The sequence below is a fragment of the Aplidium turbinatum genome, chromosome 3, assembly GCF_918807975.1.
Source record: "Aplidium turbinatum chromosome 3, kaAplTurb1.1, whole genome shotgun sequence".
Lineage (NCBI taxonomy): Eukaryota > Metazoa > Chordata > Ascidiacea > Aplousobranchia > Polyclinidae > Aplidium > Aplidium turbinatum.
In genome coordinates this window covers 369,968-490,115 of record NC_137474.1, presented here as the reverse complement: position 1 = coordinate 490,115, position 120,148 = coordinate 369,968, and the positions used below count along the sequence as shown (strand labels likewise).

The 120,148-nt window shown below is 39.7% G+C and overlaps 3 protein-coding genes and 1 long non-coding RNA gene across 5 annotated transcripts; all 4 read left to right on the top strand.

Moving 5' to 3' along the window:
* The first annotated feature begins 4,422 nt into the window (after positions 1 to 4,422).
* On the top strand, positions 4,423 to 9,555 carry LOC145767286 (uncharacterized). Its single transcript, XR_014288757.1, has 3 exons — positions 4,423 to 4,526; positions 6,770 to 6,976; positions 7,316 to 9,555. It is a non-coding gene; the product is annotated as an uncharacterized LOC145767286 (long non-coding RNA).
* A 5,657-nt stretch (positions 9,556 to 15,212) lies between these two features.
* On the top strand, positions 15,213 to 62,360 carry LOC145767319 (prominin-2-like). The gene is made up of 20 exons (XM_082579115.1): positions 15,213 to 15,352; positions 16,983 to 17,094; positions 17,323 to 17,387; positions 19,143 to 19,342; positions 19,930 to 20,114; positions 24,817 to 24,906; positions 24,982 to 25,193; positions 25,673 to 25,820; positions 41,000 to 41,153; positions 44,652 to 44,792; positions 45,238 to 45,364; positions 45,690 to 45,763; positions 51,408 to 51,548; positions 55,822 to 55,897; positions 56,802 to 56,873; positions 57,410 to 57,544; positions 58,145 to 58,294; positions 58,394 to 58,483; positions 58,928 to 59,046; positions 61,423 to 62,360. Exons 1-20 carry the CDS (start codon positions 15,275 to 15,277, stop codon positions 61,466 to 61,468), a joined length of 2,415 nt encoding a protein of 804 aa, XP_082435241.1. The 5' UTR covers positions 15,213 to 15,274; the 3' UTR covers positions 61,469 to 62,360.
* A 6,793-nt stretch (positions 62,361 to 69,153) lies between these two features.
* Positions 69,154 to 84,784, top strand: LOC145765995 (uncharacterized). The gene is made up of 10 exons (XM_082577648.1): positions 69,154 to 69,171; positions 72,432 to 72,589; positions 72,665 to 73,527; positions 74,446 to 74,534; positions 76,798 to 76,979; positions 77,450 to 78,312; positions 78,409 to 78,570; positions 79,894 to 80,055; positions 81,860 to 81,949; positions 82,532 to 84,784. Exons 1-10 carry the CDS (start codon positions 69,154 to 69,156, stop codon positions 83,281 to 83,283), a joined length of 3,339 nt encoding a protein of 1,112 aa, XP_082433774.1. The 3' UTR covers positions 83,284 to 84,784.
* Positions 84,785 to 85,795: 1,011 nt separating this feature from the next.
* Positions 85,796 to 110,360, top strand: LOC145767491 (prominin-1-like). 2 transcript variants are annotated; one of them, XM_082579324.1, is made up of 22 exons: positions 85,796 to 85,935; positions 86,410 to 86,521; positions 86,980 to 87,044; positions 94,634 to 94,842; positions 94,968 to 95,152; positions 95,757 to 95,846; positions 96,158 to 96,369; positions 97,068 to 97,221; positions 97,592 to 97,745; positions 98,603 to 98,755; positions 98,840 to 98,966; positions 99,896 to 99,972; positions 100,386 to 100,526; positions 100,630 to 100,711; positions 100,832 to 100,900; positions 101,032 to 101,166; positions 105,590 to 105,739; positions 105,875 to 105,964; positions 106,348 to 106,454; positions 107,260 to 107,334; positions 107,581 to 107,613; positions 108,698 to 110,360. In XM_082579324.1, the coding sequence occupies exons 1-22, from the start codon at positions 85,849 to 85,851 to the stop codon at positions 108,729 to 108,731; spliced, it is 2,541 nt and encodes an 846-aa protein (XP_082435450.1). In that variant the 5' UTR covers positions 85,796 to 85,848; the 3' UTR covers positions 108,732 to 110,360. The 2 variants fall into 2 exon arrangements, with proteins under 2 accessions (XP_082435450.1, XP_082435451.1); XM_082579325.1 differs by lacking the exon at positions 101,032 to 101,166.
* Positions 110,361 to 120,148: the final 9,788 nt, after the last annotated feature.

The window sequence follows — 120,148 nt, the reverse complement described above, 5'->3', positions numbered from 1 at the left end:
GTCACATTTAGCATGTTACTCGTGGGCCACTCATGATATAGAAAACAATTTATATATGTGCATAATGCAAATAGAGAATGTTCATAAATACAGTATATGTTTATTACAATACAGCAATAAGTGTACAGAAAGGTTTTTTATTATATTGTTTTAAAAAGTCATTAAAATGTTATCACAATGTTTGGAGGCTCTTCAAGACATGAGTGAAGAAGAACTTATCGTACAATTTTTTGATGAGTTATGTTTAACTACACTTAATACTTTTGCAGCTTACTCGTTAACAATTCTCCACAACAGCATTATCTGTTAACCGGGTTATTGTGATTATTCTTGTATTTTTTGTTTTTGTCTTTTTGCATGTATGGTAATTAATATGGACTGATTGGTCTGATGCAAATAAATAGTAATAATAATATTATCAATATCAAATTTGGAAATATAGCCAATGAAATTCATAATTGCAGGTTGAAAAAGTTAGCTTTCAAAAGCATAATATGCAATATACACCATTATGATGACAGTGCTACTTTAGAAGTGCATTAATTCAATAATTCCGTAGCTATATTTACATTTTGAGGTACCGGTAATGAACGTTCTTCTTTGGGTGCCAATTTTGCCTACTATATATAGCAATTGAACGTGTCTTATTTTACACAAAACCTATGCATTACATTACTGGTATGCTAAAGAACTATGGCATCAAAGGGTCACCCAAGTTCGGAGAGATTAACGGCACTTCATGAAGATGATGCATTACTGAATTTATTTGTATTTTACAGTTGAATGAAGATTTGGAAGGTGGAAATTTGCATATGACGGGGATATTTCCTTCGAAAAGTGGGGTATTACACCGACATATTGCGCGCAATGAAAGTAACAACCTTAATCTGCCTAATGCATATCATGACTATTGTGAAGAAAGCTTATTGCCGGACTTGGACTGTGCAAGGTATACAGCAATCCATACAGAAACCCTCTACGAAGGCGCTTTTAAAGAACTTTTCTAGAACCTTACTATGTTGACGTGTATTGTTTTCGCTGTGATGGTCAGAAATAAAAAAAAAACTGAACTTAAGTGCTGTATACGTATGAGGAGTCATATTTTTGCCACTACAAAAGCTGTGGCGACATTTACACTATATAGTGTAATAATTACCTCAATAGTGTTGCCAGATAAGGAATTCTGGTCTAATTTGAGAAAAGTTTAAAGCTGTTGAAAACAAAAGCCTGAATTTTGTAATTTTTTTTAGTCCTGGGCAAAGATGAAAACGCTAATCTTATTCCTAACTCTAACCCTTACCTTGACCCTTCTTAACTTTAATCCTAACTCTGGCAACACCTGCTTGTAACCACGGCGTTAAGTGTGGAAAAATAGCCACTTCCAATTGAGTATATGGTGAGGAAAAATATGCAAACACTAATAAAACGTAACTTTAGTATTATGAACATATCACTATAACATTTAAAATCAAAATGCAACGCCAACATTGTTAGGCCTATGTGTTTCCGGTGGCTCCAGGTCCCCTGCTGCCATGGGCAAGCATATTAACCCCTGAAAGGGGGGTATCACGACTGCCACGTCGCTCATTGTTGCCTGGTTCGGAGGATGTTTGAAGTTCCTTGATTGGGGTAGGATCTCTACACACACATATAGAAAATCATGTAGTGCAGTCAAGCATCTGTAGGAGCAGACAAACCTACACGATCAGCTAACTCAAACAACTGGGCATATTCCTCTGGTACACAGTCTTGGATTTTATGTACATTTATAATCTTGCACAAGCAATTCTTTGCAAGCCGAGCACTTTCTTCGGTGAGATACACTACATCCAATGTGTCCACTAACAAAGCACGTAACATTAGCATCAACAATTCAACATCAGATAAATCATCTATATGCTAACTACAACAAAGAAATCATCAAGCCAATTGAAAGAGAAATTCACATTCAAATGACCGTCGCGACCCCCAGGTTGAGAAACGCTGCTATACCGGTATATGCTATATAGCCTATACAAGTTAAATCTCAGAACTTTTAACCTTTGTCGCTTTAAATTACTGAACCTGCATAGCCTACTTACCAGTACCGTACTTAAAATTGTCTTGCTAATGCTCTTTGTTTACAAATTATTTTTGGGAGTGACTATTTTGAGTGCCACAGATTGAAACATATCAACTTTTTATTGTAGGCCTATCACTAAATAAAACAACTTTATGCATTTTTTTAAAATAAGCGTCAACTGAATTAGTTGATCAATCAATGTTTTTGGAAATGATGCTGGCTAAGTAGCATCTGCCAATTACGGTACTAATTTAAGCCTACTTCAGCTTAAAGCTTCCACAAATATTTAGTAATTATAAACCCTTCAATTATTAAGCTGCTGTATATACTTGGTACATTGAAACTTATGAACTTTAAAGACCACTACTTCAAACTATAAAGTAACTAATTCCTTAGCAATTTGAAAACTCACATCATATTTTAACTACTTGTAGTCATGCTAGATATTAACTGTAGCTAACATCCTAAACATTCTACATTAGTTAAAAACAGTCTGCAACCACAATATCATGCAGCTTCACCGTTGATAGTTGGCAATATGCCTGTATTTGCATAGCCTACCTTCCAAGCAGATTCTGTAATTTGACCACAGTCTCCATATTAAAAACTTAAGACCAACTTAGAAGGATAATCTGGTAATAAGAAAAAATAGCCTAGGCCTATTTAGCGGTAATCTGCAAATAAGAATTTAGCCTACTAAAAGTTAAAACAACCTGCAGTTGACATTAATCGGCTAAGCCTACCTAGTGCCTAGACTTTTGGCTACGACTTGCAAAAGTACCCTACCAACACTTGAGGCGCTGTCTCAAATGCAAAGACACAGCCTTGCCTAGCAACGCCATTGAGTTTCCAGACTAGTATTATAGAGACTGTGGTTTAACATACCTCATCAAAAAATATTGTACGATAAGTTCTTCTTCACTCATGTCTTGAAGAGCCTCCAAACATTGTGACAACATTTTAATGACTTTTTAAAACAATATAATAAAAAACCTTTCTGTACACTTATTGCTGTTTGTAATAAACATATACTGTATTTATGAACATTCTCTATTTGTATTAAGCATATAAATTGTTTTGTATATCATGAGTGGCCCACGAGTAACATGCTAAATGTGACATATCTGAAATATAGAAGTACTGTATATATTTCATTTTGTATGAAGCTAGCTGTTTGCATTCAAAATAAGTACCGTACCGGTAACCAATATTTTAGCCCACCGATGTTTAATTCAAACATAGTTATTTTGCTTACCGTATGTATGTGCTTACGAGAATTACCACAAGCATATTTTTAGTGGAATTGGCTCAAAATCAACCATAGTTATGCGGGGTTCACACTGACAAGCATAAGCGCAAATCATAAAGCGTGTCAAAAAAACGATGGTTCACACTGAAAAAAAGTGTTCACACTGAGAGCGTGAAGCGTGACCGAATCGCGCCACCGGTTTGGAGATCTCGATTTCAAGCGTGAAAACAGAAGTTGAATTATTTCAACTTTTCCCTTTCGCGCTTGACATGAGAACTCGTCACTCGATCTGTTCGACTTTCGAGTCGAGGTTTGGAAGAGGTCGGCTGATTGTACCGTACTCGCTTAGGCTATAGTTTGTCAGCAGTTTTGGCTCTGTAGATATTTTGTAAAACATTATTATCAGCAGTCAGTTCAAATTCTAGCCAGCAGCAAGATGTAATTGATTTAACATACTGGCATTTAAAGATCAAAGCCTAGGAAAAAATACTAGGCCTATAATATTGCTGTAACATAAACCAGGGTCAGATCATCAGATCTCACTAGAATACTTAAGTGAGACTAAATAGTTGACAAATAATTCCAAATTTACAGAAAAACCAGATTGTTTTTGTTTTAAAACTAATCAAAGATACCGTAAGTTAACCTTTTTTTTCCAAAAAACCTCATTGCATAAAGATCAATAAGGCTAATACAGTTTACAACTTTATTATATATGGTATATAATTGGCAAATAAATGAAAGCGTAGTTCAGGTTTAGATGCATTATACTGAATTAGAATATGTAGGCTACAGTATTGTACGTAGGCTATGCTGTTTTATTAGCCCTAAATCTATGAAGGCCAAGTGGCTATATTTGACTTGGCCTGCTACAATACAGGGCAGTACCGTACCAGTATAACACAATGTACCGGTATTCGATATAGGCTAGGTCTATGGTTTAAAAGTAAAATTTAGTATGGTACCTACTTTAACAAACAAACCTAAGTCATGACATAGACTAGGCTATGTCAATGGTACATGATCAAGTGGTATTAATCTTTTTATATTGCAGTTAATATTGCTTCAATTAAAAAATAAAACATACAATTAAATAAAAAACTGGTAGAACTTAAAATGTTGCTGCTCTGTACGATGAAAAGCATAATAGATACAAAGATAGGAAGTTGAAGAAAAAGCTACGGAAAGAAATGAAAAAAGATATAGGCCATCCGGGTAATTATTAATTTATATTCTGACTTAAAAAATATTAAATAATGATTGATAACAAAACAACTTACGGTAGTTAGAAAACGTTGCTGAAATGGTAAAAAAACGTTTCTGCTGTTGCTGATGTCAGTGAGCTGAAGAGAAATCTAGTTCTAGTGTGAAAACATGTGTTGTTCATATTTTTGTAAACTGTAATGTTTTGGTTTTTCACTGTGTGTTTTACTGCTTTTGTGTCATCATACTAATCTCAGGTGTACGACTGTACGTAATGCTTATTTACAGGGTAGCAACTGAGTTATCTAAACAAACTTTGTGTTGCTTTATTTACGTATTTGATGATCAGGGATGTTGATGATGAATAAACACATGGATTGCAATTAGCAATACGAAGTAAAGGCGTGGCTATATTTACAGCACTAATGTTGCCAGATAAGAAATTTTTCCATAATTTAGTAAAGTTTAAAGTAGTTGAAGACAAAAACTTGTGATTTATGAGATTTTGAAATCTTGGGCAAAACTCTTAGCTTAAACCTATCCTTGGTAACACTTTTTACAAAACAATGCTTTTTGATTGCAACCATGGTTACATATAACCACTTCGAATAAGTACTGTTAATGTAAGCTCACAGATACTACAACTATGATGTTGTGAGTGAGGATTTTTGTTTCTAAAATGATGATATGGGAGAAAATAATTAATAACATACCTAAAATTACAGAAATTGAAAAGTTGTTTGTGTAAGTCCTGTGCAGATAAGTCTTTTAAATGGATATTTTTCACAAAACTTGCACAAGAAAGATCACAACAGCTTTGTTGGAAATGCTTTCAATTTCTTGCTTTTAATGGAAGAATCTTCACAAAGTATGAAGTAGAGAGTGTGGTTATACTTAGTGAATGACTTTGTAGGATTGTTTCAACAATGTCACTGTGAAGCTGAATATATGTATTGCAATGACAATTACTCTTAAGTGTAAGCGCATGAGCTATATCAGGGTTGTCCAAAGCCTGGCCCGCGGGCTGCATGCGGCCCGCGACCTCCTTCAATGCGGCCCGCCGCCTCTTCTAGAAAACTTTTAAAAATTACCGTATATCCTCGCATATAAGCCGACCCTAGAAAAACAACCTTAAAATGGTAAATTTATAAAAATCCGCATATCATATAAGTGACATAACAACCAAGTATGATACCCTGATTGAAGACTTCAACAAGCGATTTCAAGATTTCTGGCACCTTGAGAAAAACTTCAATGTATTCAATGCTCCGCTGACTATAACTATATCAGAAGCCGATGACGATTTGCAGCTTGAATTGTGTGACTTGCAAAGTGACCAGGTTTTATTAAGCAAAGCTACACTGCCAATCACTCAATTTTGGCCTCTTCTTTCTGAAGAGCATTATCCTAATTTACGCCGTTTTGGATTGCACTTGCTGTCAATGTTTGGCAGTACCTACCTTTGTGAAGCAGCATTTTCCGCAATGAAGTCGATTAAATCCAAAGAGTGGAATCTACTTAAACAAACATCTCTCGAAGCCTGCCTTCGTTTAGCCTCAACCTCAGTTGACATTGACACAAAGGAGCTGGCTTCCAAAATACAGGCACACCCATCTCACTGAATTTTAAGTAAACTGTACCGTTTTACGTACTTCCTTAAATATTTTTTACGAATAAATTTATGGTTTATTCTTATTCATACTTGTCAGTTATTTTTAAGGTTTCCTGGTCTACTGACGTTGCTTAAAATTTCCAAAACTCTCTTATTTGTAGTATTCACATCTTAGCTTCTTTAATCTATTCCCCAATATGTTTTTATGATAAATATAAAGATTCATTTACACATGTACGTGTTTTACTTTACATCTGGTACGGTAAGACAGTGTATAAGAGGAAAAATGTCAACTGCGGCCCGCGATCTAATTTCCTTGCCGAATGCGTCCCGCGTCCCATAAAGTTTGGACAACCCTGAGCTATATGAATGCAAAATCTGATTGTGGTCGAGCTGTGGGTTACCTTCAAAACAAAACTTTTCCTTTATATATACATGTTATGTTACCAAATATAGTTATTACTATCCAAACCCTTGACAGCCTGTTTCACCTAAAGGAGGATCATCAGAATGTCCTCATTCAAATAGAATCTCTTCTTGTTACTAAATATATTAATTATTGTGGAGATTCATCTGCTAAAATTAAGAAATTTCATGCTTAAAATTAGTAAAAGTTAATTACAAATGCTTATTTTATGTGCAGCTGTAGAACTGAAAGACCCGGATGACAAGTTCAGTGAGACTGTGAGAGCATAAATTTGTAATGACTTTCTGTCTTAAAGCATAAATTCCTTTGAAGACTTCACTGAGGGGTAATTATTACCTAGAATCAGAAAATGCAAGGTGATGATGTGACAGTCCTGCTGGGGGTATTTAAGAAAGACCAAAAAGTTCACACAATAAAATACAAGTAAGAAAAAGAAACTTTTTGTCTTGTCTGATAAGCGGATAATGCAAGTAACATCAGGACATGAAAAAGCATTGCATTGTAAGAACTATAACAGATGTCAAGCTAATTGTGTCTCTTGTCCTTGATATTAAATATCTTCAAATTAGGTATGTAAGATGTATGCTTGCTTTTCAATATATATATATATTGTACAAACGTTTACATCCAAGGTCGACCAAGCGTGTTATTTATATATTGTTATTTAAGTGTTGAAGGTTTTTGACATAAATCAAGGAACTTCAGTACTTTTCTGTGGTTCTTTTTTATGCGGCCTGCATCATAACTTATATTTTTTTTCAGGAATGTTTGCTCTCCATGTTAAAAGAAAACTCGTCAGCAATAGGGACAGCACTGTCTACTGCTACATACAATACAGATGAAGAAGCATTGTTTTGTCAATTGATTAACCACGCCAAACTTTGAATTAGACAAACACGCCTCTGATATGTGCAATTGTGCATGTCACACAGTGTTTAGTATGTATGCACCATTCAACAGAAAAGCACATAAGTGTGATTTAACTTGTCTTGTCTGATTTTTTGATATTTGTGTTAATCACATAAAGTTTGCAGGTGATATTTGTTACTCTTCCCCCAGTTTACATGGTCTCAAACAAATATCTTCTAAACTACTGTGTCGGTTAATCGGTTATGCCTCCAGACATGGCATTGCTTGTAATTGTAAAAAATCTTTTGGTTGTTATTTTCTCAACATTTCAAACTTTTTTTTTTTTTTATTTCAAACTTTCTTGAATCACACTCGCTTGAGCCTGAGAAATTTCTCTTTGTTGGGTCGGTTAAGTGTTTAGGTGTGTATACAATATACATGTAACTGTTTGTCTAATGAACTGGATATTTTGCGGCAAATGCGCTCACTTTGCTGCATTGCCAACAAATGAAAATCGCTATTTTATAAATGTTCAACGACTGTTAACCATACTCTGTTTTACTCATACTGTACGTCTTTTTATGCTTTGTAACTGTTGCATAAATATCGTCTTTTTTGTGTTAATCGTTTACGAGTAGCTTACAATGATTAGTTTAGAACGCTACATAATCTGTCACGATATGTGAGCGCAGTGTTTTTTTAAGGTGTTTTGGGGGACCGAAACGGTCCCCCAAATTTCTCCAGCGGTTTCCCAAAATTTGGACTTGCAACTACAGTAGAAAAGTAATGGTTGTTTTTCGCTATGTCTTAAGCAAATATGGCTATTTTTTTGTATTTAAATGAAACACTTGCGGTCTCTTGAAACTACTTAGCGGTCACCCAAACCAAACCTTAAAAAAAAACCTGTGTGAGCGCACGTGAAAATCAAATTAATTGTGTTTTTCTTCTTGATCAAATGATCACCCTGCTTGCCATCAGTTTGTTGCAAATTGCAATGTGACTGGTTTGAAAAGTGATAAAAGATTGGAGGGGAGTTTGGCACTAAAATTGTATTGTATGTATTGTAGTAATTTGAAGTAAGCCTTGGCTTAGACAATATGGTTTGCACTGACGTTATTCAGTTCATTTGAGATTATTTGAACACCGTAAAGAAGCTATTATATGCAACCCAGACAGCCACTCTATTTGGCCAAAATCGTACCCAATCTGGTAAAGATTTGGACCAGATAAAGTGGCTGCCTGGGAGGGCTGTGGAGTCTTGCGAAAAATATGCGACTCCTCGTTTTATAACTAGCCAACTCCGGCTTCAGAGTTTCCATTTTTTTTATAATTTTTATCGTTTTCCATTTTTGTAAAATTTAATTTCATCAAAGTTATGATCGAAATTGATACAGCGACTTTTACAAATTTAACAAAAACAAGCACTTCTATTTTCGGGTGAAGTTTTAGACCCAAATACGGCGAACAAAAAATTATATTCTTTTAAAAAGAGTCTAAACAAAAATTTTGTTTTTTGTTATATTTGTATCAAGTCGGAGTGAGCCTTTTAAATTACTCCATTCCGGACACGCCAAAATTCCTCCGATTCCACAGCCCTGGTTACATTACATATGTTGTTCTGTATATTGTTTGCAATTATTTGAATTTGTATATCTAGTTTACTTTGATATGTGTGGCTGATAAAGTGCTTATTGTCTGCAAATGTGTGGACTGTGCATTCACAATGATTTGTGGACTTACATATATGCACTGTACCGTCATTTTCATGCTTATACCAGATTAGCTTATTTCTTGCTATAGTAATCGTTCGTTGTGTTACTTGGTTCAATCAGTGTTTAGACTTAGAACGTTTACTGCCACTGGTATGATTGATATCACTTATCATTATTATGAATATTTCTAGTCGTTAGAGTAGAGTAAGTTTAAGATGATTGGTGTAGGTTCTTTTTCAAAGGATTCAATATTGCAGTGTATGTACTATGTTCAGGTCTTGGTTTCATCATATGCCTAAGCCTTATGCTAGGCCTATTTGCCCATTGTAGATACGAATGTAGCTACACCATCTGCGGCTTGATTTTTCGTTTTTTTACGTTGTAGTTATCGTCAATTTTCGTTTTCCTCAACTTCGAAGCCTTATTACAATATACTGGTACACCGTAGTTGCTTGCTTTGGTACATCCGTGCTTGGTTTGGTAGTTTTTAGAGCAAAGAATTAAGAGCCCGACGCGTGTAGCTGTAGCCTATATTGCCAGTCTTATATGACTGTTGATGTTTGCAGAGCATCTGACGTCAGCCACAGCCTGTACTTTTTGGACAGTTGTGATGCGGAGATATGTTAAGGCAAGACCGTCTTGGTTAAGGGCAAACCATAAAAGTTGTAAGAGAAGCGGGGAAGTTAACACAAGATTCCAAATGAAATTTCACAAATGGGCCACTTGAATTACAACCAATTGTATTTTCCAACATCGCTGAAATAAAAGTAACCTGCGCTTGCAATTTGTTTTTATTCTGACCATATAAGTTAATATATGGCAAACATAGCAGAGGTCCAAAAAAGGGTAGAAGCGACAAAGCGGAGCTGACACGTTTTGTCAAGAAAGCAGATCATCTAAGGTACCTACTACTACTCATTCTAAACTACGGTAACGATGGAAGCATTCCTCCATTATGTCACAAGATTTTGTTCTCCCAGGACCCAGGTCATCCCTTCTTTGAAATATGGGTGCACCAACCATCTAAATGTTTTGTGAAAAATTTATCAAAAATACGGTAGGCTACCGTCTTCAGTTTGTTTTGTTGGTTAATCAGCCAGGAAGTGAAGTAGGCCTACTTGTAAAGAACAATAAACAAACTTTTTTTTAAAGTAACCTAGGTCTATGCCAGAAGAAAAACTTCATTGTTATTTGCAAGTAGTCTTGCATAGGCTACTTTTCAAAAAAAAAATACCAAGTTTTCTTGATGACGAAGCATCCGAGCGGATTTAAATGCAATGTCGGGCTTTGTTATAACTTTGAAAGTTTGTCAACGGATATATGAACAAGCTTACTCACTCATCAATGGCTTCCACACGCTTAACGTCTTATTTCTATGGAAACCAATGTGAACATGTCAGCGCAAATCATAAAGCCGAAACACGCCAGACATGAAAACACGCCCACCCGCTATATGCTAAATGCTAGACAAGCTCAGTGTGAACCCCGCATTACGGTAGTGAATAAGAACCCCATAATATATAGGCTACAAATGTGTCATGTCAAATGCACTTCTTCATTTTGGTGCAAAATATCTTAAGAGGAACAAGAAAGGAGATAACATATGCAACTTTATATTTTTATCAGTAGGCTAGTAAACAAACAAGTTTTTTGCCAGTATATCTGCAGTCTGTAGTGTAAACTGACAAACAATAAATATTCAATGGCAAGTTAGAATAAACTTATTGGGCCTAACCTAGAAAACTAGCCACAAGAATGGGAAATTTTTTGACTGTAATTCACATATTCTTAATGAACAGCAAAATTGTTGATTGTGACAAGTATAGATTTGACCAGTGCATCATAATTTGCACATGTCTAACTACCCTTATCTAGATTTACATAATGTAATTAATATCTTTTAAAAATTCTTCAGTAGGCTATAAATAACCTGTACAGTGTACATATATATTTATAGAGTTTGAATAGACAAAAGGAGCCTACTGTTTAATCTTCAGTCTAGGTCAATTTCCATTGGCAACAAGTGCCTTCCTTTAAACTAACCAGTGCCTAATATTCCTGGCAGAAAAGTTTATCAACTAACCAGCTTTTCAACAACCTATGTTTTGGTCTTCTGCTGAAGAAGCCAAAATTCATTTGCTTAATAATTTGAACTCACATCATCTTTTAACTACTTGTAGTCATGCTAACCTAAGCCTCAGAAAAGTAAACCAAACGAATTTTTCTAGATAAACACTGGAACTAACATCCTAAACATTCTACATTAGTTAAAAACAAGTCTACAACCACAATCTCTTTCACAATTTCACCATTGATAGTAGACAATATGCCTGTATTTGCATACCTTTGGTGCTTTGCTTTCATAATGTACCCTACCACCACTAGGAGCGCTGTTTCACGAGCGACGACAACTGCCTTTTTCGTTAGCCTTCCAGACTAGTAATATAGAGACTGTGGGTAAACCACAGTCTCTATAATACTAGTCTGGAAACTCAATGGCGTTGCTAGGCAAGGCTGTGTCTTTGCATTTGAGACAGCGCCTCAAGTGTTGGTAGGGTACTTTTGCAAGTCGTAGCCAAAAGTCTAGGCACTAGGTAGGCTTGGCCGAGTAATGTCAACTGCAGGTTGTTTTAACTTTTAGTAGGCTAAATTCGTATTTGCAGATTACCGCTAAATAGGCCTAGGCTATTTTTTCTTATTACCAGATTATCCTTCTAAGTTGGTTGTGGCGCCCGAGAGCTCTGACGTAACGCACGTCACATACTGACGTCATATGGAATTCTAGCACATTCGTTTCCAATCAACAAATACCGCATACGTTCGGAAGGCAATCCTGTAATCAATCTTTGTACCGTGCCTGAATCATAGTACCACTGTATTTCATCGATAAGTGGATCCACCGTTATATAATGTTAAATGATCGTATGTAGAATTGGCAATGCCTGTAGATTGCGCCTTTCCAATTAAGCTAGAGTGCTTTTTAAGTAACGGCAACCATGATCCTTCACTGTACTTTACTATTCAACTTTACTAGCCTATACTATACTATTCGAGACGGTTCAAGAAGGTTCGCTATTATTTTCTGGTTGCAACCAAGCTGGTTACTCGATTTCTGCAAGTTGAAGTTCTTTTAGTTTGGTGTTCTTATTTCTCTATATTTTGGATTCTGTTCTTTGAAAGTCGAGTTAATAAACAACGGAGTCTTGAAGAATTCAATCTTGTAGTCACGTGTTAGCTGTCAAGCCAGTTAAGAAATAGACAGTGAAGAAGACCAGCGTGTCCTGGTCATTCCTTGCCAGTCCTGATTTCGGTTCTGCCCAGGAATGTCGCCGTCAGCACGGACGGCTGCATATGAGCGCGCGTATTAACTGACGCGTCCGCTACATATTTCTAGCACGGACGGGTGCAGTGTGTCGCACATGCTTAGCATAGTTATCAGGATTTGGCATAATCAGGCGCCTATTACGAATGTCAATGGACAGGCCAAAATGCAACAAAAAGTCTATGCCTATTATGGGTACAGGCAGATCAGCGAGCTTAAAAGTCCGCTTCAAATTCGACGGGTAGGCCAAGTGAGAGCCGCTTGCGCACGCTGCCGAACACCTGAATGAGCGAGCCGTTCACAGCGGTAAGAACACTAGAGGGTTTAGCACGATTAAAGGAACGACAGGGAAGTATACTTAGGCTGCTGCCAGTGTCAATAAGAAAAGTTAGATTCGTGTGCGGGTCATAGAGCCGAAACATCGCGGCGGAGTTTAAGTTGATGGTCCCCACTTCGCCCGCTCTGCTGAAGTGGGACCCGATACGTTTTTTGCTCCTTCCCAGTTGCAAGGAGGGGCGCAGCGACGGGCCCTAGGACCAAACCTATCGTGATAGAAACAGAGTGAGGGGCGACCTCGAAGATTGTCACGTGAGGGCGTGGGCCTCCGAGCGGCGAGAAAGGGGGACGCCCGACATTCAGGCGTCCTGAAGCTCCCAGAAATCTCACTACCAGAAGAGTTCATCCTGCGATCGAATGACTGTACAGACTCAGACAATGCGGAGACACGCCTATTCAAAGATTGATTAATGTCTGCCTGCGAGGAAAAACTGCGTGAACCCTGTACAACGGCATCATCGCCGCTTGAAATTTTAACTATTTCATCCGCTCGGCGCGCCAACGTCTCCAAACCATCACCCGCATGCGCGGCTAGAATGCGCCTAACGTCAGTCGGTAACTTACCCAAAAACAACTCACGCAACAAGGATGTATTTCCTCTAGCAGCACTACCCAAAAGTCGTCTTATTTTAGTTAAATGAGTCGATGGCCTTTCGGCTCCGAGAGGAGTCTTGTGGAACAAGGCACTCACACGGTCTCCCTCCGTGAGACCAAACTCGCGCAGGAGGGCCCGTTTAAGCATGGCATAGGGGTCGTCACAACCGTCACGGTCGACGACGGCGTCGGCGACCCTATGCAATTGCTGCTCGTTGAGTGCCTTTATAACTAAGTCATATCGTTTGTCGGTATTATCAATGGCCATATTTCTGAAAAAACTTTCGACTAACTCAATCCAAAGGGATACGTCCGTCTCAAAGAACCTCGGCAACGACATGGCATAGGGCCTGGGGTGCCTGCAGACACCACAATCCAGTGTCTGAAGGGAGTCGTCCGGACGGGGGCGAAACACATCGTCATCGCTGCTGTCAAGTCGCCCCGATCGCGCGCCACGAGTAAGGCGACGACCAAGGACGACAACGACGAGGGAAATAAAAAGGCTTACGGCTACTACGATAATGTAAAAAGAGTATTCAAACATCATGAATTAATGTTACTTAACTTGAATCCCACGGCGTCGGCGTCGAAGGAACGTCCGATGAAAGGCAGGCTTGTTATAATCCGTGATATAATCCAGAATAATCCAGTGCATCCAGCGATCAGTTCACATTCAGTCAATTCACAGTTAAGTCAAGTGATTAATTCACAGTGAGATCACGTCGTTACAGCTCACAGTTAGCAAAACGAATCACGTCGGGGTCACCAGAAATATGTAGCGGACGCGTCAGTTAATACGCGCGCTCATATGCAGCCGTCCGTGCTGACGGCGACATTCCTGGGCAGAACCGAAATCAGGACTGGCAAGGAATGACCAGGACACGCTGGTCTTCTTCACTGTCTATTTCTTAACTGGCTTGACAGCTAACACGTGACTACAAGATTGAATTCTTCAAGACTCCGTTGTTTATTAACTCGACTTTCAAAGAACAGAATCCAAAATATAGAGAAATAAGAACACCAAACTAAAAGAACTTCAACTTGCAGAAATCGAGTAACCAGCTTGGTTGCAACCAGAAAATAATAGCGAACCTTCTTGAACCGTCTCGAATAGTATAGTATAGGCTAGTAAAGTTGAATAGTAAAGTACAGTGAAGGATCATGGTTGCCGTTACTTAAAAAGCACTCTAGCTTAATTGGAAAGGCGCAATCTACAGGCATTGCCAATTCTACATACGATCATTTAACATTATATAACGGTGGATCCACTTATCGATGAAATACAGTGGTACTATGATTCAGGCACGGTACAAAGATTGATTACAGGATTGCCTTCCGAACGTATGCGGTATTTGTTGATTGGAAACGAATTGATTGGAATTGATTGGAAATGACATTACTCGGCTAAGGCTTAGCCGCTAAGCCTACCTAGTGCCTAGACTTTTGGCTACGACTTGCAAAAGTACCCTACCAACACTTGAGGCGCTGTCTCAAATGCAAAGACACAGCCTTGCCTTGCAACGTCATTGAGTTTTCAGACTAGTATTATAGAGACTGTGGTTTACCTAAGGAGTGAGCTTTTCAATAAGAATAAGTTGGAAACACTTCATGGAATGGCGTCTTCTGCTCAGCGCTTTTGTTCAGAATTTCAGTTAAAATTCATCAACAGTTTTTGCTTGGCTGGAAAAGAATTGGATTCACAAAAATACTATTTGTTATCAGTTTGCCAACTTGACAAGCAGTGACATTATTTTCTTCTGTTTAGAAAAGAGTTCTGCATCAAAATCAGTGTAGGCTACTGTTTTAGAAGTGACAAAACTTACTAGTGAAATGATTTAGAAATTGACTAGTGGCTAGCCTATACACTTTGAAAGAAAGTATTTTAGAAATTTGAGTTCTTTGCAAAAGATGCCATTAACCTTTATATTATCCATCACAACAACATGGTTGGTTGCTGGTGCTCAAGTGTACCCCAGTCTTCCTGAGGTTTGCTATTGTAGTTTATATATACTGTACATATAATATTTGATTTAAACCATTTATTCTTGGTCAGATAATTTCTCATTTGAATGGCTTGGATGTTGAGTGCCCGGTTTGTATGAGCAAGCTGCTCCACAACTTTGATCTTGCTTGTTGTGTAGCCTTCTTTGTTGAGCTGCAGAATGGTGGGGCGTCTGAACTTGTCCATTGCCCCTTGCAGCTGTGTCATCCGGCTGGAGGCTCTTGGTTGACAAGTTTTGTTTGGTATCTGCTTGGGTGCAGATGTTACTCACAGGATGGGGCACGAGGAGCCACTTGTCGTCCATCCCATTGCCTATGTGTATTTGATTGTCTGTGTGTAGGCAATGTCTGTAGCTATTTTGCTTGAGAACAGCCAAATAACGAGTTAGTTACATGAACTAGACTTGTGCAAGTTGTGCTATGGGCTAAGTATAACAACTCTCATCTTACTAATTACTATCCTTAATTGCTTGATTTGTTTTCAATAAATTGTCACAAAAATTGTCCATTGATTGATCCTCAAGGCCATAGCCGAGTCACCATTAGGCCTACCAACTTTACACCATTAATACAGTCTAGTCTAGTCTAACTGTTCTATGCAACCTAAGAAAACCTCATAGGTATCAATTGACAATGTGCAAACCTTCCTCGGGGTCATAGTATAATTATCATTACCAATTGTACAAACCTCGCGAGGCTTGCACAATTTAAAGAATCTCCTTTACAATGCTCTTGACATAGATGCCACCAACACATGGTGGATTGGTAGGTTATCATGCATAGAATGTGTGTTTGCAGATATTCAAGGTATGGATGAGTTTTACATCAAAATTTACAAAACAGTATTTAAATGAAACCCACACTAGTACTGGTTACATTTTCATGTAATATGTACTGTTATTTTAGAAAAATAAAATTTGTAGATTGCTCGGCTCTTTTGGTTCATGCTTCAACCAACATTTTTGAACTTGTTTGTTTGTATTTTCAACCTGTTTCACCTGGTTTTTATCCATTTTTCAACTAAGCTCACAAGAGAAAACTAGTCTAGCAATTCATGGGATTGAATTCATTTTTAACCATAGACAAATAAAACCTAACAATCAGACGGCATTTAACATAATAACATGAAAATAAACAAAAGTTACAAATGGTTTCTGCCGTACTCATGTTAGCCTTTTTCAAGTAGGCTAACCAACTGACTGAAGTTCTTCATAAGTTGAACTTACAGAAACTGATCTACATATACAAAAATCGAAAAAAAAAACGCATAAGAATGAAATGGCAAGGCAGAGGAGAGACAAAATTACATGACGCTTAATTGCCTGGGAAAAAACACAAATCAATAAGGCAAAAAAAATTGCGTGAAGATATTTAGCAGATAGGAGGCGCCTGCGGCAAACAGCTGCCTATTGAGGCGAGGATTGCAAGATTTTATGAACAAAGCCTCATGGATTTTAGTGGCAAATTTGGTGAAGCATTTATGTAAGTTTTAAAATTGTTAGGTTTTATTTGTTTATAGATTCCATATACAGTTATACACAATTAACATATTTTCAAAGTAGAGAAACTTTTTGTCCCATCACATATTATATAATCCGAGCATTGTATTTCACAGGCGAATCTAACTGCTATCATGACCAGGAAACCACCTGATTCTTTAGCAGCCCTGTTCAACGGTGCAAGAGGATTTGTTACTATTGTTTTTGCTCCTTTCCCTGAAATGACAGGCAAGTCTCAATTTTGTTAAAGCACTTAAGCATTTTAAGCATGTGCTCTGTATATATTTCATGTATATATATAATTTGATGCAGTTATATTTCCCAATTTTGTTTTGAGTCCGATGGTGAAAGTCTTTGTTCTTTTTAAGTTGTGTCAGTGTATTTTATTTCCAATGTGATTGTTACTCGTTTTAAGTAGGAACTTCAAAATGTTGATTTTGTTTTGATTTTTTTCAGCTGAAATTTCAAAGTTTCTCACCGTTGGTGATACCAGCTCGGTTTTGGTCGATAATTGGCGAAGGGTAAGTTTGTTTCGATTTTACTTATCAAAATCTGCTGAGCTAAACTTGCGAAGATGAACGAAATTTGGGTAGGTTGGTTACTCGTAGACCTAGGAGCTTGTTTCATTCGTAGCTTTGTGTGGCAAAGTTTACTCTGCACTTCTTTTGAGGTCATAATGGAAGTTAAAGCCACCGTATTCAAACTGCGCATGATATGAGTAATTAAAGACATAATTGTTTATGTGCAGATGGAAAATAAATGCGACATTGTTATGGCTGAATCACATATATACCGTATTGTACTTCTCTAAATTTATTTGTCTTTTCTTCCTTCTAATAACTGCGTTCTACCACCGTCTAATGTTATCTTTTCAAAACATTGGTTCATCATTTTCTTGGTTACACAGTCGCTAGCTGAAGAAGGTTGATTAATTAATTGAATATTCATTTTCGGACTAGGAAAGCTTCCTTGAGAGCTTAATCCTGGCAGTTTCGCATACTTGTAGAGGCTTTAAACCACTTACGCAGGCCTGGTCACCGAGATTGACAGAGGGAAGTTTCCTATAGTTGAAGTGCTGTTGCCAGGGAATTATTTTATCCATTAAATGCCGCTGAATGGAGAGCAGTCCTTAACGTGCGTTTCTCAAGCGCACACCCCGAGAGTCAAACCAGCGACGCTTGGTCTTAAAGCTTCTTCGTTCACAAAGTCACACGCTAACCAGCAGTATGAAACAGCGATTTTATTTCTCTGTAATTTCACTGGGCACAACCTAAGTTGTTTCTGATCGAACAAAAGGGAAGGTTTGCCTTGCTGTGATCAAAAGCTCACATGTGCAGTGGACAGTCAACGATGGCCAAACTGGGTGTTGGGACCAACGTTCGGCGAGTTGAGACCAAATGCAACACTTCATAATCAACACGACACAGTAAAAAAAGGGGATGAGAGCTTTATCAACAGCATCAGGACATTCGCAGCTTCCCGTTGTGATTTACTTACTTCAAAGATGCAGTGTACAATGTACATTTGTTATTTTTCTTTGTTTCAATTGTGTTCGTTAAGCGTTCTGCATCATTTAATGATTTTGCTGTTATAATATTGCACAACAAAATAAACCAATTAATCAATCGTCATTTTATCTACCAGCTCATCTATTCCACCACCCACCAGTACAAGAAACAATAACTTAAACTGGATCTTTATCCTCAATCGTCATAGGCTACCGTGTGATGTGCAGTCTGACCATAGAAAAAGAGCTCAACACTTTGCTCTCCTACACATCAAAAAGAGCTTTTCCCTGAGGATGGGTTTCTTTTATGTCCAGTTTTCTTTCTCCATCTTATTATAGTGATGATGAATGCTCATCCACATCAACGTGGGAACTGGCAAATTCAATCTAGAACTCTTTTCATTAGGCTGTCATTCATTACTACATGTGTGCTTCTCTCTGTTTTTGTTTTATTTCTTGCTGTTTGTTTTTTGGGTTTTGTTGCTGTGCTAACTACAGACATATAACCTACTAGTAGGCTACTGCATAATTTACTATTCAGTCACGTCTTAAACCTTTCAAGGTTTTGCCACCTTTTCTCGTTCATTAGTGTGCTGGTAGACCTACGCCTACTGTATATCGACTATTGTAGTTAATAGTATCTTTTTCGTCCCGAACGCGTTGACGAAAAATAAAATGAATGAATAAATATAAGCAACCATTGAAATTGATGTTGATTGGTTGATTGCTGCTATCTAGTGAACAACTTCATCGCGTCATTTGCTTTTAGATGTTGAACATCCAATCCGCGGTTATCTCGTGCGTGGTGTTCGGAGTGCTGTACATTGTGATTGATATTGTGTTCGGTATCATCTTGTGCGCTTGTTACTGTCCTTGCTGGAGCTGCATTAAGAACGATGCTGAGCCACTTGATATGAAGCCTCGAGTGAAAAGATCGGCAATCCTTCTCATCTGCGCCAATCTGATTTTGTGAGTTATTGCTCGGCGTCTTTCACTTGATAAACCAATTTTATTATTTATTTATAAACTCAAAAAGTAATAAATTTTTGTCCATTGATTTGTTCTTCAAGGTTAAACTATGCTATGAACCAACATACGAGTTGAAACGATCAACAAAGATTGCTAGATGAAAGGTTAATAAAGTTACTGAAGTACAGTATTTTGTGCACATAGGCTAGTTGTTTCGGCGATTGAAACTTTAGTTAGTGTTGAGTTTCCCAGGAATTGTTTGGTAGATGTCGAGTAAACGAAAGGTCTGCCACAGTTTTGCTTTTACCTTTTTCTAAATCTTGGCTATATTCGCTTTGATGGGTAGAGAGAGATTGTTTATTTGCTTTTCTAGCACGATAAGAAATGAGTAAGTTTAATCACTCTAATAGAACACATATATATTGCGAAGGACTGGCGCGCTAAATAACCTTGAGGTTTCCTAGTCTCGGTGCTGCCTAAAAATTACAAACGACAGAACTAAACTATATTGTTTACAACACCGACAACAATTTAACGGTAGACTGTAGGAAATTTTGTGAGTTTCGATTTTAATCAGAAATGTTCAGTGTTCCTGGGATTATTTCGCTTCAAACTAACCAACTGATCAAGAATGTGCTTCCTGAAATCTCGTCTGAAACTGCCAGCGCCATTCAGAATGGGATTAACTATGTTGAAAACATTCAAGTGCAGCTGGAGGTTGTAGCAGACCAGTACCAAGTCATGGCTGATATTGTCACCGGCAAGATAGATAGTGAGTATGTTAGAAGTGCGATGTGAAATCAAGGTCTCACGTGACTTAGTTACATTCTGTAACTTCGAACTTCCTCAATCAGCAAGATAACAAGAAGGAAGTTATATCAAAAATAGCTCCACGCATTTAGTGGAAGGTGTAGCTACGTAGTCTGAAAGTTTTCCCACCCAAAATAGACGTTTTAATACGTTAGATTCAAGTGATATTTACAATTAATTTGTTGGTTTATTGAATGACCACAACATTTTGATTTGTCTGAAGTGTAAATATTGGGTTACATGAAAATACTTACAACACAAATCTTGCCATTTAAAATTTTATAAATACTTTGACGTAAAAGTACCACATAATAGTCTGGGAGCCTACGACAGAAGATTTCACCCCATAAGGTACAAAAGGTTTGACCCCTTGAAGTTACTGGGGTCAACCATGTCACTCACAAAAAGTATGGAAGATTGACCACACCGGGTGGATCTGGACCCTAGAGCCCCCTAAAAAGCCCAAAAAGGGGGTTAATTTCACCCCATAAGGTACATGGACCAAACTTGGTGAAAACGAAGTTCTATGTCAGGACATCACAAAAATATCAAATCTAACAATATTTTCGGGTGGAAAGGTGATGTAAGACCCCCCCAAAGTGGCCCCCCAGGGGGTTAATTTCACCCCATAAGGTACATGAACCAAAGTTGGTCAAAACGAAGTCTTATGTCAGGACATCACAAAAATATCAAATCTAACAATATTTTCGGGTGGAAAGGTGATGTAAGATGACTTCAAAGTGACTTCCCTTAATGTGACCCCCTCGGAAGGTGTATTTCACCCCATAAAGTACATGAACCAAACTTGGTCAAAACGAAGTCTTATGTCAGGACATCACAAAAATATTAAATCTAACAATAGTTTTGGCTGGAAAGATGATGTAAGACTCCCCCAAAGTGACCCCCAGGGGATTAATTGCACCCAATGAGGTAGGCTGCATGGACTAAATTAGGTTAAATCGAAGTCTTATTTCATGGCACAACAAAAATATCAAATCTAACAATATTTTCGGGTGGAAAGGTGATGTAAGATGTCATCAAAGTAACCCCCAGAGGGTTTATTTCACCATAGAGTACATGGACTAAACGTGGCCAAAACGAAGTCTTATAGGACATCACAAAGTATCAAATCTAACAATGCTCTTAGTTGGAAAGGTGATAAAAGACCTACCCAAAAGTGAATCTCCTCCTATAGTTTAATTTACTTCATCCCTTATTCGAACCAACCTTGGTGTAACGGAAGTGCTATGCCAGGACAGTAGGCTACGAATGGATTAAATCTAAAAATATTTTTATATAGGTTTTGGTGAAATACATTCACAAGCTGTCCCATGATGCATGAAATGGAACTATATCATAGCCTACTTTACAAAATTTTTTTGTATAAATCATATTCAGTCAATCGAAAAAAGGCAACAGGACATGACAATACATGGCTTTGTAACACCAAAAACAGAAAGTACATAAGAAGCATATAGGCTACAGTAACCAGAAAATTGATCCAAGATCTTGATACGACCACTAAATGTGGACTTAATCGAACAACTGACTATCCAAATCAAAACGTTTCGAAATAAATCATTTGGAACGTTAATTTAGGCAGTAATGAACATTTTCCAGCTGCTAGCCTACAATAAATAACCCAATAAACCCAATGTAGTAAATTTTTGTTTAATGCCATTTGCTTCATGTCTCCAATCAGTTATTGTAACTGTTCATTCATAAACAGAGATTGTTTGTGTAAATGTAAACGGTCGTTTCTTTATTCTTCATTGTCACTGCTGTCGCTTTCACTTTCTTCATCTTATTCTTCAGATTCATACAATTCTCCTGTTATATACAGAGATAAAGCAAGCTGTCTGCGATGTACCAGCTCCAAGCAATGTGGTTATCCGCACGTCTGACACTGACTGTCTTGTAATTGGCCTAGGTTGCTATGGAACTTTTGATCCTTCATTAAAGATATGGATAGAAGCTGGCTTGCAAAGCAATAACACGCAGCGGTACATCAACATCAACCAGCTGCATACCGCACTTGGAGTGACGATTTGCAAGTGTTTACCTGCATATCATGCCTTTACAGATTCTGATTACACCTCGTCATTTAGCAGGAAAGGGAAAGTGCGGCCGCTGAAATTACTCCAAGGAAACCACGAAGCGCAGGCAGCTTTTAGCCAACTCGGACAAGACAAAGAAATTAGTGAAGACACTATCATCGCAATAGAGAACTTTGTGTGTAACATGTACAAAAACAAGAAAATTAATTATGTCAACGAAGTCCGTTTACAAATGTTTTTAGACGGCTACAAACCCAAAAAAGAAAATGAAAGGATATCATGCATACCAGAAGCTACTGTAGATAGTAGTACTCTACCACTTTGTTTACGAGTACTTCTCCAGAAGACAAGGCGCACACATCTCATCACAAGATGGTGGTTATCTTCAACTAGAAGTGAACAAGCAGCAACGTCGCTGCTAGAGTATGGCTGGAAAGAAGAAGGAGGTTGTTATAAAGTGGTGTGGTTTGAAGGTAAAAGTATAAAGCATCTTTAGATGTCTCTGCGTGGAATCTGCTCTCATCCAGGAAAGTCAAGAAGAAGGTAAACAGCATTGGATGTCGCTTGGGTTACCCTTTATAAATATAAAACTGTCTCCTGGTCTATCCGTCATTTACTTTCTTACTGTAAACATTAGCCAATAACTGGCTGTAAAGTTTTGTTTTAGGAACCTATCACTAATAGTTTCTGCAATCTTGAGAAAAATGCCTGGGTGCACTAAATAACTAATAAATGTTGAACTGTTTCCAGTTAATAGTAAGTTGCAATGTTGCATTATTCGAAGAAAAATAGACGTCTGTAAAAGATAATAAAATTACTATTGTATGTTACGCATATCTGTAGTGCATAATAGCAAATGTTTCGTACAGTCTTTATTTCTCTGTATATAACAGGAGAAATGTATGAATCTGAAGAATAAGATGAAGAAAGTGAAAGCGACAGCAGTGACAATGAAGAATAAAGAAACGACCGTTTACATTTACACAAACAATTTCTGTTTATGAATGAACAGTTACAATAACTGATTGGAGACATGAAGCAAATGGCATTAAACAAAAATTTACTACATTGGGTTTATTGGGTTATTTATTGTAGCAGCTGGAAAATGTTCATTACTGCCTGAATTAACGTTCCAAATGATTCATTTCGAAACGTTTTGATTTGGATAGTCAGTTGTTCGATTAAGTCCACATTTAGTGGTCGTATCAATATCTTGGATCAATTTTCTGGCTACTGTAGCCTATATGCTTCTTATGTACTTTCTGTTTTTGGTGTTACAAAGCCATGTATTGTCATGTCCTGTTGCCTTTTTTCGATTGACTGATTATGATTTATACAAAAAAATTTTGTAAAGTAGGCTATAGTTCCATTTCATGCATCATGGGACAGCTTGTGAATGTATTTCACCAAAACCTATATAAAAATAGTTTTAAATTTAATCCATTCGAACTGTCCTGGCATAGCACTTCCGTTACACCAAGGTTGGTTCGAGAAAGGGATGAAGTAAATTAAACTATAGGAGGAGATTCACTTTTGGGTAGGTCTTTTATCACCTTTCCAACTAAGAGCATTGTTAGATTTGATACTTTGTGATGCCCTAGAAGACTTCGTTTTGACCACGTTTGGTCCATGTACTCTATGGTGAAATAAACCCTCTGGGGGTTACTTTGATGACATCTTACATCACCTTTCCACCCGAAAATATTGTTAGATTTGATATTTTTGTGATGTCCTGACATAAGACTTCGTTTTGACCAAGTTTGGTTCATGTACTTCATGGGGTGAAATACACCTTCCGAGGGGGTCACATTAAGGGAAGTCACTTTGAAGTCATCTTACACCACCTTTCCACCCGAAAATATTGTTAGATTTAATATTTTTGTGATGTCCTGACGTAAGACTTCATTTTGACCAAGTTTGGTCCATGTACTTAATGGGGTGGAATAAACCTTCCGAGGGGGTCACATTAAGGGAAGTCACTTTGAAGGCATCTTACATCACCTTTCCACCCGAAAATATTGTTAAATTTGATATTTTTGTGATGTCCTGACATAGAACTTTGTTTTCACCAAGTTTGGTCCATGTACCTTATGGGGTGAAATTAACCCCCTTTTTGGGCTTTTTAGGGGGCTCTAGGGTCCAGATCCACCCGGTGCGGTCAATCTTCCATACTTTCTGTGAGTGACATGGTTGACCTCAGTAACTTCAAGGGGTCAAACCTTTTGTACCTTATGGGGTGAAATCTTCTGTCGTAGGCTCTCGGTCTAATAGGAAAGTTATGTACAGTATATGTGATGGCATCTGTAGAAGACAAGAGTTTCAACAACTAGGAATAGACAGCAGATTGCTTCAGTGCTGCTAAATACATTCTAACACAAACTCTCTCAAATTTCGAGCTCTGATCAAGAAAATTTTAGCCCTCTTTTTAAAGTCTTTGACTTGATCCGACGAGCCATCGGACTCACATCTACTGATTCAAACACGAACGCTTTGTCCGATATGCCAGTGAGAGTGAAGGTTGAAATCATGGTGCGTTGCTGATGAACCATATGAAATGTTGTGTCATGTAGTTTGTGTAAGTTATGTGCGCCTTGTGCGGTTTTCCAGATGTGAGTTCCTTTCTATCCACTGCAGTCGAAAATGATTTTCGTGCCGTTCAAGACCCCGTCCTTTCCAAATACTCTCAACTAGGAAGGGGTGAGTCACGCTTGAGTAGCCGCATTCGTTTGTGCCCCGACCAAGGCTGGTGATGTGACTTCCACCTTTGTTTAGATACCAACATTCTTGCTGCAAGTCTGAGCGATTATGAAGCGAACAGAGTGACCTTGGTCGCCGCCCAGCAGTTGTATATGACTCAACTTTCCGATTTCAAGGCCAACTTCACAGCACGATTGAGCGGCGTCGCATGCACGACCGACCAGAGTTGCAATGAGACTCTAACCATCATTTCAGAGATCGATTCCGTACTTTTCGACTTTTCTTCAGTGAGAACTTGTTTCTTGCTAATTGTGTGGCACGCGGTGATGGGATGGCGCAGCGAAATCAAGCGTTCGCTTGCTAATCAAGCCATCCTCGGTCTACTCCCAGCTTCAGCTGGTTGTTGAAAAGCACCGCTCACCTCTACCCAGGGTGTAATAAATTGGGTGGGCGTAGTTGCTGAAGGAAAAGCCGCGGAAAGAAAAGAACTGGCCACGCTACTCTCGTTAGTGCCGATGGCTTATGAGAACCTTATCTTTTTATTCCCCGATGCTTGGATTCAAGTGTGGGACTCACCTTTTACCTTTAAGTGATCCGCGAGGTGGAATAACTTACGTTCCTCATTCTTTGCTGACGTACTGGCTTCTGCTTGATAGCAGACCCGTATGAGGTGTTAATCTGAATAGTGGATGTCCAATGTAGTCGACTTTGCATTGCCTCTTAAATGTCCGCGTTAATGTAGCCCTGATACGAACATATTCCGCAGGTTGACAACAAAAACCTCAATTCAACATTTCTGCAAAATTATTCATCTACTTGCGGCGCTGCGTTCACTGCTCTCGAAAGCGCGGTCATGGCGAGTGTGAATAGTGACGTCACAACTAGCATCAGCGTGTCTGCTTCCTCATTGGCTGGTGAGTGACCGATCAGAATTCTGCACATCACGTGCCAAATTTTGCTGCAGAGTTGGATCAATCACGTAGTTTTTAGTTTAATTGGTCCACAATTACACCATTAAAATTTTTAATTGCATTAAAATTACATGAAATTCTGAAATTACAACTACTCCCACATGTAATTGATTACACATTTCCATTCCAAAATTATTTGTTTCAGTATTAATGTTCATCAATAATTTTTTATATTTGATTTTATCAAAGACAATCCTACATCTTATACAACCACGTGCAATGTGGCTCCCATAGCAATACTCAGTCGGTCAAGGTCCCGTATTTTGAACCCCAACTAGCGGCTTAACATCAACAAGAGAGAAAAGTATATCATTCGTGCAATTCACCAAAGCAATAACAAAAAGTGTCAACTACAATTATGTTTACATTTACATGACAAAATGTAATTAATTACATTTAATTAGAGTATTACAATCCAGCTCTGTTTTGTAGACAATACAAATAAACACCTTTTTTCTTATTACTTGGATTTCTTTAAAAGGTTAAAGGTGGAGTGAGAGAATGGATCACAACATTTTAGGCGTTGGCTTCTGAGACTCTTACAAGTCGAGACTTGCTGGCCACTGGTTCAAACTGTGGGAGAGGCCTTTTCCACTGAAATTTAAAACAAAAAATAGTTTTAAAGTTGAAAATTTAATGAAAGTACACAATGCTGAACAACATTACTGCTGGGAGCTACGTCAACCTTCGGGATGATGTTTCGTCTGCATACGAACTGAACTAACTCTACTTTATATTTGACAACTGCTTCATATATTTCATCTCGGATAGTTATCATTAATCATTAATAGATATCATTAATTGACGAATTACGAGCGCTCAACTTAAAGTTGTGATTGCTACATCAGCATTTGTGTTCTAACCCAGACAGAAAATTTGTCATTTTTACATTGTTTCAACGTCGGCAGTCGGATTTTACTGTCTGGGAACCAACTACACTGAAACATCCGCCCAGTTTTAGAGCTTGAACAAATTTGCATCGATTATCTTGATTGTTCAATGCGACTGTCACATTGGTCAGATGTTCGGTGCAAAGAAGATTGTGTCTCTGGATTATGTGCTTTGCTCGCTTTAGACCAGAGGAGACAAACCTGCGACCCGCGGGCCGCATGGTGCCCGTCAAAGAATTTTGTGCGTCCCGCAAAACAATTTGACAATCGCTCATGCATTAAAGACAAAAGACATCTAAAAGCTGTTTTATGCCTTCACTGGTACACCTTTCTTTTGCTATTTTCTTGCCCTAAACACTAACTTTCAAGGTTTAAAGTTAGAAAATAAGAAAGCTATAAGGTAAAGTTGTGAAAACACTATTCACCAACTTCACCTTGTATTTTTGGTCGATTTTTTTACTGTTGTATGTTTTGATTCTGCCTAAGGTAATTTCAACTGTGTGGGTTTTATTACTTTCATTTGCCGTTTGTTACTTTTCATGAATCATATCTTGAGTCGCTTCTAAAAGATTTCATAGTAGGTTACGATTAAAAAGTTGTGTGGCCCGATAACTCATGTGTAATTGACAAAGTGGCCCGCGACCGCAAAAAGGTTCGTCACCCCTGCTTTAGACGGTACTACGACTGTTTATCGAACGACTGTTGATCGAATGACAGTTAATCGAAACGACAGTTGATCGAACGACAATTAATCGAACGACGTTTAATCGATACGACTGTTCATCGAACGAAAATTAATCGAATGACAGTGTCACGGTTTCTTTCTATCTCTTACTAGGAAAGAGACATGAGAAGGATTAATGACGTAGTTTAATGGGATATTACCGAAAAGCAGTCAATTAAATAGTCGGATAGTTCTACTAGTGAAATGATAATGAAAATTCTTGAAGGACTTTAACGAAGTTCACTCACAACTTTTCATGTAACTCTAATTTCGATCACAATTTATATCAGCACCAACTCTCATCTACTTATATTCAATTACTTTCAAGTCGCGTCGTCACGTCGCACAAGTCACGTCGCAGTAGAATGTTCTAGAAATACTTCACATAATAAAGATTTTGCAATCAGAGATCACTACGGGAAAGTAACCGATAATAACATATCGCTCAAGAATTTCACAATCAATACAGCACGTTCGGTCAAGCTACAAAGCAGCCCATTGCGAGGCCTTGCGCTTTGATTGTGACAGATAGTTAATCGAAACGACAGTTAATAGAATAATAGAACAGTTGATTTAACTGGAGTCTATGCATCCAAAATTCATCCTCGAGAGACCTTTTGTTTGTCTAATTCCTCATTTGCAGAATAGAATCACATGTTTAAAGGGGTACTAAAGGAAAAACCTGACTTGGCGATTTTCCACGTTCTTTGTGTTTAACATGCTACCATAAAATGATTTTCAATAAAATTTTGCCCCATTGCGGTCTGACCACCATTGTGGGCGTGCTTTTGTCAGAGCTTTCAAAATGATATTGAGCCTGAGCAACGAAGCGTGCGACTGTGCAGTCTACGTCATAAAGGCTAGCAATCAACCGATCACGCAATAATTGTTACTGCGGGCGATTTGACTGTAGGATATGTATGTATTTACATCAAAACAGTACATTTTAACATCAAAACAGCAGACAGTTTGCTCAAAACATCAGATTGGTAACGTGGCTTTTGTTATTGCTGGCCTTTATGACGTATTCTCGAGCAGTGTTTGCACGTTTTGGTCATTTTGAAAAAAATGAAAATAAATGAAACTCTGGACTTTGGGCCTTGCCAGCGCCATTGAAAACAATTTTTTTTTCGGTAATTGTTTTTGAAATGTATTCTTGAATGTTCAGTTTACTCATTTTAATGCTTAATTCCGGTTTGAAATTTTCCTTTAGTATGCCTTTAAGCACAAATTGCAGCTTTTGTTAGTTACTGAGCATGGATGTTATAGTTACTGATACTGAGTCATAAGAAATAGGTCGATGCATGCGAGATCCCAAACAATTGAAGGGTAATTATCGGATTAACCACTTTGTCTCGGCAAGCGTCAAGAAAGAAGCTGGTCTGTTTACAAGCAGGTTTGAGAAATTCAGTTCAAACTGGCTATCCAATGAGTCTTTTCACGTTGATTCAAGGCCTGGACATGTCAACTGTAAATATTTTGTATCCGTGTATTCAAAATAAATGAATGTGATTGAAATGTACATTTAAAACGCCTTGCTGAGTATTCCATTGCATATGTGCATTAAAATTTTAGATAAAATTTGTTTCGGGAGATTCGTCGTTCGATAAACTGTCGTTTTGATAAACAGTCGGTTCGGTTAACTGTCGTTTCGATGAATTGTTGTTAGATAAACTGTCTTTCGATAAACTGTCGTTCGGTATTCATTCCGTGTCAAAACACCAAGGGCTTCCCACCCGACCCTCCCAGATTTTGCTCAAACTTTATCAGAATGTTGGTAAACATAATTAAGCAACATATGCAAAATTTTAGCTCTTCATCACTTTTCGTTTAAAAGTTATGCCCCCTCAAACTTTTGCATCCCCCCGAATCACTCGTTTTCGTCTCATTTTATAGCGTTTTTGAAAGATCATATCTTCGGATTGAAGTGAGCTACAGTGCTGAAACTGGGAATTATGGTAGACATTTTTCCACTGATTTCAGACATGTATTAGGTAAAAACGTAGTGTGTTGCAAATTTGAGTTACATATCTTTGAAAATGGCTCTTTCTACACATGCGGACGTATTTTTTGCAAACTTTGGAGACCTGTATCTCCCGCAACAAGTATGACAATGCAACGAAACTACTGTAGGTTTTCACTCATATGTAAGATTACTCTGATAAAGTTTGAGGCTTCTAACTGCAGTGACTTTGCAGTAATGAACTTGAACAAACCAGACATTTTGCGAAAATGGTGAAATTGCGCCATCTTGTGTGGACCATTTCATAATGTGGGCAACATTTCAGAAATTTGAAAATTTCACAAGAGTGTGTCTTTGACCCAAGCTTCAGCATATACAAATTTTAAGAATGTGTCTCAACTATAAAGTTGTTTTTTGAGGTCATGAAAGTCCACCTATTTGTAGAATTCGCTTGCAAATTTTCCCTAGCAACGACCATAGCAACGACACTCTGCTTGCTGTAAACCCCCACTATCGTTACATTTTTGGAATTTATATTGAAAATTCAGCAACTTGCACCTGCTATGAAGCAAATTCTCATCAAAATGAACAACATGCAGGTACAAGTACAACAAGGGGAGGAGGTTAACTGTTTAAACCAACAGTGGGCAAACTGCGGCTCGTCAACATAAATTTTGTGGCTCTTGTATTGAATCGTAATATTACAAAAAATTAAGATTATACATTATAAATATGTTATCTCGCGCTGTAGCATCCCGCTAGGTGGATGGCTGGTTTTTATCGCTAACCTACCAGTCTAGCCTGACTCTCACCACAAGTAAAAACTACAGTCAACATGAAAATTGTAATTTGACCAGAAAGTAATTAACAAGTGATAAACAGCATAATTTTAACAGTAACTAACCAATAGGAAGCAATTTAAACTAAAGTTTTCTTACCGTCCACCTTGCGACCGAACACCACATGAAAAGAAAGCACAAGAAATCAGCAACTTCGTTGTGCTACATTGTCACACAGGTTCAAGTAAGAATAAATTGTAAACAAAAAAGGGCAAACATGAAATGATAGGAATCGTCCTCAACATTCTCCCCACAAAAACGTAAGTTGCTAACGAACGTTTTTTAACTAAGGACGATGCCACACAAGAGATAAATTGACACTGGCACACGAGCAACTGCCAAACAGTACAGTAGGCGACAGGCAAGCGAAGACAACACAAATAGCAGACCGTGCATGAGCACGAAAGTCGAAATCAAATGCGATCACGACATCGAGTACGAATACAGACTATCCAACGACTAACTTTGAAATTACATAAAACTTGATGTAGCTAAACGTATCAATGAAAGGCTTAAACTCAAGTACGCCTCTACATTATGCTTAAACGTCGTTGTTGCTTCTAAACAACAAAAAAACAATTCAAAATACACCAGTAAACTAAACAAACATGCACACGAAATGAGAAACTTACTGTTCGTCAGCGAAACCCTCTAACAAACAAAGTTTACGAATATCTCTTACGAGGGTTGAGTGAGCCATTCGAACTCTCACTCTTCGAACCAAATTGTTACTGTCAGGCATTACGGCCTCGACCACACCCTTCGGCCAACAACCACGCTTGACCGATTCGTTCACAACTAAAACAAGATCACCAGGGCGCAAATTACGAGACGTGCCAAACCATTTCTGGCGTGGCTGCAGCAGCGGTAAATAGTCCTGTAACCATCGATCCCAAAATACATCTGCTAAGTATTGTGTCTTTTTCCACGATCTGCGGTACGCATCAGCCTTCATGAACACACCTGGGGCAACTCCTTCGCATAACGATCCAGTAAGGATCATACTGGGGGTCAAGGCTGCTAAATCATCTGGGGTCGCGGCAAGCTTGGTAATTGGTCTGTTGTTTAAAATTCTTTCAACCTCTGTTGCCAAGGTTAGTAAGTCGAATTCTTCTAGTGTAGCTTCTCCGACAACCGAACGAAAGATTTTCCTGACAATACGGAAAAAGGCTTCAGTAAAACCGTTTTGATGTGAGGCCAGAGGAGGCCCGAAATGCCAGTGGATGCCTTCTTGCAACATGGCATCTTGAAAATTCTTGCTTTTCCAAAGCTTGATACATTGGTTCAATTCGCGATTAGCTGCAACGAAATTGCCATCATTATCACTGTAAACATCACGAACCTTGGTTGTTCTTCTGTTGCAAAATCTTCGAAAGGCTTGTATGAACGCAGTCATGTCCAATGATTGAACTATTTCGAGGTGAACAGCTCTGCTGGCTAAACAGTTAAAAAGGCAAACATATCGATTCACATAGCTTCTTCCGATTTTCACATGCAATGGACCCATTAAATCGGTCCCACAAGCGCTGAAGGGGGGGCTCGGCGTCACTCTGTGAGCAGGCAGATGACCCATTTGTTGCTGACCTGCTTTCGCCGCCCAAAACTTGCAATTTAGACACGAACGTAGCACTCTCTTCACGGTGGATCTTCCTTTCAGAATCCAGTAGGTTTTGTTTAGCGAAGACAACACATGAGGGGTTCCCATGTGTCCTTCTCGTTGATGACACGTCAAAATTAGGAGAGCGGTAACTGGATGATCACTTGGGAGCAAAATGGGATGTTTTTCTTCATCTGTCAGCGGAGATCTTTGTAAACGGCCGCCAACGCGAAGCACCCCATCGACAAGATACGGATTGAGCGACTGAACAGTTCGCAAATTGGCACATTTCTTTATTTGAGCTTCTTCTACTGGGACAAACGGGGCATCAAAACTTGGGTGATTGTAAAGCGTCTGCATCACGTCGGAAAAGGCTTCAACTTGAACAGCTTTGATGATCACGGACGTAGCTTTTGTTAATTCTTCCATGCTCAACAGACCACACTTGGGAGCATCACGAGCTGATTTAGCTTTCCACATCAGAAACTTCTTAAAACGTAATAACCAGGCACACGTGCGTCGAAGACGACTGAAATCTGAATAGTACCGCAGCAATCGATGGATCGAGTCACTTGATGGATCAGACAGTTGAGTGGAACAAACCTTCACTTCAGCATCACATTGTTCGATATTGTTCACAAAATCTGGCTGTCCTGGCCATTCGTTTTCGCGCGCGCGTAGAAATTCGGGACCATAAAACCACATGTCTGCATTGGACACCTTAGAGGGCGCCATACCGCGCGAAGCTATATCAGCGGGATTTTGGTCGGTGGGCACGTAACGCCATTGCTGCACTGACGTAAGAGTATGTAATAATTCCAGTCTGTTAGCTACAAACGTTTGAAAGCGACTGGTAGAATTATGCAAATACCTTAAAACTACGGTGGCGTCAGTCCAAAACACAACACTACTCAAAGAATACTCTAATTCACTACAAATCATTTTACCAAGTTTAGCACCAAGAACAGCAGCAGTAAGCTCCAATCGGGGAACACTAACGGGTTTTAAGGGAGCTATCCTGGACTTCCCCATCACAAAAACACAATCAATGAAATTATCCACATATACTATACGTAAATAAGCACATGCACCATACCCAGTGGTGGAAGCATCAGTGAAAATGTGCAACTCAATGTAGTCAACCACACGATCTTGGAGCTTGAAGCTCCTTGCAAGAGACACCGCCTCTAAACTAGGGAGTGCCTGCACCCATTCTTCCCAACTATCTTTCCCACCCCCCACGACCGGGAAAGGTTCATCCCACGCCAATTTCAAGCGGCAGGCCTCTTGCAACAATTTCCTAGCAGGCAACATGAATGGTTGGAGAAACCCTAGAGGATCGTATGTCTGCGAAATCATTGATAGGAGCCCTCGTCGAGTACACGGTTTTTCTTTTATATTTACCTTCACCTTTAAACTATCGCTTTCAGCATCCCAGTAGACGCCCAAAGCCTTCTGGGTTGGAAGTTCACGTTGCTCCAAATCGAAAACGCCTGAAGCATGGTCCTTGGATGGAATTGAGCTTAAAACCTGCTTGTTATTGGAAAGGAATTTTGTTAATTTAAAACCACCACTACTCAAAAGCTCTTGCAGTTCTTTCACTAGTCTCACTGCCTCTTGCACAGTTGTACAAGATTTACACATATCGTCTACATAAAAATGGTTAAAAACAGTCTTAACTGTGTCTTGACCAGAGTTTGTGAGGTTCTCCTCAGCTGTCCTTCGTAGGGCGAATGCAGCAACTGATGGCGATGAAGTCGCTCCGAACAGATGCACCCTCATCCGGTATTCAGCTGGAGGTTGAGTCAGATCATGGCCTGGGAACCAAAGAAACCTCAAGGCATCACGGTCCTTTTCATCTACCAAAACCTGGAAGAACATGCCTTTGACATCTGCCACAACAGCAATGGGTTCCTGCCTGAAACGCATCAAAACACCTACAAGACTATTAGTTAAATCTGGGCCTTGAAGAAGCCCATCATTAAGAGAAGAACCATTCCACTTCGCACTGCAATCAAAAACTACACGAAACTTTGTTAACAATGATGTGCAGTGGTGTGGGACATACGAGATTTTTCCTTCTGGAGGCGAATCAGTCAATGGAACAAGTTCACAATACTCATTTTCTATCATTTCGTTCATTTTTTCACAATATTTTTGACACACTTCTGGATCAGCCTCTAACTTTCTTTTTAAACCAGCTAAACGTTTCTCTGCCAACTTTCTGTTATTTTTGAGATCTACCCTGTCCTTTCTCCATGGTAACGCTACCTGGTAGTGATCTTCCACTTTCTTCACAGACTCTTCCATAATCTTGACCGCACGTTTGTCTTCTCGTGAAAGACCAGCATTCTGGGGAAGGTCAAGGTCCTTGAAATCTTGGTCCATTATCTGCAAGACTTGCTGGCAAGACTCATCTGGCAGGCTTAACTCACTGATAAAACTAACACATACTTGGTCAGAGTAACAACCGGGCGTCAATTTGTCAACTCCCCACAAAGCCCAACCTAGGGCCGTATGAAAGCCGAATGGCTGGTCAGTATCACCATAACGCAGTTCAGTGACACGAAATGCGTTTTGCACATCCTGACCAAGCAACAATTCAACTTCATTTACCTCCATCTTAGGGAATGACAAATCTTCTAAGTGTGGAAACATTTTCGCAACTTCATTGGTGGGGATACTAGACCTTACATTCACGATGGAATCCTGCACCAACACTCTGTTCGCTTGAAACACCTCTGACTCGTCAACTCCTCTTATATGCAGGTTATTCATCTGCCACGAAGCTTCTGACACAGCATTAGCCGTGCATATTTTCACCTTGGCCTTGGACAAAGGAGCGCAAAGCTTCTCAGCAAGTGCACGGGTGCACAAAGTTGCTTCCGACCCCTCATCCATATAGGCCCAAGTATGCACAGCCTTTGCTGGATCATGCAGCCACACTCTTACAGGAACCACCTTATGCAATTTCCTGCCCAGTCCATCAACAGAACTTGGACAAGAGTTACACGCCACTAACACATTGTCATTAGTTTCAGGGCTACTGTCACCAACACTCCTCACCTCTCTTTGATGTCTCTGAAAGTGCAGTAAGCTATGGTGTCGCTTGCCACACTCTTGACATCTCTGTTTGGAATAACAATCACCCACACGATGACCTGGTAACAAACAGTTGAAACACAACTTGAGACTTTTGACAATATCATTCCTTTCATTTACCGACTTCTGTTTAAAAACAGCACAGCTTAACAGTTTATGTCCACCATCACATATGTAGCATTTTCCTTCTGCCCTCGGTAAACCTGAGTGGACTTCTTTCACAGCACTTACTGTTACACGTTTATTAAAATGACTACTGGAATGCTGGTCTCTGGAAGTTTTTGCTCTTCCAGCTGGTTTGAGGTCCAGCTGATACAGCTTCTTTCCAAGAGCACACTCAGCGTCCGCAGCAGCACTATCTACCAACTCTCTTAACTGACGAAAACTACCTTGTCCCTTTCTGTACAAGGGAACAAAATCCCTTTGAAGTTGTTCAGGCAAGCGACTGAACAATTTATGGATTACCTCATGACTGTCTAAACTATCTAAACAACCAAGACTGAGATAACTCTGTTCGCACTCAAACATTTTGTCTCTTAGACTATTCAGTGCTGACGAATCATATGCCTTGATGACAGGTCCGTTAAGCATCTCATTACGCACCTGTGCCATCAAAAGGTCATGACTGCCAAACCTTTGGTCTAAGCGATTCCACGCTGTCTGGTAAGCCATACTTCTATTCACATGACCACCAAGGCCACGAATTGCCCTACCTGCCTCTCCAACACACAGAGATTGCAGGTATGACATGCGTACATCATCATCCTGGTAAACATTCTCTACAAATTTTGTAAATTTACGTTTAAACTCTAAGTAGTCCATCACATTACCACTAAACTTATCTAATGTCACTGGAGGAGCAACACCAAGATGTGGAGGCCGCATGTATGGGGCAGCGACACCTGGAAATATGGGGATTTGCTCACTCTCAACTCTCACTGGGGATTGCACTGGTGGAATACTGTATGAAGTACTAGCACTAGGATCTGGCAAATGCACTGTTGCCCTAGGCTCCTCATGATTATTTACGACCGGTTGAGGACTAGTGACAACTTGAACATGGGACTGATTCTCATCTCTCATGTTATTTGAAATTCTAGAATCACTTAACTCCTTCACTTGACTTAAAGTCACATTCAAGCTATTCCAGTATCTCTGGGCTCTAGATTTGGCCGAATCAGAAAAACTAGTACCAGCATTGATTTTCTCATACAAGAACTTGGCATCTATCATTGCCAACTCACATCTTTCGATTAGCTCATTGACCAACTCATCGGCATCTGGTTGACCAATGGCAGTCCACATCTCATGTTTGAACTCACATAATTTTCTCTCGACGCTTAGAAATCCTTTCATCAGCAAGGACAATTCCTTGGATGAAGACACTTGTTTATTCACCACAGTTGTCACTTCAGAACCACTTGGCTCACTGACACTTGAATGACTGGCCACAGAACTCACACCGAGTACGGCCCCATTGTCACTTTCTACAGCTACACTGTTACTTGTATCAGACTGCTCAGACATTTTCTTACAACTGGTAACACGAGATCTAAGATAATAATTATGCTGACTTTGGTGCATTCAACCAAATTCACTTAATGAGGCTACACCACCAGCAAACACAAGTTCAACACTTACTTTATCCTTAACATTAAACAATGTCTCACAACTTCAACACAAGTTTAACAGCACAACACAATTTCTCAACACAGCACAAGAGTTAATCAACACTAAACAAGTTAAAATGACTAGCTTTTCAACTGATTACACAAAGAAACAAATTCACTAAAGACCAAGTGCAAACAGCACTATGACGACACAATTAGCATTGAAATTTACAATGCATAAACACTAGTGGTTACACAAGACACCACAAATCATTTACTAGGAATAATCCAATTTAACACAACACAAATTAAGAGGTCTTTAGTTTAAATCCAATGTAGCATCCCGCTAGGTGGATGGCTGGTTTTTATCGCTAACCTACCAGTCTAGCCTGACTCTCACCACAAGTAAAAACTACAGTCAACATGAAAATTGTAATTTGACCAGAAAGTAATTAACAAGTGATAAACAGCATAATTTTAACAGTAACTAACCAATAGGAAGCAATTTAAACTAAAGTTTTCTTACCGTCCACCTTGCGACCGAACACCACATGAAAAGAAAGCACAAGAAATCAGCAACTTCGTTGTGCTACATTGTCACACAGGTTCAAGTAAGAATAAATTGTAAACAAAAAAGGGCAAACATGAAATGATAGGAATCGTCCTCAACACGCGCTGTCAACTGAGCAATGGCATACCAAGGGTATGGTAGGCATGACTCGCATTGATAGGGGCGCGGAAATCGGTTGGTAAAAATTAATATTTGTTACCTACACTTTCTTTAAAATCTAATTTGCACCCAATACAATACAAAGATCAAAAAGGGGTCTCTCTTTTACTGGTAGCTATTGTTAAACAATGGAGTTGTGACGTTGCAAAAGCAACATTGTGCCTCCCCTGGCTTATTTTGTGTTCAGTCAGCAACAATTAAAAGTTTCATAAAATCGCTAAGCAGCGATTAGTTGAAGCTTACAAGTAGCACCAGACTTTTCTTATTCATAATTATAAGAATTTATAACTTTGTAAAATCAAAACATCGTGCAACCTTGACAAATAAACGCTTGGAAGAATTAATTCGCACAACATTAGCAATTTATCGTCCAAATTTTCAGAGATTAGCGAGTCAAGTAGAAAGCTAATATGAATAAACAATCACTGTTTTTATTGCTGTTATGTTATTTGGTGTCAAACTGATTTTGCGGCTCGTCAGTGTTTATGGTTTATCCGCAAGCGGCTCTTTCTTTGAGCAACTTTGCCCACCCCTGGTTCATGCAGTTCATGCTTTTATCTAAATATCCATGCAGCACTTCAATACATTATCGAAGAACTTTCTTTAACGTCGAAAGTGATTTATTTTAGTGATGGTGTTGCAAGTCAATTTAAAAACTTCAAGAATCTGCTAAATATGTGTCACCATAAACATGATCATCATCTTGAAGTGGTGTGGCATTTTTTTGCTACCACCCATGGTAAGTCACCTTTACAAAATATGCAACAGTGAACCATTATCTTGCAAGATCTTTACCATGAGATGGAACATGTTTGGACACATTCTGAGACTTCACCAGGACTCACCTCCCCAGAAAGCCCTTGAATTTGCTATAATTGGCAGCAAAAAGTACCAAGGCCGAACCGGACGTCACCGTACCAACTTATTACAACTGCTGAGATCTGACATCAGAAAAGCTGGCCTGGGATCCCTACTCAGCAAATCACATCTCCATCGATTGCAAAACATCGCAAAGGACAAAACAGAATGGAGATCCTATCAACCTTGTTGAAAGACTGATCGAGACCAGCGGCTGCCAAACGATTTGGCTACACTGGCGGCGGAGACAGTTACAAGAATAATAAGTCACCATGCGATAGTTTGGTTGGTACAACCAAACGGCTTGTGGCAAAAAGAGCAAGCTTGCACTTGCAGGCAATAGAATTAAACCAAATTTTGACGCCCTTTCAAATGTTTACATGGGTTGGTCAGCAACAGCATATTACTGGCATAAAATACATATTTATATGTCAGTGGAAGTGAAATCACAAGCAATTCCCGGGACTTTGACCTAGAAGAGCATTATTGTAAATGTAACATCATCCCTGGAACTCGTTCACATCACAGTTTTATCTCTGTTTCTGAGTCTGTCATGGAAATGAAGAGACTTTCTTCTGATACTGCTGGTACCAAAGTTTTACTTGGAGAAGTTGAAAACGCAGCAGCATGCTCTTCTGGCATAAGATCAACTCAAAATAATATCAAATTCCAACCTTTACAGTATGTAGCATGCACATAATGATCAAGAATGGTATGTCGGAATTATTACAGAGTGGTATGAAGAGCAAAATGATGTATGATATACATTAAATTTATGCATCTTGACCAAAACACATGTTAGCATGGTCCCAACATGCAAGAAATGAATGCTGGATACCGTATCAGGAATATTATGCATTGTGGATGCCCTGTACTTCAACATCAAAGTGGTCAATGCTACAAGCTGAGCAGCGCAGATCAAAGCCGAATAATTTGATTATCTAGATCTGAATATTTTTTTTATACCAGTTGAAAGATTGAAAAACGCCATGATTGATCACAGAAACCGACAGACTTTTATTTATTGTTCTATGTTATACAGAACTAACTGACTTTAAGTGATCATATGGGAATGTTGTGTTTCCTGTAGGCTATTACCTGAGCTGCAATTCAGAGACTATGCGAGAGTAAGAATGGGTTGACACATGATGATTAAAATAATGTAGCAAGAATAGCTAATCCGTATTTTATTAGGCTGGCAATATAATGAGGGGCTGAGTTTAATGCATACTGGGCACTGGCATTGAAGGGATTAATTTTTGCATGTTTACATTATATAATAACCGGAATGGCCCGTTTCGGTTTCGGTGAGTCCGATTCAGTGAGTCCGATCCCTTAACAGGGGATTTTTTAATTTTTTTCTTAAATTATCGGGTACCGTAGCCTAATTATTATTGCCGTTTTAGGGTTAGGGGTTAGGGTTAAGGGTTAGAGGTTAGGAACTCACCGAATCGGACTCACCGAATAGTAGCAGACCCATATATAACGGCAGACAGTGCACACCGTTTCGACCTTCTGGTCTCGTCAGTGCAGTGTTTACACTGGAATGGCCATGAAGGTATTATATATATATATAAACACAGTTGTTTTCAATTAATATGAATGTGATGCTGCAATGCTTGAGTTTAATGTTTACATACAACACAAACTAGAATGCCAGTTTTGATCCTGCATAACATAGTGTGCAAGCCTCCAGGTTATGTTTGGGGTATAGGAAAACAATCAGTATATACATATTATACATGTTGTTCATTTTGATGAGAATTTGCTTCATAGCAGGTGCAAGTTGCTGAATTTTCAATATAAATTCCAAAAATGTAACGATAGTGGGGGTTTACAGCAAGCAGAGTGTCGTTGCTATGGTCGTTGCTAGGGAAAATTTGCAAGCGAATTCTACAAAATAGGTGGACTTTCATGACCTCAAAAAACAACTTTATAGTTGAGACACATTCTTAAAATTTGTATATGCTGAAGCTTGGGTCAAAGACACACTCTTGTGAAATTTTCAAATTTCTGAAATGTTGCCCACATTATGAAATGGTCCACACAAGATGGCGCAATTTCACCTTTTTTGCAAAATGTCTGGTTTGTTCAAGTTCATTACTGCAAAGCCACTGCAGTTAGAAGCCTCAAACTTTATCAGAGTAATCTTACATATATGAGTGAAAACCAACAGTAGTTTCGTTGCATTGTCATGCTTGTTGCGGGAGATATACAGGTCTCCAAAGTTTGCAAAAAATACGTCCGCATGTGTAGAAAGGGCCATTTTCAAAGAAATGTAACTCAAAATTGCAACACATTACGTTTTTACCTAATACATGTCTGAAATCAGTGGAAAAATGTCTACCATAATTCCCAGTTTCAGCACTGCAGCTCACTTCAATCCGAAGATATGATCTTTCAAAAACGCTATAAAATAAGATGAAAACGAGTGATTCGGGGGGATGCAAAAGTTTGAGGGGGCATAACTTTTAAACGAAAAGTGATAAAGAGCTAAAATTTTGCATATGTTGCTTAATTATGTTTACCCACATTCTGATAAAGTTTGAGCAAAATCTGGGAGGGTCGGGTGGGAACTTTTTTGAAATTTCGGTGTTTTGACACGGAATGACCCTAAAACTGTCTTTCGCTAAACCGTCGTTCGATTAACTGTCGTTTGGTAAATTGTCTTTCGATAAATTGTCGCGTCACGGCTTTAGACAATGTAAAAATATGAAGATGAAGCGTTTGTGTCACGCGACGTCGTGATGGTGAACAACAATGGAAGAGCTGTTAACTTGCACCTTACTTTGAAAGGCTTCCTCCGCAGGCGTCCGATCTGGCATCAACTCCACGCGGGCCACTTTGAATGGAGTCATCAGTGGGTTGGACATGTTTCCTCAATTTAGCGCACAGCTCGTCAGCGCACGCAGCATGATCCAGAACTTTGTGACGTCATACATCAACAGCTTCGACAAGTACAGGTGAGCGGAAATCCCTCTTCACTACGAGGAGGATGTTTTTGGAAGTTTGATGAACCTGGAAGGTAGGGGTGACAGCCGCCCCATAATTTTTGAAACTTGGCTTCACAGAGCCTACCTTTTTTTTGGTGGTGAGGTTTTACCTGTACAAGATTCCTTTAAAGTTTAAAAAAAAGTGGTCAAGGTTTAGAGGTGGCTCGTGGCCACTAAAGTTTTTGGGGGGTGAGCGATGCATTTTTATGGGTGTTTTTGCTATATCTCAGCTCGTAGACATGATAGAAGGTCATGCTATAGCTCAATCAATGCAGAATAAGCAAGTTTATATCAGACTTGTGAACAAATGTTCAGTCTAAAATGTGTAGTTTTGGAGTTATTTGAGAAAAACCCGTTTTTTGCATATTTGTGAGAAAAATGTTCTTAGCAGCTTTTCTTCTTGGGTTAAAACACATGGAAAATCAATGAAATGATGAATTCACATGTTTAGTTAATGTTAAACGAAATCACAAAATACATTTGAGAGTGAGGAACAGCGATGATAAAAATCACAATGTAAGAAACCAACACCGAGATGGATGTAACTTTTGTTTACGCTGATTGGGCATAGAATTTTTGCTGTTCTCAACTACTTGAAGAATATTTTGAAATGAAACTTCTGTCTTAGTAGTGTCAATAAAGTCTTGGCACAGTTTGACACCCCTTTCTGCTGGATGATTAACAACACAAAGATTGAAACTCGTTTCTTTGCTTCACAGTAGCTGCCGTTCTGGCACCAATCGATAACACCAACACTTAAAAAGGTCGTATCAATCCTCAAGATTCTGAAGAAGCTCCAAGAATCTTCTCCAACAAAGGAGCTCAAGTCATCTGTTGGTTTTGTAGAAACGGAAGGAAAGGAGGGTTTGCCAAAATCACTTCCTTCTCTTTTCAAAGAATGTCCAGGATCTTCGAAGCTTGTCAGTTTTTGAACATTTTTTTGCTTTGTCTTGTCAGACATACTGCTATCGAAAAGGGTAAGGGGTATAGGTTCTTCACTAAGATACCACATGTGCCCCTTTAGAGCTTTAAGAGCTGCTTTGGCCATACTGCTTTCGATTTCTTCATACTCAAGGAGGTTGTTGATAAGTTCTAGGTCGTTGCAAGGAGTACAAGTTGACACAGAAGTGGTTAGCCACCATGGCACATAGGAATATACAACAAGCTGAATGAGGAGACCACGATTCTTTTGTCTTTGAAGCTATCGTAATCACTGACTGCAACTTGTACTTTTGAAGCAAGATAACAGATGTAGTGAATGAAGTCATTTATTAACAAACACTACAATTAAATGCAATGTTAACTTTCCTACCTGTGAGCTGTTCTGTAGCAGTGGCGTAGCCAGAAAAATAATTTGGGGGGGGCCAAATATTTGATGAATTGAAGAGAACGACAAAGTGTTTGATTTAAGACATCGCCACCTGGTGTACTGTGGCGTATTCTGGTGGGTTAAGCAAGGGAAGCAATAAAGCTGGCGTGGAAAATTTTTGCAAAATTACACTCAAATAATGGATTATAGGGCTTTCTGGAAACACTTTGAGGGTAATATTTGTATGAATTTTATTAGCAGATAAACAGCTATTAATTTATTAAAGGTAGCTGCTACACAAAAACTACACGAAAATCCAACAGAGTAAGCCATTATGAAATTTCTTCCACAGATTAGTTAAAAGAAGCTTAAATCGCGTAAACTTTGCGCGATTTAAGATTTGCAAAATTTATTGGTGTCTTTCTTTGTGTCTAAAACAAGTCCTGGGGGGTGTTAATAGCCAGATGTCTTGGTAAACGATATAAATTTATACAAATTATATTATATTTTCAACAAAGGGTTCAACTTCGGAATCCAAACTTTGAAAATTTGGGGGGGGGGGCATGGCCCCTTTCGCCCCCCCCCTGGCTACGCCTATGTTCTGTAGCTGAGATTAACTTTGGAAACATCACCTCCTGTAGCGGCAATGTAAGACTGTGTAAGTGCTGCTAAAGATGTAGGGCTGATGCGGTTACGTACAGCTGCTTCCACTACTGTGGAAGAATTGAGGATATCATGTGGCCAGAATGCTGATGTACCAGTCTTCACAGTCTTTTTGTGTGGCCTGTTGGAGCAGTGAGCTATCTCTTCATAATCATCCAGATCCTCAATGTGTACATACTCCTCAACAATATGAAATGGCTTTTCAGCTGCTTCTCGTCTTAAACATTCCTTTCTTCTCCGTTTTTTCTCTGAGTCCTTCCTTCCATTGACTTTACTTTCAGAGGTAGTGAGAACCGTATCAACAGTGCCCATACTTGCAACCCTGTCTGTCATCATACTCAGTAAAAATGCTTTATCTTCTTCATTACTCATGTTCCTTAACACATTCTTTGGCCATAGCTTCATTTGTAATCCTTAACTCTCTGTTGCTGTAAATCGTCCATCCTGTACTTGGTTTCTCGTTTTAGGATAGCCTTCATTTCATTAAACAGCTTAATCACTTCCTCTGCCATCTTATGAGATTGCAAGTGAGGTATTCTTGCATCATTTGCATGTTCGTAAAAGGGTAGTACTGCTTTAACAGCTTCGTTAGCAGCATTTCTCAAGGTATTTGTTGTAGTGGAATGATGAGCAAGAAAGCACAGCAGGACCTGACGACAAGTAGGGAGTCATTACTGTGTCAAGCAAATAATACCTTGGATCTTTAAACTTTGACATAGCATGTAATATAAATTAGCACTTACCACCACAAATATTGCCTAAACAGTAAATACCATGTTAGTGTTCAGTTTCTATGCTTCTAGCAAAGCAAAACATGAGGTAACTTAGGTTTAAACTTTGAAGAGTTACAGCTTCTGTACTTCTCCAGGTGTTCCTGAGAAGAAAAAAAGTGAAAATGGTAAAACATTCAATTCATATGTAACAATTTTTCACAAATGTTTTACAAAAAACGGGTTTTTCTCAAATAACTTGCAAACTACAAATTTTAGGCAAATAGTTTCTTCACAAGTCTAATACAAATTTGCTTATTCTGCATCGATTGACCTATAGCATGACCTTCTATCACGTCTAGGAGCCGAGATATAGCAAAGGCACCCCTAAAAATGCATCCCGCACCCCCCAAGGCCACGAGCCACCTCTAAACCTTGACCATTTCTTTTGAAACTTTACAGGAATGTTATACAGGTAAAACCTCACCACCAAAAAAAGGTAGGCAAATTCTGAAAAGGTCGGGGCTGCTGTCACACCCTACTGGAAGGGGTCGAGCACTTGACCTTCAGGTCGAGATGCACCTTTTTTTTCTTACAACATTTGGCCCAAGATTTACCAGTGGCGATTTGTTTATTGAGGATTTCGCTACATTCGTCTTTTTCGGCTGCAGGATTGTTCCTCATCTACTTCAAAGCCTCAAATTTTAGATATCTCAGGTTTCCAATCCACGCAGACATTTCATGCAACATGTTTTGAAGAGATAGTGATGTTTGCTCTTCATCCAGGTATGGAGTTGGTGTCTTACTTGGTCTGATCGTTGTTGAGGTAGCCATCCTCTTCATCGGAGGAGTGATCATTGGCTTTTGCTTTCACTCGAAAGGCCCTCCTTCCCCAATGACGAAATTGGCCTCTATTGCTCTTGCCATGTGAGTTTCTAGGTCCCCTTGGAATTACCTTTTGCATCGTAATAATTATGTTTTCTTTCAGATAGAATTTTAAGCTCACTTTTCAGCTATTCCATTGTCGAGGTTCAGTTGTTTGCAGCTTGTCAAGTGAATGAGATCACGTTTGTCCCATTCGTTGAGTTTTACTTTTAGCAGCATGATCGTTGTTTATTTCACAATGTAGATGCAAATGACCTGTTATAGTCTGATGCTGCGGGTTCGCTGTGATAGCAGCGGTTTGTCACTAGCTTTCGAAACGCAGTTCCCTAGTCATGTGCCATGACGACTGACGAATGATGTGTTGTTGTTTTATAAGGGTTCTTGTTTTGGCTTGAGGCTGCTGTCTGTTGAGTTTGTGTGCATCTGCAACATCTTGCTAGTCGCTCTAAATGGTGTATCCTTTCAATAATTGCCTTCTCATTTACAGCGGGGTAGGATTATCAGTGATCTTCTCATGGCTCATCATGATCCTTGTGACCATCACCTTCCTGGTTGGAGGATTCTCGGAACGCTACGTCTGCCAAACCACCGAAAGTCCCTATGAACTGTTGCAAGTATGACGTCACACACCTCGTTCGCATACGTCATCATTTGCGTGACGAATGCTTGCGTAGTTTTGTGGTTGTTTATAAAAAGTTTTCATGCATTGTCACTCGCGGTAGTGTTGCGTGTTCATGACGCTCACAATACGTCATATGTAACGTCACCAACGTCAAGCGCCGGCTTATGATGTTGACGCCAAAACAACTCTCCCGGTAGAGAAGCGAACCGTTGGAAGTATATATGAGCACATGCGACCTCTGCATTTCCAAGGTAGCTGATTCCCAGGTGCTTCCTCCATCCTCACTTACGTCATAACACCACGTCATGTTTTTACAGTTTGTCGACACGTACTTCCCATTGCTCTCTCCTGGTGGAAGCAGCTTGTCCATCAGTCTGGTCGCGTTAGTGACGTAAGTTCAATGTGTTTCCGTGTGGCGTTAGACTTCTTCAAAAATCAAAATTTTTACTTTCTCGCATTGTTTCCCATGATTTTGACCAAGGATGAGAAATTCGAAAAATTAACCATTTTGGTCTCAGACGGTAGGACCATGCCCCAAGACTCAAGAGGCCTAAACATTATCATTTTTTGTCAAAATCATCCATTTTGCCAAAATCTCCCATTTTTAATCTGTTAAGCCATGATCCTGACGGTTGAACTCTTTATTTCAACTGAAAACACTTTCGTTCAATGCTTTACTGATAGCTCACAAGCGAAATTCAACTTTTGAATATTTGGCATCATTTTGAGACGTGTGGCGGAAATAAGAAGATTAAGAAGGTGTCCCAATCATTGATATTGTCAAAGTTTCTAAAGCTTGACCTGGCTGTGATCCCTGCATATTTTTGAGAGTTTGCTACTCAATGAAGAACACAATGCTTTGGTACTTGCTTTTGAAATTGGTTCATGGGGAATGCTTTAGTGGCACCTTAAACTGATTCTCTTGTGGTCGATATTGAGATTTAAAATTCGTCAAGGCTTGAACCATCAGCCTTCCATACAGTAGCAAAACCAGCAGCCTTCCATACAGTAGCGGAACCAGCAGCCTTCCATACAGTAGCGGAACCACCAGCCTTCCATACAGTAACAGAACCATCAGCCTTCCATACAGTAGCGGAACCACCAGCCTTTCATACAGTAGCGAAACCACCAGCCTTTCATACAGTAGCGGAACCACCAGTCTTCCATACAGTAGCGGAACCACCAGCCTTCCATACAGTAGCGGAACCACTAGCCTTCCATACAGTAGCGGAACCACCAGACTTCCATACAGTAGCGGAACCACCAGCCTTCCATACAGTAGCGGAACCACCAGACTTCCATACAGTAGCGGAAACACCAGACTTCCATACAGTAGCGGAGCCACCAGACTTCCATACAGTAGCGGAACCACCAGACTTCCATACAGTAGCGGAACCACCAGCCTTCCATACAGTAGCGGAACCACCAGACTTCCATACAGTGGCGGAACCACCAGTCTTCCATACAGTAGCGGAACCACCAGCCTTCCATACAGTAGCGGAACCACCAGACTTCCATACAGTAGCGGAACCACCAGACTTCCATGCAGTAGCGGAACCACCAGCCTTCCATACAGTAGCGGAACCACCAGACTTCCATACAATAGCGGAACCACCAGACTTCCATACAGTAGCGGAACCACCAGACTTCCATACAGTAGCGGAACCACCAGACTTCCATACAGTAGCGGAACCACCAGACTTCCATACAGTAGCGGAACCACCAGCCTTCCATACAGTAGCGGAACCACCAGCCTTCCATACAGTAGCGGAACCACCAGACTTCCATACAGTAGCGGATCCACCAGACTTCCATACAGTAGCGGAACCACCAGACTTCCATACAGTAGCGGAACCACCAGCCTTCCATACAGTGACGGAACCACCAGACTTCCATACAGTAGCGGAACCACCAGCCTTCCATACAGTGGCGGAACCACCAGCCTTCCATACAGTGGCGGAACCACCAGACTTCCATACAGTAGCGGAACCACCAGACTTCCATACAGTAGCGGAACCACCAGACTTCCATACAGTAGCGGAACCACCAGACTTCCATACAGTAGCGGAACCACCAGACTTCCATACAGTAGCGGAACCACCAGCCTTCCATACAGTGGCGGCTAAAATTCGTCAAGGCTTGAACCATCAGCCTTCCATACAGTAGCGGAACCACCAGACTTCCATACAGTAGCGGAACCACCAGCCTTCCATACAGTAGCGGAACCACCAGCCTTCCATACAGTGGCGGAACCACCAGCCTTCCATACAGTGGCGGAACCACCAGACTTCCATACAGTAGTGGAACCACCAGACTTCCATACAGTAGCGGAACCACCAGACTTCCATACAGTAGCGGAACCACCAGACTTCCATACAGTAGCGGAACCACCAGCCTTTCATACAGTAGCGGAACCACCAGACTTCCATACAGTGGCGGAACCACCAGTCTTCCATACAGTGGCGGCTAAAATTCGTCAAGGCTTGAACCATCAGCCTTCCATACAGTAGCGGAACCACCAGACTTCCATACAGTAGCGGAACCACCAGCCTTCCATACAGTAGCGGAACCACCAGCCTTCCATACAGTGGCGGCTAAGGCAGTGATTTGATTGTAGTGATATCGCAACCTCCGGCTCAGGTCAAACTCCCACCACTTTTTCAACTTCGGGCCGGAGTCGGAGGTGTTTGCCAACTGTGTGTATGGATCTGGTCAAGTTCATGACCGTGGATGAATGTAATTTTATGTTTCATTGTGGTACTGTAGTAATGCAAGATTGCAAGAATGCACAATTACATTATGTTGTCAGTAACATTGGTCTTAAATACACATGTAAGATTGAAAATGGGTTCAAAGAAAGTCAATAAAAATCTTCAATATCTTAAAATAATACTACATCAGGTGGATAGAAAACACAGCCAAATTCGAAGTCTCAAATGTTTACTCTTGAATGAATTCCTTTGAAGAATCGTAAGCATTGCCATAAAGCAATTTCTTTTGTGCCTGCTTATCGCTTCACTGCTTGATAAGAGTGGTGTACCAACCGTAGCCTGTCGTTTGGTCGACAGACATTTGATCGACAGGACATTTGGTCGACAAGACATTTGTTTGACAGGACATTTGGGTTGGTTAGGGTTAAGGTTAGTTAACTGACCCTAAAGTGAATCGTTCTGTCGACCTAACGTCCTGTCGACCAAATGTCTTGTCGACCAAATGCTTGTTGACCAAATGACCGGGTACCGTATCAACAACCAGGGTCGTTGAGAGGACAATTGGAGCTCAGTATCAATGAGATTCTCACGCCCCGAATCAAGACACTTCTAAATAAAACGCACGATATCCAACGAGGTGGTTTCTTCAAGCTCCCCTTGGAAATGGTTACAGCTCTTAAAATCATACCGGTACAAAAATACTCTCCAAACCACCTTGGCAACGCTACTGGCAACAACCGCTTGGTTAAAACATTAATTATATGAGGTAGATATTAACAAAGGCCCGAAGCTCCCGCCTCCGGCCAAAATCTTGCCTCCGGTTCATTATTGTTTGGTTGTTTGACATCAAAAGATGATCAGTTATGGTAGAAATGTTTCCATTGCCCATAATTACCTTTAGAAATGCCAATATAATTGTTTCTGAACTGGTTGATGGCCTGCATTCTGTAACATAGTCAACTTGACGGTTATCAGTCAAATCTTTATCTTCACCCACGAAAAATTCAACAGCCTCATCTTCTATCATGCTACCATGCACCAAGTTACCAAGCAGACAAGTTTGAAGCAGTAACGTTGTGTAGCATTGTTTATTGCAGGGGTTCTTAACCGGGGGCAAATTTACCCCCTGGGGGGGTAAATTTCACCTACCAAGGGGGTAAATTTATTGAATCATAAATTAAACCAAACTTCATTTTTTCAGTTTTTAAAAAACTGGTAGTGTTGTACTCGATTTTGATTCAAATTTATGCTTAATGTAAGTTTTAATCATTTTCTTTTATCTCCACATTAGTAGACGACCAGTTTCATTTCAGCAGCGTATCATTTCAGTAGCAAAAGAAACAAACTTAAACATTCTTGTGTGTTTTTATCAATAGTTATTTTGGACATTTGAGTAGACATTATTTTTCACAAGACCCCGTCAAGAACAATCGTGTCTTCGGCAAATAAACAGCTTGTTTTTCATATTTGCCAAGGTAAATCCAGACAAAAAAGAATGTTTTGCATTTCTTCGCATGGTTGACTGGATACGATGACATCACAATGGGCCGCCAAAACGGTGGGGGAAATTTTACTTTTTTCCTTCGGCAAGGGTAAACGAGACAAAAAAGGTTAAGAACCCCTGGTTTATTGCATTTGTATTTTAGTAATATTCAGCTGTAATTTATTTTCTGAGCTTTATTTTTGTGCAGGCAAGATAGTACCGATATTACAGTAACAGTTTTTCTTTCATAGTGAGTGTTCTTTCTTATTTGCGCAGTCCAATTGTTTTCACTCATGCTATTTGATAGGGATAATAAGTAGCAATAACGCAATGTAGCCTACTAATTTTGCTGTCTTGTCTTACAGAATATTGAGCTAATTTCTTGCCCTTTAATAGATCATTATAGTGCTATTCGCAAAGTGTCAGCCCTCGCCGGGGAGCGAGGGCTGACACTTTGCGAATAGCAGCCTTAGCCCTTGTCTACTCTTCTGCAGAGTACTGTGCACCTGTCTGGTGCCGCAGTGCTCACTGCCACAACATCGACACTGCCATAAACAGCGCCTTGCGCACAGTGACCGGATGCCTGCGTCCCACACCATTGGACAATCTCTCCATTCTCGCTGGCATCCAACCTGCTGAGCTTCGTCGTGAAGAAGCCACTCTGTTCCTCGGTCGACGTGCACTGGAGCCTAACCATCTTCTCCACCACAAGATCTCTGCCTTCCCAAACGGGCACCTCCGCCGACTGAAATCAAGACACCCATTCGTGCCAGCCGCTCAACTCCTGATCAACAAAGCTGATGAACAAGACATCTCTGCGGCTACTTGGGCGGACCATAAATGGAATTCTGAATGGAGGTCAAACACCACCAGACTCCATTCATTCATCCCCGACGCCGACACACGCCCCATCGGCCTGACACTACAGAGACAGGCATGGGTGCGCCTCAACCGTCTCCGTACGGGCGTCGGGCTTTTCCGCTCAACCATGCACCACCAATGGGGAATGGCTTCTTCCTCCTCCTGTGAATGTGGTGCCGAGGAACAGACCGCAGACCACATCGTCAATGACTGTACCATCTTCAAGCCACCTAACGGAGTGGAATGCGCGTCATGGATGATGAAACCAAAGACTGGCTGCTCTCTAGTAGCCTTCCAGTGTAGTCCGGGAACATCGTGAATCTGGGATGGTAAAAGGATAGACCCTCGGCCCCAGAAGCTCAGACGACGACGATAGCCCAAATTTAAAATTTCAGAATGACGCCATCATGGCTTTTACAACGTCACCTTGACATCATAGTCAAAAGTAAATCTAAAGTCAGTTTCTGTCAGACTAGACCCCTTGATAAATTCTAAAAGATGTTTAGTTCTTATATATTGTCTGACATAAGCAAAATGCCTTTTCACGTACGTCTCTTACGTAGAGCTAAGTGATGCTTCTTAATCTTCTTATTTCCGCCACACTTCTCAAAATGATGCTAAATATCCAAAAGTTGATTTTCACTTGTGAGCTATCAGTAAAGCATTGAATGAAAGTGTTTTCAGTTGAAATAAAGAGTTCAACCATCAGAATCATGGCATAACAGATTAAAGATGGGAGATTTTGGCAAAAATGATAATGTTTAGACCTCTTGAGGCATGGTCCTATCGTTTGAGAGTAAAATGGTTAAAATTTTTGAATTTCTCATGGGCAAAATCATGGGAAACAATGCGAGAAGAAAAAAAGTGAAAATTTTTAATTTTTGAACAGGTCTAGTGTAGCATCAACGTTATACAAACTGCTTCTCTATATTGTAGGTGAATAGAAGCAACACAGAGCAACCGCTTCATTGTGATTTCAGCTCTTGCCGCGAGAACGCAGGTATTGTCGGAGCCATGAACTTGTCCGACCAACTTAACATTTCCTCCATGTATTCCGGGCTGCAAAGGGAGATGTCGTCCGTATCCATCCCGATCTCTATCCCGATCACCGCCTCCACAATGTGGGTCAATGCTGCTTATGTTACATAGATTCTACCTAGAATGTTTTCACAACAAACCACCTCGAGCTATTTTGTGATGTGAAAATTACTCTCGTGAAACCCGTTTGAGAATTTCGCTAATGTGAATCCCGCTGTCACTTTGCTGATTAAAACTACAAGACAAAGAACATACAGAAGCAATTTAAGCATCACCAGCAACTGCGAAAGCTGCGGCTCAAGTTGTCAACCTCCACGTGGTGAGCCCTGGATTCGACTGATGACAACAAACCGACAAGTAGCAAAGAGAAAGCAAAGCTTATCTGAAGCAAACAACATGCGAATGGAGTTGCAGTCTCCGATTAATTCCGACCCCGATCAAGCGCCCTTATTTGGGCGGATATCAACGAATGTCGTAAGGGAAGGAATAACCTTGCTGCACTGCTGCAGCTCAATGTGGAAGGCTTTTCAAGAGCCAAGTCTACAGTTATAGAACACCTGATTGAACCCTTGCAACCGATTGCCATCCTGCTTCAAGAAACCCACTGTGTGGATGTTTCACGACTGAAGATAACGGGCTTCCAACTTGCCTCCTACACTCTTAGTAAAATCCATGGAGTTGCGACGTTTGTGCACAGTGCTGCAACTTGGTCACACGTGTCCTCTTCTGATGATAGTGACTCAGACATAGAGTGCGTCGCTACTACTATCGAGGTTGTTAACGTATACAAGTCACCTCAGACAAGATTTCTGAACGATTCGATCCCGAACTTCAGTTCCCCATGCATGTACGCTGGCGACTTCAACTGCCAGAGCATTCAATGGGGTTATAACATCACTAACTCTGATGGGACAGCTTTGGAAGATTGGGCATCCCTCGTAGAGGCTCAGCTTCTGCACGACCCAAAACAACCTGATAGTTTCCGCTCTGCCAGATGGGGTACCACATCTAACCCCGATTTGGCTTTTGTGAAGCTTGGCGGAATACTTTCGCATCGCGCTGTACTGGAGAAATTCCCTCGGTCCCAACATCGACCCTCACTGATTGTCCCTTCTAACCCAATTCGGCCAGTACCAACCAAAAACATCCCAAGATGGAACTTCCGGAAAGCGAACTCGGAAAAGTACAACGACCTTGTAAAGCAGCAATGTAACCAGATTCCTGAAGCAAACACCGTAGGAGTGGACGCAGCATACAAAAAATTCTGTCAACACCTCATCAAGGCAGCCAAACTATCTATCCCGAGAAGCTGCAGGAGAAATTTTATCCCAACCTGGGATAACGAATGTCAGCAAAAATATGATATTTTTATGTCATCCGAACATGGCTTGACAGCTGCGGCAGCCGCTACTGACTTAACAGACTGCTTCAACAGGAAAAAAAGAGATAGATGGGAGGAATCCGTCCCTGGAATAGACTTCACCCACTCAAGTCGGAAAGCCTGGTCAACGCTCAACCGCCTCACAGGCAGGACCACGAAACCAAAGCCATGCCCAAAAACGGCCAACTCCATAGCGAAACAACTTCTCGCAAATGGCCAATATCAAGGAACTGATAAAGCGCATGCCAGAGCAGTGAAAAATGAAATCAACCAACTATGGAAGGTACCCAGTTCAAGCTGTTTCCTATCTACCTCTTTTAACATCTCTGAGTTAGACGCAGCCATCCAACACCTAAAAACTGGCAAATCACAAGGCCCAGACAAAATCCCACCAGAGCTAATTAAACATATTGGACCACTCGCAAGAGAGTGGCTGCGACAGTTCATGTCATTCTGCCTAAAGAAGTTGCTCCTCCCAAAGATCTGGAGGAAAGCTAACATCATAGCCATTAGAAAGCCCAACAAGCCAGCTGATAGCCTAACCATAAAAGTTACAGGCCCATTTCTTTGCTCTGTGTACCATACAAGTTACTTGAGCGTCTCTAACTGAGCAGACTCGAACCAATCGTTGATCCAAAACTGCCAAAAGAACAAGCTGGATTCCGACGCGGCCGATGTACAACTGGCCAGGTTGTCAAGCTTACTGATGACATCGAAAGTTGGTTTTGAAGCCCGTGAGAAGGTGGGTGTTGTCCTAGTGGATCTTACAGCAGCCTATGACACTGTGTGGCACCGTGGTCTTACTATGAAACTATTACAACTCATTCCTCACCGACACATGGTTGTTTCTGGTAGAGACCATCTCGAACCGTACCTTCATACTGCATACCAACGAGGGAAAACCCAGCAGACCACGCTGCCCGAAAAATGGCGTCCCACAAGGGTCAGCACTATCGCCACTCCTATTTAGTATCTATATAAATGACCTACCATACACTACATCGCAACAGTATGGCTATGCGGATGATCTAGCTCTTCTATACGCCCACAGGAACTGGCATGAGGTGGAAAGAAAACTTGAAACTGACCTGAAAATGGTGGCTGACTATCTGGACAAGTGAAGGCTCAAACTGAATGCGTCGAAAACAACAATCTCCGCTTTCCATCTAAATAATCGGGAATCCCAGTGTCAAATGTCTGTCTTGCTAAAAGGAAATCCTTTACCATATACTGCAGACCCAACTTACCTTGGAGTAAAAATTGATCGGCAGTTGACCTACAGACCCCACATCGAGTCACTCCGTGCCAAGGTTACCTCGCGAAATAACCTCTTGAGAAGCCTTGCAGGAACAGGATGGGGAGCCCGAGCATCAACCTTGCGTACAAGTGCACTAGCCTTGGTCTACAGCTCAGCCGAATATGCCACAGTTGTGTGGAACCGTAGCAGACACACAAAAAAGATGGATGTATGCATTAACGACACCTTGCGCATCATCACTGGCTGTTTCCGCCCCACACCTACTGCTTATCTACCAACTTTGGCTGGTATTGCTCCTGCTCATGTCCATAGGGAAGAAGCCTCTCACAAACTGGCTTTGCATGCAAGGCTCGATCCTCAACACCTTCTCCACAGTCATTCTCAAAGATATGGACCAGTCAGACCTCAACGCCTGTCATCAAGGCGCCCATTCCATCGATATGCTACACAGCTTGTGGATAAGAACTTCAGCTGCATGGAGACATTGGCCCAGGAATGGAACGAGCTGCCACATATCCCTCCCCAGTTTTCAGTTATACCAGCACTCTCCATCCCTCCTGGAGCAGACCTTTCAAGAAATGCATGGGTCACCTTGCACAGGATCAGATGTGACGTTGGCTGCACTAGAGCTAATCTGTTTACGTGGGGGTTGCATAATTCGCCGATATGTGTCTGCGGAGCGGCAGAACAAACAATGCAACACATACCCCACGAATGTCCCATCTTACGGCCCCCAAGTGGAATCATCGGTATTCGACAACTGGACCCAACTACCGTATCATGGCTGCACGATGAGGCATTGCCAATCTAAGCTACTACAAGTCAAACGAGAGAAGAAGAGAAGCAACTGCGAAGGAGCCTGTTAGCGCGAGAAGGACACGCATGAGCCTATATAGGAGCTATGAGGAAGCTCGTCACAACGAGAAAGCTTAGAACCCATAGTCTTCGCACGTCTCTTATGCTGATATCATTATGTAGTATTTGGCAAAGATTTTGTAGCCGTATGCTCTTACCCCTTAGTGACGACAATCTCAGTTATAAGTTGAGGACCCAGCCTTTGCCTGAAGAGGCAATTCCTGCAAGGCAGCAGGTTGAACGGTCATTTTTCTCAGGAAGCCGAACACTCGCCCGAAGTCAAAGCCTCGTTAGTGTAGACAAACTAGACCAAACTTGAAGGTGAGGTTGACTTGGCAGGGAGAAGCTATATCTTTCGCTCACAGCTTGTGTGGTTTTATCACACGCCGCACCTGCTCTTTTTATGCCGATGTATCAGATCAATTTAGTAATGAGGACGGGGAGTTTGCTTAAAAAGTTGGGAATTGTTATATTTATTAGTGTGTTGTATCGTTTGAATGTTAATTATTCTTATTTAGCTTGTTGTCCAGTTGTAGTATGGTCATTGTTTTCCATTTTGTTCAAATGATCAGTATTTACCATAGTGGTTCATTGCACACAGACTGCTCCAACTGATTTTATACTAATTTGTCGGTCTTGTAAATTCAGTTCGATTATTTTTTCTGTTCCGTCTGGTTAAGGGTCCAATTTTGAGCTGGTGTTCCCATTTGGGCAATGTGGGATAAGAATTTCAAAGCAAATAAAATGAGCCACAAGTAGTTACTGGATCACCTTTCCACCACAATTGCCACATCCGTATAGTCTGTATATTGTTTTGCTTGCATGTCACTTGTACTTGTCCTCCATGACTTGTTTGATGCAGGACCTACTCGTCTTTTCTTGAGAGTTGCCTGACGACGATTCTTGACTCGGGAGTTCTTAGAAATATAAGTCTTGAAGTAAGTATTTGGAGTTATCATAACCAGATTGCCTTGTTTAAAGAGAATTGGAAAAGTTACTAATGAAGGTGTGTTCATACTAATAAAGGTGTGTTCATATTAATGAAGGTGTGTTCATACTAATGAAAGTGTGTTCATACTAATGAAGGTGTGTTCATACTAATGAAGGTGTGTTCATTAATGAAGGTGTGTTCATACTAATGAAGGTGTGTTCATACTAATGAAGGTGTGTTCATACTAATGAAGGTGTGTTCATACTAATGAGGTGTGTTCATACTAATGAGGTGTGTTCATGCTAATCAAGGTGTGTTCATACTAATGAAGGTGTGTTCATACTAATGAGGTGTGTTCATATTAATGAGGGTGTGTTCAACTGTTCCTGCTAATGAAGGTGTGTTCATACTAATCGTTTCTAGCAAGGTGATGAAGTCGGTGAAAAGATTAAAAAAATTGCACTCACTTTTGTTTTCCGCTGCGTCTTATCGCAAAACGCAGCATTGTTAACTTTCTACGCGTTCAACTTTATTGCATCAGGGTTGCCCGTGTTTTGCTGTCAAACAGCCAATAATAATAGAAGTGATTAAGGCACAAAATTACACATATTTTGCTGCTCTCACTGGACTGGATTCTCGCGTGCTGTTGATTAAACCTAAAACTCAGCTAAATTTTGGTTTAACCTTTTGCGGTCCAAGTAGGCTACATCTCTGGGATGCAAAGCTCCTTCTCGAGGTGCATGGCTTCAGCTCACTCGACAGGCCATGGCTGAAGTTATGACTTCCACGACAGGCCGTAGCTGATCACGAAATGTATGGCCGTGGCAGTCAATATGCTAACCAGTCGGAGTGTGACCTCTTGTGGTGACGTGGTAGGTTGAGCTCTGGTTGAATCTTTGGTTGCATTTCAGGAAGGAATGTCTCTACCTTCTCTGAACGCTGCGGCTGACTCCCTGGCCAGTAGGGCAAGCAACGTACCTCTGGTAAGTGGGTTGCCGTTGATTGCTGTTTTGCTGACATCTTCGTTCTGCACAGGCTGTGGAGTCGGAAGGATTCTGGTATGTCCGGAGTCGTTTAGAAAAACGCCGATTCCCACTCCGGCTTGATTCAAACCGATAAATAATAAAATTTGTGTTTGCCATTTTTTTTAAATTTTATTTCTTGTTGTCTGTATTGTGCCTTAAACTTTGACAAAAGTAGAAATGTTTGTTCTTGTCAGTTTTTGTGAAGGTCGCCGTTTTAATGCCGATTGCAACTTACGTGAAATTAAATTTCAAAGAAATAAAAAAAGCAAAAATTAAAAAAATTCTGGCATCGTTCAAAAATCTGGCAACACTGAAGTCGGAGTCGGCCATTATAAATTGAAGAATTAGAGTCGCATATATTTCACTCGTATCTACAGCCCTGGTTCTGCAGGCCGTCCATCCTTGATGATGTCACTGTTGCCTCGGCAACACGCGCCTGACTCATAGCGGCCTCTGTTCCGTCATCAACCTCTATTATTGTGTATCCTCCTCAGGTTTACAGAAGCATAGTGCTAGAGGCATCAGTGGCTCTCAATGTCATAGAGGACTCCATTAATCCGACGCGATTGGATCTAGATTCGTTGGTGTCTTCGGTCCAGGATCACAACCGAACAGTTTCACTTGTGAAGGTATAATGCTCATATGCCCTTATTGCCGATTGCTTCCTCTTGATCGCTACCAAAGCCTGGTTCATCCAAAAATCAATGGGAATATCTGAGGTGGTGTAAACAAAATGTTGAAGTCATAATTGCAAACAAGATACTACCTTGGTTGAGCGCGATGACGACTGACGACGACGATGACGACAAACAAGATACTAACGAATTGTTGATGTGGTCAAGATACTACCTTGACCACATCAACAATTCGTTTTACACAAACGTTGCCGAAGAAACTTTTAGTGCAACAAATGAAATTTATCTTCTAATTTGCCGCATTACGCGTAAGTACAAACCAGGGATTTTAGATCATGGAGGTGTAAAACTATATCCGTTTTTGGCTTATCCATAACACTGGAAGCGTTACGTTTTTTTTTTGCTTTACAAAATATTGTACTTTTTATGGGTTATATAAGAGGATAGAAGTTGGTTTTGACCTAGTTGAAGGTTTTTAGTTGAAAGCAAGCCAGCAGCAAAGCTTGAAAAAAATGTTAAATTGGTAACTGACCCTTCTAATGCTGCCGGAGCAGTGATGTGCGCTTCTCGTACAAACATTGGTTTATTGTTCAGTCTCTAGCGGAGAATCTAAAAACGTCCGCTCCTGCCGCGGATGCAGAGATTGCGCGTCGACTTCCCAACATTACGTCACAGGCCGTCAACACGTTCGTTCAGAACATTCTCGACGACGTCACTCTCTTTGCGGAGTGGGTGAATCCCCAGGTAAGTGGTTGCCCTAACAACCGTATATTTTGGTGTGCTCTAAAACTGCAGGGTATGGTCGTTGTTCAAAGTTCAGCTGAAAACCGATGATAATTTCAGGTGAGATACGGCTTGGGGGCGTGCCTCCCCGTCTTCGAGATGTACAAGGGATTGGTTGTAATCTTCTGTGATCAAGTAGTGGACCCTCTGGTAAGAGATTGCTAGAGATTTTGCGTTAAATAACGTTATTTTTTGGTTAATGTCTAATTGTATATAGAAAGGTTTTTCATTTCAGTTTCTAAACAACTTGAATATTTTGCTCACTTTGCTGTCATTGTGTGCCCCAATCTAGTTACAGCTGGCGTCTTTATATCCGTGTAGTTTCGATGAAACCAATTTTGAAGTTAGTGGTTTAAGGCCAGATGAGTAATTCCAGGCTCATAAGAGAATCACTGTGATGCAATAGAAACTCGATAGTGATACAATCGAGAACCTCTGTTATGCAATAGAACTCAACAGTGACGCGATGAAAACCACTGTTGTGCAATAGAACTCTACAGTGATGTAATAGAGAACCACTGTGATGCAATAGCGATAATACAACAAACCACAAATTCACTTCAAGTTCCACACTTTCCATTGTTTCCATTCCAGAATGGTTTTTGGTTCTCCCTTGGTTGGTCGATCTTCTTCATGATCCCTTCAGTCGTCATCGCGCTCAACCTGGCAGAGTTCTACAAGGCATTGCACACGGAGAAGGTTGAGCCAGAAAAGTTAGTTCCTGTTTCTTCATCTCGCCGTTGGCGATCTGCTCATGGTGTGATCACTCCCATTAGTGGATGGGTGACGACAAACAAAAGCTTCACCCTGTCCCGTCAAGCGCAGTCGTTTTTATATTATACAGTAGATGCCATTGAGGCATAGCCGTACGAGCCAGGGAGGCAGGGGGGGCAGCCGCCCCCCCTGTTGTTTCAAAACGTCGCAAATTCGGGCAAAATCTTGCAATTATTAGGGCAAAAATTGCTATATGAAAAGCGACAAAATTGCATGAATTAAGAAAAACTATAAATTAATATCTTTTACCTATCAAACTAAGTACAGCCTCTTATTTGCACAAGAAATGTGCCGCAAAATTTTCATTTGTCATACCCGTATGGATGTATTGTATTGCATGGTGATCAAACTGTAGTATGAAATGCATTTAACCAACTGCATCATACCAATTTGGGCAGCCACCAAAATATGTCTCTAATACTTTTGTGAAACTGCCCAAATCAAAACACAAAATTTGCTATATAGCTAATTTTATTAATTTTCACAAATGCATCGTGTTGATTTGGGCAGCTAAAAACATGAAATTATCTGATGAAACTGATTAGTCTGTTTATGCAACTGTCTAAATTAGCGTGAGGCAGTTTCCCCAAAATGAACAAATTCATTAATTTTTCCCATTTACATAGCTGTATCGTTTAGATTTGGGCAACAAAAAAATGTGAAATTATCTGATCATAGTCTATTTATAAAACTGCCCAAATTGGCATGATGCAGTTGCCTCGGCATCAAAATTTACAAAGTCTTTAATTTTTTCATGATGTCCATAAATGCATCACCTCGATTTGGGCAACTACAAAATATGAATTTATATAAATCTGGTGAATACCGGTACTTTTATAAAACAATTCGGGTAGAGAGGTTACAGTACTTTTTCAACCATAAACAGACATAGCTAAGCAACACCACAACATTTAACAAAAAATGTTATACCTGTTAAAAGTAATGTTAAGGTGTTGCTTAGCTTTGTTTGGTTACTTTTATAAAAGGTTCTGCTACTATTCGGCGAGAGCCTTTTTCGGCGAGTTCCCTATTCGGCAATTTTTTGAAAATCCAACGACGCCTTCTGCAGCCTTCTGCAAATCCGACGATTGAACATTATTCAATATTCAGACATTGAATCAATGTAAATACAAACTGTTAGGCTAATTGGGTTCTTTGAATCCTATGTCACCGTCTGTCTGTATGCAAACTTAGAATATATTAGTTATTTTTGTCATCAAATTACCTAGCCTAACTATATTTTTAGAAGTAGTGCTGCCAAACCTTTTTATTTTTTGCACTAAAATTTGTATCATCAAAACTACTTTATTTGATTGAACAAAGTTTATTTGAACAGAAGTAGTATGTCTGTGTTTTATTACATTTAATTATAATTTCTCTATTGTTATGTACTTTTTCTGAATCCGCATGGTCACCCTGAGCCGGTTTCCTGCAATGTTTATTTTTCTGAGTCTTTTATGACATCACAACTGAATATTTAAGTGGGGTTGTTTTTTATTTGTGGTGTGTAAAACAATATTTGTTACTCCTACCTACCTACCATGCCAAAGTGCAGAAGCATCGCAATGCACAAGCAAGGCATCTTCAAAGATAAATTCAGTTGTACTATCTTGATTACTTGGTAAGAAATTCTAGCTAGCTGGTGATCAGTGGCGTAGCCGAAGGGGTGCTTTTGGGGGTTGCAACCCCCCCTTTGGCACACGTGTGACGTTACGAAATTGAGAATGATGCTTTCAGTCTATGCCTCTAAAACAAAGTTTGCCTAATTTTAAATAAAACATGAAAAGAGCGAGTTTTGCCATTACCAAACATTCAAATATCTCAGCTAGGAATTAGCAACAAGAAAACATAGAGACTTGTAGCTTTATTTCCGAAAAATGCCAAAGAAAACATGATGTTATTTTTTTGCTATGCCACCGGACAGCACCATTTTACAGGAATATTCATACCCACATTTTTGTTGAAAATACTCTCAGAATGCACCAAATTCAAAGTAAGTTTTCAAAATTTTCTGGGGAGGCCCCCCTGACCCCCCGCCGCTGGGTGTCGCCATAAGCGTCAAAACACTCTCCCCCATTTCAAACTTCCTGGCTACGCCACTGCTGGGGATCTTGTTATGTTAGTTTTTTACTGTTATCCTGCACCGCATACATTACATTTGGGCAATTTCTATAAAAGCGTGCAGATTTGGGCAAATTTACGTTTTGCCCCTCCAAAATGGTTTGGTCTCGTACGGCTATGCATTGAGGGCACCACATCTCAATCTCATGTGAATGTTTCACCTCAACTTTCTAACAAAACTAAACTTTTTCTAGACCCAAAAGTTTGAATAACACCATTGATCCTGCCATCCAGGAATGACGTCATTCTCACGCCAGAAGAGGATGGGCCATCTTTAATGCTGTCCCCTGGTGGGGAATCGGTTGGTTTTGGGGAGACGTTTTACTTCGTTCTTGTGTTTGTTGGAATGTATTGAGCTGCATTAGAGAGCTATCGATCTGTGTGGTCTGCTTCGGTTGTTTTCTAATATTTACAACAATACAACTTGGGTAGAGACTGAGAGGTAACTCTTTTAAACCATAAACAGACATAACTCAGCAACAACACTACATTTAACATTATAAAAACAAAAAGCGAACGTTTTCGGCTAGTCATATAGCCCTTTTCAAGCCTATAAAAAAATACATTTTTAAAAGAAATGCTAAAGAATCATATAGTATCACAGCAAAAAAAAAGCGAGGGCTCAACAGGCAATTATTTGCTTGCGGAGCTTCTTACCTTTTAGCAGTTTTTGATTGAATTATCACGTCTTGTGCTTCTCGCATTTACTTTGTTTTGTGCAACTATCTCGTGTTGTGCTTCTGTCTTTCTTGCGTAATCTACCTGAGTCCTTGTCTGAACAATCAATTAATTTTACCTCTGAAATACTTGACCCGTTGTGCTGTGTAATTTTCAGTTATCATTTTGTTGAGCGAGGCAGTTTCTCAAATGTTTAGATTTGACCATATTTTTGCTGTGATACTATATGATTCTTTAGCATTTCTTTTAAAAATGTATTTTTTTATAGGCTTGAAAAGGGCTATATGACTAGCCGAAACGTTCGCTTTTTGTTTTTTGTTTTTATAATGTTAAATGTAGTGTTGTTGCTGAGTTATGTCTGTTTATGGTTTACAACAATCTCTCCTAAATTGGAGAAGGGATATGAAGAGCTTGCAGAGGGCATAAAAAGTTGAACATATTTTTCATTGATGGATTTTACTTTCAACTGCTTTGCAAAAAAACATCAAAATATAAGTTGTCGTCCTTTAGTTAGTGGTTTAGTCGGATAGCTTCTAAGTTGTCGCAGCCACCGGTTTATGGTGATAAGGTTCGCTTCGGTTGATAAAAAGGAAAACTTGTCTGGCAAATCCCTTTGTCTTGGCTCATACAAGGAAAGGTTCGGGTTAGTTGTAATGACTGCTACATGTCTATGTCAGGACCAATCAAATCCACCATTTTCAATGAATATAATAGGGATTTCTAGAAGTATGGGATACTCAGCTGTTTGCCAAGAAAAACTTGTTTTAAAGTTAAGTGTTGCCAGATATTTTTCAAAAGTTTCGGCTAAACTGTTTTTCAGTAGCGGTAGCCCAAGTCTTGCTTATTTCAAAGTTAATTTAAAGCGGCTGTTGATCGATTCATCAAAGCATCACCATGTTTGCAAATTTAATTTGCAAACAAAAATTATTACTAGAAAGAAATTATTGTTGGATTCATCACGTGACATGGTATTTTATATGGAATTATGTCACTCAAGTAAATTTTTATTTTGTCTTTGTTTTGAATGCTCAAACATTTTCCAAACTTTTATTTTTATTTATTTGCATTCAACAAGTCGGCGAAGGTGAAGCACCCGTAGGGGGTCTGAAGACCCCAGAAAATTTTGAAAACCTTGAAATTGCTCATTCTGAGAGTAGCATATTTTCAGCGTAAATCAGTAGTAAAACTCTGTCAAAAGATGTTGCTACACAGGTTGAAATGTTTATTTAAAATATTTCCGGAGGGAGGGGGGCAATGACACGCCCCTGCCTGGGTACTCCAAGCAACCGAGACTCGCGCAGTAATCCCCTGGGCTCAAAACCCAAGAAAACAAAGTGTTTCGAGTCCAGGGTTGTTCATATGGAAAATAACGTCGGGAATGAGTTCTCATTTGGTGAAAGCACGAAGTGGAATGCAGCGAAGTTTGAGCTACGCCACAGGCTGGTGATAGCGCCCGAGAACTCTCTATGACGTCACGCGCTTTGCTCCACTGGCGTCGCGTCAGAACCCTGGAATCCATTTGATTTGTACAAATACCGCTACCGCTGGCTTTTAGCGCAATCTCGCGTCTCGCTTAGAAATCTAGGGAATTGAATTGAGGGGATTGTCTACTGAATTGTTGTAACGTAAGAATGCCTAATCACATTCTGGCTGGTGCTTCTTGCACACGTAGATTTGATGTTATGTTACTTTGTGTGTTTGCGTTTAGCGATTACAATGCTCACAGTAGCGCTTTTCTAATCAAGACTAGAGACTTCTCACCCATTCAAGAAGAAGTTTTATTTTTGAAGTCAAGCTGGCAATGTAGGACGACAGAGCGTTGTGTTAATTTCTGGTGGTGAGACTGTTACAGTAGCCTACTGTAGGCTAAGTCGTTCCGGTGTTTTTCATGGTGATAGGTAGGCCTAAATTGTTCGTAAGCAGTTGTTCGCAAAATTAAATCTTCGGACTGCTTTACAAAAAATTGTTTGCGAACAATTACTATTATGGTCAATTGCATGCACGAAGAATTGTGTTATGAAGAATTAATTTTACGAACAACTGTTTACGTCAGTGAAGCAATAAACGTCAGTGAAGCAATAAACCATCTTGTTTGTTGTTAATTTTACTTTCAATTTCATCACATGAACGTTGCAACTAGTGCTAGAAACGATAATTGTCCTGATGAACACCCAAACTTTTCAGTATTCAGTTTACGAAAAAACGTCGGACACCGTTTTTCATTCGGTGCTCGATTCTGTCGTCAACGTCAAGCTTGATATGTTGGAATGAATCAATAAACGAATCGATAGCGAAGATTGTCGTATCCTGATCACTTCTCGCCATAATCATGCCCAGAAGTGTTGTCGTCCCATCGACGACTGCTACAGTAACACAAACGGCCGGATTTAGCTGATGGGTGGCCCGGGGCACTTTTAGATCGGGGACCCGTGCAAAAAAACACCTCTACGTCTGTTCCCGACAATTTTCACCTATTCAAACGTCATATAAAAACAGTTCAAGTCTACTGAATATTACGTCATGGAAGTTGCTAGAAAATGTGCCAAAATTCCACCATCGTTAATGAGACTTGTGTCAAACCTGTTTAAACCTGTTTGGACCTGTTTGGGCCTGTTTCGGTTTGAAACCTGTTTAAACATGAATACATTGGATTACATCAGCTTTAAACACCTGTTGAATGACTTCATAATTGTCTTTCATTATTGCGTCACAGTACTGCATACGTGAATTTGAGATATTGATATCTATTCTGGTCATTCGTAAAATGATTGCTTGAAAGTTGGCCGCTCATTTAACTGTTGGCTTAGTGCTTGCTAGTTGGACAAAAGTTCCGTCTTTTATCCAAGTAATTTGTATTGTAGTGACAGTTCTTAGAGGTGTAAGGCGTTGCACCAGTCATTTCGATAGCCGTGGGCTAGTTTTACTGGAATACACTTTTGAATAGACGTTTCGAAAGTGTGTTTATTTTTCGGTCAGTACATACAGACGAACGGATTTGGGAATTTTATGTTACAATTTTCCCACGAAGAGATTATGGTTTACCGCTGTGACCAACGTCTACAGTAGCATTAATCCAGCACTGCACAGCATTTTGCAGAAACTTTAAAGGCTGAAAAAAAAATAATAACACAAAATCACATCTTTTCCACGTCAGGGGGCCCTTCAAAAGGGGGCCTCGGGCATCTGCACCCTCTGCCCCCCCTAAATCCGGGCCTGAACACAAATCTAAGTGGAAAATACTGTGTTTAAAGCCATCACCAGCGTGGAGACCATTTGGAGGCACATGTTCTTTTTTGGGCAGATCTGAGTGAGGAAAACTTCAGAATATTGTGTGTTTTAATTTTGAAACTTTTCCTCTCTTTTTTTGAGCGCACCTTATTAGGACATCACTTCTTTCTCTGTGTAGCACAATGTACGGTAAAGAACAGGTGAGCTTTCATACACAAAGGTTTTGTATCAGCTTCATTACAATCACGTTTTTCCAGAGATAATTGACGTTTAGTTTCATTGTCTGACCCACACAATAGATTAATCTTTAAGGAAGGAAGCCACAAAAAACTAATTAAACCTCAGACTTGGACAAGCGATTGTGGTTTGGATGAGAAGAGCCATTGCAGGTTAGCACAAGTTAAAACAAACTCAAAACCAGTTACCCAGGCGACCTAGGTTTTATTGAGTTTAAGTCTGAACTGAACTATTGAGAATACCGAAGATTTCTCGGATGGAGGTTTGCGCTTGCGGGTTGAGATTGACGTCATAGACTGCCTCGAGTTTCTTGATCAACCGGTTTGGTTGAAAGGAAACATTTGTGATCTTTTCATTGCAGTCGAAACCAGAAAGTATTCGGCAAGAATTGAGTTGTTGCTGATGGGTTTGAGTTACTCGCAGAGGTGGGCACCTGCTGCATTAAAGGTAGCGGGCTACCCGGCACCCGCTATTCCGGCTGAAGTAGCGAGCACTACCGCTACGTTTTTCTTAAACTTAAAACGACACAGGAAGCATTTTGTGACGTCAAAATGACCTTAAAAACGAACGATATTATTCGTTTACATTTCAAAGTCTTAAAAGAAAACACGTTCCAGGTGAAATTTATTGTCAGGCATCTTTCAAAAACACGAGCATTTCAAAATGCGAGGCGCTGAGTCCAGCCCGTTTTGGCTTCAGCAAAAATCTCTCAACAGCAGCACTGGAAAGAATTGGGGTGTCGTTTAAAGAGTATAAAGCGACGTCATAAATCGGCACTAGGAAAGCTCCCAAGGACCAACTTCTGTGTGAAAAAGGCCTCCACACTTGATGTTTCTTTCCATAACCGAGGTTTTATGCGATGACACCAACACAGCAAAAACTTTATCCTCCGAGCAGTGCCGGTCTTTGGGGTGTACAAACCGTGCGATCGCACAGGGCCCGCAATTTACTCAGAAAATTAGGGATTGTAGATCATACTGTAATTTACTGTCCCTATCAGAAAATGCAGTAATTTTAAAATTTAATTTGATTCACAAGCAAGTACCGGTATTTTTGTTGAACATGCTCTCAGAATGCACCAAATTCAAAGTAATTTTTCAAAATTTTCCCCAGACTCCCCACTTCTGGGTGTCGCTTTCGGCGAGCACGCTGTCAGGCTTCGCCCTCCGGCCGTCATAACCCCCTCCCTTTTCAAAACACCTAGCTACGCTACTGAATTGGATCATTGTCATTTTGGGCCGCAAAGCATATTCAGCACAGGGCCCGAAATACCCTAAGACCGGCACTGCTCGGAGTCGTGACTGGTGTTGGTGTCACTCTTGTCGGTATCAACGTGGCTTGATGTTTCCCGCTATGGTCGAATGATTTCGGTGGGCACTTTAACATTGGGCAGTTTTTCTTGCAAATCAGTTGATTTCAGTCATGTGACTCAGCACGAAGTATTCTGAGCGTACTTCTAGAAAGATTTTTTGATACCGAGTACATTATTGTATTTCCACCAACAACGTGGCCTTATGGGTTACAGGGCAAGGACATAGGCATTTTGATAGCATAGGTTCGATTTCCATCCTCTGCCAACATTTGTTTTCTGTAACTGAACTGAGTGCAAGAAAGACCTTAATGGCTACAATCGGTTGAGTTCATAAGGAAAGTTGTCCCACCTTTCTTAACCGGTTGAGGCACAATGGTGGCAGATGGTTCGCGAAGAAAACTGTCTATACGTTAAAAGTGTCTACCAATGATTTCCGCTTTGATTTGTTCACGCAGTGTTTCCATGAAAAATCTTCTAAAAGGAGTTATTTTTTTCACTTTAAATTGGAAAGTAGTGCGAGTAGGCTACGACTAAAATAAATGTAGCGCCTTTCCGCTACATTAAAAAAGTTGCGACCTACTGTAGCCGATACTCTAACAAAAATGTGGCGACGCTTTAGGCTACTAGTGGACTAAAGCTATCAAACAAGTAGCAATGCTACAAACGTAGCGCGCTACTGCCCACCTCAGGTTACTCGAAGCTTACAACCAGCTCAGCCTACATTGCAGTTTGACATTTCCCCTAGCTCAGTTGGTTAAGCGCCTGATTTCACAAAGGAAGAAACTACAAAACAAAGCGGCGCTGCTTCGGCTTTTGAGGTGTGCGCTTTAGCAACGCACGTTAAGGGCTGCTCGCCATTCAGCGTTACCTAATGGATGGAATAATTCCTTGGCAACCAGACTTCAACAATCAAAAACCTCTTTCTGTCAAACTAGGTGACCGCGCCTGCGTTAGTGGCTCAAAGCTTCTACAAGTAAGTTAAGCGAAACTGCCAGGATTAAGCTGTCTAAGTCCGATTTGTATAAATTGAGGGTTGCTTTTGAAAACTTTGAGGTTGGAAATTATAATTAATTGTGATCAGAGATGGGTATGATCACCGGTTTGGTGAACTTGAATCTAAAATTTTCACTGGGTTGAATACTTTTATTGAATACCTAGTTTCTAATCTTCATTGGATGTTTCAGCTCACTGGAGATAGGCTAGCCTGTATCTAGAAACTAATCAGCAGTGTTGTACGCGTCAATGAAATAAATTGACAGCGTCAGCGCGAATTGCTTAAAAACTTTACGGCGTAAAGTACTGCGTCAGCTCTCAAAGAAATTGATGGCGTCAGCGCTATTTTAGCCAGGGTCTCACAAAGCGGAAGTATTTCAACCAAGTGTAGGCTAACAATAGATATAAATAAAGAGCTGCTTTAGCTTATTAGTTATTTCCTTGTAGAAACACAAGCATTTCAAAACGTTTGTCTGACACTCTGCTGCGTTTGGAACGCATATAATGTCCTTTCCAAGCGAAAACATGCGTTCCACAGCAGCGCTGAATGGTATTGGTGTGTTGTGTTTCAAAAACAAGTCTTGAAAACGTTTACTCGAAAGGTAGCCTATCACTGTTCCAAGTGCGTTGTGATGGCTTAGCATAGGCTATATAAATCTTATTTTAACGAGGTCCACTGCACCAACATTGCTCTTTTCAGGGGCATAGAGCTCTTGAAATAAAGTATCTTCAACCTCCGCGATGACATTCATTGATTTTTCGCTTTCTTTCTCTGATCTCTCGTTTTCGGTGGGTAGGCTACTGCTCACGATTTGAGTGATCACCATTTGGCGAACTTCTTCCGCTTGTAATCCAGGGAGCCATTCCAACCAACGCGAAAGCCAGTAATTCGGATGAGTCGAACTGGCCAGAATACATTGTGAAATGAGATTTTCCATGAAAACAAAAAATGACGCATAGCGCTTGACGCTTAAAATCGGCAAACTAGTTGACAGCGCTATCACTTCCGTCAACTAAAAAATAAACTGACGGCGCTAGCCTCAGCGTCAACGTACAACACTGCTAATCAGTCTTTCGCTGCTTTCTGTCTGTTGTGGTGTCTAGATTGCTATGAGGTTATTTTATTCGTATGGTTTATAAATTGTACCGTGCTCAGCTTCCAACAGACGAAACAACAATTTTCTCTCAGTAAATGATTTGACAATCCCATAACTTTTGGGCTGTTTCACCAGATCTTGTATTTTAACTTTTTACAATGCTAATAATGTTTGAACATGGCTGCATAATATCTTAATAGTTTAATTATTGAGCTCTTTTTTGGCCTTATTATTGATTGTTTTTAAAGACAATCACAGCGAGTTATCGACAATCACGTAACGAGATTGTTCGTTAAATCAGGTTTATTTGTGTGTACTCGTGTGAAGAAAGATATTTTTCCAAACTTGAGTATTAATTCTTTGTTGCAAGAGAAAGAAGGATGGATTTGGATTTTGAAGTAAGCTTGACTAAATTATTTTTGTGACACTTGTAGCTTAGTCTACAGTAGGCTACCGGTAATAATATTCTTTTTTTGTGATGTCAATAAATAATATTTCCAGACAATAAATAGATTTCCAGGTTTTCATTCATATCTGAAAATTATTTCATGGTTGTTGCTTCAAAAGAAAATTATTTCTTGGTTGTTTGCTATTTAGTTGAGCTGCTGCTTGATTCACCTACTCAAATTCAAAGCTACTACAGTAGAACTCGGTTAATCCGGATTCGGTTAATCCGGATCTTCGCCTTATCCGGATGAAACTGGAAGTACAAATGATTTGTAATCTTTTTCTTGAGAAACAACTTCGGATTATCCGGATTATTTAATCCGGATCTTCGCCTATTCCGGACAAAAGTTGCGCTTTCTCTATCGCTTTATCCGGATTTTCCCGACAGTTTTGCCATTTTATGCTAAAACGTAACGTGGCTTATTGGAGAAATTTCTTATCTATTGTTCCATTAATGTGACGCAATAAATTATTGCGGATTTCTTCTTTTCATGAACAGTAATGCCCCCTAACGCAAAATTCGTGCGCAAATGCCCAAACTCGTACTGTAACTTGAAAAGATGTCGGTGGAATTTTCGGCGGTATGTCGGTGATGCTTTTCCAATAGAAGACTTTGTTTGATTTTTTGTAAGTTTTCCAAAGAAACTCGTCTTCTGTAACTGTTTTCAAAAGTTTTGAGTGACTACAGATTATTCCGACACGCATGTCTGAAGATATTTTTGCCAGTGTGTTCTTGCATTAGACGCAGAGTCTACAAATACATTCGTTTTACATGCATACTGCATTTCAAAAGAATTCTATCGCTAATATGGTGATCACGCGTCTCGGAATTGACAGATGACCACACTAATGCGTTCAATTTCGGTGATTTTTACCGATACCCTTCTATCTACAGTAGGTAACGTCAGGCTTGATAGAACCGTCATCGGTTAATCCGGATCTTCGCCTAATCCGGATGGAATCGCCGGTCAAATCGAATCCGGATTAACCGAGTTCTACTGTATCTACAAGTGCAGCATCCAAGTTAAAGCTCACTGAGTCTTTGTTCAACTCGGCTCTTCCATATGTAAAGTTTGAATATAGAAGTTTCAATCAACGTGTTCTTTTGGCTATTTCTGTGGGCAACCATCAAACAGGCGCATAGCAAAGCCAGGTTTTGCGATAAAATTGCACATTCTTGAACAAAAAGTTGAAAAGACGACTGCAAATATCTCCGGCTTTTACAAAACCCAAGATTTCGGGAAATTGACTGATAATTAAGTTCAAAACAGTCTTTTGCTTCACTGGAAGACAAGTTTTGGATTCTAAGGCTTCGTGATAAATGACGTTTAATTGATTTTGTTTGTAACGAAGTCCGATTGCAGAGCAAGCACAACAAAAACTCCGCTTGTTTGCAGCACATAGCCCTGGCAGTGATTTCTGTTTTCAAAAATATCTACATGGCCAAAAATAATAGTACAAGACATGAAAAAAATCATGCAAAAAGATTAAATATCATGGTAAAGCTCGCGCCCCTATGGAAGATGGTTGATGCCTCCCCTAGGGGGCCTGCCTCCCGAGTTAAGAACCACTGTTCTAGGATGAGGGTTGAGTATAGGGTTTGATCCTTTAAAGAAAGTGACAAATGGTTAGCTACTTTGTTTTTTAATTTAATTCGTAAAAATCTTACTTTTTGCGTAGGCTACCGTATTTTAAAACTCCAATAATGAATAAGGTGGCCTTGATCGTAGGGTAGGCTACCATACTGTTAATAGAATCCACAAGTAAATAGCAAAGTTGACCGAAAAACATCGATAGAAAACTAAGAACCAGAGGTGTCCCAAGAGTTTTATGAAGCTTATTTAAAATTTACGTTTTTGTGTTTAACATTTAAAATGGCATGCACAATTGCACATTTAAAATCTGCTTCCATGAAAAAAAAAAAGGAAATCAGGACCCGTTACAAAACAGTAAGACCCAAACCATGTGCACCTCTGGTATAGGCTACTACCCAGCGGACCAGAGACTCGTCCGAAGAAGTAGAGAAAGGCACCAAAACTTGTTTTAAAATTGTGAAGCCTTATTGCTGAGTGTAAAGAAACTGGGTTTGTTTTCAAGGTTTCCCTAGTTCCTGCTGTCGCTTTTCAATGGCTTCATAACTGAGAAGGTGTTTTCGCAAATGACTGTGCTACCGGACATGGAGCTCATCTTCAGTGCAAAGTTTTTTTAATGAAACCTTCAGAACAGACATTACTTGCATGCACACCAGACCCTGCGTCTGTGGTTAGGCCTATCATTGTTCTTGGCAGAAACCCTTCTTCCCAAGTAGACTTGAACTCTCTGTTTTCCTTTGACACTTTTATTAAGTTAGCAGCCAACTTACAATTGAATTTGAAAGTCTGTGCTGGCAACAAAGAGCAAAAATCAATGCAAGTCAGCGTCCACAAACTGTAAAAAGAAATTGTTATCCCAAAATAGTTACCTATTGACCTACACTTTGATAATGTGCTACATTTCGGGCTGTGGCTAACGCAATGCATTCGTGAAAATCGCAAATATATTTGAACAGGGTGCTGGAGTTGGGCGAAAATTATATGACTCCGACTCCTCGGTTTATAACTGGCCCACTCCGATTCCGGACACGTCAAATTCCCTCCTACTCTCCAGCCCTTTGGAATGGGGCAAAAAATATACGAATCCGATTTCATAGCCTTGGTTGTGCTTGAAGTTTTCGATGTTATTTCGTTTGGAGTGGAAGCTTGTGCTTCCACTCGGTTCCAATGAATGAAGAGCTGCCCTCTAAGTGCGATGCTAACTCATTATGTGAGGAGTTGAGCACCTCTCGCTTGATCAGATTGTCTGCCCCGATAGCTCAGTTGGCTGCATCCAACCTTATAAACGAAGAAACTTTAAGATCAAGCAACACTGGTTCGAATCTTGGGATGTGCGCTTGATCATCATATTTCAAGAACAGCTCTTCAATTTGTTCAACGGCACCTGGTGGATGGAATATTTTACAGATAACAAGACTTCGACAACCGGAAACTTCAATCCGTCAATCTCGGCAACCAGGCCTGCGGCTGTGGTTGAAAGTCTACAAGTATGTGGAACTTCCAGGAGTAACTTATCATAAGCTTTATCAGTCCGAGGATAAAAATCCAAATCTCAGATTTTGCAATTTTTTTTCAAAAGCCTTGTTACATTGAATAATAATTGGAAGATGATTTTGCAGGTTCCACAGTTCAACAGCGACGAGCTATTGTGTTCAGCCGAGAAGGCGATCATTTGCAAGGGGACGTTCGGTGTTGTAATTTTTGCTTTTCATGATACGCATCAGGTCGTGGCGCTAAAGTGTTTCGATCTACAACGCGAAGAAAACAACGTTAAGCGGTAGGAGCAACACACATTGTGTTGTAACAATTACCAGCACACCACATTGCTTATCGTTAATGCTACATTTTTCAGGATAAAAAGCGAAGTGGAATGCCTTCAGAAGTCCAACCATGAGAATGTGATCCGCATCTTTGGATGGACACAATGGTCGAATGTGGTTGCGATTGTGACGGAATACCTTCCTGCTGGTGACTTAATGGAACTTGTGCAAGATGAAGATGTCCAGCTGATGCCACTGCTTCGACTGCGCATGTGTGCTGAGATCTCAAACGGATTAAGTTTTGTTCACAACTTTTCCAGAAATCAACAACTTGTTCATGGGAACATATCTCCAGAAAATGTTCTCCTAACAGAAAATCTTCATTGCAAAATCTCTGACTTTGGAAGCGCTAAAGTGTCTTCACATACTGGAGGTAGAACAGTAACTGAACATTCCAATGACGATAGTAATCAGTATACAGAGATATACGCTTCACCAGAACTCCTCAGAGAACCACTCAAGAAGATGAAGCCTACTGATGACGTTTACAGTTTCAGTATCTTGGTGTACGTGGTTCTGTCCCGGGAACTTCCCATCGGATCAACCACTCTATTGGTTGTTTACAAAGACGGAATAAAAAGCGGCCAAAGACCTGACCTTGAAAATATCTTCAACTATCAAAGTGAAGTTGAGAAAGATGGAGATTCTGATCAAGTCCGAGCTTTGAAAGCTTTGAGGTTGGCAATGATGGACTGCTGGGAGCAAAACCCCAAGGATCGTCCCAACATGGTCACGATCCAGAACCGACTTAACGCGGTTCTGGATGATGTCCCATTATCTAAGGTAGTGCAAAGCGCGTCGATCGCGATTGGTGATGAGCAGAATCGGAATCCCTTGAAGGAACAATACGAATGCATTCCTCTATCGCAAGTTGATCTATTTTCGAAACCACAACGTAAGTGGTTTCATCGTACTATTATTCCCAGTGACGTCATGCATCGTTTAGGTTGTTGATATCTAGACAGTAGAAATGCAGCCAAGCAAGATCATGCAAGGGTTTGTTGCAGCATAACTTACATTGCTCTTCATGTTAATCTTCTGGCTTTATTCCCACTTCAAGTGGCCGGTGCAAATTTCAGTCCTCCACATCACTTTGTCAGCAGCATCTTCATCCTTCCCTCCCACAATTTCCATATCTTCTGCCACACAGTTTATCCATCATCTTTTCGGCCTTCTTCGCTTCCGTTTGCCAACTTCTTTTTGTCTTATTCATTTTCCGACATAATCTCCATCTCTCCTTACCACGTGACCCGACCATTAAAGTTGTGTCTCTTTCAACTTATCTTCCAGATCTCCAACTTGCATTCTCTTTCTGATCCTTTCATTTCTCACTCGGTCCTGTTTTGTCAACCCCAGATATAATTCATGTTTTTATTATTTGCGACAACAAACTGTACACTGCGGTCATAGATGCAACACAATAGGAAACAGCGAAGTGACATATTAGTCTTTGAGTCATCTGCTTTCGTTATTTTGGCTTGCCATTAAGTGTCTTTGCCGAGACACAGCCGCGTGCTCTGGAGCGGTGTCGAACCCACGTCCTTTCGCACGTTGCCCAGACGTTCTCACCACTCTGATACTCAGCCGACGCAATCCATGCATCCGACTTGGACACGCAAAGGCCATCGCAGCATTTTCATTTCCGTCTGTGTCTGACATCTCATTGTCACCTCCCTGTCGCTTGTTCCGTTTACGTGGACCCGAGAACCAAGATATGAAATTACATTGCTCTCAGCGCTGGAGTCCATGTCCGACAGTGCAAATTGATCGATCGCAAATAATTATCACAATAATTACTATTTTTCCACTGCAGGGCCATCCAGTGTACAAATTCTCGATTCTGCACCAAGACCCAACAGTTCCCGTGTTCTCTCTTCAAATTTACAGCATGCCCCCTTAGAGGTTAGAATGTTTTGCTACTTGAACAATCGAAAATCTGTAAATGACGTAAACATTTTGAAATTTGGTCGCCACTGGGATTGACTTGCAAAGTTGGATTGGTATCGTTGAAATTGTGCCACTTGTACATTATTCTTTCCATTACGTAAATTGAGAACTACCCGTCAATTGCGTTGTCCAAGTAAACGTCCTGAGAGTTGAAGCATCGGACCTCGTAGCTTTTTTCTTTTGGAAAGTTGTGTACTTGTCCGACTGAGCAAATGCAACCAAATATCAACAAAGTGTCAATAAATTCAAATACTAGGCAGAGTATTGATTGATTGATTGATTGATTGAATCTTTATCCTCGGACTGGGAAAGCTTCTTGCAGAGCTTAATTCTGGCAGTTTCGCATACTTGTAGAGGCTTTGAATCACTGACGCAGGCCCGGTCACCGAGATTGACAGAGTGAAGTTTCCGATTGTTGAAGTCTTGTTGCCGGGGAACTATTCCATCCATTAGATGCCGCTGAATAAAGAGCAGTCCTTAACGTGCGTTGTTCAAGCGCACACTCCCGAGAGTCGAACCAGCGCCGCTTGATCTTGAAGCTTCTTCGTTCCAGAAGTGACACGCTAACCAATTGAGCTATCAAGCGTCAACCGTTGAATATCTGCGTCCAAAACATGACGTCATGTGCGCCCACATCATGATGGCATCTCCGTCCAAAATATGACATTATTTACAGTTACACCCAAAGATGACATCATTTGGGCCTTCAGCATGGTGTTGTGCCACACACCAGTTTCAACTGTTCTCGCGTCTTCTTGAAGCAGGACCTTGGATGAACCATCATCACTTATGAGCAAATAAAAAACATTGTGATGCTATTGTTCTGTGATAAGTTTGTTCACGGTTTGTAGACGCTGCGGATGCACAGGAACGTTGAGAGGAAGATTTGGGCCCGGTCTCAATATTTCCAGCTTCTTAAAACAGCTCAAAAAATCTCAAGAGCGAAAATAAAACATGAAATTATCAAGGAGGCGGGTTTGATAGATTTTCTCCAAAAAAAGAAGCAAAAGTTGTTTTCAAAACAGCGAATTGTGTTACTTGGAAATTATATCTAAAGAATATTTGATGGTTTCTTGGCCATTTTCTGTAGAAAGGTTCTTGGGCGCCAACGTCATCTAGACGCAGATTTCTAGGACCCCTGTTAAAGCTACTGCGGTCTCAGGTTGTAAACAGCAAGTCGTTGTAGGAGTGCAACAAAACAAGCACAAACAATTACATCGATTCTACGTGAAAAGATGTAATGCTAAGGTGAGTCAATATGTAATGAGACGTTCTCAATTACTTCGGGGCTTTGGAGCCATGAAACTAAAATTTCCTGCGATGATTATGATTGAAGTCACCATCGCAGCAACACTGCACTGCATATAGGACGATGAGCTGAAGTGTCCGAGATGCTATCAAATTGCTCAAAGTTGGTAAGAGAAAATTTATGATGCTTTTGTTTGGGAGAGCGTAAAAACAAATGATACTCTGTGTAGAATGCAAAGAACGTAAGGCAACCTTCTCAACGCCTAGAGCACGCTTCTTCAAGAGTGCATACATTGAAAGGTGTACTCGAAAGCATAATTATTAATTCTAGAAGTTGGTCCGAGTGTAATCGTGTAATGAGTGTCTCTAGTTCAGAAGTAGTCTAGGCAGAAAAAAACAGGATTTAGATAGAAAGTAACTTCAGATAAAATTGGCCGACACTTGCGTCTATCTTATGGAACAATTTGCCCCAATCGTTTATGAAAAGTTTCATTTTTGAAACGTCAGTTGGCTCAGATTGAGGGCTTCAGTTCAGAAATGTAATTCCTCTTCAAGACAAGGCAAAAGCCCCACACTTCAACATAAATCATGACCAAAGTTATTCACTTAATCTGGAAACTTTTAACACATCTTTGCAAGATCCAGCCCAGACCTTGCACCATTTAATTTGCTGTTTAGTCCACTCAGCAAGAAAAGTTTGAAGGTTGAAGGAAGTTTAAATCTGAATTTGTGAAGAATAAAAAGGGTGCTACGAACTTGTTGATGGTTCAACTCATAAAATCAACGTAAGACACAATACAATATCGAGGTGGAGTAAGTGGGTGAAAATACAGGAGATTATGTAGAAAAATAAAAAGATTTGTTTTGAAATTCCGTTTATTCAAACTGAGTTATTAAAAAGTGCCATCACCCATTCACTCATCCTCATATTTTGTACAATAACGATTATCAAAAGTACATTTTTTTGCAGATAAGAAGATTGGACTGCGACGAACTGACATGTTCAGTCAACCAAAACAAGCGAGAACTCGGCCGCGGTTCGTTTGGGGTTGTACTCTCTTGTTTTCACGAAGTGTATCATGTGGTGGCGCTAAAGTGCTTTGAACTCCAACTCCACGGTGGAAGAAATAGTTTTGAAAGATTGGAGAAAAAGTAAATCCCTCACTTGCAATAAAACAAAAGTGACATACATGGCATCAGGTTTTCTTCTTGCGTTTGAGAGATATTTGTGGAATTGCAAAGCAGGAAGTAGAATACGTTAAGTCGTCGGACCACCCGGCATGCGACAACTCAGCAAGTGCTTCAACTTAGCACTTACATTTCAGCTACTGTCAAGTCAGAAAATGAGATTTACTTGCGCAGCTAAAACTTGCTTGGTCATAGCTTGTTAAACTAATTTTGCTGAGTTGTGACATGCCAAGCTTCGGTTTGCTCAGTTTTTACTTGCTCAGTTTCATCATTTACCAGCTTCAGCCACTTGCTGAAATGTTTCTAGCTCAGTTGTCACTTGCTCAACCTCCATTTGCTCAGTTTACAACTGGTAACTTGAAGCAGACTCAATATGTTGTTGGTTGCTGTGAACAATCTATTTATTGAAACTTATATTGAAGCTTTCTTTTCAGGATCAAAAGCGAAGTGGAATGCCTCCAGAAGTCCAACCACGAGAATGTGATCCGCATCTTTGGATGGACACAATGGTCGAATGTGGTTGCGATTGTGACGGAATTCCTTCCTGCTGGTGACTTAATGGGACTTGTGCAAGATGAAGATGTCAAGTTGATGCCACTGCTTCGACTGCGCATGTGCGCTGAGATCTCAAACGGATTAAGTTTTGTTCACAACTTTTCCAGAAATCAGCAACTTGTTCATGGAGATATCAAAGCGGAAAATGTTCTCCTAACAGAAAATCTTCATTGCAAAATCTCTGACTTTGGAAGCGCTAAAGTGTCTTCACATACTGGAGGTAGAACAGTAACTGGACATTCCAATGACGATAGTAATCAGTATACAGAGATATACGCTTCACCAGAACTCCTCAGAGAACCACTCAAGAAGATGAAGCCTACCGATGACGTTTACAGTTTCAGTATCTTGGTGTACGTGGTTCTGTCCCGGGAACTTCCCATCGGATCAACCACTCTATTGGTTGTTTACAAAGACGGAATAAAAAGCGGCCAAAGACCTGATCTTGAAAACATTTTCAACTATCAAAGTGAAGTTGAAAGAGATGGAGATTCTGATCAAGTCCGAGCTTTGGAAGCTTTGAGGTTGGCAATGATGGACTGCTGGGAGCAAAACCCCAAGGATCGTCCCAACATGGTCACGATCAAGAACCGACTTTACGCGGTTCTGGATGATGTCCCATTGTCTAAGGTCAAGCAAAGCGCGTCAATCGCGATTGATGCTCAGCAGATTCGGAATCCCTTGAAGGAACAATACGAATGCATTCCTCTATCGCAAGTTGATCTATTTTCGAAATCACATCGTAAGATGACGTGTTGCTTTGATATCCATTTTTCGATTTGCGACATTGTGCGTGCTTTTAATCATATTGTAAACATGTGATTGTCTGTTGTTGCAGAACCACTCACGGAACCCACTCCCTTTGCTTGGCCGGTCGATGAGTCCAGCGCTTCCAACACAAAGCCCATCCAGTGGGAATCCTTCGACGCTGGCGTGCCGTTGCTACCGAAACGGCCCATCAAGGACGGCCCTTCAATCGATGTGGCGAAACCATTGAAAGGTAACAATGGAAGCGGTTGCATCTATGGAAGATCCAATCCGCATTGTGACACTACAGAGATATTCTATGTCCATCTCGAACATGTGAGCAAGCTGCATTGATGAAAACAATATCAAGATTAAGCAACACGGGTTCGAATCTCGGAGTGTGCGCTTCAGCTACGAACTTCAAAAGCAGCTCTCTATTCAGCTGCACCAAGTGGATGGAATGATTAACAGAAACTTCATTGCATCAATCTCGATGGTCGACTTGAGATATTGGTTCAAATTCACCACAAGCATCCGAAAGTACCAGATACAAGCTTTCTCAGCCAGAAAATATTTCCACAATCAATCTTGGACTAACTGTCATTGTTGAAATGACAACCTTTCAACTTAGTTTGTTTAATTTAAACAAAACGCTCAGAAACTAAATGCTCCCAGCTGCAGCACTGAAAGACATTAATCAATGTAACAAAATTTCACATTGTTATTTGAAGACCACTCAGTATCTTTTATCATGTTTTCATCACCATGGCGGTGGGATGGTTAAGGCGGATAAGGCACTCGCTTTCAAATCATGCAATCCTGGTTTGACTCCCAGCTTATGCTGGTTGTTGTAGCACTGCTCACCTCTACCCAGGGTGTAATAAATTGGGTGGGCGTAGTTGCTGAAGTAAAGGCGGCTGAGAGAAAAGAACTAGCCACGTTTATCTCTTTACAGTGTTAAAGGCCTTTTGCATTGTTTTCCAACAAAAGTGCCGGGAGCACCCTGGGGTGCCATTTACAATAATCTGGGGTGCTCATACTTATTTTTATATTTTTTCACATGGTGGGTTAATATTATTGTTGCAGATGAAACTGACATGCTAGATTGTTTTTGTTACATCAATAAGGGCATTTTTTGTATATTATTTTGTATGTTTCGTGGTTATGAATTGTCAGTGTGGCACTCATCTGTTGTTGCGGCTTTGAGAGGTCAATGTTTGCACAAGTTGCGCTGACTATCGATTGCACTTCGGGGGGTGAAAACAATGCATGGAAAGGTTTTTGCCTATTTTGTCTACAAAGGGAAGAGCAGTAGCCTATATTAAGCTTCACACTGACTTCGAAATAAATGAACTTTAATTTGATTTTAACTCAAGTCACTTTATATACTTTTGATTTTGTTATCAAAACGCAGTTTCAAAGCGACATTTAAATTCCAAATAAAGTTGAAGTGTTACTATTATTGTGTTGATTTCTGAAGGTGGTATTATTGCCTTTCCCAAGGGCACGCACAAAAAACGAACATTTGCGACATTGTGCGTGCTTTTAGTCATATTGTAAACATCTGTTGTTGCAGAACCACGCACGGAACCCACTACCTCTGCTTGGCCGGTCGGTGAGTCCAGCGCTTCCAACACAAAGCCCATCCAGTGGGAATCCTTCGACGTTGGCGTGCCGTTGCTACCGAAAGGGCCCATCAAGAACGGCCCTTCAATCGATGTGGCGAAACCATTAAAAGGTAACAATGGAAGCGGTTACATCTATGGAAGATCCAATCCGCGTTGTGACACGGCATGGGTACCGGTATTTTGGTTAGTTTTGAATTTTTATCCCTGGACTGCCAAAACCTTGATTGGTTATTGGAGACTCTTGACGCAGGGTCGGTTACCGAGATTGGAAAAGTGAAGTTTCCGATTGTTGAAGTGTTGTTGCCTGGGAATTATTCCATTCACTATGTGCCGCTGAATGGAGAACAGTCATGAAATGCGTTGATCAAGCGCACAACCGGGAGTCGACCTAGAGTGGCACTCAGTGGAAGGAATAATTCGCAGAAAACAAAATTTCAACGAGAAGGCGAAAAATTTGTTCTGTCAATCTGAGTGATCGGGCCTGAGTCAGTGGTTCAAAGCCTCTACAAGTATGCCAAACTGCCAGGATTAAGCTCTCAATGAAGTTTTTTCAGTTCCAGGATAAAGATTCTTGCAATAAATTAACATTTTCCACAATGTCATTTGAAGACTGCTCAGCATCTTTTTATCACCATGGCAACTAAAATAACCACCAACCATGTCAAGCAAGGTCAATATTGCGCGCACTTAGTTGGTGTGTATGGTCGCTTCGTAATTTTGCCCCCAGCAGTGTTGCCGAGGGTTATCATAATTGATGAGGTACATTCTCTGACAAATTCGTTTCACTCGCGTTGAAGAAACTTTGTGCCAAACACGTTTACGGTCCCCGCTTATTAAGCCCACTTCGAGAACGAACGATTGTGGGCTTATTAAGCGGGGGACGAATTTCTTCCACTTCTATACACTTAATTGACCATACCCGACAGTACTATGACTAAAAGTTGCTAAGTCTGTTCAACCACTGCAAACGACAATCGGTTCTTTCCTGTAAAACTCCATAACTTTTGCATCGCTCCGAAAATTCTTTGCTTTTGCGAGTTGTGTCAGCAATGAGCCGTGTTTTGTACAATCCAGCAATCACAGAATAATAAGAACTGAATTAGCAGCGTAATAAAGCGCAACATTGTTGAAAGTAAAACAAACACTAATAAATTGTGACGCTTTTTTACACAACTTCAATCAAATTTGATCCCAAAATTGGGTTTATTAAGCGGGTTTTTTTGTTACATGAATAAATAGAAGTAATTCAGGATCGGACCAAATTGGGCTTAATAAGCGGGCAGGCCTATTAATCGTGGGCTTAATAAGCGGGAGCTACTGTATAAATTTAAAAAACTTTCAAAGTACATTGCGTCATCGCTTTTTGTAAAAACGTAAAAAATAAGAACAATAAACAAAAACTGCAAGAATCGTTGCATTTTACTGCACCAACTGTTAGTTTTCAGCAGATTAATAACATGTATAAAAATATTATTTTGTGACATCCTCCAAAGAACTTATGCAGTTCATAAACAATACTCTCTCTAAGGCGCCCCTGTTGTTATTCGTGCAGGACATTTCCTTTGAAAATGCTCAAATTTCCAATAAGTAGTTTTTGCCCTCATGCGTTAAGTGCACTATAATCTTTGTAATAAAGCTGGTCACCATACAAAAGTTTTGGCTTTCCTTTTTCGCTGCCATTCTGAATCATGGACTCGGACACAGTTCGAATGTAAAATCTCAGACATTTAAACATCGTTTTAAGGTTTTTCTCTTATGTAGACTTGAACACTAAACCCGACATGTGAAGGAAAATCCTGACGTATGGCAACCGTAATAGCCGGCTTTATGGCTGGACAGTGGACAACGTCAATTATGTTGTCATCATTAGACATGTTGTTACGTCAATGTTTTTCAATTTGTTCTTTTCCGCAGACCCAGCCAGTTCCAGATCTCGACAGAAGAAAACTTCTGCCACAACAACCAGAGTTTCCAATTTAAAAACTACCCAACGGAAAAAAATGGGTTGGTTGGTTTTGAATCTTTACCCTTGGACTGACAAAACCTTGATAGGTTATTCCTGGTAGTTTCGCATACTTGTAGAGGCTCTTGACGAAGGGCCGGTTACCGAGATTGGCAGAGTGAAATTTCCGATTGTTGAAATGTTATTGCCGGAGAATTATTCCATTCACTAGGTGCCGCTGAATGGAAAGCAGTCCTGAAATGCGTTGCTCAAGCGCACACTCGGAGAGACGAACTTGCGGCGCGTGATCTTGAGCCTGGCGCGTAACCACTGAGCCAACGGGGCGATATTAGTTCTACCGCAGGCTGTTCATTGAAGATTTGTTTTGATTGTGTCAGATAATTGCGGCCTGCAAGCAATCGAGAAAATAGATTGCTCCCGATTAGAATTGGAAGTGTAAGGGTTTGGATTAACTGATGGAAACAATTTAACAAATAAGAGTTGCCTATTTGGACGCGTGTTTGTCCCGACAACAATCGAATGGAGCGCAACAGCGAGAACGAACAAATGCCTTCTGTTGTCTGCAATCACCAACTCCTGTCATGACGCGGCGGATAGACTTGATTCTATGAATTCTTTTTCAGATGCACATCAACTTCTCTTGTCTGTTCAAACATCGCTGGAACGAAACGAAGTCTCTTCAGCTCTACTTGAAACTCGAAAGCTCACTTCTGCAGCCACCATTTTGATATCCTCTGATGACGTCATTACTGCTGACGTCATTATGGATGACGTCATATGCATCAGCAAATTGTTCATTAAGAAATCAAAGTGTGAGATATCAGTGAATTTAATTTTATGGAGTCTGACAGTTTGCGAAGAGATTAAAGAATTGGAAACAAAATTCGTAAAGGTTTTCCAGTGTTGCCAAGTTCTCAATGCAGCAGCATTCGCTATGGTAGGAACTGAAAGAAAAGTAAAAAAGCGTTGTTGCTTAGCGTTTGTGAAGTGTCAGGATAGACTGCAATCTATCAACATCAAACCTGACAAACGCAAAACAGAGATGAAGATTTGGTGTTGCCTCTATCTTGCCCGTGCTTGCTGCGTTTGCAAAATGTATCAACAATCACTTTATATGGTGACCACGTGTTTATCGATGCTTGAATCATTGAGGGGTGCCAACAGAAAGAACGAACTCTCTGCATTTTGTTACAACATAAAAGCCTGTGTCAACCACAAGATGGGAAGATTTGAAGAAGCGCTCGGGTTGCGAGACCACGAAATTTCCGAGCTAAGATCAGGAACAAATCTTTCTGCAGATGAAAAGAAGCAGTGGATTGATGCGGCCCTCAAGAACCGACAGAAATCAGAAGAGGCAATCAAGATCATCATGTGAATGATTGTCCAATGTCCATGGCACCCGTATCCAGTCTTACACTTATTTAGACTTTTGACACTGAGTCTCCGAATATCAAAGTATTGTCTTATCGAAGCCTTATCGTAAAATAAATAAAACTGGCCAAATTCGGAGCTTGCATAATTTTCTGATAAACATTTTGTTACCGTAGAACAACTTCTTCAGTCACTGGAAAGCATAAACCAATGAAAAGCAAGAAATTCAACCAAGGATACTGTTGAAGTCTTTCAAAATAAGAATTTCTCATTAGTTGTAAAACTATATAAGATTCATTGCAAAACTTCTTTGAAATCAGACCTCGTGAAATACTGTGAAAAATTTTGTTTCGTAAAGGAATAAATATATCCGCCTGAACTATCGGGATAAAAAACAGACACCTTATTATTTTCCATAAATCATTTCGAAAACACCATTGTCTCCGTATAGTGACATGAATAATGAGATGGCTATCTGTTGTGATACCGCCAAATTTTGAACATACGTAGGGATGACATCATGGAACTTAGTATGAAGAATCAACTTTGATTTGCTTTTTTTAACCTTAATTCTTGTCATTTTCAAATTCTTCTTCTTCTCTCGCTTGACTTGTAGTAGCTTAGATTGGCAATGCCTCCTCGTGCAGCCAAGATACGGTAGTTGGGTCCAGTTGTCGAATACCAGTGATTCCACTTGGGGGTCGTAAGATGGAACATTCGTGGAGTATGTGTTGCATTGTTTGTTCTACCGCTCCGCAGACACATATCGGCGAATTATGCAACCCCCACCTAAACAAATTAGCTCCAGTACAGCCAACGTCACATCTGATCCTGTTCAATGTGACCCATGCCTTTCTTGAGAGGTCTGCTCCAGGAGGGATGGAGAGTGCTGGTATAACTGAAAACTGGGGAGGGATATGTGGCAGCTCGTTCCATTCTTGGGCCCATGTTTCCATGCAGCTGAAGTTCTTATCCACAAGTTGTGTAGCATATCGATGGAATGGGCGCCTTGATGATAGGCGTTGATTTTCAAATAATAAAGCGTCAGTGAAAATTATTTGGTGATGAGTCAAATTAGAATAGCTACAATATGATCGCAACTTGTTTTATAACATAACGTTTGTACCCAAATTATTCCTTCGTTGGGGGATAACCAAGTGGATTCTAAAGTATAATGTAAGGTGACGTAATATGACGTCAATCGAACCTGATGGGACTTCCCTCAACGTCATCAGCCTTCTAGGTGCTTCATTGGCAGTTTTAACGTTGTAGTTGCGTTCATGGATGTTTTTCAAACTTATAACTATTTTTTGTGGTAATTTGAAAAGCTTCATCATCTGAAAACCACGTTGCCACGTAATAATATCTTGTCTAATCTAAAGACAAAGTCATTTACTTCATTGTTGCTTGAAAGAAATATAAGAATGTGCTTGTGTGATGTCACAGTTGTAAATGAAAGCATTGTGTGACGTTGACCAATCACCATCGAGTGATGCTTTGAAACAGAAACACGACTTTTTTCATGCTCAATATTGGCTAGCCAATCAAAACCCTCTATTTGCATATGACGTGTGTAAGTACGGAGTGGATGTGTTATTTTTCAGCTGATTCGCGTTTCGATTTCAGCCTGGCAGCTCTTTCGCAACCAAGGGCCAACATTGATTAGCGATCCGTCGCTATACATTAATTGTGATAAGTTTCATTGTTTTAACGTTCTATGATGTCAAAATAACTTGACGCGAAAGCGCTTTCTTCAAGTTTAAACACCCGCGGAGATGGCACTCGTTTTGGAAACAATGAGTTCCACGAAGACATTGTTGTTGTCACAATGAGATGGTATCAAGTTCTCTTCGCCCTGCAGGATTGTTCCAAGCTTGTCGCGCTCTTTTCTGAAAGCGTCTGCCGAGGGAAGCAATACACTTCAGGCACAACGATCATTGTCGACGTACTGACAATTAGTTTTCTGAGTTTTGCAGGTTAAAGCCTCGACAAAGGCACTCGAGGTGACTTGTTTATAGTATGTCAGGTGTGCCTCAAATTTCTCATTTTGAGGATGAAAAACATTTATTACGGCAACTGTCGAAACGTCAGTATTGAAACTTCCTTTTTTCAGCGAAGTTTTCTACTATAAGCTGTTGTACAGCGTCAGAAAGTTCAGTGAGCCAGTTCGTTGAGGAAGGTTGAATCGCGTTGTCGACATTCAAGTTGTTTTTTAGTTCTGATAAAAACGCAGATTGCTGGGGAATATATTTTGACAAAACGAATGTTTACACATTTAGATAAATGACAAGATTAGGTTCTTGATTTACTAAACCTTTGGCACTGGACAGTTAGGCGGCCGGTTTCTTTCTCTCGGCCGCCTTTCTTTGAACAATTGCGCTCACTCAATTATTACTCAACAAATTTTAGAAAAAATTGTTTCGAAATTAAAATGAATGTGTGTCAAAATTTTCGATTCTACCAACTCTGGTGATGTTCCCACAATGTAACTGTCTATTTTACTTTCCGTAGGAATATAATATTTAGAAAACGAAAGTTATAAAACGATCAAAACTTGTTTCTTGTCACCATGGCAACTATTACCCTCGGTTTCGTTACCATGGTGATGATTTTAAGCGGACTTGTGGGCGCCCAGACGTATCCGGAACTACCCCAGGTAGGTGGGCATGCGTTTGAGTTAAAGCAGTTTGAACAATTTAACGCAAATTGGGCAACTCTGAATTTGTTATTGCAGATAACTGCGGATAGAAATCTTGTCTTCTGAGAAGCAATTATTTTGATGCTTTTAAGGCTCAAGTAGTTGATTCAAACTTTTATGGAGATTTTTATCTTTCCCGTTTTGCTCCCTGGAAACTTCCTCCGGAATGCCATAAGAGCTGAAAGCTTTCTCAACGTTTCGCGCGTATTGGAAATTTGTAGACTAATTTTTATAGAAACGACTTCTTCAAATCGAGCAAAACCGCTTCATTGGGACAATAAATTAAACCTCGACTTGTCGGATTACGAGTCTGACATCTTCAACGACCTGCTCATGGTCGTTGCTTATGGCAACGCAGGTGCGACACAGTCCAATTATGACGTCACAGCAGCAGGTTAATGCAGCTCGTGTTGATTGTCGCGATGGTTTCAGGCAGAGACGGTTCCTGTTACTCTCCAGCTCGAGACGTCGACGCTCACGGCGCTCTTCAACGCTGCCAAGGGATTTGTAGACCTCGTCTTCGTTCCATTCGCCCAAATGCAAGGTGGTTCAAAGCGCGCATGATCGCGATTGTTTTTGTATGAAAGCGTCTTAGTAATGACTGTGGTGCGAAAACCTTCCCAGCGGAGTTAGACAATAATCCTCATCTGGGATGGTCAGCCGCGGTCCAGGCGACCATCTTGTAAAGTTAACGTCACCGCAGGGAATGATGAACCTTCCACTGCCCACACATAGAACGTGAACAACCTGCAAGAAACTCGTTGGGTGTAGAAATTACAATGAATTTATTTATCACACAGTTCATTATTTCATCACACAGTTCCCTAGTTATGTGCTATGACGAAGTAAGCAACGATCATGCTGCTAAAAGCGAAACTCAAGCAATTGCATTTTTGTTTTATTTTGTCACAATCGTCATGTACAGCTCCCAGGATCATAGTTTGCGCTGTGGATGTGGTGCTGTATAAATGACGTCATTACCAAATCGTTTTATGGTTTCAGCTTACGTGAGGCTCTTTCTAACAACGAACGACTTTGTGGGAAGTTTGTCTGACAACTGGCAGCCGGTATGTACCCGTTGATTCATCGTTTTGTGATGATTAGTAAACGCAAGCAATTACAGAATTACAGCAAAATCCGTCAAAAATGAAGAATTTTTTCTTGAACGTGGATTTTTCTGTGTGGGTTGCAGTGAAGCAGAAAATAATTAATAGCTTGGTCAAAACTAGAAAGCTAAAACCTCAATTGCTAAGGTAACAGGGATCAGCAGTCAGTAGATGTAACAGAAAATATATTTCGCACTTGCTAGTGCATCGTCAGTTCTGATCTAAATAATTCTGATCTTGGTCAAAACTAGATTGATTGATCGTGAAGGTTTTTATTTTAGAATTGTGAAAACCTCTAAGAAACTTTATTCTGGCAGTTTCGCATGCAGAGGCTTGAAGCGTTGACGGAGGCCAAAGCAATAATCTTGTGATTTTGTTTTTGTGCTATTTAGTGGAAATAGGAATGTTTTTTGTACATAGCCATTCATTGTTTCATCACATTGTTTATGGTGATCGTCATAATACACTGAAACATGATATCAGGCATTGTCCTTGCTACTTTGTTCTGTGTTTTGTGAGCTCATAAGACATATAAAGTCTTTGGTTTTCTTTTGAGAATATAGATCTATGCCTTGTTGCGACCATTGTCGCTGTTTTGAAACCTGTCATTTTTCAACAATTGAAAGCATCACTTACCGGAAAGTGTTGGTGACTTTGAGTCAGTGATTGAGTTTTAAAGACCCTATTCCTCATGCAACCTTCCATGATCGACAGCTCAGGCTTTATCCAATGCAAAGCGCCATACTCATGTAGCTTCAATTAAATTTCGTACATTATCGTCCAATGTTTTGTTCCAGGTAAGCTTATGGCAAAATCTATGAAACATGACATTTGAGCCAATACGGGCTGATATACATCATTCAGACAGCTTTATTCTTATTAACTGTTTGAAGGTTGGGGGGGGGCTGTCAATTCAACTTTTTTGCATCAACAGTTGTATCTCTAAAACCACTGAGGCTGCGACTATGAGATTTCTTGACTTTTCCTAACTTTCATTCACCTCTATTGAGCTGAAATTTTGAGCGAATAAAGGTTATAAATTGAGAGATATAAGGCATTTCTCAGCACATCCTCTGAAATATTTCATATTCTATTGTTCAAAATTTTCCCACCAGCTGGATGAAAGTAATTAATTTGGCCCATGTCTCGTTAATCCTAACTGCTTCACAGCGTGAAGGAAATTGACAGTATGCGTGGACCTTTTGTTCTCACCACGGCTTATAAGCGACGTCGATACAAGAAAAGCTTCAACTTTGATACGATGAGTTACCGTCGCTTGCGGTTGAAATTGCGTAAAATTAAACATAAGACTTGGTGCCAATGCATCTAGAGCGAGAATAGTTTTTCGCAGACAATTATGTCCTTTCAATCAAACAAAGCATAGGCTACAACGTTATTGCCTACTATAGAAGCTGCTCTGTAACATATTATGATTTTGGTTTCAAATCTTTCCTTTTGTCCGACACACTATCAAAAGCAGAAAAGGCGTCGATGTTCCCAAAGCTTCTCACATATACTTGTAAACATTTATTTCCAAGTCGACATGTAAAGATTTGAAATGCAATACGCTTCTCATTTGTGTAGGATAAACCAGAACATCACGCTTTTGTGAAAAGGACGATCGTTCCACCACGTTTATACGTGATGCAGCTTAGTTGAATCAATATATTCGAGGCTTCTTGTACCAGGTTCACTGTCACTGATAAACTAAACCGCGATGCAGTACCTCGCAAAGCAATTGTAGCGTAACATTTCCATGTGCTATAACTCGTCATAAATTGTGAAAACTTGTGTATTTACTTGTCAAGTTGTCTCATGTGAAATATAAGTTTGCATAGCAATGTCACAATGAAATCTTATCTCTGTTTACCAAACTAAAGATATGAACTTATGCGACGTCTTGCAACGTTGAATCGACGGAAAGGCGGGTAACTGCCAAACTGAACTGAGAATGCATGAAAGAAATCGTTTATTATCAAATGGACGTGACGTCAGAAAACGATGAATCGACATAGGCTAGCGGCGAGAGATATTTTAGTTAGATAATGACACGCGGCAGCGCGTTTACATTGAATAAAAATACCTTTATTTTATCCATTTCTATTTCCATTCTTCCTAGTTTCGTCTCACAATAACAAACAAATGAAGTTACGCATATTTACTAAATTATTCAATAAACAATAATGCATCATCCAGCATTATGTCAGCGCTGATTGACTAGACATATTCACGAGTTGTGTGAGAATTGTATTCGATTAATCGCATTATTTATTGTAGGTAACACCTGCAAAAATTCAAGCAATTGCAGACTCTGCCTTCATAAGTGTAGTTTAGAAGTAGCCATCTCATATTGAGCCAATCCAATCAATGTAAAATAGAACGCTTTTACTTGATAGCGCGTGTGATATATAGGTTTTATCTAACAACTACTTTCAGTTACATTGAAAGTGAATGAGTAAGCATTATGCAGTCTGTGACAAGGACTGGAAATGTATAATCAGAAAATATAATATCATAAAGTATATTGCGTTATGTACATCTAGTAATTTTTATGAACATGGTATCATTTTGCAGGCAGGCGTTTTTATAGAGATACAAACTTATTCCATAGTTTGATTTATGGCACTTATCCAACTGTTTCATAATGCGAATAGCTGTTTTAGTTGAATTTAGAAAAAAATATAACTTATAACCGCAGACAGATGCAACTTTTTTCATGCTTTAGGCAATCGGCAGTACGGTGAACTATAGTGGTACATAACATAACCCATATGCGGGGTAATCGCAAGGGTCAACCCAAGTAATGGAAAGGTTCTTTTTGAATTATGGTGATGGAATTCTTGTAATGCTATTGAACTTCATCTTTTTATGAAAAACTTATATTGTTTGCATTTGCAAGAAATATCAAACTTTTGGATTTTTTTTATCACTGAACTGTCCGTTAGTAGAATGTTTCTTTATTACCTTAGTTAGGCCTATTGGTAAGTCAGGAAAGTATTTGTTGATGTGACATATGAGGATATTGTAAGAGACCGAGTTATTTTGTAAATAGTATTTGATTTTCGGACACCATCAAAATTTTCTCACAATACACAAATGCGCATCGAGATATAGTGCTCACAGTTTGGAAAAGTTAGATTGTGATAATTACAACTTGCCTGAGTAGGCCTACAGCAAGGGACAATCAAAATAGATGAAACCGCATTCATGGTAATATAGACGTTTTGCAAACTGCTCTTTTCGTTTTCAATATAATAACAAGAATGACAGCTTATTTTCACTAAACATATAAACAAATATCAAAAATTATGAATGAACAACGCATCTATATTTTTCGGTTTAGGTTCAACAATGCATTCTAGCCGTCAAAATGATGGAATATTTGGTAATTTTGTTGAGACATACCATTGCCCAATCGTTGAATTTACATCAGAGATAATTTTATTAGATAGATTATCAGTTTCATGCACATGGTTTCATTCAGCGTTATAATGTTGTTTTTCAAGCCACGTGGCGTTCATGGTCATAACGCAACATTGCAGAAACAGCCAATATTGATACCAGGTAGGCCTACTAATTATTACGCCGCTTTCGTCGAATCTACGTCGCTAAACGACGATATTGTGCAAACGCCTGTTGGATTTCCCTTCTACGTGTAGTTTATCATAAACGTGAAGCATTGCTCAAAAAGCTAATCTGAATCACCATAGATAACCATAGCATTCATATAGTTTCATCATCAGTAAATATGTAAAGTGCACTTCACAATTTTTAACAACGGTCTGACAATTTATTATATTGCAAAGTTTTGATTTATTCTCGATTTTTATAATTCTGTGTAACAGTTTTTTTCTAACTAGTTTCTATGGGACTAACAATTTGTTTCATTATACATTTTCTTTAGTATTTCAACGCCATTATTAAAAAAATTACGTCCTTTTCACTTTTAAATAAAACATGGCAAGGCAAGGATTCAGTGCTGAAGAAATATTGCAACATGTTTTACTGGATTCTGACGACGAAAGCCAGGCGGATGATTTGGAGGATTTATGGCACTCCGATTCAGATGAAGAAGCGGATTCTTCTCCGTCAACTTCCGCAACAGCGATTCCGATCGAGATTGACGACCAGTTACCTTCCATGGGCGATGTTCAACCGGAGTTTGCGCCATCAGGACGGATTATAACATCGAAAAGACTGGTGAACAGCATAGATTCCTATCTCGACATGAACAACTACGATGCTGTTGAGTTTTCCTGACACACTGAAGTCTTATACAACTTTTGTAAAAAGCCAAAGAACAGACAAGAGGGCGGCGTCAGCATTACTTGGTCTAATGCGAGACCGGTGCACAATGGGAGAAGGGGCCGGGCTAACATTATATCTGGCCCGATTGGTGTTAGAGGAGAAGCCAAAGAAGCCAAGACCCCTCGGCAAGCATGGGAACTATTTTTTTCTTTAAACATTTTGAACATTATTGTTCAAGAAACAAATAGAAAAATTGCCACACTCATTTCTCAATTGCCAGAGAGAATTTTAGATGACAGCAGGTACTGCTATTTTGGCCCAACCAACAACGAGGAGATGCTGGCCTTTGTTGAATTGGAGTATTTTCGGGGGCTTTTAGGACAGGCTGGTCATTCCACGGATGTATTGTTCAATCAACTGCAAGGACATCCCGTGTTTAGTGCAACAATGAGCAAGAACCGCTTTAAATTTTTATTTTCGAACATTTCGTTCGACGACCAAAATACTAGGCCGCAACGTTGGAAGAATGACCGGTTGGCCGCATTTCGAGTCGTTTTCGAAATGTTTAACAAAAACTGCGGCAAACATGTCATTCCAGGTGACTACTTGTCGTTGGACAAAACGCTATACCCCATGAGGACACAAATTGCCTTCAAGCAATATAATCCAAACAAGCCTGCGAAATATGGCCTTCTGTTCAAGTCGGTAAACGCCAGCAGATTCCCATACACATTTGCGGCATCGGTCTATTCAGGTAAACCGAAGGAAAAGCCATTTAATTTTTACGTTCGTGGAACAGAAGAACTGGTAAAAGGAATGGTGATGAGCCTGGAACAACACGGTGACCTTCAAGGTCGGAATATTTTGTATGACCGCTTTTACACCTCCATACCACTCGCGCAGTGGTTGCTTGAGAGGGGTATAACGTCAGCTGGAACCCTCAACGCTATACGTAGAGGAATACCCCTGGAAGTGAAGCAAGTGAGTGGTAGGGAGAAATCTTCGTACGAAATTTATTGGCAGACGAGTGAGGCTGATCTCAGCCTACATTCTTATGTAGTAAAAACGAAGAATTCTGGCATGCGGAATGTGTTGATGTTGACGACCATGCAACCTCTATTGGGGATTACCAAGGATGACGGCAAAAAGAAGCCAGGCTTGTATAAGCTTTGCGACTTCACAAAGGGTGGCACCGATATCATCGACCAAAGGATGGGTTGGTTCATTCACGTGCAAAGCGAAGTCCCCACGGTGGACAACTACTGCGTTTGCTTATTGAGAAGGTGCCAAAGCCACAAAAAATAAACTACCAAAAAACCGTGGCCAATGTCAATGCTGTGAAAAGCCTTTATGCCCTGCACATTCCATACGAGTATGTCAAGTTTGCTTTTGCGCAGAATAAACTATTTGAATGATTGCGGTTTTATAAACTTTGGCTTCAACCACAGCCTAAATAAAACGCGGAGCTCAATGAGAGATTTTCCTTTTTTCCTTTTATTAGACAGATAGCTATTTTTACGTTGATTCAACATATCAAGACGTTGAATACTTGTAAACATGTGCGGTTTTGCAATTAGATTGCTTATCAAAATCATCTATCCTTTTTTGTATAAAAAGTGGGTCATAAAACTAATCGTAATACTCGATGTAAAATTCAGCATTTTTATATTCATATTTTATAAATCCATTTTCTATTTAGAAAATATCAATATAATGCGGTTTGAGCATAGCTGAATTTTAGCACGGATACAACGACTGATTTTATGACTTTTATACAAACAAGGACAGAAGAGAAGTAATCTAATTGCAAACCCGCGCATGTTTACATCGTCTTGCAATGTTGAATCCACGTCGAAATGATTGTATTAGCGTTGTATTCAATTTCTCGTATTATCGAACTGTAAATGTGCAGCCACTTGTAATTTCAATGTGCCTCATTGCATATTCTTAAATATTTCTGAATTTGTGTGTACATAACCTGACAGAACACAGGTTGCTTTACCATTGAATCAAGTTGAAAAACGTTGCTGCAAGAGCCTTGTGCCAATTGCTGCAGTCCGGTATTGCTGTAACCAAATCAAAATACTTATCAATATTTTGCTGCCAAACTGACATTTTTATCGCATAAACGCCTATTAGGCAAAAAAAAAAAGGCAGCTAATTCTTTGTAAAGTATTTCTCCAGGTTCACAATGATTTGACGCATAATAAATACTACTTTGAATAAATCTAAATATTGTTTGGATTTTAGTGTGTGGCATATGAATCTTAGAGAGCTTATTGAATCCACAAGAAAATGACCCGAGGCATTACAGATTTTCCTTTTGATGAAAAGCGTTGTGACGTTCTGTTAATTAATGAACCGTAACTGTTTTATTTTGAATTTCTTTCTGACTTCTGTTTATGTAAAGCATCATCGACTTTATCGGGTAATCTTACTCCTAGTACTAGCCTTGTATGTAGCCGAGTTCACATTGAACTTACATTGAGAGACGCTGTTGCAACTACAATACATTGCATTTAAACCGCTTTTTTTGTTGCATGATCTTCCATTCGTTTCGTGGATTACATAATAGTATTTGATAAACGCCACCCTGCTTCTTCAGCTGGTCTACATTTGTTAATAAAGCGTAGGAGTTGCTGTTCTTGGAACCGAGGTCACAAGATCATAATCCAAATTGGTGTGACACGCGTTCAGAAATCTCATTACTGCATGTAATTGATGAAGCATTGTTCTTTTAGTCAAGAAGCGAGCTTTATTTTGAGCGTGGGAAAAGTTATTATTTTGCATGAAAAATATAGATTCAAATTGAGATTATGTAAAAAAAATTTAATCACAACATGGCAATGCATGTTCTTCATTACTCTACCAAAAAATAATGTGTAAACTCACGCTACAATTGCTTTAATCGCAAAATAATCCAAAAGTCATAAGTCACCTCAACATTTCAACGTCTATGAGCAGTTCTAAAATTCACATAGGTTTAATTTTCGGATATGCTCAGCGTGAATAATTTTACAAAGTGAATCCCAAAGTTTGAAGCCGTACCTTAAAAAATAACAGAGATATCACTCCTAAAGCATAAGAAGAATCGACAGCCCCCCCCCAAACTGAGCAAGACTCCAGGGAGCCCAACCTCGTAAGGGTTAAGGCAGCAAAATCAGTCATTTATACATTGATTTAACGTCTGCAGACGTTGAATTAATATACAAATGACGAATTTTGTTGTCTGGGTTACTTCTTTGTCACTTGTGGCGTTGTAGACAACGGCCGCCACTCAAAGCGCTTGGTTTTGTGTTTAGATCCTGCAAGCTCAGGCTGGAGCGATCGCTTGCATTTTCTTCGGTGTCCTCTTCATTGTCGTTGTGTTGCTTGGGGGTCTTGTCACTTGCGCGTGCCGGAGTTGCTGCGAAACATGCGGCGGGGAACAGCTGCAGACGCGGAAGCGATCGCGGTCAAGCTGGAAGAATTGTCTCGCTCTTTCTCTCTTCATTTGCTCTGTTCTGGTTTTGTAAGAAAACGTTTTGCGCAATAAAATAAAAAATGTACGGAACTTGATCCTTATCGTCTAGTTTGGAATTACCACCAGTCACGTGGTTTGTCGATTTATGGTTTATTTTATTGTTTGTTCTTCAGCGTCCCTGGCATCATTGTCCTTCAAAGCAATGAATGGATCAACATTGTGGTTTCTGACATCCCAACCCAAGCCTCGAATCTTCTTCAGAACGGGATCAATTACGTGGATAGCATCACGACTCAACTGGACACGGTCGTGAACCAGTTTCTGGTCATGTCAGCTGCAGTGCTGGCGAAGGTGGCCGGTGAGATAATTGGTTATTTTTCAACTTTATTGTCCAAGACTCTAAACTCTAGGCTTGTCCATGGGACATTTTTTTCTGTCCCATCCCATCCCATAGCAATTCATGCCTGTCCCGTCCCATCCCATCCCATGGGATTCCCATCAAAATACAATTCAATAAATGTTATTAAATTTATGGAAATTTAAGTCTAATGTGTACTAGATAGGACTAAATGTACAAAAAGATATACAAAACGACAAAATTTATTGACTTTGTTAACTTTAAAGTTCAGAAAAGTTGTCTATCTATGACAATTCATTATCATTGGCACTCATATTCCGAGTCACTGTGCTCATGGGAAATGCAATTCGTGCTGTCCCATCCCATCCCATGGGACATTTCCCATGGGATTCCCGTGGGAATCCCATTCCCATGGACAAGCCTGAGTAAACTCCAAACAAACTTGCACATTCTTTAAACCAGTTCGATGTAATCAAGATGTAGACGAGGAAGAGTCAATAAAAAACTACGTTAAAAAATATGTAAAATCATTTTCAATCAAATAGTCAACGTGAGCTAGGAAATCCAATCACTTGTTAACCTTGCTCGCGCATTTTTGCTTCAGATATGCAGAATTTGCTAGGGGGACAGATCGTGAGCAACATCGCCGCTATACAAGGACCAGTGCTGACGTCTATCACCAGCTTTGGGATCAGTGAGTTACATTTGACGTTTGAAGTATCAGATCACAAATGAATGCGAACCTAGTCACCGACTCATCTTGGAATGCTGCAATTCTTCCAAAATTCATAACTTTTTATTGATTACCAAAACTTTTTGAAAACATTAGATGTATTTGTGGCGACATTATAATCAAATCAAAGACTAATATGCGCAGTTACCAACTGCGCTGGACGCAAGGCACTTTTTGTTGAGCTGTTTTCGGTTTCTTTCAGATAATACATGCCATGTGTGTTTATGTCGTCATAATTGTGTCATGCGATGAAATCAATTGTTGACTTGCAGGCATTTACTCGCTCACTTCTAGCGTTGAAACCTACGAAGCAGCCCGACCCATATTTAATGCCGCAGCTGCTAGTTACCCCACACTGCTGGACAATTACAAATCTACATACGCCACCAACCTCGCCACTCCATCTTGTTTGGGCAGCTCGGCTTGCCTGCATGCCGCCATGCTCATACAAGCGGTCGATACGAACCTTCCGACGTTTACAGCGGTTCGTGATCACATTTATTAATTTTACGTCGATGAAATTGTCAATGAGCAGGTGAAGAGAAACTTGATCGATCATGTCGTTATATTATGGCTCTTGGCTGCACCAATGTTCTCGCCACATGCCAAAGAATCACTGTATGCAGTGATGATCAAAAGAGGTGGTCCATCAACAGCGACACACAATGCAAACAGCTTGATCGTCCGATTGTTACGACAAATCCATCAATCAGTGAAACTACCTACAAAATTGGTTCATTATGATTTGAGTAACAAACAATTTTTGGTAAAAGATGTGATTTCATTCAACAGTTGTTTGTTTAGTGAAGTTGTATCATATCATCATTATTCTATTTTTTGTTATTAACCCAGTCTGGCACGAAAGAGATACTAGTAACCACAGTCCACAATAATCAAAATACCAGCACGTTAATGAACAGGAAAAGGTGACAAAGCTTAGAAAGGTTTAAGACGTGCCTGAATAGTAGTTTATGTGGTGTAGCACTGGTATACAGTATGTCTGCAGATAGCACTACCACAAACCTATTTATATTCTGTGGTATATTTGTAACTAGTGCTGCTGCGAAATTTATTTCAATAAATACGAAATGTGATGAAAAGTAAAAAACTTACTACCGTACCGTCACTTCCGCACCGTCACTTCCGCTTTGTTTTGAAATTTCAAACAGTTTGTCTCCACAGCCCGATGACATGTCGACGCGATTGAGCGACCTGCAGACGCACAACACCACCTGCTATGACGTGTACGCGTCCATACAACCGACGATAACGGGCAATGTGAACACACTGATCAATGGCGCCATCACGCCGGGGATAATCGCAAGCACGACTGCAGGTGGGGGGCGCTTTGTGCCAGTTTGTTAAAAAGAAAATCCTGTTGAAAAATATTAGTGATGGAGTAGACGAGTATTCCTGGGCAGAATTGTACAAAAGCAACGCTTGGCAACGTCAAGACACATCGTTTGATGAATGCGATGTGCATTGCTTAATGCTTATTCAAATAAGATCTATAACGAGCCTTTCCAAAGAATGACTTATGTTATTATAGAATTACTCTTAAAAATTCAAAAAGAAAGAAGGAGTGTACCAACAAACGTCTGTTGAATTGGCCCATGGTGCATGTACTTAAGAGGTGACTGATATTTTTTATTCACTTGTTACTTTTAAAAGTTTTAATTTTTGGATGAAACATGAACACTCTGCAGACCTCCAAATGAGTTTGTCCGCCACACAAGACACGATTAACGCGACCATGAGTAGTTTGGACGTCTTCATTCAGTTACGTACCTACCTTGTGGACACTCAGCAAACCATCCGTTCCTTTATGTCGACATATTCCAACAACTACGACCAGTACAGGTGAGGGGTGACAAATAAGGTAAGAAGGTATGACAAGGGTATTTAGGGGGCATATTGGGACACCAGGAACCACACTGGGATACTTGATTCCATTCCACTTGATATAACGTTTATCAAGGCTATAAAGTTTATTCATAGTTTGATAACAATCGTCATTGTGTTGCTAAGTTGGTCCGGATTTGAGTTGCTTGAACCAAATGCAACAAAATTTTATGGATTCCGGTTGGACTTGAATTCTATCACTGAATTAGATCGGCAGTAAGATTAACTGAACTTAAATGAAAGATTAACGCAACTGCAGCCTAGATGAGATTAGATAATTGAAGATGTTTTTTCAATATGTTAATAAGCTCTGATTACCTTCCTCTGTCTACTGCAACAAAGTCAATCTAGCGATGATTTATTTGCTAGAAACAGGATCAGTACATCTTTGAAATATGCAAGTTACTTATCCCCGGCAAAAGTTGCACAAGTTCCCATACTGACAAACACACAACGTGACGACCATACGGTTTACTAATTAGCACTCAAAAAAGTCGGGCATCTCATTGTATGCCTGGAATCTATTGTATGCTCATGCCATGTGCCCTCCTCTTCAAGGAAACAAGCCATTGTCGAGTTTTTGTGAGCACGTGCTCTGTTCATTGGGGATTTATTTCTTGTTCAATCATTGTCTTAATTTTGCGACAGTCCAATTTATTCGTTTTCTATTGAGGCTTTGCAGCAAGAAAGTTATTTATATCTTCTTGTTTTACAAAAATGTAGTCGCTTTTTAATTGATCTAAACGTAATTTGATGAACGATCAAAAGTGTGATGGGTTCATGTAAAATCTATTGTCTTCATTATCTTTGAACAGGTGGATAGCTGGAGTTGTTTTAGGAGCCCTCATCATGGTCATTTCATCCTGCTTCATCTTAGGAATCATGCTCGGATTTTTCTGTGTCTCCACTGGGACTGTCCCCACCGACCGGGGGTGCCTGGGTAATCTCGGGGGTCTTCTTCTCATGAGGTAAAATGTTGATTGTTTTTATAATTTGTTGGATGCCACTCCAGCCTGGTGTATCCTTTCAATAATTAACTTTCTCGTTTACAGCGGGGCGGGATTATCAGTGATCTTCTCATGGCTCCTCATGATCCTTGTGACCATCACCTTCCTGATTGGTGGAGTCTCGGAACGCTACGTCTGCCAAACCACCGAAAGTCCCTACGAACTGTTGCAAGTATGACGTCACAATAAATACATCTTATATAAGCGTTTGATGTGCAACACGTTATTTCACGATTACATCACTTTTGCTTCTTTAATTCTGTAGATTGTTTCTGTTTCTTTTGAAACAATTGGTTTGCTTTGATAACTCGCATATTTCTATTAAATTAAACTTTCTTAGAATACCTGAAAACATAAGTGTCACGGTTGAACGCGGATGTACATCAATCAATAGATATCGTTAACTCTGCGTTGTTTGAGTAATGATGTCAATTAAAAAAACCTGATAAACTGCGCATGAGGAGGGTAAACCTTTAGCTCAGCGATCAACTAAATTCAAGAAAGTGTAAGATCGTACAACGCTGGTTCAACACTCGAAGTATGCGCTTAAACAACGCACTTCAACGGCAAATCCTCATATATTTAAGTGGATGTAATATTTACAAATAGAAAACAGGTATTTTCCCGACAAATTTCGCAACCGATGTCGGGGAATAAGCCCGTTACCCCACAACTTGAGCGAATTGCGTTCAGACAACAAGGAGGAATCTTTCAAAAAGTCCGGCAGTTGATTGTAATTCAAGAACTCTCACCGTTATAGCCTAGAAAGGAACCCGAATCGCTCAACGAACGAACAAAACAAACAACAACACTTTGGCTCGGTTGTCCGACCTGCTTCAATGGTTCAAACGCCTACAAGTTTGCAAAGCTGCCAATGTTAGGTTCCAAAAAAGCTTTCTTAGTAGGAAGATAAGGGTTGCCGTAATTAAGCAATCTAGGTTTTATATTGTTTTCATTCACTAAGCGTTTCTGAACAAATTTAAAAATGACGATTTGTTGAACCTGGTGGCCTGCCAGCGATGATGTGTCGGGCAGCCCTGGTCAAGCTTGTGCCTAAATAAAGTGGCACTTTTATAGCGTTTACATTTTGTTTATCTTCAGTTCGTTGACAGCAACATTCCTCTCAACTTCTCGCTGCCGACAACAGCTGTGACGTCAAGCTTGACATCGATTGTGACGTAAGTGGCATGTGCTTAGTAATTGGGAGTTCGATGAAACTTGATCCAAAAGAAATGGTCGAAGTTGTTTGATATTTGAAATAGATTCGCATCATCGTGCGCGTTCCCGACAGAACAAAATACGTCACAGTCTGTATGAGTGGCTTGTTTCAAATGTGGTCGAGTGTCTGAAAATCTTATTACTTATTAGTATTACTGTGTCCGTACAAAAAGTATTTGTGCCTGTACAAAAAGTATTTGTGCCATTATTAGACGTAGTTTTCGTTCATCTTGTGTATTTTGTAGCTAAACTTTGAACGGTTTTAATTTGTTGAAAAAATCTGCTTTGTTTTTCGTAAAAAAACTTTTTTCACGATGCCGCATGGGCTCAGCCTCTTACACTTTTCTTGCTGTTTATGAACTTTTCATTTTAGCTCTTGCCAAGGGAACGCCCCAATCACAACCACGTTCGGCCTAAGCCACCTAGTGGACGTTGATAACATCACAAACCAGCTACAGAGCGACATATCGAGCACAACAATCAACATTCCTGTCACTTTGGGAACAACCGAACTGTAGGTCCAATGTTTGTGCAGTTTCAATGAGTTTGGTTTTGGATAAAATATGGTGAAGTTTCTCGCTATTCAAATGCAAACTGCCTCATTAACTTCTTTGCAGAATCAACAATGCCGCCCTACAAGACTGTCTGACCGACTTCCAGACGACAGACACATTTTCTGGAGGGGATATCACAGTCATAGTAAGTGTTTAGTGGCAAGCAAACAATCGCTTCAAATGTTTTCAGTTCCAACAAAATAAAAAAGTTTTTTGAAAATAATTTGTGTTTCATGCAACGCTGCTCACTGCATTTTTTTTTCAGAGCGAAAATTTTCCGTCAATGTCAGCCACCATAGCATTGTTGAACGCCGCAGTCTCCCAAGTGCCCTTGGTATGTCAGGAGGGGGGTATGACTAGAGTTGTTTCATTTAAAATCTGTCAACTGACCTGTTTTGATAAGCGGTACCTTGTATTCCTTGCGATGAGAGGTGTTTTGTTTCAAGAAATGTTTGTACCTTTCAGGATCTTACCTCGGTCATCCAGCAAGCAGCAACCGACCTTCAAGTTATACACAACACGTTGCTATCACACCAGATGAACTTAAACCAAATCAACGCCGCAGCTACGACTTACAACAACATGTATACCAACACAGTGGTGGGTTTATACTTTATGGATACATACTCATACTTTATGAATACATACTCATACTTTATGGATACATACTCATACTTTATGGATACATGCTTATACTTCATGGATACATGCTCATACTTCATGAATACATGCTCGTACTTCATGGGTACATACTCATACTTCATGAATACATGCTCGTACTTCGTGGGTACATGCTCATACTTTATGGATACATGCTTATACTTCATGGATACATGCTCATACTTAATGGATACATGCTCATACTTCATGGATACATGCTCGTACTTCATGGGTACATACTCATACTTCATGAATACATGCTCGTACTTCATGGGTACATACTCATACTTTATGGATACATGCTTATACTTCATGGATACATACTCATACTTCATGAATACATGCTCGTACTTCATGGGTACATACTCATACTTCATGAATACATGCTCGTACTTCGTGGGTACATGCTCATACTTTATGGATACATGCTTATACTTCATGGATACATGCTCATACTTAATGGATACATGCTCATACTTCATGGATACATGCTCGTACTTCATGGGTACATACTCATACTTCATGAATACATGCTCGTACTTCATGGGTACATACTCATACTTTATGGATACATGCTTATACTTCATGGATACATGCTCATACTTAATGGATACATACTCAATTACTCATACATCACGGATACATGCTCATACTTCATGAATACATACTCATACTTTATAGATATATGCTCATAGCCTACTTCATGGATACATACTCATACTTCATGGATACATGCTCATATTTCATTCATCCTCAACGCCAATAACTTGCATTGATTTATCCACACAAGTGATAAAATTAACAAGTTTTAAAGTATACTAAACGTCTTTAATTCTATTTGATTAAGGGATTAAATAATATAATGTAATGTGGTTTAAAATGTTAAAGTTTATGAAGCTGCTCTGAAAGATTCTATGGATTTCTTGGACTTAACTTTTGGTTTCTGTTTTTGCGCTATCTTATGACTGCAGCAGACCTTGAGCCTGGAAAATTAAAATCAAGAAAGCAGCAGTACACTTCTTCAGGATGCAGTTTGTTACAAGTAAAAAATCTATCGAGTGGAAAGTAGCCTACAGTTTAGAGAAAACAGCTTGGAATGAGTTATTAAAATTGAAAATCAACAGGATTAAGCCAACCAGTAGAGGAAAGAAAGCAGGAAAGTGTTTCAGAAAGCAATTTCAGTTGTATGCACAAAGTCATCTGGTAGGCCTAGAACTTTTCATCGAAAGCAAAATCTTGAACTTAACTAATCTGTAATTCCAGTCCAACATTTTCCCACTTCTAGTAAATTTCCTTCCCCTTTAATTATTGGATGTTTAAATATACGACCAATCAATAATAAATCACTTTCCTTAACTGACTTTATTTTTGACTCCAAAATTGATGTGTGTGCCTGAAACTTGGTTAGGAAGTTCAATTGATGGTCATTGTGCTAAGTAACATCAATGCTAAAGGTTATGACAGTTTGCATGTTCTCAGATCTCAAGGAAAGCGTGGTGGTGGTGTGGGTTTCTTGTACAATGTCTCTGCCAAACTTGACAAGAGTAAAATTTTTGCTAGCTATCAGTTTTCTCAGTTTGAACATATGGAATGTATTTCAAAGCATGGTAACATTCCATTATTAATTTGTGTAATTTATCGACCTCCTCTCCCTAAAGAATGGATTTAAAACAAGCATATTTTTTTTAATGAGTGGTTTAACTATTTGGAACAATTGTCTTTATGTAATAATGAAATTATTGTTACCGGAGATATAAACTTGCATCTTGATAATATTGGTTCAGTGGATGTTGTGCAATTTAACAATATTTCATGTACATTTAGATTGAAACAATTGATTAATGATCCAACTCATGCAAAAGGTCACACACGAGACTTCATGTTAGTGCGATGTCATACAAACATTGTTGTTGATAAACCACTAGTCATTGATCCATGTCTGTCCAATGCTCAGGGTATTTTCTCTTCTGACCATTTTGCATTAATATTAAAAACAAATCTATACAAACCACCTCGTCCAAAGAAGCAAGTAAAATTTCGCAAATGAAAGAACATTATTGATAAAGATTTTGCTTATGATGTCTGTCTTGCTTTTCAATCTTTTGCTTTTCAATCTTTTCAATGCTTTTCAATTGAACTGTTCTTGTGAAGAACTTGTAAAATTGTATAATTCAACTCTTAAATCTCTTTCTAATGATCATGCTCCCATCTGCTCCCAATTGCTCACACTCAGAACAAATTCTCTCTGGTTTACTATGGAACTCAAGAAAGAAAAACAAATTCGAAAAAAGCTTGAACACAAATGGAGAGAAACTAAATTATCTATTCATCGAGATATTTACAAAAAAAAAACAATGCAAATATGTGAACATGTTAGTACTTAAGGCCAAGAAAAATTACTATCTTAAGCAAATCAGTGAAAGCAAAACTTCAAAACAATTCTACAAATTTTCTAAAACATTGATGGGCAAAGACAACAGAAGTGTTCATCCAACTGGAAAGTCTGCTCAAGAAATTGCTGAATCATTTAACCAATAGCCTACTTTTCAAACAAAATTAGTTTAATTAGGAATACTCTTCCATGTCTTGATCATATAACTGGGGGAACTCAGTCAGCAGATCCTTGTAACCATAATCACATTGATTTTTCATTTTCTAGTTTTCTTGAAACAGACAAGACTAAAATTCTTAACATTTTAACTGCATTATCATCTGCATCTTGTGAACTAGATCCAGTACCCTCATGGCTCTTCAAAAAACATTCATCATCTTTTCTGTCTATTCTGACTTCCATTGTAAACAAATCCTTGACAAGTGGTCTTGTTCCCCCAAAACTCAAACATGCCATTGTTCGTCCACACTTAAAAAAGCCTAGTCTAGACAAAGAAGAGTTCAAGAACTATCGCCCTGTGTCCAATCTATCTGTTGTGTCAAAAATATTGGAAAGAGTAGTTGGCAGACAGTTAAATGATTTCTTAAACGTGCAAAATTTATTTGATATCAATCAATCTGCTTATCGTCAACATCACTCCACAGAAACAGCTTTACTAAAAATCCATAATGATATTGCTACCGTACTTGACTGTAATCACAGCGTTGTTCTACTTTCTCTTGATCTTTCAGCTGCTTTTGATACCATTGATCACAAAATTCTTCTAAATCGTCTCAAATCAGATTTTGGCTTTACAGGAATGGCACTTGACTGGTTCTCTTCTTATTTTTATGACCGAACTCAATCTGTAGCAATTGAAAACTCAATGTCTTCTGCAACATTCCTTTCTTCTGGACTTGCTCAAGGTTCTGTTCTCAGCCCTGTCTTGTTTTGCCTCTACATAAAAACTCTTGTTTTGCCTCTACATAAAAGCGACATGGGCTTTCATACCACTCATATGCTGATGATATACAATATTGTATTTGCATGGTACTGATGAAGATTCATTGTGTTGTATTAAGTCAAAATTCCAAAAATATATGGTTGATATCTCAAATTGGATGTCTTATAATATTTATTGTAATTTCTCCGAAACGGTGTATTTCAAAGCTTAACGACATGACCCTTACCCTGAGTAATATTAATCTTTCTTTTTTTATTTCAATTAAATTGCTTGGTGTAACATTAAATCAACATTTGTGTTTACAAAACTTTGTTAGTTCCATTGTTAAATCTTGCTTTTTTCATCTTAAAAATATTGGTTTCATGAGACAGTTCATAATGTTATTGCTTGTAAAATTTTAACTCATGCACTTGTAACATCCAGGCTTGATTATTCAAATTCATTGTTAAATAACATTCCACATTGTACTATTTTGCGTCTTCAAAGAGTTCAGAATGCTGCTGCTCGGCTAATTATTTTAACACGTAAACGTGAGCATATCACTCCTATACTAAAATCCCTGCATTGGCTTCCAGTATTGTATCGTATTCGCTTCAAAATATGTCTATTAATTTATAAAGTTTTCTATGGTTTTGCTCCGAACCATTTGGACACTTTGCTTGTTCATTATAAACCTGCCAGAACTTTGCGTTCTCAGCATCAATTGCTCTTGTGCAACCCTTCATGTAAGACACAATATGGAAATCGCACCTTCCCAGTTGTTGCTGCCAGTTGCTGGAATTGTTTGCCTATTTGTGTAAAAGAAGCTGAAAATTTAAATGAATTCAAAACTCGCTTGAAAACGTTCTATGTCACTGAATATTATGACTGAAAGTACCGTATTATTTATTGCCATCGTCATGTACAGCGCCCACAGGAGCATAGTTTGACTGTGGAAGCGGCGCTATATAAATATTGTTATTATTTAAACATTAACTATCAGTTTACTTTGAATGCGAGTTTTACGAAACAAATATTTTGCATTCCAGTCTCAAACCGCTACCATAGCAACTGACGTTGCAACTGTCGACGCGCAAACGGCTTCCAACCTCCCAACCATTGTGTCGTCATCAGTGACGGGGTACTTGAATTCATTGGTTAATGACGCAAGAGCATATCTGGTCTGGTTTGCGCAGCAGGTTTGTGAGAAAATATTTGAAACTTAAAATTGACACCCAAGACGGTTGCTGCATCTATAGCCTAGAAACATGTTCTCTGTGGTTGTTATGGTGATGGCTAGAAAACAATGCTGCAGCGATTCTTTTTTTTTCCAGGCAAACACAAATCTTGGAGCCTGTCTTCCCATATACACAATGTACGACGGGCTCTTCCGGTTCATCTGTGATTACTTCATCGATTCCTTGGTAGGTTGGAGGAGACGATTCTTATAAAAATCAATTGTTTAATATCTGCTGTAATTTCACAATCGTTAATGTCTTTAATCTTTATCTTTTTTCTATAAGATCGGTTCTGAAGTTACTGTTTTAACTTCACAAGGTAGATTTAAACGATCTGTCTTAGCCTGATGCTGCGAGTTTGCTGTGGCAATAGTAAGTTGCGCTAGCTTTCGGAACACAGTTCCCTAGTCATGTGCTATACTGTTTTAATATTGCACAAACAATCAGTTATGCATATTCATGAAAAAAATATTACTAGTTTGGTGATCTTCCAATTAACATTCAAGAAAAACCAAACCTCCACGAATTGGTTTGTACTTTCAAAAGTAACGTATTGTTTCTCTTTCCAGAATGGATTTTGGTTTTCACTTGGCTGGTCACTGGTCTTCATGATCCCTTCGGCAATACTTGCTTTGAAGCTCGCCAAGTTTTACAGGAGGATGGAAGCCACCGATGCGTTAGTCTTTGTTTGTGTCGTCATTAGATTCATACGCGACAAGTTTTTGCTTAGTGTTTCTTACTTTTTCATGTGTGAAATAAAATGTTGTGTTTCCTGTCACTGGCACATGCAGACCTTGTTGCTCACCTCGCAAAGTAAACTTCTCCATATTCAGTGCCCTCGCAAATGGCGCTTCATTGCGTTTGGTTCGCTGGGTACTCAGCCATCTTTTTCATGCAAAGCTTCATGCCACTTCAAGGATCTCTTCCTCGACTAGGGCCCTTCTTGTGCCAACTGTGCTTGAACTGATACAAACATTCAGCGATCATCGTGCAGCACGGTGGGAAGGAAATACTTGAAATGTAATGTACCACCGACACCAGACTCCATCTGGTGGAGCAACACCTCGGATTGACTCTGTCTTGTTTGACCAGGGTCGATTGAATTCAAATATGAGTTGAAGACCCTTGCCAGAATGCACATGGAGGGGGCTGGAATCTGTCAGTGGCCTAAACATGGGCACAAAAATAAATTGCGTACCATCATCCATGAGTGGCCCGTTCTTAGGGCACCAAGCAAGCTTCAAGGCATAGCAGCACTGGATAAATCTATTCGCGGGCGTGGTTTTCCATCGAGAAGCTTCCACCACTTGCTCTTAAACTTGAAGAATGTGTCTCATACGACAGAAGAAATGAATTTGACTAATTTTTGATGTACAGTTATGTTCTCATTCTTTTGTTTCCTAATTTAACTTTTTTGAAATACATTTTTTGTCGTTAGTCACAACAAGATCACGTCAGTAGAATATGACGTTTTATTTTAGATTGCCGCCCCAACCAACCAGCGTGCAAATATCCGCTCCAGGGGGGCCAAGCAACCTCCCTCTTTCTCAACTCAAGTAAGACGGATTACTACAGTTTCTTGTTGTAACAGAATGAAAGTTGGTGACTTATTACAATCTTTGCTTTAGTTTAAAAGAAATTGTTCTCGACACTTTCCTTAACTTAAAATCGATGTAGCTTGAAAGAATTCATTAATATTAACTTTTGCTATAATTTTATTAATTTATAATTTTCAAGTTCATAGAATTCTCTCTATTCACTAACGGAGAGATAGCAACTTAACCATTTTGCTCCTCTTTCAGGAAATCCACGAAGGGCAACAAGATAATTCCAAAGTAAGTTGGTTAGCTATCCGGTAGTGCGCAATGCTTGTAAGTTGGCTAGCTGTCCGATAGTGTGCAATGCTTGTAAGTTTGTTAGCTGTCCGATAGTGTGCACTGTGCAATGCTTGTAAGTTGGTTAGCTGTCCGGTAGTGTGTAATGCTTGTAAGTTGGTTAGCTATCAGGTAGTGTGCAATGCTTGTAAGTTGGTTAGCTATCCGGTAGTGTGCAATGCTTGTAAGTTGGTTAGCTATCCGGTAGTGTGCAATGCTTGTAAGTTGGTTAGCTATCCGGTAGTGTGCAATGCTTGTCAGTTGGTTAGCTACCCGATAGTGTACAATGCTTGTAAGTTGGTTAGCTGTCCGGTAGTGTACAATGCTTGTAAGTTGGCTAGCTGTCCGGTAGTGTACAATGCTTGTAAGTTGGTTAGCTGTCCGGTAGTGTACAATGCTTGTAAGTTGGCTAGCTGTCCGGTAGTGTACAATGCTTGTAAGTTGGTTAGCTGTCCGGTAGTGTACAATGCTTGTAAGTTGGCTAGCTGTCCGGTAGTGCGCAAAGGTTGTAAGTTGGTTAGCTATCCCATAGTGTGCAATACTTGCAAGTGATTCTTCCCTTACGTTTTGAACGGACAATACCCTAGCCCGGAAATGCTGTTTGATTCCTGAAGTTAACTTTGTACATAAATCTTTTTGACAACAACATGCTGGCCAATGCGAATATTTATTGGATCGATGGTGGGAACCTCTGTCTATAACATTCTTGTTTCTGTTTTTAGTCGTAATTGCATCAAGACGGTTAAGTTAACATGTTGTGTCGTCACAAGGCTTTGTCTTGTGAAAGAGCGATGTGATGACGTTTAAATTCTCGATCACCAGTTTGAAGCGTCCTACTCACGCGCAATTCGCGCACAAAAACTGAAATTGCGTGGTTAACTTCACAGAATTTGAAGGTGGCCTACAAACTGGTCCCACAATTCTGCGCTGTTCTGCAATATTTGAACGTTGGTCAATCTCTATTGCCATGGCAACGCTGCAGATGCATCGTTTGTTCCGTTGTTTACTGCTGGTCCAGTTTCAACTAATTTGTCTTCTGTTTCAGACCGAACAACAAGGTGAACCCGATGCCGCAGTGACGTCTTGTTGCCATGGACACAGATGCCATTTAGGTCATTTCCGAAAAGTCATCAATGACACTGTTTTGTACATAATTGTCTTTTTAAATCAAATATAGTTATTACTATCTGAATCCTTATCAGCCTGTTTCACCTTTAACGGATCATCAGAAGGGTCTTATTCAAATAGAATTTTATTTGAATAATAAAAATAATTATTCAAAAATATTTCTATTTGAATAAGACCCTTCTGATGATCCGTTAAAGGTGAAACAGGTTGTTAAGGATTCAGATAGTAATAACTATATTTGATTTAATTCGCTCTGCTTTGCTTTTTTGCTTAGCATTGAGCACTTTTTGTAGTATTAATAGTTTTTATTGTTTTTAATTGTCTTTTTAGATTTATTTTCATCACTGTGATATGTTCAACCATCCATCGTCGTCTGGTGCCCTGTGGGGTGACTTCAGTCTGCCTTTGGTAGAATTTTATGTTTTTCAAATGCAATCTGATGCTTGAATAAATTGTACCAGCTGCAGCATGCAGAATCAAGGATAATCGCTTATGACGTGATAATCGTCAGTGTCAGAATTGACAAAGCGACATTGAGTAGTTGCAACCTTCCAGAGTTTTATAATCGTGATGAGTTTGTGCTGTCGCTTGTTCTTTATGACGTCCCCAGCCATAGCCCCGGCAAGCATTGTAGTGCATTTCCCCCCAGAGAAAGACTGCGATCAACTTCCATGACACGCGTCGTCGTAAGTTCGGCCTTGGTCAATTGTGTTTCGTTTGTGTTTGTGCAGAAAATGTGAAAAATCACTGAACCCATTTTTTTGAGCGTTTTTGATTTTCAAAGTTTGGACTAACGTCCGTCATAATGCTCCATCAATTGTATTGAAAGTCATTGTCACCTGATTTGGTGCACAGCGAAAACTTATTTGTTCGACCATTCTTCAGTGGAATCCAAAGAGTTTTTGCTTTTTTGAAGCAAGAGCAAGCAAAAACCAAGTGACATTTGGGTATTTACAATTATGCTGCATAAAAAAATGCAAACGTTTTCGGCTGTATATCTAGCGCTTGTCAAGCGAATGAAAACATAATTGGCTTGTAATTCTCAAGTTCGTAATGCTGGAGAATTTATGACGTAACATAGCGGATGAAGACACGAAACGTGACAAGTCAAATTTGTTCACCAGTTTCCAGGCTCCTCCTGCCGATCAAAAGCTCCTCCAGAAAATCAGGTTCATCCAGCATGAAACTACTTACTGAGTCTTTTATTCATTTGATGGTGTGATCAATGTGTAAATTGTCAACCATGCTGGGAGAGATAACTTTTGGTGAAATTCTTTGATTCTGTTCGTGACTGTTTTACACTTTTTTTTAAATATTTAGTCTTCTTAACAAATCTCACACAGACAGTTATATGCCGTAGGGATCTCTGGTCTGTTTCATTCGTTTAATCAAATGATAATGTGTTCTACTTTGTATATTTTTCTACATGATCTGTTCTTCAAAGTTTCATGAAATGGAAGAGTTTGCTTATCACATTACTCTTTCATTAACTTCAACCATATGGACCATTTGATGTCACTCATTCTAGGAATACTTTCTGTTCTTACATATTGCACTTAATAAAAGTAGTTTTTACAGAACTCTTGGTTTGGTTTTAAATCTTTATCCTCGGACTGACAAAGCCTTGATTGGTTATTCTTGGCAGTTTCGCATACTCGTAGAGGCTTTTGACGCAGGACTGGTCACCGAGATTGACAGAGTGAAGTTTTCCGATCGTTGAAGTGTTGTTGCCGGGGAATTATTCCATTCACTAGGTTCCATTGAATGGAGAGCTGTCCTGAAATGCGTTGCTCAAGCGCACACCCCGAGAGTCGAACCAGCGCTGCTTGATCTTGAGCCAGGCGTGTAACCACTGAACTAACGGGGCGGACTTGTCTTCTTCTGAGGTTATGATACAGAGTTTTACAATGAGCTTCTTCCAAGTGGTTACAAAACTTAATGCAATTCCTTCAATTGCTTTTGAACTGCATTTCGAAAGGGGGAGAGTGCTCGACAGTGGCCCACTTTTTTTCTTAAAGGAATTTTTGGCATAAAATCGTATTTTTATAGTTTCAATTTCGAAAGGTTAATTTAAACTTCACTCTTGAATGTAATCGTATTTTTGGCACTCCATGGTTAGTAGTTTTTGCGTGGCACATGTTTAAAAAGCCTGTTAAATCGGCACATTATTGAAAACGGTCGAGTACAGTCCGCCATGTGGTCATGTACAGTGCCCCTATCCTAAACTTGCTAGAGTTCTCGGTAACCATCTGTTGAATTTATTGCTTAATATGCTTGTAAATGCACAGAAAGCTGGAATAAGCATAACGAAAGAAATCGAACATACTGAAAGAATCATAACTACACATCAATTAGCTGGAGAATTACCCAGCTAAAAAAATAGCTGATTTTACATTGATTCAATGTTGCCAAACGTTGAATCAACGTAAAAATGTAATATTTTCTGTTAGCTAGATATGCAACTTGTCCTGAAACTTACCCAGTTAAGACAAATTATGGTTTTAAGTTGAATCAACGTTGCATCAATGTAAAATTACGATATTTTTACAAGATTGGTATGCTACTCGTCTTGAAAATAATTATAAGAAAAATGTTTACATAAATGTGGCATGCATGCTCTTTCAAATAGGGCTTCTACTGCAATAGCTTAAAATAAAGATCAAAATTGACAGCTCCGAGATTTTAACCCCATATTTAGGTTAAACAAACATATAATGCACAGAGGGCAGAAGTGTCGTACAACCACACGCCATTGACGATAAATTATTGTTATTGGATTTGAATTTTAGCTTGCTGCAGATGCGTTTTAGCAAACTAACATTCTGAGCATAAATAGGAGGAATACATAAACAATCGAAGTGTAGAAGAACGTTCTTCAAACATTTTGTTTTCCAACGTTTATAAAACGGGGATTCTCCATTAGGGTGCGGTGAAAAATTAAAATTTTAGAATTTCAACAAAAAGTATGTCTTAAATGGTGGCCCTACACCTAAAAACATGTCTGATGGTGTTTTGGAGTTGTTGCACCCCTAACTGTCCGTGCAACCTTGTAAAGTTGTATGCAGGGGGGCCAAAATCATAAGAAATAGCATAACTCATGATCCATGTGTCGTAGAAAGTTAATTTTTGGCTCTATGGAATCAGAAACACCATGTTTCTATTTGTTTCAAGAGAACTTTTAGCTCTAAGAGCAATAGAATTTAAGTTATGCTCAAATATCTAAATTTGAGACATATTGCGGGCAAAAATGTCACAAAATTGACAACAAGTTTGGACAAACCAATGACAAAATTTAAACAAGAAAAATTTTCATTTCTGTCATTTGTCAGTGCTTGACTATTGAGCTTACACTTCAAATTTCGATAATGGAGCACTGGCTTATAGTATACTGGTACTGTAGCCTACAAAACAATGATGCAAAATTGTGTATGATGCGCTCAAATAACTCTGGGACAAGAAACTCTGTAGTTTGGGCTAATTACCGGTACTTAAGCTAAGCTCTTTAAATGTTGTCACTTGACTAATCAACGTGTGGGACATTAATCATAAGCAATACATTACACAATCATAAGCAGTGCATCATTAAACACAATACGATGTGTTGTCAAATTTATTTTCTAAGAGAGTTTGTCGACAGTAAATTGATGCTTAGTATGAAACTTTTTCATAAGTTTTCTTGATTTGATTCGCTGGCGTATCATGCCATCTCGTTTTTCAAAACTAGCTACTGCTCCAGCAGCTTCAGTAACAAGCTTGACATGTCTCTCTACTCTTTGATTGTGACAGGGATGCTTTAAACTCAAAGGTTTGTCACACAGCACGTTTAAATCAGCATCACTTAAGTCCTTGACAGCAGGTGGCTCTGTGATGCTTTCGAGTGCCAAATCAGTAAGTTCATGATATGACTTTGCCTTGACATTAAGTTTTGGTAAAACAAATTTTCGAATTGCTTGGTTGGAATTATCAACATCTTCAACAATCACATCTTTTTCTTCTCGATGCCATCCAGAAGTGGAGCCATCTCGTAATGCTCGTATTTTATTTACACCCAATCTTCGAATATATATCATCCTCTTCACACAACATTGCAAGCAAGATTTTTTCGTAGTGGCCAAAATAAGCATTTCTTTTGAAGAGTTTTCAAGGCCTCACCTTTTACTTGCTGATTTTAAAATTTGATAACACGCTCGTCGTTGTCAATATTCTGAAGAAATTCTTGCTGTCATCGGAAATCTTGTTATTCAGTTTGATGTCAAACCAAGATAAAAAATATACTTTCAAACAAAATTCAGCCAAAACTTTAAGGTTCTTGGTTCTTCTACATCCAAGAGTTAACCACCGAGAGTGCACGATAGGTCGTACTTCCATAAATCTCAAATCCTCATCCACTTCTCCTAAAATGATGCACCAACAAATTCTATAAGCGTAGAATTGGTCTGAACTTAGATCATCAGTAACGTCATTTGGTAAAGTCGGGAAAGTGGAATATGGAAGTGGCTGAAACTCTGCAATAAGCCATTCGGAAACTGAACCGCCAATTTCTTTTTCAATTGCACCTGAAAAGCTGTCAGGACTTTTTGTGCAACCATCTAGTAAGGATAAAACATGTCGTAATGGCAGTTCATTGCAATGAAGTAAACAAATTACCCATTGCAATGGGCGTTGAAGGTGTCTCTCCAGGTTTACAATACAGCCAGTGATATTGCCAGTGTTCACAACAGTTCCATCAGAACCAATAATTTTCAGTTTATGCTCCAGATCAGTTCCTGACAAGACATTATACAAATTTTCAGCAAGTGTTTCTCCTTTACTATTGCTTGTTGTAAAGTGTGTCAAATAAACTAAGTCCTCTGACTCACCCACAACAACAACGTACCGTAGTGTTCTTCCAATTGTGTAGACATTGAAGTTTTTCCTGTTTGTTCTTTTACCAAGGTTAGAGTTAAATCCTTTCTGCCATCAAAATAAATCGCATCAACTAGCTGAAAAAAGTTCTCTTCGTTTACTTTGATTTCTGTTCTGAACTTTTCTCGTTCTCTTGGGCCTGAAATTCGATTTTTACGCGTAACTTAAATTCTATTGCTCTTAGAGTTAAAAGTTCTCTTGGAACAAATAGAAACATGGTGTGTTTTTAATCCCATAGAGCCAAAAATTAACTTTCTACGACGCATGGATAATGAGTTATGCTATTTCTTATGATTTTGGGCCCCCCTGCATACAACTTTACAAGGTTGCACGGACAGTTAGGGGTGCAACAACTCCAAAACACCATCAGACATGTTTTTAGGTGTAGGGCCACCATTTAAGACATACTTTTTGTTGAAATTCTAAAATTTTAATTTTTCACCGCACCCTATTCTCCATGATATCAAGTTTGGATGAAATCCAAATAGGCTAAAAGACCTGCTGGATGTACCAATTGGTATAGGTGCAGCTAAGATCAATTCTAAGTTGTTCTTAGAAACAGCAGAAATTTCTTCTTTTTCTGTAAACGTGAAAGTTGGAGCTTCAGGAGTTCTTGTTTTTACCCTTTTCATCCATTTTACATTATACTCTGCATAATCATTAATACTATCAATCACCCCAATATAATGATGGAAGGTCCCTTTCATGCCAAGTTTTACAAGGACATATTCATTGACACTAGCTTTTTCATACATTTCATCACAGTCATCAGTTTCATCATGTAATACCATGGCAATATCAGCATCTTCTTCTTTAGATGTTTCGACCACCTCCTTTCTTTTTCTTCGTTTCTTAACTTTACTGACCTTGGTAGGATCCACGTCTTTTTGGCTTTTTTTCTCTACCTTCTTTGCTTTTGATCTTTTGTTCTGCATGTCATTTATAATTTGCATTTTGATTGGACTGTCTGTCAGAACTAACGATTGACCTTTTTTACGCTTTCTGCCAGGATGTTCAGGGCTAGGTAACGCCCTTGGATATGGTCGGATGGCAGCAGGAGAAAACTCATCTTGCAAAACATTTGCTTGTCTTCCTAGTTCATTTTCAGATGACGCATCTGGATTATCAAGTAGACTGACTTCAAATAAACTCTGCTCTGAATCCAAAGGTGGCATGCTTTCTCTCCTGTTGCGCAGAGTATCTATTTTATGTAAAGCAGTTGAAGAAGATGATTGCGGCATGTCAGTGACATATGATGGTAGAAACGCATCGTTTCCAAATACGCCGTCATTGAAGCAGCTTTAAAACTTGAAATAATAGTTTTTGGAGTAAAGGCCTTCAAGAAAGCCTTTCAAAAGAGTCCTTCAATTTCATGTAAAGACATTCTTTCTCCAGGATTAGTTACTTGCCAGTTGTTACATTCCGTATTATAATATTTTTTCAAGGGATCATAAATCCTGGCATCAAAGTGATTGAAGTTTATGCGAGCAATGCAGAGGAAGATAAATAAGACGATGCCATTCTCCACAACATATTCCAACGATTCAATAGAAACGTGTGTCGAATGCGGTCGAATGGTTGTCCATTAGAAGTAGCACTGGAGACTCTTTGGATGCATGGGAATATTTTGCAAAATGCTTCAACCAATCCACTAAAATCTTTGATGAAGACCATCCCGAAGGATTTTCACTTCCATCTGTTCTATATGAAGTTTTAAAAATCATGTAATTCTTAATGTTTTTTTCTCGGAAAAACCAACCAAGGAAGAATTGGGATTCCCGAAGCATTGCAAGCACCTATAAGCAGGGTTGCCATCGACATAGACCCCAAAATAAGGACAGTCTAAAAATTAAATTTTCATACGAAACAAACGTTTTTGAAAAAATCTTTACATTTATACGAGATATGATATATCAAAGACGATAGTTTTTGCCAGAAACGATCTGTTCCAGCAACTGCTTGTTCGTAGAAAATGCTTCCTGCATCTCATGACAGCTCAAGTCTAGGCTTACCTTTACATGTAGCGGAGATTTAATTGTCATTTCACTACGTCTGTTTCTTTTCTTGGTTCATTGAGTCGAAACAAGAGAGAACACCTGCTCCACAAATGCATTGCTGACCGGAAAAGAGACGATGTCGCTAACCCGCTTGCAGAGCAACAGAAAAAATTTGTCACTAGTAAAGATCTTCATCCACTTATGTCCTCAGGTTCATCCTTGTGGAACACAACATCTCGAATCTTCTTGAGCAGAGCAATGACAGCCGAGACCTCATCGAAGAATTCATTGCCATTGGCGGATCAATTTGTTTCGCTAAACCAGTGGTTCTCAACCTTTTTGACCATGCGGAACCCTATCAAAAAGATAAATAGTTTGCGGCACCCTGGCAAAACTGAATCAATCTTATGAGGTTTCTGTATTAAAAATAATTGTATGAAAAAACACAGAATGAGTTGTAGCCTACAGGAAAGCGCGCGTAAATAAATGTGTTTATTCAAAAGTCAGTGTGAAATTTGGGCTTGACTTCTTGCACAAAGTCCCTTAATATCTGGGGGCACATTCGATAAAGCCACTCGTCTTTCTTCCTAGACTATAAGCAGTCGTTCTCGTTGTTTAGTTTTTATGTTCGATAACGGAAAATCCACTCTCACATAGGTAGCCTATGACGCAAAAAACCTGCAGCAAAAGCACAATAACTTTCTTTCCAACGCATGGATATTCATTTTGAATTTTTATCCAGAACTCGTCGAGAGGCATCTGCTTGTGCATAAGCTAAAAATTTCCATCGTTACGAATGTCAATTAATTCTTCTCCTTCTTTAAGATTCAAAGCAATATCAAAGTCCAGTAAAAATGGACTTCTCACCCATGCGTAATTTTCCGTGAACAAGCTAGGAAAATATTTCTCAATTTTTTCTTCCAATAATTTTAGGTGCTGAGTTATTAATGAGACAACTTCTTTGTTCTTCATTACGGAGAAATGTGAAAGCATGAGAAAGTTTCCGTTCTTCACTTTAAAGGACCACATTTGCAATTTTTCTCCCAGTGCTTTCATTTTATCGTTCTTAATTAAATGGTTGAAGATATCCACTAAATACGCTAATTTGGAGACCCAATTGAGCGCCGTGAAACGCAAAATAAAATCATGAAACCTGGCAATAATGATGCGTTTCAAACGTTTTTATGGAAAGAACAGCAACTAGTCAAAATCTCTTTCACGCTGTTTTTCCTGGGCGAGAAAACAAAGGCATACCGCGGATTATCTACTTACCGCCAGCGACTCTCCAGAAAGGAGCCAGGAATAACTACGAGGCGCGATACGCACTGAAACTTGATTAGAAATAAATAAATTCCGCACTTAACGGGTTAAAGTTAAAATAAAGAATGGGCCGCAGTATTGCAATATCTCAATATCTCGCGGCACCCTTGAGCATTGCAATTGGGACCTCAGGGTGCCGCGGCACCCCGGGTGGGAACCACTGCGCTAAACCCTTAACTTTCTCATACCGTATTCAATTGTTTGATCTCTTAGCGGGGGCCTGTTGATGTGTGTTTGAATGTTCGATGCTTCTTAAATCGATACCACTCATTGATGTATTCCAAAAAAAAGATAGAAGATTTGTAGTTGTTAAAAATAAGACAAAATGAGGACTCAAGCCAAAAACAAGGACATTTCTCAAAAATTAGGACAATTAATTTTTCCATAATATTGCCCTTTAAAATAAGGACAAATCTTAGAAATAAGGACGGTATGGCAACCCTGCCTATAAGTGTTACCAGAACTCCTCGTTCAGCTGAAGTGATTTGGCCTACATGGCGCTGCCCTTTTCCTGCAAAGACCTTCTCCATTCCTTGAACCGTACTCAAGCCAGTCTCGTCAACATTGTATATTTTGTCAGCTGTAAATTTATACCGCACAAATAAGTTTTTGGGATCTTGAAAAAACTTTTCCACTACCACTTTATTGAATCCCATTGCTCTGTTCAGACTAGTAGCTTCAGGTGTTCTTAGACTGATGGCTACGTTTTACAAGTCCTCGAACCCATTCCTTTCCCGCCATTTTGTCAACTTTCCAGGTTGCTGGTAGGCTATATCCTTTTGGTTTTTATATTCTACTGTTGCCTCGTAGGCAAATCCTCGAGCATTTTTCATGTGAATCCGAAATTGTGTTTTGCGCATTCCTGAAAGTAATGACATATTTTTTTTCTTCTTCTTGCGAAAAAATTTTGTTTCTTGAATAGTTGGGCGTAAATTCAGTTGGCTCCATATCAGCAAAACTTCTCTGCTCGCATTTTTTTAAATACCGAGATAAGGTTCTCCTTGGAAAATTATATTCGTTTGCCGCATTGCGTTGAGATTTTCCTGCTAGAACTTGGCTGCAGGCTTCTTTCATAACATCGGAGTGCGTCCTCCCAATTTTTCTGGCCATTTTATTTACAACTGATCAAGTATTTAAAAAAATACTATTCCTTGCAAGTTTAAAGCCTGTAAGATATTTAGGACATTTTTATGACGTATGTCTTGTACACCACTGTGGATACTGATGACAGATATTGTTTATTACACTTACTGTATATGCAAAAAGCGTTTGCTTTTAACCTTTTTTTTAAATGAATCGACTTGGCACCAGGGAGTCGAACCGAACCCGAACCGGATTTTTGTAAACCGGTTTTGGTGCGATTTTGTCTGAACCTTAACCGGAACTGAACCGAAAATTTGAGTTAGCTTAAACCCTAACCGAACCCGAACCGGTTGAAAAAAGCGGTTCACTCCAGCATTACGTCATTGTTCGCATTGTGGTAAGTGAAGTTGTACGTAGCATGTTGTTATCTTGGAGGCCACATTGTACGGATGAATTATAGCCTATTCCGTAACACACGATCCACGATCCACTATCATCGATGCTTTGGAGAGGAATTTTTTGAGGTAAATAACTTCTGTTCTGTGACATCATAGACAACATAGTTTGATTGTAACTTGTGCAACAAACAACAAAGGCAAGTTAATTGAGCAAATCAGTGTTGAGATCAGTGTTGCCAACCTTGCGGTTTTCACGCCCAATTGGGCTAGTTAGTAGTTGGGCAATAGCAGTGTTGTACGCATCATTGAAATAATTTGACGGCGTCAGCGTCAGCGCGAATTGCCTAAAAACTTTACGGTGTAAAGGACTGCGTAAGCTCTTAAAGAAATTGACGGCGTCAGCGTCAGCGCTAATTTCTAGCGCTATTTTTTGCCAACGTCTCATAAAACGCAAATATTTCAACCAAGTTCAGGCTAACAATAGCTATAAATAAAGAGCAGGTATTATGTTTTGAGACTGTATTGTAATTAGCTGCTCAGCCTATTAGTTTTTCCTTGCAGAAAAAAACAAGCATTTCAAAACGTTTGTCTGACAATCTGCTGCGTTTGGGACGCATATTCAGGGGCGCCGAAACGATTTTTGACTGGAGGGGCAAGAGTATGAAATAAGGGCACTTTTGTTGCTGAAAGGCCAATTTTTTTTTTTAAGTTTTAAGATAAGATATAGCGATAATGCTCATCTATCAGCTCATTATCGAGTAATGATACAAGTATTCGCTATACAAAGAACAATGGCACGGAAAGGCATCATGCTATTTCATAATCATGTAATATAACTTAGTGTGATGGAGAATTTTGTGTCGTGAATATTATTTTGAGGCAAAAATAGAACATTATAATTAGGCTAAAAGCGAATAGCATAAATTGTTATATTGCAAAGTGCGCAGTAGCTTACATGACCTTAAAAGGGCACCATTGCCCCCTCTTCCCTCCCCATCCACAGAAATTTGAGGGCAGGGGGGCATCCGCTCCCCTTGCTCCACCCCCGGTTCCGGCGCCCCTGCGCATATTGTCCTTTCCAAGTGAAAACATGCGTTCCACACCAGCGCTGGTTGGTATTGGTGTGTCGTATTTCAAAAACAAGTTGAAAACGTTTAGTCGGAAATGTATCACTGTTCCTAGTGTGCTGTGATAGTTTAGCATGTATAAATCTTTTAACGAGGTCCACTGCACCAACATCGCTCTTTTCAGGGGCATAGAGCTCTTGAAATAAAGTATATTCAACGTCCGCGATGCCACTCATGGATTTTTCGCTTTCTGTCTCTGATCCCTCGTTCTCAATGCATGGGTGATCACCATTTGGCGAACTTCTTCCGCATGTATTCCAGGGAGCCATTCCAACCAACGCAAAAACTGGTAATTCGGATGAGTCGCGCTGGCCAGAATACATTGTGAAACTCTTACTGTGAAACGAGATTTTCCATGAAAACAAAAAATGACGCTTAGCGCTTGACGCTTAAAATCGGCAAAATAGTTGACGGCGCTATCACTTCCTTCAACTGAAAAATAAATTGACGGCGCTAGCCTCAGCGTCAACAAAAAGTTGACGCCGTCAAATGACGCCGTCAATTTGACGGCGTCAACGTACAACACTGGGCAATAATA

What these genes read in the sequence shown, in the direction of transcription:
- LOC145767319 (XM_082579115.1), top strand. Translation starts at nt 15,275, where the DNA reads ATGCCATTAACCTTTATATTATCCATCACAACAACATGGTTGGTTGCT. An exon ending in TGGTCGATAATTGGCGAAGG is followed by an intron (nt 17,388 to 19,142) that starts GTAAGTTTGTTT and finishes ATTTGCTTTTAG; the next exon opens with ATGTTGAACATCCAATCCGC. An exon ending in ATACTCTCAACTAGGAAGGG is followed by an intron (nt 24,907 to 24,981) that starts GTGAGTCACGCT and finishes ACCTTTGTTTAG; the next exon opens with ATACCAACATTCTTGCTGCA.
- LOC145765995 (XM_082577648.1), top strand. An exon ending in TGTGGCGAAACCATTAAAAG is followed by an intron (nt 80,056 to 81,859) that starts GTAACAATGGAA and finishes TCTTTTCCGCAG; the next exon opens with ACCCAGCCAGTTCCAGATCT. An exon ending in TACCCAACGGAAAAAAATGG is followed by an intron (nt 81,950 to 82,531) that starts GTTGGTTGGTTT and finishes ATTCTTTTTCAG; the next exon opens with ATGCACATCAACTTCTCTTG.
- LOC145767491 (XM_082579324.1), top strand. Translation starts at nt 85,849, where the DNA reads ATGGCAACTATTACCCTCGGTTTCGTTACCATGGTGATGATTTTAAGC. An exon ending in AGCTTGACATCGATTGTGAC is followed by an intron (nt 99,973 to 100,385) that starts GTAAGTGGCATG and finishes TTTTCATTTTAG; the next exon opens with CTCTTGCCAAGGGAACGCCC. An exon ending in ACATGTATACCAACACAGTG is followed by an intron (nt 101,167 to 105,589) that starts GTGGGTTTATAC and finishes TTTGCATTCCAG; the next exon opens with TCTCAAACCGCTACCATAGC.